The sequence below is a fragment of the Podarcis liolepis genome, assembly GCF_965112155.1.
Source record: "Podarcis liolepis genome assembly, chromosome: 4".
NCBI lineage: Eukaryota > Metazoa > Chordata > Lepidosauria > Squamata > Lacertidae > Podarcis > Podarcis liolepis.
The window spans coordinates 100032319-100160947 of NC_139558.1; the positions used below are offsets into that span (position 1 = coordinate 100032319).

Here is a 128629-nt window from a genome sequence, read left to right on the forward strand (position 1 = left end):
CTATAAAATGGTGGTTTTCTTGAGTCAAAATCAGAGTACAGTACCACGAAACATTTTTTTAGATATATAGAAAAAGAAAGCACTGGACTTACCTCCAGGTAAGCGTGAATAAGAGTTTTTGCTTTTGTTTTTCATGTGCCGCAGACTCTATGGGATCCTGAAAACACATGCAAGCGGCAGATCTCTCTTGCGCTGTGAGATTACGATATTGTATTTATTTGCATTACCTACAGCCTGTTCTACTGATGAAGCCTAGGATGGCGAAACAAGGCGAATATTCCGGAAATCCTTGTCTTAGACTCTGTGAAAGGATTCTGTGGAACTGTAACAACCTGTCGTGTGGATTGTTGGACTCTATGAACAGACAGGTGGAACAGATACCTGGATACATGTATGGACCTTATGCATGAACTCACTAGAGAACGAACTGATCCCCTGGGTCTTCTGCTTTTTTCCTTGAACTTTATGAGACTTCCGTTGAAATCTACAATCTGATACAATGAATGGTATACCTTATTTATTCAAAAGTACAGCCGGTTACGTCTTGTGTGTTTATTATGTTTCACGTAACCATAGGTTTGTTGTTGCTGTTTTGCAGCGCACGGCAGGCAAAAGTTCAACAGGTGAAACCCCACCTGTTGGACTTCTTATTCCAATTTTTTTAATTGATTTTCACAAAATTATAAACAAACATAAATCATAACCTTATTAAAAATTACACTTATTAACATTGTTAAGTGACTTCCTCACTTCCCCTTGGTTGAATTTCCATGCATATCTTTTTTAGGTTTTCCAAATCACAGTTCTTACAAAATTTTAACTTGAACATTAACATCCTTAAGCCTTTTCATTTTGAAATTAAACCTATTAATTCATCACTTAACTTATCTAAAATCCTAAGCCAATTCAGTATCTGCAAGCTGTTTCCAATTAATTTAACTTCCCACCTGTTGGATTTCTGCCCAGGAAAGGGCTGTCTCCAGGATCAGGTGGCGGCCTCGGCTTGGGCTGCCTGCCAGGGAGGTAGGGAGGGACGGCCCCTGCCCAAGGGGAGGGCCGGCTTCGTCTCGCCCAAGGCGGCTGCTGCCGGGAGACGCTCCGCCGCAGAATCCCGCAGGCGAGTGAGCCGGCGCCTCTGGAGCAGCAGCAGCAGCAGGTGGAGGTGAGTCCGGCGCAGCGCGCAGGGGAAACTGAGGCCGGGCGCGGGGAGGATCACTATCAGCCCCGGATTCAGCGCCCGAACCGTTTGCCTCTCCCCACCTGTGGCGAAGCGCTGGCTGGGACACGCGATCCGCTGCCTCGTGTGAAAGCGCTTCTCTGGGGACACGCGGATCGCGGGTTTGGGTCCCGATCCGGCCGAGGCAGCTCCTTACGACGGAGAGGGTGCACCCTCCCAGAACATGCAGACACGTGTTGACTCCTCTCGCGCGTCGGAGCCCAACCTCATCTTCTTAGAAAGCCCCAACAGCTCTAAATTGATGGAGCTGCCCCCTAGACACGTGTCAAGGGATTCTTGAGCTGCGATTCCCGCATTGCAGGGGGGTTGCGCTAGATGACCCTCGGGGTTCCCTTCTGTATCTACAATTCTAGGATGCTATGAATTGATGCCACCCTCCTTTGGGGCCGCCTGATTTAATAAGTTTAATAAGTTAACTCTTTATATTTGGACAACTTTTCCGCTGTACTTTATCGGAAGGAGAAAAGCAATCGTTTCCTAAGTAACTAAACAATTTATTTAACTGAAACTGATAGCATATGCATCCATGTTTGTTAACTGATGTGGTTAAACAATTAAAAAAAAACAACTTAGACTGAGTTTTAGCACACATGACAAACGTAAAACAAATCCTTATTTCCTTATATTACAGCCTTTGGACTATAATGTAACTCAAGTAGAAAACTATCTTGAGAAAGTTTTTTCCTCCAAAAGAATTTTATTTTAAAAGTCCAATTTAAATTTTTAAAAATCTGATTTAAATTTTAAAAAATCCAATTTTATATATACGGTATATATATTTTAAAAACCACTGATTTTTTTTTATCTACCCTGCTTTCTTGCAAACTTCTCTGGGGACAGGGGAGGCTGGGTTTGGGTCCCAATCCGGCCAAGGCAGCTCCTTACGAAGGAGAGGGTGCCCCCCGAACATGCTAGATGACCTTTGGGGTTCCCTTGCGTATCTACAATTCTACGATTCTATGAATTGATGCCACCCTCTTTTTGGGCAGTCTTGATCAAGCTCAGACAGTACTTCAAATTCTCCATCTGATTTTCTGACCCTTTGGTTAGCTACACGATTTAAATTGCTAGTCAGTAAGCCTTGATTTAGATCATTTATTTTTTTTACACACTCGTTCTTGCTAGTATCATCTTAATATTTACAACCAGATGAAGGTTTCCTTTTTCCCCGAGTACTAAATTTTCTGAGTAGTTTTTACAGTGACTGGTTCGGTGATACAATTAGAAAAACGTAGACCGATCATTATTAAATTATGGTGATGTTTAATAAGTTAACTGTTTATATTTGGACAACTTTTCCGCTGTACTTTATCAGAAGGAGACAAAACAATCATTTCCTGAATAACTAAACAATTTATTTAACTGAAACAGTAACATGATAGCATATGCATCCATGCTTGTTAACTGATGTGGTTAAACAGTAATAAATTAAAAAACTTAGACTGGGTTTTAGCACACATGAAAAACTTAAAACAAATCCTTATTTCCTGATGAATAGCTTTTGGATCAGGGACAGATAGGTAGCCGTGTTGGTCTGCCATAGTAAAAAAAAAAAAAAAAAAACCTACTGGAAAAAACTACTGGTGCCTACTGGAAGGAATTTTTTTATTTTGGATCAGGGGTCAGCAAACTTTTTCAGCAGGGGGCTGGTCCACTGTCCCTCAGACCTTGTGGGGGGCCGGACTATATTTTTTTTGGGGGGGTGAACGAATTCCTGTGGCCCACAAATAACCCAGAGATGCATTTTAAATAAAAGGACACATTCTACTCATGTAAAAACACGCTGATTCCCAGACTGTCCACGGGCCAGATTGAGAAGACGACTGGGCCGGATCCAGCCCCCTGGCCTTAGTTTGCCTACCCATGCTCTGACCCTTTCATTGGCTGTGGATCCTTTTCTGTTCTGCAAACCCTCCAATTAAGGCTGAGTGTGTCTATCCAGTGCCGGATTTACATATAAGCCAAACAAGGTATAGCTTAGGGCTGCCCACTCTCTTGGGGGCCCCCCAAAAAATTAAAGAAAAAATATCTGGATGTACATTTCCAAAATATAAGATAAAAAAACAAATAAAATAAAACCTACCTACAGCAACAGTGTTCCGTGTTGTGTAGGCTCCTATTTGTTATGTGCAAATGGCATTAGATACTTATTAGGTCCATAAATTACCATATGGCATATATTCAACACAAAAAACAGGGACAATTTGTTGTTGACAAAGGACAGCTGGACATATAAAGGGACCCATTACCTTCAGTAGCTTAGGGGATGGGTAGGCAAACTAAGGCCTGGGGGCCGGATCCGGCCCAATTGCCTTCTCAATCCGGCCGGGAATCAGCATGTTTTTACATGAGTAGAATGTGTGCTTTTATTTAAAATGCATCTCTGGGTTATTTGTGGGGCAGAGGAATTTGTTCATTCCCCCCGCCATATAGGTCAGCCCCCCGCAAGGTCTGAGGGACAGTGGACCGGCCCCCTGCTGAAAAAGTTTGCTGACCCCTGGCTTAGGGCCTCATCAAACCTAAACCCGGCCCTGTGTGTATCTGTTTGTGGATTAGAGTTCCAGCTGCTGTTTTCCTTCCGCACTGGATTTGGTGACTTTTGTGATCAAATGGCACCCCTGGAACAATACAGAATTGCGAATTATCATTGTATGAAAGGCCCTTGATGAAACGTCTAATACAAAAAGGCAGGCTGGTTGGTAGCAGAAGAAACTTCTGCTGGGAATTCCCATCTCAGATCCAGGTATTTGCAGGCCGATCGTGATTCCTGTGGTAAAAGTGTTATGTACTGAAGTTTTCACCCTGGGCCAGCAGGTCCACTTATGCAAATAAGGGACTGAAAGTGACGTTCAGTGATTGGCTAGTTACAGAAAGAAGTTACTTTTGTGTTGTACTGGAGCTCAATATAAGCAGGCTGGCTGAACCCTTCAGTTCAGTTCTGTTCTGGCCTGTGAATAAACAAGAGCTGTTTGAAGAATCGCTGTGTCGTCTGATATGTTCACCCACAACTTATCAAAAAGCACTCTGCACATGCTCAGAAAGCAAATGATTATTACATTCTGTGTTCCACACTGGCATTGGGAATAAAGGGTTCCTGTACACCCAGGGAAAGGAATCTTTTTCTTTCCAGACTGAAGGCCACAATCCCCCATGGGCAAGTTTCTGGGGGCCGCAAGCAGTGGGCGTGGCCAAACACAAAAGGGGGCGGAGCAATGGATTTGACTCTTCACCTTGCATTCCAGCTACACGAAAAGCAGAGGTTTCTACCGACGCAAATCTCTGTATCTTCCATTCCGGCAAGCAAAAGGCACCTTCACGGTTCAAGAACGCTTTCCAGGTAACTGAAATCGTGTGAGGAGGTCGTGAGACGGGACTAGTGAGAGATTTGGCCTGAGGGAAGAGTCCACAGGGCCAGGAAGGAAGCCTTCGAAGGCTACCTTTGAAACCTGGTCGGCAGGGTCCCCGCCTCTATTGCAGGGCTCCAATTGCCTCTCGGCTCAAATTAAGCCGTTTTTGCAATGCCACAACACACCTTCGGTATCTCGGGGGCTTTGCGCCTTTGTCAAAAGCACAGTGGCCCCCATCCACCAATCACTGGACCTTGCTGCCACACTTTCCCTAGGCAGCCGAAGGATTGTGGATCATGTGCAAGTTTTTGTGTTAACACAGAACGGTTCAGCAGGCAAACAGTTCCTTATACAGTGGTATCTTGGGTTACAGATGCTTCAGGTTACAGACGCTTCAGGTTACAGACTCCGCTAACCCAGAAACAGTACCTCGGGTTAAGAACTTTGCTTCAGGGTGAGAACAGAAATTGCACGGCGGCGGCGCAAGGCCCCATTAGCTAAAGTGGTACCTCAGGTTAAGAACAGTTTCAGGTTAAGAACGGACCTCCGGAACGAATTAAGTTCTTAACCCGAGGTACCACTGTATATTTACTAGGATTCTGGTTCCGGCTGCTAGCCATGTCAACCCCGCTGTGGACTGCATATGAGAAGTTACTTTATTTAGAAGACCGGAGAAAGTTTCCAGTCCTCCTCAAAAGATTCTAAACTTGGGTCTCTCATCTGCACCATCAGTTTTGCCATCTCTGCGAATTCCGTGGTTCTCTTCCGCCATTCTTCCTCGGAGGGCATTCTTTGAGAGGAGATCACTCTTGTGTTCAGGTTGTAGAATCATAGAATTGTAGAGGCGGGAGTGACACCCAGGGTTATCTAGTCCAACCCCCTGCAATGCAGGAATCTCAAATAATCATCCAAGACAGGTGGCCTTCCTCCTGTTACTTAACTAAACTCCCATTGTCCCTGACCATCCTTGCTGGTGCTGATGGGAGTTGTAGTTCAGCCACATCTGGAAGGCCAAATGTTCCACATGCCCAACGTAGACAGACTTGCAGGCTCGCTAATGGCTACGCCGACCATACTCTGCCTCCACAGTTAGAGTCACCAATGCAGAACACGGTAAGAAATTTGTTAAAAAGGACGAAGCTGGAGTTGATGGAATTTTAAAAATGCAATTGCGTGTACAGTGGTACCTCGGGTTAAGAACTTAATTCGTGTGCCTGCTCCTCGAGAGGTCTGGAGGGTGGCAACACAATAACGGGGCCTTCTCTGCAGTGGCTCCCCGTCTGTGGAATGCTCTCCCCAGGGACGTTTGCCTGGCGCCTTCATTGTACACCTTCCTTTTCAACCAGGCCTTTGGCTGATTTGATTTACATCCTATGCCCTTTTAAAATGTGTTTTTCCTAGGGGGGGCTATTGGTTTGTTGTTTTATTTTTACAGTGGTACTTCAGGTTAAGAACTTAATTCGTTCTGGAGGTCCGTTCTTAACCTGAAATTGTTCTTAACCTGAGGTACCACTTTCGCTAATGGGGCCTCCTGATGCCACCACACGATTTCTGTTCTCATCCTGAAGCAAAGTTCTTAACCTGAGGTACTATTTCTGGGTTAGCGGAGTCTGTAATCTGAAGCGTCTGTAACCTGAAGCGTCTGTAACCTGAGATACCACTGTAATCGTAATTTTGGTTGAGTGGGAAATTGCCGGTGTTGTGAAATGGGATTATAGCTGTTGAGTGATAGAGTGTAACTCTGAATCTTGAAATAAAATGAGATATTACTGTAAAAGTGAAAAGAGAAATCTCTTCTGTGGCCCTCCAAAGGCGGTTGGAGTTCAGTCCCAGCAAGAGTGGCCAAGATGCTGGAAGTGTAAAAATGTAGAGGGAACATTCTTCCACAGGTGGTGGACATGTAAAAAGGTAAAAGAGTATTGGGAAATAATTTATAATGAACTGGGGTAAATGTTTAAAATTACTTCCCCGCCCCCTGAAAACTAGAGTCCTTTCTGCTGGGGATAACCCAGACTGAAATTCCTAGGTGTCAGAAAAGATTATTTATGTACGCAACAACTGCGGCCCCTGTTTTGTTAGCCTCAAAATGGAAAGTAAGTGAGGTCCCAACTCAAGAGGATGGGCAACTGTAGTTGACAGAATATGCACAATTTGCAAATTTAACATATAGAATAAGAGAGCAGGAAGAACATACGTTTAAAGAAGATTGGAAAACATTTATTGAGTATATGGAAAACAGCTATGTACAGCTGGCAGCGTTAAGAGTAAATAATTCTTGATGGATGTAATAGTGGAAAATTGATTTGAATGGTTATAGTAGAGTATGCAGGGATGTAAGATATGTAAAACGAACCACGGAAAGAGAAGAAGGGGGAAGTCATTGGATATTTTAAAGTTTGTACAGTGGTACCTCTGGATGCGAACGGGATCTGTTCCGAAGCCCCGTTCGCATCCTGAGTAGAACGTAACACGCGTCTGCGTATGCGCGGGTTGCGTCTTGCCGCTTCCGTGCATGCGCATGGTGTCATTTTGAGCATCTGTGCATGCATGAGCGGTGTAACCTGGTGTAACTTCCAGGTCACCATGGAGCGTAACCTGAAAACGCTCAACCTGAAGCATATTTAACCCAAGGTATGACTGTACCTTGAAGGGACGCGGGTGGCGCTGTGGGTAAAACCTCAGCGCCTAGGACTTGCCGATCACATGGTCAGCGGTTCGAATCCCCGCGGCGGGGTGCACTCCCGTCATTCGGTCCCAGCGCCTGCCAACCTAGCAGTTCGAAAGCACCCCCGGGTGCAAGTAGATAAATAGGGACCGCTTACCAGCGGGAAGGTAAATGGCGTTCCGTGTGCTGCGCTGGCTCGCCAGATGCAGATTGTCACGCTGGCCACGTGACCTGGAAGTGTCTGCGGACAGCGCTGGCTCCCGGCCTATAGAGTGAGATGAGCACACAACCCTAGAGTCTGGCAAGACTGGCACGTACAGGCACGGGTACCTTTACCTTTATGACTGTACAAGGTTTATCTGAACTTGTAAAACAGAACATTTAATAAAAGTTATTATGGTGTAAGACAATGGGAGCTATAGTTCAGCGATATCTGGAGGGTTTAAGGTTTCCCACACTTAGTCTGGATGTGACCCCCATTCAAGGATCTGGCTGCCTTTCTGCCTTTTGGGGACGGGACGGGGTGGCGCTGTTTTGCCCTGCCAAAACATACAGTGTCTGATGATGCTTTCAGGTGCAGCGCTGGGCTTCTGAGTATAACACACGCCCGCTGCAGGTGTCATGAAACTGGAGAACTTTGTTTGCGCAAATCTGTAAAAGCACACAGCCCAAGCAGTCCTTGGAAATATGCAGCTAATTCCTCAGTGTAAATACTGAAGGGTGTGGAATGAGGGAGGCCTCGCCGAACCCTCTTGCTCCTCAAACCTGAATGGGCCTCGCCAGAGACGTCTCAACATTGCCACAGGTGTGCGACCGAGGAGGGATGCTTTGCAGGCAGCGCCGGATTTACATATAAGCTAAACAATCTATAGCTTAGGGCCCCACTCTCTTGGGGGCCCCAAAAAAATTTAAAGGGAAAAAACCCTGGATGTGCATTTCCAAAACATAAGATAAAAAACAAATAAAATAAAACCTACATACAGCAACAGTGTTAGGGTTCAGAGCGCAGGTTAGGCTGAGAGCGAGTGCCTGGCCCGAGCTCACCCAGTGGGCTGAGTGGGGAATTCGAACCCTGGTCTCCCAGGTCTTAGTCCGGTGCTCTAACCACTACACCACACTGACTCTCTGTACTTGGTACTGCTGTCTGATTGTGCCTGGAAGGCAGCATCTTGGATCATGTTTCTGTCCTGCGCCCGCAGCCAGCAAGGAAGTGCTTTCTTATTTGCATTCCTCATTTTTTGCAGAAAGGGGGTTTGGCAAGCTCACCTGGGCAGGCACAATGGAATTGTGGACGGCCCGGTTTTTTGGTTGACCACCGAGCTCTCGGCCAGGGGCTTATCAGTCTTTCCTCTTCTCCGAACAATAGCGGCTTTCACAAAACAAAAAAGGGGTGGAGGTGGGAAGGGTGCTTGGGACTGCAGCACCCAAGCAAGACCAGGAAGTCAAATATGTCAGCTGGAATCTGTGGAGGTTCGAGTCAAAGAATTGTAGAGCTGGAACGAGTCATCTAGTCTAACCGCCTTCAATGCAGGAATCTCGGCTAATCATAGAATCATATTATAGAATCATAGAATCATGTAGAGTCATAGTACCGCCAAAACCATCATGTCATTGTACAAATCTGTAGTGCAACCACATTTGGAATACCGTGTATCGTTCTGGTCGCCTCATCTCAGGAAGGATAATAATAATAATAATAATAATAATAATAATAATAATAATAATAATAAATTTATTATTTATACCCCGCCCATCTGGCTGGGCTTCCCCAGCCACTCCGGGCGGCTTCCAAAAGAATATTAAAATACTATAATACATCAAACATTAAAAGCTTCCCGAAACAGGGCTGCCTTCAGATGTCTTCTAAAAGCCTGGTAGTTATTGTTCTCTTTGACATCTGGTGGGAGGGCGTTCCACAGGGCGGGCGCCACTACCGAGAAGGCCCTCTGCCTGGTTCCCTGTAACTTGGCTTCTTGCAGTGAGGGAACTGCCAGAAGGCCCTCGGTGCTGGGTAGAACAATGGGGGTGGAGACGCTCCTTCAGGTATACTGGACCGAGGCCGTTTAGGGCTTTAAAGGTCAGCACCAACACTTTGAATTGTGCTCGGAAACGTACTGGGAGCCAATGCAGGTCTTTCAAGACCGGTGTTATGTGGTCTCTGCGGCCTCTCCCAGTCACCAGTCTAGCTGCCGCGTTCTGGATTAGTTGTAGTTTCCGGGTCACCTTCAAAGGTAGCCCCACGTAGAGCGCATTGCAGTAATCCAAGCGGGAGATAACCAGAGCATGCACCACTCTGGCGAGGCAGTCCGCAGTCAGATAGGGTCTCAGCCTGCGTACCAGATGGAGCTGGTAAACAGCTGCCCTGGATACAGATTTGACCTGTGCCTTCATGGACAGCTGTGAGTCCAAAATGACTCCCAGGCTGGGCACTTGGTCCTTCAGGGGCACAGTTACCCCATTCAGGACCAGGGAATCCTCCACATATTGTAGAGTTGGAGAAGGTTTCTCCCTAACCTGGGGAGAAAACAGTAAAGACCTGATGAAGAGAGCACAGCAGAGGTTATAATTTCTGAGAATCCTCTGGAAAAATAATCTCTCAAAGGACCTGTTGATGGCGTTTTACCATTGGACTGTGGAGAGTGTATTAACTTATGGTCTCTGTGTGTGGTTTGGGAGCTGCACGGTCAGGGAAAAAACAATGCTGTCCAGGGTTGTGAAGACTGTGGAGAGAAAAATTGGGTGCACTCTTCCCACCTTGGATCAAATCTACGCTTCCAGGTACCATAAGGAAGCTGCAGAGATAGCGCAGGATAGTGCGCACCCCGGAAATGATCTTTTTCAGCTTCTGCCTGAGTTTCTACCCAAATGTGATTTTGGTTTTAAACGCAGTGTAAGGTAGTCTCTGGGACGCGGGTGGCGCTGAGGGTTAAACCACAGAGCCTAGGACTTGCCGAACAGAAGGTCGGCGGTTCGAATCCCCATGACGGGGTGAGCTCCCATTGCTCAGTCCCGGCTCCTGCCAACCTAGCAGTTTGAAAGCACGCCAGTGCAAGTAAATAAATAGGTACCACTCTGGCAGGAAGGTAAACGGCGCTTCTGTGCGCTGCTGTGGTTCTCCAGAAGCAGCTTAGTCAAGCTGTCCACATGACCCAGAAGCTGTACGCCGGCTCCCTCGGCCAATAAAGCAAGGTGAGCGCCGCAGCCCCAGAGTCGGTCACGACTGGACCTAATGGTCAGGGGTCCCTTTAACTTTACTAATCCTGGAAATCTCCGGGATAATCTGGGTGTGTGGCAGCCCTGCAAACATTGCAAACTTTCTTCATTGGGGAGTTGCACCTCACCCCTTGATCATTTGGGTTTCCCCATCTGAATGTTTTCCAACTTCGCAAAGTCCTTAAAAAAAAAAAGGAAAACTCTCAGGGCAGGAAAATAATAATGCTAGAGCGATAGCACAGGAACACAGCCTCACAGCAAATCGCTTTTTTCCGATTGAGTTTACCATTCCCACACATGTAGGTAATGTTTGTTTGCTTTTCCAGAAGGGCAATGAGGCATAATTCATTCATGTTTGCAAAGCCCTCGAAAATCTTTGAGCAAGCAGAGCTGAGATGGAATTAGTTCCACTGCAGAGCTGCTTTATACTTACTTAGCAGGATCGTTGCTATTCTGCAGATGTGTGCCCCTGTTCCATTATAAATAATAATACAGTGGTACCTTGGTTCTCAAACTTAATCCGTTCCAGAAGTCCGTTCCAAAACCAAAGCGTTCCAAAACCAAGGCACGTTTCCCCATAGAAAGTAATGCAAAAGGGATTAATCCGTTCCAGACTTTTAAAAACAACCCATAAAACAGAAATTTAACATGAATTTTACTATGTAACAAGATCATTGATCCATAAAATGAAAGCAATAATCAATGTACTGTACTATGAAATAAATAAGACAGTATTGTAGATGATAAAAAAAAATTAAAAAAATTATTGCCTGCACTGAAAGTCATTGTCTGGATGGGGGGCTTTTATCCATTTCCGCAGTCACACAGTCAGTCAGTCAATCAATCAATCAATCAGTCAGTAGCTGAACTGGGTTCCACACAGTCACAAAAACAAATTAACCCCAAAAGCCTCAAAAACGCAAAATAAATAGCAAAAGCAAAAGCGCAAACTTAATCCATTCTGGAAGTCTGTTTGACTTCTGAAATGTTCGAAAACCAAGACGCAGCTTCTGATTGGTGTAGGCGCCCCAGAAACAACAGCCGACAAATGTTTGGCTTCTGAAAAACGTTCAAAAACCGGAACACTCACTTCCGTGTTTTCAGCATTTGAGAACCAAGTCGTTTGAGAATCAAAATACCACTGTAATAATAATACAAAGTTCCGAGCCCTCATTGTGCAGTGGATGAAATCTTTAAACCTAATAACTGTTCATTAAAAATTTATCTCTGCAAATCAGCTTTGGTACTATCCTAAATCCTACAGTGCTGAAAAAATAGGTCCCTGCTCCCAAGGGCATTACAATCAAAAATTTGATAGTGGTGGAGAGAAAGGGAAGGAGGAGAAAGTCAGCAAAGGACGAGTGAGTGTGTGCAAAAATAGTTACGTGTTCTTAGGCTTTGTTTTAGATGGGGAGTCAGAGAAGAGAGGAGGATAGGGAGCTATTTGAAGGCCATTTAGCTATGGCAGATGGAAATTATAGTTCAGATTGTCTAGAGTAGACGGTGCTGGGTTGGCGAAAGGCTGTGCTAGGAATTAAGTGCTGGCTGGGGGCTTCTGGGAGTTGTAGTCAAAAACATTCAGGTTGAGGAAGGATGCATGACAATGAGAAAAGAAGTTGCAGTACACATTTCCCTGGGAGTAAATCTCATTGAGCTCTGCAGGGCAAATGACGATTCCACTGTTAGCGAGAGTATGGAAACCGTGCCAAGTCGCATGAATCAGGTCCTGTTGCCTGGCTAGCAAAGGATTTGCGCCTTCCTGCCAGCACGTAACTGGCAACATCCTGCCAATTACCTTTCTTTGCAACGGCCATGGGAGATCAGCTGAAGGTCAGCTGGCGGCATAAAAGCTGAAGGGTTTGTAGACACCACCCGTCACTTATTATGTGGGCACAACAGGGCTTCTGTCACAGCAAAGCAGAATTGGGTCTGTACAGATGTTGCATCAGATCAGGGAAGATTGAGGCATTTTCAGTCAAGATACCCAGGACATCTGTATATGGGGACTTCAAGGGAGGGGGTAAAAGGAGAGTGAGGGGCTGAGGAGTTAGGAGTCCTTCCCAGAGCCTTTTCAGGTTCAAGGTGCTACTATTAGTATACAAAGCCCTTAGGTAAAGCCCTTAGGGACGCGGGTCGCGCTGTGGTCTAAACCACAAAGCCTCTTGGGCTTGCCAATCGGAAGGTCAGCGGTTTGAATCCCCGTGACAGGGTGAGCTCCTGTTGCTCTGTCCCTGCTCCTGCCAACCTAGCAGTTCGAAAGCACACCAGTGTGAGTAGATAAATAGGTACCACTGTGGCGGGAAGGTAAACGGCATTTCCTTGTGCTGTTCTGGTTTCGCCAGAAGTGGCTTAGTCCTGCTGGCCACATGACCTGGCAGAACTGTCTGTGGACAAACGCCGGCTCCCTTGGCCTGTAAAGCGAGATGAGCGCCACAACCCCAGTCGTCTGCGACTGGACTTAACTGTCAGGTGTCCTTTACCTTTACCTTTAAAGCACTTAGGGATGCACTTGGGGCTTTGGTCTAAACCACTAAGCCTCTTGGGCTTGCCGATCAGAAGGTTGGCTGTTCGAATCCCCACGACAGGGTGAGCTCCCGTTGCTTGGTCCCAGCTTCTGCCAACCTAGCAGTTCGAAAGCACGTCAAAGTGCAAGTAGATAAATAGGTACTGCTGTGGCGGGAAGGTAAACGGTGTTCCCTTGCGCTCTGGTTTCCATCACGGTGTCCCGCTGCGCCAGAAGCGCTTTAGTCCTGCTGGCCACATGACCCGGAAAGCTGTCTGTGGACAAATGCCGGCTGCCTCGGCCAGAAAGCGAGATGAGCACTGCAACCCCAGAGTGGTTTGCGACTGGACTTAACCATCCAGGGGTCCTTTACCTTACACAGCCCTTAACAACTTGGCACCAGTTTGCTTGCGAGATTGCCTTACCCAGTACAGTGGTACCTCAGGTTACATACTGTCAGGGCTGCTTCCAGATCCTAGCTCACAGAGGATCACGCTAGCCAGCGTTCACTTTATAAAAGTCTTTATTGAGTTACAGTTTCCATTTCCAAGCTGCAGCGTGCAGCCCTACGTCTTATGGGTTAGACCGGCGAAGCTCCGTCTGAGTCCCCGCCTCCTGTACACCAACTTAATATCCTAGCCTTACTCCACCTTTTCCGCCTGACCGTTCTTCTCTGGGTCCCTCTGCCCCCCGTGGTCTCTTCCTTCCTGGACTCTTCTGACGCTGACCCCCCGGACCCTTCTGTCTCCTTGCGGCGGGCTTTAGGACCTGGCTCCCTTTCCGGGCTGCTTACTGCGCCGCCTTCCTGTGCATTTGAACTTGGCGCGCGCGCCCAACCTTCCACTTTCCGCTTGACCGTTTCTTCGCTCCCCGATGGAGGTGTGGCCACTCCTGACTCATGCCCTCCCTCCTGCTGCGAGCTGCCAGAGCTCGGTACCTGGCGCCCTTCCTCTCCACTGCGCTCTGTTGGGGACGCTGGCCCCGATTTCCAACTGCTGCTCTCTGAACCCCCTCTGGACCCTTCTTCCTGCGGTGTCCCCCTAGGCTCCCCCCTTGCTCTGGCCACTGGCGCTCCTTTCTGTGAATCTTCCGATTCACTGGAAAGACTCGGAGATCTCGGGTCGTCGTCATCACTCATCCTTTCTTCGGACTCCTCCCCCTCGCTCTCTGTTTCCTCCCTTGCCCTCGCCTCTGCTCCTGAACCCCTGACACATACGCTTCAGGTTACAGACTCCGCTAACCCAGAAATACTACCTTGGGTTAAGAACTTTGCTTCAGGATGAGAACAGAAATTGCACGGCAGTGGCACAGCAGCAGCAGGAGGCCCCATTAGCTAAAGTGGTGCTTCAGGTTAAGAACAGTTTCAGGTTAACCCGGGACCAGGAGGAAGAGACGCTGGATGAAGATTGGAAGGGGGGGAAAATTTTTTTTATTAGGATTGCCCTATAAAATTGATGAATGTTAGAAAAATGTTGGAATGAAATTATTTGGCTTCAGCAAAAAATGTTAAAAGAATTATGTAAGAACATCTTATGGCTATGAGAAATTGGTATAAATAAGATCTAAGTTTTAAGTTTTGGGTCTTTTATAGTAAGGTAAGGTTAAAATAGATTAAGGTAATGTAATGACAGAATATTATGAAAAATGGAAAGGATTTGCTGTGACTATTAACAATTAGGATACAAAAAAAGGGAGGAGTGAGGAGGTCAAAGAAAGAAGGTAATGACAGATAAGGATTTGAGAATATTGGATTTGTTTTTAATTTTTTGTGGCTTATTTTTGCCTTTTGATTGTGTTGTGTTACGTGCTTTGTTTTTATTTTTTGATTTTGATTTTTATCAGTCTGTATTGTTTGATTGTGGATTGTTTCTCTTTTGTTTTTTTCTTTCTTTTTCTTCTCTGTTTTTTCTGTAATTCTAAAACTCTTAATAAATATCATTTAAAAAAGAAAGAAAGAACAGTTTCAGGTTAAGAACAGACCTCCAGAACGAATTAAGTTCTTAACCCGAGGTACCACTGTATATGCTTTCTCGATTGCTTCGATCAAAGGAACTGGCCCTGTTATGGGTGCTGGTTCCACCTCAAAAAGGAATCAATCTTGTAGTTCAAAACAAGCTCAGCTGGTAGAATGTGAGAGTCGTAATCTCAGGGCCATGGGTTTGATCCCTGCATTGCAGGGGGTTGGACTAGAATGATGATCCATGTATGAATGAATGAATGAATGAATTTATTAATACGGTCACAGACCAGCATGTAGTCCCTTCCAACTCTACACTTCTGTGATTCTATGTCTTTTTTTTAAATGATATTTATTAAAGTTTCAAAGAAAAGAATTACATGAATTAAAAAAAGAAGAAAAAGAAAGACAAAAATAAAAATAAAAGAAAAAATACAAAATACAAAAAAGATAAAAAACACTTAAAAAAATACATCAGTCTTTCCATGCCTTACATTCATTTCCTTGTTTCCCTGACCTCCTCACGCCTCCCTTTTTTGTATTCCAATTCAGTTAGTTAATTCAGCAATTTCTTTCCCTCTTTGTTTTTATCTTAGTCCTTTAACATAATATATTATAACTTTGGATTCTCACCTGTTAACAATCCATTTTTACATACACCTTTATAACATTGCTGCTTAAACCACTTAACTTCATTCTGACATCATTCTAACATTCATTACTTTTGCAATATTTCTGTAAATAGTCTTTAAATTTCTTCCAATCTTCTTCCACCGACTCTTCTCCCTGGTCTTGGATTCTGCCAGTCATTTCCGCCAATTCCATGTAGTCCATCACCTTCATCTGCCATTCTCTGTGATTCTATGTCTAGGGTTACCAGACGTCCCGGTTTCCCGGGGACGGTCCCCGGATTTGCGAATAAGTCCCCGGACAAATTTCATAACTCGGAATGTCCCCGGATTTCATTTCATTCTGGGCTGCCTCCACCTCCCCTGACCCCAGGAACTCAGCTGGGAAGGGAGGCTTCATGCTGCCTATCAGAACAGCCTCCCAACTCCTACTTGCGTGCAAGCGGGGCGGGGATCTCTCAGATGTGAAGGGAGGCTTCACGCTGCCTATCAGAGCTTGTGTGCAAGCAGGAGGGGGCAGGGATCTCTCAGTTAGGCAAGGGGAAGCCTCCCTTCCCAGCTGGCGGATCCCCACCCCCCTCCTGCTTGCACGCAGGTAGGAATGGGGTTGGGGCTGCTCCGATGGGAAGAGAGATCCCTTCCTCCTCCTGCCGTATCTTGGGCCATGATAATCTCTCCAGCGAACCTCTTAAGGGTCAAGATAAGGAGATGGTTACGGTTTGTTTACTAACATGCTGGCTTCTGAAGCTGGGATTGTGAAGTGAATGAGTAACTGTGTAATAATGTGGCTGCATTCACCTGCAAAATTCCACCAGTTCCCCATCCCTGGTCTACTTTTTAAACCAGGAAATGGTGTAGCTTTGCAGCAGAGCGCTTGCTATGCACACAGAAGGTTTCAGGGTAGGAGAGATTCCGGCTTGAAATCCTGGGGAGCTGCTGCCAGCCAGTGCAGGCACTATTGAGGTAATTGGAGCAATGGAGAGGGTGGGACAGCAGCTCAGTGATAGGGCAGCTGCTTTGCATGCCTCAGGTTCAATCCCTGGAAACTCCAGGTAAGGCTGCCAGAAACCTCGGAGAGCCACTGCCAGTCCGTGTAGGCAATACTGAGCTAAATGGACCACTGGCAAGCAAGAGGTCCCAAATTCAATCCCCAAAGGCATCGCCACATAGGGTTGGGAGAGACTCCTTGAAATCTTGGAGAGCTGCTGCCAGCCTGTGTAGTCAGTACTGAAGTAGATGAACCAGCTGTCTGCTTTTTATTATGTTTTTATCATTGGTGTTCTGTACAGTGTTTTTAATGTTGGACGCCGCCTTGGGATAACCTGATAAAGGGCAGTATACAAACTGAAATGATAATTGATTATTACAGTGGTACCTCGGGACGCGGGTGGCGCTGTGGGTAAAACCTCAGTGCCTAGGGCTTGCCGATCGCATGGTCGGTGGTTCGAATCCCCGTGACGGGGTGAGCTCCCATCTTTCCGTCCTAGCTCCTGCCCACCTAGCAGTTCGAAAGCACCCTTAAGTGCGAGTAGATAAATAGGTACTGCTCCGGCGGGAAGGTAAACGGCGTTTCCGTGTGCGGTGCTGGTGCTGGCTCGCCAGAGCAGCTTCGTCATGCTGGCCACGTGACCCAGAAGTGTCTTCGGACAGCACTGGCCCCCGGCCTCTTAAGTGAGATGGGCGCACAACCCTAGAGTTGGACACGGCTAGCCCGTACCTTTACCCTACCTCGGGTTAAGAACTTAATTCTTTCTGGAAACCTGAAACTGTTCTTAACCTGGGGTACCACTTTAGCTAATGGGGCCTCCTACTGCCGCCGCTGCGTGATTTCTGTTCTCATCCTGAAGCAAAGTTCTTAACCTGAGGTAATATTTCTGGGTTAGTTAGCGGAGTCTGTAACCTGAAGCGTCTGTAACCCGAGGTACTGCTGTATTATTATTACAGTGGAACCTTGGTTCTCGAACGGCTTAGTTGACAAACAAATTGGCTCCCGAAAGCCGAAAACTCAAAAGTAAGTGTTCCAGTGTTTGAACGTTTTTCGGAAGCTGAACGTCTGATGCGGCTGTCAGCTATTGTTTCCAGGGTGCCTATTCTAATCAGAAGCCGCACCTCAGTTTTCGAATGTTCCAGGAGTCGAATGGACTTCCGGAATGGATTAAGTTCGAGAACCAAGGTTCCATTGTATTATTATTATTAATAATAATAATAACAATGACAACATCTGTGTGCCTGAGGGTGCCTACGCTCTATTTCCTGTACTTCCTGTGGCAGCTGAATATCTTGGGCTGGCTCTGAGTGCGAATGAGGCCACCCCATGTGCTTTCATTTTTTTTTAATAATCATATTTATTAAAATTTCCAATAATAACAGAATAGAAAAGATAGAAAAGATAAAGAAAAGAAAGAAAAAGAAAGACCAATTTTAAACCCTTATTTTCATAACCTTCTTTCTGGGACTCCCTCCTTCCCCTCCCGACTGTATTCCCCTTTCCCTATGTTGGTTCCACAAGTTCTCATTCCCACTTTAAACCAAATATGTTGTACCTATTAGCCAATTTAAATTACAATCTTAACATCACTCATCTTTAACAAAATAAAACAATTTTTTCCCCCCAAGATCTACCCCATTTCCTTCCACGAATTCCCCCTTTTTTTCCAAAACATGTTAAATCAAAATACCAAAGTTATATAGAAAGATAAAAGATAGAAGATAGAAAAAGATTCCAAAAATTGGTTACATAGCCTTTGGATTCTAGAGTTCCCCCTCCCTTCCCCGGTTTGGATTCCCCATGTCCATCAATCTGTATGTTGTCGGCCTGGAGGTCTCAAGTCCACAGCCAAATTTTTCTCAATCCATCTTGCCGGTTTTCTTTAAATTTGCTTGTTTTGATAATGTTTAATTTCAAAAGTCCAGTCTGATAGAGGCCTTTAATTTCCCTTGGTCGTTGTTGCTCCTCCCATTGTTCTTTCCGTGGCATAGTTGGTCCTTTACTCTTTTGTTTCTTACTTTCTCAGGTTTCTGTCTTGTTCAGCTGCAAAACCGTTCTTATTCTAAAATCTAGTATCTCTACAGAGGTTTGTTATTCAGGAACAAAAACTTACGTCCAGTTCCTACCTTACTTCAATAGAAAGATTCTATTGTGTTGTCACCTCTGTAGACAAAACAAAATTTCAGTTTTGCTACTTTCCCAGGAGCTAAGACCAGTACACATCCCAGAGTAGTTTTCCACATACGCCACTTGTAATGTCCCAAAGCCCCTCTAGGGGGGTTGCAGTAACTTTGTGTCCTCTAATCCAAAAGTCAAGTTGTTGTTTCTTTCCCCCCCCGACATTTTGTATCCATATTTATATCCAATTGTATCAAAATTAACCAGCAAAATACTTGTAACAAAGTCCTCTTTGTATTCTCAAGATTTGACAGCTACTTTGACAGCTGTCAAACTCTCCATCTCTCTCCGCCAGGTTCTCCGAATCGCCCCGGTTCCCAGGGGGGGGTTGCCTTTTCCCTCTCACCCATGTGCTTTCAGAGGTCTGCTTGTTCTGAAACGGTTCCTGTTTCTGTTTTTGGCAGCAGCGACGGCACCCCCTGGGATCGGACGATGGCCTCCGCGTTGGGGAACCGGACGGAGACCTGGCTTCAGAAGCTGGACTCGATGGTGCGGGCCCTGAACCAGACGCTCTCCCACGCTTGCCCCCACGATGCGAAGCCCATCAAGGAAGAAGAGGAGAAGGACAACTACGCTTGCATCTACATCCTCTTTGTGATGATCCTCTTTGCCGCGACGGTCGGGAGCCTGATCCTCGGCTACACCAGATCCCGCAAGGAGGTGGACAAGCAGAGCGACCCCTATCATGTTTACATCAAGAATCGGGTGTCCATGATATGAGGAGGAGAACCAAAGCCGGAAGGACTTGAGATGCTGCAGGGCAGAAATCCTTGGTGCATCCTTTGCAAAAAGAAGACACGCCTTTTATTCGTCAACCTGGCACCCTCCAGATGTGTTGGACTACAACTCCCATCAGCCAGGGCCACACTGGGCTGCAAACGACCCCTACTGGTTAAAAAAGGTCCTGCCACATGAGCTGCCTTTTAAATTTCACAGAGATCCAAAGCCTTCAGCTCACTTACCTATTCTCACTTACCTGGGAGTAAGCCTCCCCAAAGTCAGCGCTGCAGATACAATACAGGTGATATCTCAATGGGACAGTACCTTTTCTAACCAGTAGGGGTCATCCTACCAGCATGGCTGTGGCTGATGGAAGTTGTAGTTCAGGCGCCAGGTTGATGAATCTTGCTTTTCCTGATTCCAGTTATATCCCCCCTTCTGGAACTGAGGCACACCTGTGTGCTGATGGGTGGAAATCTAAGATGCGGGGAGAGGAAACACTGTTTTCAAAGAAATTTGGACTGGTGGGGGTGCCTTCAAATCACAGATTATCAAGAGGTTTTTTTATATATATATTAAAAGTATACGTTTGATTGATTCCTCTTTCCCTGCCCCCAGTACACAATAAACAGATCAGTTTCCTCCCCTGAGAATTAAATTACTAGCGTTCAGGAGCTATGGAAGATGTTCTGGTGCCTAAGGTTGATAATCCAGTGGAGGTCACAGAAGAGGGTTGGACAGGGTCTAGGATACCTGATTCATCTAATATCGTGTGTTCTTTGGTCCTACAGGTTTAACAAATTCACATCCAGTATTTTTATAATAACAATAACAATAACAATTTATTATTTACACCCCGCTCATCTGGTTGGGTTTCCCCAGCCACACTGGGCGGCTTCCAACAAAACACTAAAATACAATAACCTATTAAACATTAAAAGCTTCCCTAAACAGGGCTGAAGATGTCTTCTAAAAGTTCGGTAGTTATTTTTCTCTTTGACATCTGGTGGGAGGGTGTTCCACAGGGCGGGTGCCACTACCGAGAAGGCCCTCTGCCTGGTTCCCTGTAACTTGGCTTCTCACAGCAAGGGAACCGCCAGAAGGCCCTCGGCGCTGGACCTCAGTGTCTGGGCAGAACGATGGGGGTGGAGACGCTCCTTCAGGTATACTGGACCGAGGCCGTTTAGGGCTTTAAAGGTCAGCACCAACACTTTGAATTGTGCTCGGAAACGTACTGGGAGCCAGTGTAGGTCTTTCAAGACTGGTGTTATATGGTCTCCGCGGCCGTTCCCAGTCACCAGTCTAGCTGCCGTATTCTGGATTAGTTGTAGTTTCCAGGTCACCTTCAAAGGTAGCCCCACATAGAGCGCATTGCAGTACTCCAAGCGAGAGATAAGCAGAGCATGCACCGCTCTGGCGAGACAGTCCGCGGGCAGGTAGGGTCTTAGCCTGCGTACCAGGTGGAGCTGGTGGACAGCTGCCCTGGACACATAATTGATCTGTGCCTCCATGGACAGCTGCGAGTCCAGAATGACTCCCAGGCTGCGCACCTGGTCCTTCAGGGGCACAGTTACCCCATTCAGGACCAGGGAGTCCTCCACACCTGCCCACCTCCTGTCTCCCAAAAACAGTACTTCTGTCTTGTCAGGATTCAACCTCAATCTGTTAGCCGCCATCCATCCTCCAACCGCCTCCAGACACTCACACAGGACTTTCTCCGCCTTCACTGGTTCCGATTTGAAAGAGAGGTAGAGCTGGGTATCATCTGCATGTAGATGAACACCCAGCCCAAAGCCCCTGATGATCTCTCCCAGCGGGTGCATGTAGATGTTGAAAAGCATGGGGAAAGGATGGAACCCTGAGGCACCCCACAAGTGAGTGCCCAGGGGTCTGAACACTCATCCCCCAACACCACTTTCTGAACAGGAGGAAGGAGTGGAACCACTGTATAACAGTGCCCCCAGCTCCCAGCCCCTCAAGACGGTCCAGAAGGATGTTATGGTCGATGGTATCAAATGCCGCTGAGAGCAGAACTAGGAAACAGCTCTCACCTTTGTCCCTAGCCCGCCGGAGATCATCAACCAGTGCGACCAAGGCAGTTTCAGTCCCAAGGTGAGGCCTGAATCCCGATTGGAAGGGATCCAAAACATCTAGTGAATTCGCTTAGGGTAGCTGATTTATCTGTTCTGGGAACCAGCCAAGGCAAATTCAGTGGCTGTCAAGGCAAGCCCCATGAATTCTTCTTTTGTTTCCTTTGAAAGCGGACTTGATAAGAAAAAACTTCTATGCCAACAGGATATTGGGCATCGGCCCTGAAGCAGGTAAATCTGTCTTTCTTCTTGGACTGCCCGCCCCCAAATTCTCCCCTTCCTTGGTGGTTTCATAACATCTTCAAACACTTCCTGCAGCGCTAGAAAGAGATCATTTTTATGGGGCAATATAATCCCACAATAGGATAAAGGATTCGTTCTTCCCAGCCTGAGAACATCAGTCGTCCTTTCTCTTCCCCACCCTCCGCCACACGGTGAAATGTGTTTACTGAATGAGCTTGCGAAATCCGCTCTTAAACCGCACGCATGCTTAGCGGATTTGCTTTTCTTTTCTATATCGTGCTGAGATTTAAACATGGGCGGCAGCCTCTGGTTCGTCCCGTTTTCTAAAAAAACCAACAACTCTGGAAGGTGGGCTAAGCTTGCTAGAAAGTTAGGATAGAGACTTAAAACTAAATATTGGGTGTATACATTAACAAGGATCGTTTCCTGCCTTGCGTTGGCTGTGGTGCCAGGTCTGGATTTGGTGCAAGTCCCTGTTCAGAACGGGAGATTTCTGTGAAGCTGGCACTGCTGGGAGTTTTAGTCCCAAATGCCTAGAACAGGGGTCAGCAAACTTTTTCAGCCGTGGGCCGGTCCACCGTCCCACAGTGTTAAGTTGTGGGTGAACATATCAGACGACACAGCGATTCTCCAAACAGCTCTTGTTTATTCACAGGCCAGGACAGAACTGAACTGAAGGGTTCAGCCAGCCTGCTTATATAGAGTTCCAGTACAACGTAAGTGTAACAACTTTCTGTAACTATCCAAAGACTGAACGTCACTTTCAATCCCTTATTTGCATATGTGGACCTGAGTGAAAACTATCTACAGTACCCCCCTGCTGGCCCAGGGTGAGAACTTCAGTACATAACACTCAGACCATGTGGTAGGCTGGACTATATTTGGGGGGGGGGGGATGAACGAATCCCTATGCCCCACAAATAACCCAGTGATGCATTTTAAATAAAAGGACACATTCTACTCATGTAAAAACACACTGATTCCCGCTAATTCCCGGACCGTCCTCAGGCCGGATTTAGAAGGCGATTGGGCCAGATCCAGGCCCCGGGCCTTAGTTTGCCTACCCATGGCCTAGAAGCTACCAGTTTGGATAAAGGCTGACCAGATTGGTTTGTCCCTGCTTCCTGTAGGCTCAGGGATGTCTCCAATGTGATAACAGGCACCCCACACCCATATATTTAGGGCTGCCATATTCAACTTGATCCTATGGATTTTTAAAAAGAAAACCTACGCAACTTTGGAATTTGAACATGGCCCTTCCAAGGACAAGGCCAGCAAGAACTCCTAAGCCCACGAGGACACCAAAACTTTTAGAGAAATCACACGCAGCACATGTGATTGCGAGGGGCTCTGATTAGATGACCCAAATGGATGATAATCCATCCTACAATTCACCCCAATTTGTTCGTATACGTTTCCCCATTAATATCACACTTTTACCTAATGTACTTCCTCAACTGGATAAAATCTATTCATTTTTTAAATTAAAAAAAGGAGTTCTTGCACTAGGACAATAGAGCACTTTAATCCACTTTCATTGCACAAGCCTACATCTCTGGCATGCACTTGAAATTATTATTATTATTATTATTATTATTATTATTATTATTATTATTACCCTGCAAGTTAGTGGCAAATCTGGAGGCGCACACGACTTCAACAAACAGGTCCAGAGAGTCAGTTAGGTACACACACAGAGAGAAATCTATTCCACTTTTGTGAAACACAAACCGACTTTAAAAAATAAATCGGAAAACACAAATTTACTGGCTTAAAGTCCTCAAGGCATACGTGCATAAAAATATATATATACATGAGAACATTGCTATATATTGCTTGCAAATTCTATCTTGATGCAGGAAGTTGCATTTTGCAAGCAGCGTGAAGGCCCTTACGGTAAGGGTTCCTCAGCAAGCAAGAACCGCCGGGTTGCATCCATCACATTTTGGGTTTCTCATCTGCATCCTTCGACTGAGGCTTCTCCTGCAGCCACCGCTGGCTCTGTCCTCCTGCAGCCAGAAAGCTCCTGGTGAAAGAGGGAGAGAGAAAGGACAGAACGCCCTCTTGTGGTTGTTGATCTGTGCGGGGGGGGGGGGGGAGGAAGCAGAAGGTCTTGGGAGCCTGAATACAGTGGTACCTCGGGTTACAGACGCTTCAGGTTACAGACGTTTCAGGTTACAGACTCCGCTCTCCCAGAAATAGTACCTCGGGTTAAGAACTTTGCTTCAGGATGAGAACAGAAATCGTGCTCTGGCGGTTTGGCAGCAGAGGGAGGCCCCATTAGCTAAAGTGGTACCTCAGGTGAAGAACAGCTTCAGGTTAAGAACGGACCTCTGGAACAAATTAAGTTCTTAACCCGAGGTACCACTGTACAGGGAAGGTGGACAACTGGCTTGACTGTGAGATGTAGCAACAAACAAAGCTAACCTAAGCTGCATCAACAGAAGTCAAGTGCCCAGATCAAGGGAAGTCATAAAGGTAAAGGGACCCCTGACCATTAGGTCCAGTCGCAGATGACTCTGGGGTTGCAGCGCTCATCTCGCTTTACAGGCCGAGGGAGCCAGCATTTGTCCGCAGAGAGTTTTACCAGGTAATGTGGCCAGCAGGACTAAGCCGCTTCTGGCGAAACCAGAGCAGCGCATGGAAACACTGTTTACCTTCCTGCCGGAGCGGTACCTATTTATCTACTTGCACTTTGACGTGCTTTCGAACTGCTAGGTTGGCAGGACCAGGGACCGAGCAACGGGAGCTCACTCCGTCGTGGGGATTCGAACCAGCGACCTTCTGATCGGCAAGTCCTAGGCTCTGTAGTTTAGACCACAGCGCCACCCACTCTATTCTGCCATCTTAAGCATATCTGGCGCTGTGGTGCAAAGCCCCCTCCCCCCATTTCCCAGAGTTGACGACCTTTTTTAAGGGAGGATGGCGCTGCCCGCAGGGCTGGAGGAGGCGGGCAGCACCTCCCAGCTCAGCTGGCCACTTTGTGCCGCGGTGGCCATGGCAGGTGGAGGCTCTGGGTGTGGCGTGGGCAGCATGGCAGAGGCGGGCGAGGGCAGCGAACTGGTGCCGGGAGGGGCTGCGTCCAGCCTCTGCCTTTTCCCTGGCACCCTCCAGAACTATGGGTAAGATGCCCCTGCCTGGAATACTGTGTCAGTTCTGGGCACCACAATTTAAGAATCATAGAATCATAGAGTTGGAAGAGACCACAAGGGCCATCGAGTCCAACTCCCTGCCAAGCAGGAAACACCATCAGAGCACTCCTGACATATGGTTGTCAAGCCTCTGCTTAAAGACCTCCAAAGTAGGAGACTCCACCACACTCCTTGGCAGCAAATTCCACTGTCGAACAGCTCTTACTGTCAGGAAGTTCTTCCTAATGTTTAGGTGGAATCTTCTTTCTTGTAGTTTGGATCCATTGCTCCGTGTCCGCTTCTCTGGAGCAGCAGAAAACAACCTTTCTCCCTCCTCTATGTGACATCCTTTTATATATTTGAACATGGCTATCATATCACCCCTTAACCTCCTCTTCTCCAGGCTAAACATGCCCAGCTCCCTTAGCCGTTCCTCATAAGGCATCGTTTCCAGGCCTTTGACCATTTTGGTTGCCCTCCTCTGGACACGTTCCAGTTTGTCAGTGTCCTTCTTGAACTGTGGTGCCCAGAACTGGACACAGTACTCCAGGTGAGGTCTGACCAGAGCAAAGGAGGATGCAGAGCAGAGAAGGATGTTGACAAGAGCAGAGCAGAGAAGGCTGTTGACAAGCTGGAAGGTGGGCAGAGGAAGGCGATCAAGGTGATCAAGGGTCTGGAAACCAAGCCTGATGAGGAATGGTTGAAGGAGCTGGGTGTGTTTAGCCTGCGAAAGAGGAGACTGAGAGAAGATAGGAGAGCCACCTTCAAAAATCTGAAGGGGGGATGGAGAAATTTGAAACCTTCCAGGTGGCACTGAACTGCCGTTCCCAACAACCCATGGGCAGTGTTCAGGGATGATGGGAGTTGTAGTTCAGCAAGATCTGGAGGGGCAAAGGTTCCCCTGCTTCACGTGCAGAAGGTGTCAGATTCAATCCCTGGCACCTCCCAGGTAGGGCTGATTTCCACATTTGCCACAAGAGGGCAGCTCTGCATTTTTTTTAAAAAAAGCAAGTGAATATTCTAGTGGAGAACAGGCTTCCTTAACTCTCCAACTTCCAGGTGTTTTGGACTACAACTCCCATCAGTCCTGGCCATTACGGCCGAGGGCACTGTGTTCTTGTAAGCGTGGAGCATGGAAACAGGCTTCTCGGGTTTGGGGCCTAAGCTCCTAAGCTCCTAGTCCTCAAGGAGGAATGACACAATGTAAAAAGAGCCCAGGTGGGCTGGACCAAGTGTCTATCTCAGCGGTGGCCAATATGGCGCCCTCATTGGCCAGTGTTGCGAGGATGATGGGAGTTGTATTCCAGGTTTATGATTTGATCCCGGAATGCCCCACTTTCCCTTAGGATGTCCCTATTCTCACTGGAGGAATGTTGGAGGGTTTGGAGTTATGTGACTTCTGAGACCAGGAGATAAGTAACTAGACAACCTTTAGAAGACATCTGAAGGCAGCCCTGCCGAGGGAATTTTATTTTTTTAAAAAAAGTTTAATGTTTCATCATGTTTTTATATAGGTGGGAAGCCACCCAGATGAGTGGGGAATAATAATAATAAGACAGTAGATGCTTGGGTTGTGAACATGATCTGTGCGGGAGGCACGTTCACAACCCACAGCGCCATGTCTGCGCACGTGTGGGTCGCTTTTTGGCACTTCCGTGCATGAGCATGTGCAAAGCACGGTTTAGCATTTCTGTGCATGCACAAGCGTTGAAACCCGGAAGTAACCCGTTCCGGTACTTCCGGGTTCGGCACGGTGTGGAACCTGAAAACGTGCAACCTGAAGCATCTGTAACCCGAGGTATGACAATAATAATAATAATAATTACAATAGGGGTGGCCCACTCCCAAGACTGCGATCTACTCACAGAGTTAAAAACTGGCAGAGATCTACCTCCTTTATGGGGCTTTTTTTAAGGAAGAAAAGCCCTGTTTTGGGGGGTGCAGGGCAAAAATGTTGAGTTTTATTAGGGGAGCCAAAGTTGTTGAGCTTCTTTGGGGGTGATCTACCACAGGCGTCCAGCGATCTACCTGTTGGACGTGCCTGGAATAGGATGTCCCTATTTTCAACTGAGAAATGTTAGAAGGTATTATTCCCAGTTTGAAGAAGGTTGGTTTAGGGCAATGGTTCTCAAAGTGGGTGGTACTCTCATTATCATAACCTTTTATCTGTTTATTAAATTTGTATATCACCCTATACCTGTAGATCTCAGGGCGGCTAATAATAAAAATAATAATAATAATAATAATAATAATTTATTATTTATACCCCGCCCATCTGGCTGGGTTTCTCCAGCCACTCTGGGCTGCTTCCAACAAAACATTAAAATACTATAACCTATTAAACATTAAAAGCTTCCATAAACAGTGCTGCCTTCAGATGTCTTCTAAAAGTCAGGTACAGTGGTGCCTCGCAAGACGAAAATAATCCGTTCCGCGATTCTCTTCGTCTAGCGGTTTTTTCGTCTTGCGAAGCAACCCTATTAGCGGCTTAGCGGATTAGCGCTATTAGCGGTTTAGAGGTTATTAAAAGCTTAGCGGCTTAGAGGCTTAGAAAAGGGGGGGAAGCGAAAAAAATCGCAAGACTCGCAAGACGTTTTCGTCTTGTGAAGCAAGCCCATAGGGAAATTCGTCTTGTGAAGCGCATTGAAAAACAGAAAACCCTTTCGTCTAGCGGGTTTTTCGTCTTGCGGGGCACCACTGTAGTTGTTTATTTCCTTGACATCTGGTGGGAGGGCGTTCCACAGGGCGGGTGCCACTACCGAGAAGGCCCTCTGCCTGGTTCCCTGTAACCTCACTTCTTGCAGGGAGGGAACCGCCAGAAGGCCCTCAGCGCTGGACCTCAGTGTCCGGGCTGAACGATGGGGGTGGAGACGCTCCTTCAGATATACTGGACCAAGGCCATTTAGGGCTTTAAAGGTCAGCACCAACACTTTGAATTGTGCTTGGAAACGTACTGGGAGCCAGTGTCGTTTATGAAAATGAATGGGCTCAATACATGGCTCCATTTCACTCTTTCCTTCCCTTAATGGGCACTCACCATGCAAGGCCATCCTGGTTCTTTGGAGGAATGCAAGAGGAAGTCTTGATGGTTCTCCCCACAGAACGTTCCCTGTTCCTGTCCTGCTGCGGACGCTGGCCGAATCCAGGCACACTGAGCATCCTCCCGCCGCCTCCTTTCTCCCGCTCCTTCCTTTCTGGTCCTCTCCCATCATCTGTGGCTCCAGTGCCTTTTCGACTGGGAATTGTGTGCAGATCTCCTGAGCTTACGTCGAGCGCCTCCCAAGGGAGCGCAGGGGCGTCTTGGTGGGTGGGTTCAGGCCTGCCGGGTCGGCCCAAATCCTCTCTTCCTGGCAGCACTGGGCACCAACCGGTGGGAGGTGGGGGAAGCTGGGTTCCACCGGTGCGTCAGGGCAGGATCCGGCATGTCCCAGTGGCCCCGGTCAGAGGAGAGGCTGTCTTCCCCCTCCGACCCAGAAAATCGGGGCGAGACGGCAGCCGAGACGCCACAGGCTTCCTGCACCATCCGGGTGGCTTGCAAGGCCGTCAGGCGGACGGAGGGGTCAGGATCCTGCCGCAGTTTGGAGAGCGCTGGAGCAAGGGAGAGAAAGGCAGGCCCGTAAGAGAGAAGGACACACTTTGGACAAAAGCAGAAAGGGAATGAACCCAGGGAGATAAAGCCCATGGCTGCCTGACTTAAAATGCCATTGGTTTTGCTTTCTCTTTTGTCTCTCCTCTGGTTTTGCTTCATTTTTATAAGATTTGAGAATGCGAACCCAAAACCCAGGCCTTTACCCGAACCCTGACACAAACCGAAACTTAAACCTAACCCCAACCCTAACTCTAACCTAACCCTAAACCTAACCATAACTCTAACCATAACCCTCTGCCCTAACCCCAACTCTAACCCCAACTCTAACTCTAACCCCAACTCTAACCCCAACTCTAACTCTAACCCTAACTCTAACCCCAACCCCAACTCCAACTCCAACCCCAACCATAACTCTAACTCTAACTCTAACTCTAAACTCTAACCCAACCCTAACCCTGACACAAACTAACCCTAACCCAATCTCAACCATAACTCTAACCCCAACCCTCTAACCCTAACCCCTAACCTTAACCCCTACCGTTAACCCTAACCCTAACCCAACCCTAACCCTGACATAAACCTAAGCCTAACCCCAACCATAACTCTAACCCTCTAATCCAACCTTAACCCCTACTGTTAACCCCAACCCTAACCCAACCCTAATCCTAACCTTGACACAAACCTAACCCTAAGCCTAACTCTGACAATAACCCTAACCCTCTAACCCTAACCCCTAACCTTAACCCCTACTGTTAACCCTAAATCTAACACTGGTTTAAATCTGCTTTAGAATTTATGTTAATCTTAACTCCCTTCTCATCATGTGTACACCATATGAACAGTGTGAGATTGGGAAACAATGAAAGCATACAGAAAAGACGTGCCTCAAACTCAGCCTTGAGAGCTAGACATGTATACAAGATAACACAGTCGCGTACGCCAGAAAGGGCGAGCCAAAGGGTGATGCCCCCACTGAGAAGGGAGTAAAAATGAATAGAGTAGATTGAACAATGTATTAGGAATGTGCTGAATTCTGGTAGATAGATTGTAAGCCAAGCCTCCAAAAGAGGGGCGGCAGCTAGGGATAAAACTGCTGTGCTTATGCCCGATCGGGGCTCTTCGTATCCACGGGTACGGAGGGTCCGCCTTTGCAAACGCGCTAATAAAAGGGTTACCCTTATATTGAAGTCCTTTGTCAGTTTCTATCCACGGACAACTTCCCACAACAGAGATATGGTGAGAATAAAATGTGATACAATAAGATAAATTAAAAGAGAATGCTTGTGTGGCATCTTATGAATTGTATTTTTGCACTTCAGTGTAAGCTGGAGGGACCATGTGCCTCCTTATTCGTAAATGATATCAAATCAAACGTACAGCATAGAACCTTCTCTTTTTTTACTAGACACGCTAGAGATGGTCTTTTTAATTTGTAAGTCTCCCTGGAGCTAGGAGTTCATGTCGTCATCATGCAAAGGGGCTTGAGTCCCGCGGTGTTGTTACTTACAGAGGAATATCAAGTCCTTTTTTTCCTGAGTGATCGCAACTGGCTCTGCACACTGGGCAACGCAACCTGAAAGACAGGAAGTCCGTGAGCCTCTCAGGAAGTCACACCTTTCCCGTGAGCATCGACATCCCGCCCCCTTTGCATCAGGACGAGAAAGACCCCAGGGACAGAGAGGAGAGGCAGCCCAAGGCCTGCCTAGACTCATTGTGTGACCTCAAACAATTCACTCTTGTTTTCCCTTTTACTGTAATTTTAAATGGTTTATTTTGTTCCGGCAGGTATATAGCATCAGGTAAGAGGAAAAAGGAGAACAAAATATAATTAATATAATATAATATAATATAATATAATATAATATAATATAATACAATACAATACAATACAGTGGTGCCTCGCAAGACGAAAAGAATCCGTTCCGCGAGTCTCTTCGTCTTGCGGCTTTTTTGTCTTGCAAAGCAAGGCCATTAGCGGCTTAGCAGATTAGCGCTATTAGCGGCTTAGCGGGCTTAGTGGATCAGCTGATAAGCGATTTAGCAGCTTAGCGGATCAGCTGATAAGCGGCTTAGAGGATCAGCTGATAAGCGGCTTAGAGGATCAGCTGTTAAGCGGCTTAGCGGCTTAGGATCAGCTGGTAAACGGCTTAGCGGCTTGGGAAAAAGGGGGGGGGGAAAACCCCCGCAGGAACTCGCAAGACATTTCCGTCTTGCGAAGCAAGCCCATAGGAAATTCGTTTTGCGAAGCACCTCCAAAACGGAAAACCCTTTCGTCTAGCGGGTTTTCCATCTTGCGAGGCATTCGTCTTGCGGGGCACCACTGTAATATAATATAATATTTATAGCCCACCCATCTGGCTGGGTATCCCCAGCCACTCTGGGCGGCTTCCAACAAAATATTAAAATACAGTAATGCATCAAACATTAAAAGCTTCCCTAAACAGGGCTGCCTTCAGATGTCTTCTAAAAGTCAGGTAGTTGTTTTTCTCTTTGACATCTGGTGGGAGGGCGTTCCACAGGGCGGGTGCCATTACCGAGAAGGCCCTCTGTCTGGTTCCCTGTAACTTGGCTTCTCGCAGTGAGGGAACTGCCAGAAGGCCCTCGGAGATGGACCTCAGTGTCCGGGCTGAACGATGGGGGTGGAGATGCTCCTTCAGGTATACTGGACCGAGGTCGTTTAGGCTTTCAAAGTCAACAGCAACACTTTGAATTGTGCTCAGAAACGTACTGGGAGCCAATGCAGGTCTTTCAGGACCAGTGTTACGTGGTCTCAGCGGCTGCCCCCAGTCACCGGTCTACCTGCCGCATTCAGGATTAGTTGTAGTTTCCGGGTCACCTTCAAAGGTAGCTCCACATAGAGCACATTGCAGTAGCCTAAGTGGGAAATAACTAGAGCATGCACCACTCTGGCGGGACATTCTGCGGGCAGGAAGGGCCTCATCCTGCGTACCAGATGGAGCTGGTAGACAGCTGCCCTGGACATAGAATTAACCTGCGCCTCCATGGACAGCGGTGAGTCCAAAATGACTCCCAGGCTGCGCACCTGTTCCTTCAGGGGCACAGTTACCCCATTCAGGACCAGGGAATCCCCCACACCCGCCCACCCCCTGTCCCCCGAAAACAGTACTTCTGTCTTGTCAGGATTCAACCTCAATCCGTTAGCGCCATCCATCCTCCAACTGCCTCCAACTAGTGCGATGAATCACAGGGTGATAAAGGAATAGGGGCACTATTTTGCTCACCAAGAAAGATGGCAGCTGCTCTCCGGATCGAGACCTGCGGGCACTGAAGGTGGTCCAGACATTGGAGCAAGATGACAGGGATGGTCTTGACCTTCCAGGACTAGCAAAGCAAAGAGGAACATTAAGAACAGAAGCAGAGCCTGCTGGATGAGACCAATGGTCCATCTAGACCAGCCGTCTGTCCTCACAGTAGCTGACACGATGCCTCTGTTGTGGAATTCTACTCCTATTGATCCAGAGCCGAACTCCATGGTATAGGTTTTTTTTATTATTATTAAAAAAAATATTTTTTACCAACAACCAAACACAAACAGTGAAACCCTCCAGGCAGCTGATACACTGGGTATACATAATCAATAATAACATATTCAAATCAACCATATGTACAGTTTTATATATGTTGACACTCTTCCATCCACAAGGTTTATTTACTGTATTTTTTGCTCTATAAGACTCACTTTTTCCCTCCTAAAAAGTAAGGGGAAATGTGTGTGCATCTTATGGAGCGAATGCAGGCTGCGCAGCTATCCCAGAAGCCAGAAGAGCAAGAGGGATTGCTGCTTTCACTGCGCAGCGATCCCTCTTGCTGTTCTGGCTTCTGAGATTCAGAATATTTTTTCCTTGTTTTCCTCCTCCAAAAACTAGGTGCGTCTTGTGGTCTTATAGAGTGAAAAATACGGTAACTTTTAACATTTTAATTGCTGCAAATTGTTCAAACCTACCCAAATAATTCAATATCTTCTCAAACCAATCCTCCTCTTTCTCTCTGACCTTAAACCCTTTCAGTCTGTGTATCTTCAGTTAGTTATTCTAATATTATAATATTATTCAGTTTCTTCCTCCACTGGTTCACCCCTAAGCTCTTCTGCATTTTTCCAGTTACTCGCTATAACCTGTCTGGCTGCAGTTACCATCAATTTTACCCATTTACATTCCTCTTTTGTTTTTAACTCGGTGCTACTCAGACTAATAAGTACCATTAATTTAGATATTCTCACCTTCCTACCCACAGTTCACAATATTTCTATACCAATCTGTTTCCAAAATTCATTAACTAACAGACAATCCCACCACATAGGACTCCAACGTATAGTTAGCATGGTAAAACCTTAAACACGTTGCAGGATTCTCCAAAAAACAGACCAGAGGCAACTGTATTTCATCCGGCAGAGATTTACTGCTACTGAAGGCAGATGAGCATAATGGTCACAAATCCAAAACGTTCAGGATTAGCACTGTCCATAAGAAATCCAGTTGCAGCAGACTTAACTTAAACTTACAATAACTTTTTATAAGTCTAAACCTTAACACTATATACAGAACATCACACCAGAAGGAAAAGAGATCAGAGAAAGTGAAACCTAGCCTCCTTCTGGCCTTACTATTATAGTCAGCATGACCTTGGCAGAAAGAGATAACAGAACCAGTTTAAGCCAGTTGTACTCAGCTTCTCGGAAGGTATTACCCAAATATCATGAATCTTGAAATAATAATAGTAAAATGTCCAGTAGCACCTTAGAGACCAACTAAGTTTGTTCTGGGTACAGTGTAAGCGTTCGTGTGCATGCACATTTCTTCAGATACCACAAAATCAGAGTGCATGCACATGAAACCTTATATATACCCACAACAAACTTAGTTGGTCTCTAAGGTGCAACTGGACATTTTTCTTTTTATTTCGACTGTGTCAGACCAACACGGCTACCTACCTGAATCTAGAATCATGAACCTCCTGCCTGTTTCTTTCACCCAAAGAAGCTTCCAGAACATAGCTATCAACTTTTCCCTTTTCTTGCGTGGAATCCTATTCAGAATAAAGGAATTTCCCTTAAAAAAAGGAAAACTTTGACAGCTATGTTCCAGAACCCTCTTGAATTAAGTAGAATAGGAAAGGTCTCTACACATCAGTTCAATACTTTCTGCACTAGGAAATGCAAACTGACAGCCTCAAGGGGAAACCTGCAAGCAGGATTTGAACACAAGACCCCTTTGCCTCCATGAGATTCCCAGCAACTGGTATTTAGAGGCATAAACTGGACTCAGTGAACTCAAAAGAGTCTTTACAAAATCTGGAGCGTGCAGTCGAAATATTTGAAAAGGCGGCTCCAAAGATATTTGATTCCAAACCCGGAATCCTAGAAACTGAAAACCAAAAATTGTGGGATCCAGAAAGACTCAAGGGGATTTGCAGAGATGGAATCCCAAACTGAAATGGGGGCACTTGCCATTTTTTAACTTGTCTCCCACCTGGCCCTACAGGGGGAAATTTGGAGCATACCCTGCCAAGCCGTTGCTAGACAAAGGCTGGTGACTTACGATTTGCCGGCAGAGGGTCTCTGCGATCTGAGGGTGGTCGTGCCAAGCCTTCTTGCTGTTAATCTTCTTCGGGAGGGACCAGCCCAGGAAGCGGAAGCACCTGGCGAGGGCATCCTGGCAACCCTGCCGTGGGGAGTCAAAAGGGGCGTCAAGGGTCAGTCAGGGAGAGGGCAGGTCAATGGCAACAGCGACCGCCAAGCTGGCAACCTCTGCCTCTGCTCACAACCATCCTGATCTCCACTTCCATCCCCTAAGTTGTCTTCCGCATTTTAATTTTCAGTTTGTATTAAAATTTGTAAATTGTGACCGGGGGGAAATTGAACACACATTTTTTAAAACTCGTTTGGGGGAGGGAGAGCATAGAAATCATATGTAACATTAAGATTCAGGAGGAGAAGTCGAAAAGCACTTCCTGCATCCTTCCATATGTATTATTATTAATAATAATAACATGAAATATGAAATATGAAATATGAAATAATATGAAATAAAATTTAAAAAATTAAAAAATTAAATTGAGAAATAAAAAATAAAAATAAAATAAAATAAAATAAATAAAATAAAATAAAATAAAATAAAATAAAAATTTATTATTATTATTTATACCCCGCCCATCCGGCTGGGTTTCCCTAGCCACTCTGGGCGGCTTCCAACAAAATATTAAAAATACAATACATTGGTCCATCAAGCACAGGGAAACCGGATTCTGCAAACTCAGAGCAAGGAAAGGTTGGGTTCAGTGGTAGGGCGTCTCCTTGTCATGCAGAAGGTCCCAGGTTTGACGGCATCTCCGGGTCAGACTAGGAATGTCCCCTGTTTGAGATCTTAAGACAGCTGCTGCCAGTCAGTGCAGACATTACTAAGCTAGATGGACCCAAGGCATAGCTGTCAACTTACAGATTTGAAAATAAGGGACCTGCAGCCAAAATAAGGGATTTTAGTCAACCAGCTGAAGTACAAAGTTAAAAGGGACCAGATCATTTGGGAGAGCAGCGCCGGTTTTTAGCCCTTCGTTTCCAGAGGTTGCTGCTCAAGACACCAGCCGATGAAACACTGCAATTAAATAACCACAAGCAGCAACCACTTTTCATGCAAAACGAAGTCCAAGCTACGAAGACGCTGCTGCAGTTCTGTATCTTTTCTCTCGTGCTCCATCTGCAGCTCTCAGTTCCATCAGGCAGGGCGGAAGGAAGGGGGGGGGGAATAGCACCCAAAGTAAACCTGCAGATCAGACCATCTATGCTAGTCTACCACTACAAATCTATGGGAGAAGCGCTTGCGGTCCTTCCTCCGCTTTCCCCCAATATGGTTAGCCCTTGGAACACCTGCCCGCGCCTCCACCTCCGCCTCCTCTCTCTGAACTGCTTTCTCTATGGTTGCCCTCGCTCTCCTCTCAAGGCTCCTCAGTCCCGGCAGGAAGGGGCTCCCGGGGGCCGAGGCTGGTGAGAGGAGGCCGGAGGGGGGCGGACCGGGCAGCCAAGCAACACAGTTGGAGCCTCCCTCCTCCCTGGCCGGCTGGCAGGGAGGGAGGGAGAGGAGCTGCTTCCTTTGAAACCCGGGAAATTTAAGGGACATCATCAATAAGGGACAGCAGCGGGACACGGCGCTGGGATAAGGGACTTTCCCGCCAAATAAGGGACGGTTGACAGCTATGACCCAAGGTCCTGACTCAGGGTAAGGCAACTGCATCCTCGGTTCCTGACTCACCTTCACCACCTCGGGCTCCTCGTCTTGCAGGTGGAGGAGCAGCGGGAGCAGACTCTGGGTCACCTGCTCTTGGATGAGGTACTTCTCCTTCTTCTTGACCACGTTGGGCAGCTCAGCGAACAGGGCAATGGCGGAATTGCGGGTCCTGGCCTCTGCCTGTGGGCAACAGAGGCTGTTTCATGTGGGTGGGGCTTAAAAGTTCAGAGCTTGGCTGAAAGCACAGGTAGATCAAACGGGGAAGTCCCCCCAGCCTCGAGAAGGGAGAAACCTGCCACTCTGGCTGCCCCTAGCCCTCGCTGACTGAAATATACTCAGAGTCGAGTGTGAATGTCATGCTCTTTATTCAGCTCTTAGTGGCAATGAATGAAACTTTCCCCAAAACGTCTAGCTATATATACACATTATTTACACAATGGGCCCCGCATGATTGGCTAATTCCGGGCTGTTCCTGCAGGCCAAACAGGTTGCGGATTCACTTCCTCCAGAAGCCTGATTGGCTGCATCTGCAGGCCAATCCGGTTGCTGATTCACTTCATCCAGGAGCCTGATTGGCTGCATCTGCAGGCCAATCCAGTTGCTGATTCACTTCATCCAGGAGCCTAATTGGCTACTTCTGCAGACCAACCAGACTGCTGCATTCTGGATCCTATTGTTCTAGGATTCAGCTCAGTACATAACACTGACCATGTCTCCAGTCCTTAATTCCTACATTTCACCCTCACTGACCAACCATCTGAACCTCATTATTTGACCCCACTGCCCAGATCTTTGAGCAGGGGAGGAGTTTAGCTCTGCCCTCTTCCCACCCTTGCCCTCAACCCATTCCCCAGCCTGGCTTTACGTGGGATGTAATCCACTGGAGCAGTCAAGTACAACATTCCTTGTTTGCTAGAGTGGATATGCAGGAGATGTTGGTCCAGAAAGTTGAGCTTCCTGTTACACCTGGCTGGAGCATCCTTCCTTTGCATGTGACCAGTAGGTGGGTGTGACCTTTCCAGACCTGGTAAAAGGCCAAGTCATGTAGCCATCTTCCCTTCTTTTTCGTCCTGCCTGCTTCCTGCTTCACCTGAACCACACTGCTGGCTCTCTCAGCTAGCAGTCCCTGGGTTATCTCTCATATGGGGTAAACCCATTTGTACAGTGGTGCCTCGCAAGAAGAAAAGAATCCGTTCTGTGATTCTCTTCGTCTAGCGGTTTTTTTGTCTTGTGAAGCAAGCCCATTGACGGATTAGAGGATTAGCGCTATTAGCGGCTTTTAGCGGCTTATCAGCTTATCGGATCAGCTGATCAGCGGCTTAGCGGCTTAGAAAAGGGGGGGGAGGAAAAAAACCCGCAGGAACTTGCAAGACATTTTCGTCTTGCAAAGCAAGCCCATAGGAGATTCGTTTTGCGAAGCACCTCCAAAACGGAAAACTCTTTCGTCTAGCGAGTTTTCCGTCTTGCGAGGCATTCGTCTTGCGGGGCACCACTGTACATATTTGTAACTTTAAGCCTAAAGCCTGCCTTCAGGGATCACACTGTGCTTTGCCTGATCGTGAGTAAACTTCTTTTTGTTACTTATGAATAAGACTGTTGTTTCTTTATTCTTTTAGGAGGGATATTACCAGGAACATATCCCAATCTGGGCAAGCCAGATTGAACTGCTTATTGTTTTAAGAGACTCACACGAGTCTGCAACCAGCTTTTGGCTGTGTAATAGGTGAATGCGCTCTGCTACTTGCTAGTGCGAGTTAGGAAGGATAATATTAATCAACATATCCTCTCCTGTTACCCACAACATTCCCGCACCTTACGGGTCTCACACTGACCCAGCCTCTCCATTTTCAGGAGAGGGGACATAGCCAAACCACCAGGGATTGGAGGGAGAAGGGGCGCAGGGAGCCCTGAAAACAGAAGTAGGGGGCACGATGGGACCATGGAGAGTTCTGGGGTCACAGGGCGGTCGGAGGCGCACCCCAGACTGTAAGGAAACCTCCCCCAATTTCTTACATTGCTGAACAAAGGAAGCAGCTTCTCAGCCAAGCTGACAATGTCGCTCCTCTGCATGAACTTCAAAAGGTTCTGGATGGCCGTGATGCCCTCAGCGACAACCACGCCGTCTGCCTCTTCCAAGCTGCCCAAGAGCGTTGGCATGAGGGTCTTGACCTCCTCCACCTGCAAACAGGAAGAAGCTGAACATCGCTCCCTTCCCCAAGCTTCTTCTGGACAAAAAAGCTGACTCTGGGTCTCTAGATAATGTGGGGTGTGTCATCACTGTAGCAGACAAGTACAACACTTCTTGTTTGCCCAGAGTGGACACACAGGGGAATGTTGCTCCAGCCAGGAGGACTTCCTGTCACACCTGGTCTGGAGCATCCTCCCCCCCCCCACATGTGACCAGGTAGGTGGCCATGACCCTGGGAGACCCCATAAAAGGGCTGTTCCTGCAGCCATCTTCCCTTCTTCCTCGCTTTATTCCATCTTGATTGTTTTTGCTGTCTGCTGGCTCTCAGCCAGCAGTACATAGGCTCATTCCCGTATGGCAGGGATGTCCAACAGGTCAATCGTGATCTACTGGTAGATCCCCATGAGGTTTTGGTAGATCGTGGTCAATCTCTGGCTCCCTTTCCTTAGTGTCGCTAAAACTAACTCCTGCCCCACCCCCTCATCCCGCCCTCCATTGTTGTATGATTTCTGGAAGCGAAGATGGAGATTTCTCTGTGCTGCTGTTTTGATCCACAACAATCTTTTTGTGAGTGACTTTACCCCTTTGTCCCTTGCCTTTAACACCCTCCAAAAAATGGAACTCTGCCCCCCCAAAAAACCTTTTTTTTAACCCCCACCAAACTGGGCTTTCCTCAACAACTTTCAGCTGAACCCAGCAAACCGGGGTTGGATCACTGCCAGTTTTTAATTCTGAAAGTTGATCGCAGTCACTTGAGAGTTGGCCACCCCTGCCATATGGGATGGACTCAAACTCTCTTCTGTAACTACAAGCTAAAGCCTGCCTTCAGGATCATAATGTGAGCTGAATGTAAGTAAACTTCTTATTACTTTTAAGAGAAGACTGTTGTGTCTTTATTCTTTTAAAGAGGGATTAAATGGGAATTTTTTAAATTTATTATTATTATTATTTACCAGGGACAAATCCCATCTGGACAAGCCAGACTGGGTTGCTTAACTCAAGAGATTCAAACGAATCTACCAAATTGCTTCCTGCAATATATAGGAGAATGTGCTCTGCTACCAGCTCACTACTGTGAGGAAGGATAATATTTAATCAATATAGCCTACTATCCACAATATTCCCACAGATAAAGGTAAAGGTACCCCTGACAGTTAAGTCCAGTCGCAGACAACTCTGGGGTTGCGTGCTCATCTCGCTCTATAGGCTGAGGGAGCCGACGTTTGTCCACAGACAGCTTCCGGGTCATGTGGTCAGCATGACTAAACCGATCGGAAGGTCAGCGGTTCAAATCCCCACGACAGGGTGAGCTCCTGTTCCTCGGTCTCTGCTCCTGCCAACCTAGCAGTTCGAAAGTATGAACTGCAAGTAGATAAATAGGTACCATTCCAGTGGGAAGGTAAACGGCGTTTCCATGCACTGCTCTGGTTTCACCAGAAGAAGCTTAGTCATGCTGGCCACATGACCCAGAAAAAAACTGTCTGTGGAGTAGACAAACGCTGGTTCCCTCGGCCAGTAAAGCGAGATGAGCGCCACAACCCCAGAGTCGTTCTTGACTGGACTTAACTGTCAGGGGTCATTTACCTTTTTAAAATTATACCCTGCTTCCCCTCTCCGTGATGGAGCTGCTGAAAGCGGATTGCGAGACAAGGAGAGCGAGCAGGAAAGGGGCCACGATCCATTTGCCAAGATCACAAATTGTCGAGCGGAAAAACAACAGGGAAAGACCAAAGCGCAAAGAAGATAATCGGGGATCAACGCCCTAAGCAGAAAACTTGTTTAGACAGCAATATTCTCAACTGCTGACGGAAAGCAGATAAAGAGGCGGTGGCAGGGAGTTCCGCAGGTGGGGCACCATTGCAGAAAAGGCACTTTCAACCTGTCGCCACCAGCCTTCCTGCAGAAGGCGGCATCTCATGCACTTGAAGGCTCTCTGGCCTGTGGTTACATTCTCCGCAGCAGCCTTTGACGGCCCTTCCAACTCCACAATTCCCATGATTCATATGAGAGGGGTTGTCCCCGCCCCCTCCTTCCTCACCTTATCAGGGTGGATGGCTAAGATGCCCAGAGCTCTCAGGCCAAGGGAACGGACGTCCGGGCTGGGGTTCCTGGTCCACTCCTCAAGACTCTCAAAGATCTGGTCCGCCGGCAGCTGCTCAATCTCCTGGTAGTGGAGAAGCTGAGGAACAAGAAAGGACCATTGGCCATGTGAGAGAGGAACGGGCAGGATGCGACCACCTCTTTCTCTGAGATGGAGCTTGCCTAGACGAGCCGGGCTAACAGCTGTAAAAACGTCCTCATTAAGTCTCCAAAATGCTGTGTGTGTATGTGTTGTTTATTATTATTATTATTATTATTATTATTATTATTATTATTATTATTATTATTATTATATCCAGCTATACTGGGCGGCTCCCAGCACACAAAAATAATGAGAAAACATCAAATATTAACAGTAACAATCAGATCCTACACAAAATAGGTCACAATAACTTTAAAGTAAACAACGTATACCAAATAAAGCAATATGCAATAATCCAACAGTAAACACTAAAATGAAACATCAGCTAGTAATAATTAGACAGTTATCAATTACAATAAAGAATTACTCATCCATAATCAATAAAAACAGCAGCAAATCACAATGCATAAAATGTGACAAATCATGCAAGACGATGTAAAAGGATTAAATTGAGAAACAAGGGCACACAACTTATAAAATTATTATTATTATTTTAAAAAACTATCCCTGAACTCTCCTCCCAGCTGCTTCTCATTGTCTGCAAAACAACAAGGTGGTTTAGGGCAGGAGTTTTCTACCTTTTCAGACCCAGGACCTTATTACATGAGTTCAGTCACCCTTTACCATACAATATCTTTATTACATGTTTACTTAGGTTGACTGAGCTGCATGTAATCAGCCCTGGGTGCAAGATTGGAAGGATAAAGAGGCAAGCAAATTAAAAAATAAATAAATCCTCAACCAGTTCATTAGGCCTGCCTGCTGTTTAAACAGTCCTTAATCAACTAAGGACTCACCTCGAAATTAGCCATTTAGATAACTCATTAGTCCGTTACACTTAATTCCATTCGATTTAAATGTCTTTAAAACTGATGAGCTGAGCTCACCCTTAGGATACAGTCTTTCTCTCCCTCCCCCCACCAGCATTTCTCACAGGAGGAATCAAAATAGCTTCCCCAAATTAAAATGTCTTTAACCCCTTAAACACAGAGATTCTAAAAGGGGTTGCCTGTGAAGAGGGAAGGAAGACCAGGGTTCAGTCTCTCTTCAAACCTGCGAGGTGACGTTCTCCTCACTGCACATTTTAAGCACACGGCGCGTTTCTTATTTCCTTATTGCATTTTTATTCCACCTCTCTCCCCAGGGAAATCAAGGTTGTGTGCGCGAGGTTCTCCCATTCCTCATTCAATCCCCACAACAACCCTGTGGGTTAGGATAGGCTCAGAAAAGGTGTCTGAGGGTTTCGGACCAGAATCTTTCCAGCCCTTCCTGGGGATTGCCATGGATTGCATGCCAAGAAGATACTCCAGCCCTGAACGACGGCCTTTGGGGTGCAGCTTCCATCCTAAGCTTCTGCAGGGATCGCTCTCCTCCTGGTCCTGAATGGGGTAACTGTGCCCCCGAAGGACCAGGTGCGCAGCCTGGGAGTCATTTTGGACTCACAGCTGTCCATGGAGGCTCAGGTCAGTTCTGTATCCAGGGCAGCTGTTTACCAGCTCCATCTGGTACGCAGGCTGAGACCCTCCCTGCCTGCAGAGTGTCTCCCCAGAGTGGTGCATGCTCTAGTTATCTCCCGCTTGGACTACTGCCATGTGCTCTGTGTGGGACTACCTTTGAAGGTGACCTAGAAACTACAATTAATCCAGAATGCGGCAGCCAGACTGGTGACTGGGAGCGGCCGCCGAGACCATATAACACCGGTCTTGAAAGACCTACATTGGCTCCCAGTACGTTTCCGAGCACAATTCAAAGTGTTGGTGTTGACTTTAAAGCCCTAAACGGCCTCGGCCCAGTAGACCCAGAAGCGTCTCCACCTCCATCGTTCTGCCCGGACACTGAGGTCCAGCTCTGAGGGCCTTCTGGTGGTTCCCTCATTACGAGAAGAAAAGCTACAGGGAACCAGGCAGAGGGCCTTCTCGGTAGTGGCGTCCGCCCTGTGGAACACCCTCCCGTCAGATGTCAAAGAGAAGAACAACTACCTGACATTTAGAAGACATCTGAAGGCAGCCCTGATCAGGGAAGTTTTTAATGTGTGACATTTTGATGTATTTTTAATCTTTGTTGGAAGCTGCCCAGAGTGGCTGGGGAAACCCAGCCAGATGGGCGGGGTACAAATAAAAAAATATTATTATTATTACTCCTGTGGAGGCTTGGGAGGCAAGCTGCACGGCCGCCAGCCACATGGTTGATGGGGCACAGCTGGCGGGCATGCAGGGAAAGGGCAAAGCCACACAGCTCCCCCACTCGCTGGGGCTCCCCTCAGAGGCCAGCGCCCTGGCGCAACGCACCAGTAAGCCCAACAGGAAAGACGGCTGTTTCCCCACCTGGCCCTGTATGGGAGAAGGCGTTCTCTCAGGTCACCTGGTTCCAGGTGGTCGCTCTACCTGTCCTGCGCATCTCTTACCTCTACGAAGAAAGCAATGGTGGTCGGCTTGAGTTTCTTGCTGCCTTTGCTGAGCAGAGAGAACATCATGTCCAGGATCCTCATGGTCTCGGGGCAAGCAAAGTGCAGCATGGCTCTGGAAGACACCAGGGGGAAGGCGCCGTGTTGTTACAAGGAAGGAGGGTAACGCCACCCTTGCGAGGCGGCCGCAGCTGAATAATGCAGCACGCCTCTTGTTGTGATATTGGGAAATCTCAGCAGGTTAAAAACTTTGGTTCATGTAGAAGAGGAGCATGCTGGGAGAACCAAAGATTGTAGAATGTTGGGAATGCGTATCTGGGTCTCAATTACAGACTTTAAAAGTGTGAATGGGGTTATCTCTTTCCATTCACAGGATTCTAGCTGATTTGTGGTTTTGACACCTGGGTGTCTGGGACGTAGATTCAGTGTGAGAGGGTTATCTGGCTAATTTACAACTCAAAGAATTTGGTCTGTCTCTGCGAATGCTTTAATCTTCAAGGCCCTTTTGATAAACAGAATTCAGCTAACAAGCCTGAGTTATTGTTCCTCCACGTAACCATTGGCAAATTGCTAATTAATCCAAAGAACTGATTGGTTTCTAAGTTTGAATCCATGTGGGTTCAAGAAGGATCAAACCTGAAGAAACTAAGATGCAAATTGCAGCAGACCATCTTGCCAATGGTCTGAAGCTCAACATCAAAAAAGTGAAGATCATGGCCACTGGGCCCATCCCCTCCTGACAAATAGAAGGGGAAGAAATGGAGGCAGTGAGAGATTTTACTTTCTTGGGCTCCATGATCACTGCAGATGATGACAGCAGTCACGAAATTAAAAGACGCCTGCTTCTTGGGAGAAAAGCAATGACAAACCTAGATAGCATCTTAAAAAGCAGAGACATCACCTTGCCAACAAAGGTCCATATACCGTATTTTTCGCTCTATAACACGCACCTGACCATAACATGCACATCGTTTTTAGAGGAGGAAAACAAGGGAAAAAACATTCTGAATGAAACAGTGGATGTATCATTTTTGTGCTTCATGCTGTGGCCACAGACATGTGATCTGATGGTGAATTTGGGGTGACCCAATGCAAAGATCCTGAGGATCCATGTGGATCCATGCTTTGTAACCACATTTTAAGTGGAGAGGGAAGGAAAAACACAGAAGGGACAAGGAGCACGAGAGGGGTGTGCAGAGAAGCAGCTGGCTAAGAATGCAGGAGACGGGTATAACGGGAGGGAGGAAAGGAAGGCAAAAGTTTCCACCCACCCACCCACCCACACAAGCAAGCCAGCTCTCTCTCTCTCTCTCTCTCTCTCTCTCTCTCTCTCTCTCTCCCCCACCTGCATGTTTTCTGGCTGGAGCACGGAGGGGAATTAGAAGGAAGGACGCTCTGCTTTCCCTTCTTCTTGCCTGGAGGGGAGGGGCTTTCCCTGCTCTTTGTTCCGTTTGAGCAAACACAGCAACGAAACAGAGGAGGGTGGGCAGTAAGACCCTGAGGCAGAATGCAGGAAAGCAGCCGCTTCTTCTTTTCAGGTTTCCCTTCTCCGAGACGCGCGATTTGATTTTTCCCTCCACTCGCGCCATTCGGCTCCAGGGACCACACATTCGCTCAATAACACGCACAGACATTTCCCCTTCCTTTTTAGTAGAAAAAATCTGCGCGTTATAGAGAGAGAAATACGGTAGTTAAAGCTATAGTTTTCCCAGTAGTGATGTATGGAAGTGAGAGCTGGACCAAAAAGAAGGCTGATTGCCAAAGAATTGATGCTTTTGAATTCTGGTGCTGGAGGAGACTCTTGAGAGTCCCATGGACTGCAAGAAGATCAAACCTATCCAATCTTAAGGAAATCAGCCCTGAGTGCTCACTGGAAGGACAGATCCTGAAGCTGAGGCTCCAAGACTTTGGCCACCTCATGAGAAGAGAAGACTCCCTGTTCTCTCGCTGTGATTATTAAAGTTTCTAACTGGTAAGAAGACTCCTTTTCTTTTGTTTGCTTATCTACTGCCCCCGGGGGGGTGGGGGTGGAGCTGATTCCCTGAAACCTGACACCAGCCTTCTGGGCCCAGGGCATAGGCTCCCTTGGAGAAGAGCTGTGATGGTTTTCAAAATGGCAGAGCCAGCGTGGCGGTCTGGGTGCTGGCGGGTGCCTCTCCTTGGCCAGGGGCAAAGTCGACGGAACAGCAGGGCCCTCACCTTGCCAGCAGCGTGGCCCCCTGGAGCACTTCCCTGGCACTCTGCAGCATGCTCCAGCCCCGCGTCCTCTCCATGAACGTGACCTCGTAGCGGCAGCCGGTGCGAATCAGGAGCAACTTGAGGGCCTCCGCTGAAAAGCTAAGCCAAGAGGACGGCCTGGTTACATAAGGACATAAGTGAAGCTCTGCAGGATCAGGCCATGAGGATTTGGCCTGACGCAGCGGGCTCTTCTTAACGGTCTTAACTGTTTTTATACCTGCAATTGTTTTGTGCATGTCTTTATTGCATTGTGAAATCGCCTTGACATAATTCATAGCAAGCAACACATAAATATTGTTGTTGTTGTTGTTGATAATAATAATAATAATAATAATAATAATAATAATAATAGTCTGAGTAGAAATGGAGAATAATGTAAGAACATAAGGGTTTGCTGGATCCAGCCAATGGCCCATCTAATCTAGTACAGTGGTACCCCGGGATGCGAACGGGATCTGTTCCGGAGCTCCCTTCGCATCCTGAACATAACGTAAGACGCGACAGCGCGTCTGCACGTGCGCGGGTCGCGTTTCGCCGCTTCCACGCATGTGCGTGATGTCATTTTGACCGTCTGCGCATGCGCGAGGTGTGAAACCCAGGGGTAACGTGCTCTATTACTTCCGGGTTGCAGCGGAGCGCAACCTGAACATGCTCAACCCGAGGTATGACTGTGTCCTTTTCCCACAGCGGCTGACCAGATCCCTGTGGGAAACCCGCAAGCAGGATTCGAACACAAGAGCAACAAGAGGGCAGAGCAGAGCCATCCTGGCTAATCGCCCCCCAAAGCCCTCCATGAATTTGTCTAATCCTCTTTGAAAGTCATCCAGGTTGTTGGTCATCACTGCCTCCTGTGGGAGTTAACTATGTGCTGCATGAACAAGTGCTTTTAACTGTCCTGAATTTTCCAACATACAGATGTTTACAAGTTCTAGCGTTCTCTCCTTGTCACCCACTAGCAGAGGACCCGGGTCAGGCCTCAGACTATGGGTGCCCAGCGACATAGGTGCCTGGCTTATATTTTAACACACGTGTGTGTTGAGAGATCAAGGCAATGCCTGGGTAAACAGGCCTGTCTTCGAAAGCCGGCAGTATGCCAATGCAGATGGATGCCTCTCTTATTTCACCAGGGAGCATGTTCCATAACCATGGAGCTACCAGTGAAAAAGCCCAGCTCTGTGTTATACAAAATGGATAGCTATCAGACTGCGGAGAGACTAACCAGGTTACATTTCTTAATCTTTTTAAAAAATATATAACTTTTATTAAGTTATTCTATTATGCATTTTTGAATATTCATTTAAGCAACCTTAAAATATCAATGACTTCCTTCCTTCTCTTTCCATGGTTCGTTTTACATAACACAAATCCCTGCATATTTTACATAAACTAAACCATTCAGTATTCCATTATTACATCCATGAAAACTTGTTTACACTGTTGAATTTATCTCAACGCTGCCCACATTTTCAAACATACACAATTTCCACCCATATAGTCAATAAATGCTTTCCAGTCTTCTCTGAACGTATGTTCTTCCTGTTCTCTTATTCTATAGGTTAAGTCTGCAAGCTGCACATATTCTGTCAGCTTAAGTTGCCGTTCTTCTTTGGTTGGAACCTCGCTCGTTTTCAATTTTGGGGCTAACGAAACTTGGGCTGTGGTAGTGGCATAAATAAATAGTCTTTTTTTGACAATTGGGAATTTCAGTCTGAATTATCCCCAACAAAAAAGACTGGGGGTTTTTTTTGGAAAAGTACTTTTAAACATTATTTTTTTCAGTTTGTTATAGATTATTTCCCAATACTCTTTGAACCCTTTCAGGTTAAAAGGTGACATTTGCTAATCTGAATGTTAGAATTCCTGCTCCGTGATTGCAGTCATGGGATTTTTGTCTTTCACATGGCATGGCATGTTTTGACTCCACAGAGTGGGAAGTGATGGAGACAGGATGTTTGTGTTACTGTGTTCCATGAAGTGGGACTATTGTCCTTTGTTCTTTCTCTCTTTGCTGTTTGATGCTAGAGAGAGAGGGAGCCATGTTGCAGTGCTCCGTGTGTGTTTATACGTAAATAAAGTAGATTAGCCAAAATGCTGAGTTGCTGAGGTCTGTTACGCAAAGCTGTGCAAACTCTGCGGATCCCTATGTGTGCCGATGTCGGTTGGCATCGGTCACTGTGATTTTCGGCTGAAGAAAGCTTTGGAAGCTCCTGAACGATCAACCAGGAGGAAGCGAACATGCCAGTTGGGCATGTGTCTCTGCCAGGGTCCTACTCGAGTGTAGGCTGAACTCCTGACACCGAATGCCCTCACCGGGCAACCAAGGTACCCACCTCGCGAGGTTTTCCCCACGACCACATTGCTTCCGGAGGAAATTCATATCTGGCAGAGCTTCGGCCTGATTGCTGAAGTAGAGTTCGATGAGCAGAGCAGTCAGAAGGTCTGGATAAAGTCTCTGGATGGTGTCTTTAGATTCAGGCACCGAGATCACTTCGTAGAGAGCCTGAGTGATCTGATTGGGGAGGAGAGAAAACAGTGGGTGGGGAGGCTTTGAGGACAATTCTCTCATGTCTTTTTAAAATACAGTCATACCTCAGGTTATAGACACTTCAGGTTGCATTTTTTCAGGTTATGGACCCGCCAAAACTCAGAAGTACTGGAACGGGTTACTTCCGGGTTTTGGCGGTCGCGCATGTGCAGAAGTGCTAAATTGTGCTTTGTGCATGCGCAGAAGCACCGAATTGCTACCCGCACATGCGCAGATGCAGCGCTGCGGGTTGCGAAAGCTGCAGGTTGCAAACGTGCCTCCCGCACGGATCATGTTCGCAACCCAAACATCCACTGCAGTTTTTTATTTATATTTTTCAAATTTATACATTTCATTAATTTTACAGTCAATTTAACATTTCCAAACTTTGACTTCCTTCCCCCTCTTTCTGCAGTTGCTTAATTTAATTTTTTAATATCTTCTGCATACCCAACTTGCTCATTTATCCATCTGCTTTAAATATATGCTCTTATGAAACTGCAAGTTATTACATTAATCCTGCCCATGTTTTTACAGTGGTGCCTCGCAAGATGAAAAGAATCCGTTCCGCGAGTCTCTTTGTCTTGCGGTTTTTTCGTCTTGCAAAGCAAGCCCATTAGCGGCTTAGCGGATTAGCGCTATTAGCGGCTTAGCGGCTTAGGATCAGCTGATAAGTGGCTTAGCGGCTTGGGAAAAAGGGGGGGAAAGGGGGGGGAAACCCGCAGGAACTCGCAAGACATTTTCGTCTTGCGAAGCAAGCCCATAGGAAATTCGTTTTGCGAAGCACCTCCAAAACGGAAAACCCTTTCGTCTAGCGGGTTTTCCGTCTTGCGAGGCATTCGTCTTGCGGGGCACCACTGTATCTGTTCACAATTTATCTGTAAGTATTCAATAAACCATTTCCATTCTTTTATAAGAAGTTTGTTATCTTGGTTTCTTATCCTTCTGGTAAGTTTCGCCATCTCTGCGTATTCCATGTGTTTTTGTATCCACTCTTCCTTTATTGGGACTTCTGCTTATTCCATTTTGGGGCAAGTAGAAATTCTTGCTGCTGTGATAGCATACATGAATAAGTTTCTATACAATTTAGGTAGTCCTGTCCCTATAATTCCCAAAAGGAAATCTTCTGGTTTTTTAATCAAAGTTATTTTGAACATCCTTTTCAATTCATTATATATCATTTCCCAATAAGCTTTAAACTTACTACAAGACCACAACATATGATAAAAAGAACCTTCTTTCTCTTTACATTTCCAGCATTTGTTTGATTTAAATTTATACATTTTTGCCAGTTTACTTGGATTCAGGCACCGAGATGAGCTCGTAGAGAGCCTGCGTGATCTGAAAGCGGAGGCAAGAGAAAACACTGGGGGGGGGGGAGGCCGTGAGGACAATTCTCTCTTGTGTCAGGGACCCTGGTGCGAAAGACGCGACACATTCAATTAAAGAAGTCCAGGAATCTGTTTCTTGACTAAATGGGACATCCAGTCCTTCCACACAATATGTGCCTGCTGGTTACCACCGCCTCCCTTTCTTCAATTCAGTAGTATTGATTTATTTTGATTTATAAACTGCTTGATCAAAAAGCTCTCCAATTGGATTGCAAATAAAACGGGAGACGAAACACCGACTAAAACCCACAGTCCAATGAAAAACAGTGTATAAGATCATCATTGAACAAACACACACAAACATATAAACAAATGCTTTGACAGGCAGCTTCCTGAGTTAGAATCATAGAACTGTAAGAGTTGCAAGAGACCCCCCAGGGGTCATCTAGTCCAACCCCCTGAAATTCACAACTTGTCACTAAATATAAAATAAGCTTCAGAAATGAACACTCGCAGCTAAACAAAATATATACAGAACCACTGTCATTAAAAGCAAATACAAAACTAATAAATACAGTGGTGCCTCGCAAGACGAAAAGAATCTGTTCTGTGATTCTCTTCGTCTAGCGGTTTTTTTGTCTTGCAAAGCAAGCCCATTGACGGATTAGCGGATTAGCGCTATTAGCGGCTTTTAGCAGCTTATCTGCTGATCGGATCAGCTGATAAGCGGCTTAGCGGCTTAGAAAAAGGGGGGGAGGGAAAAAACCCAGCAGGAACTCGCAAGACATTGTCGTCTTGCGAAGCAAGCCCATACGAAATTCGTTTTGCGAAGCACCTCCAAAACGGAAAACTCTTTCGTCTAGCGAGTTTTCTGTCTTGCGAGGCATTCGTCTTGCGGGGCACCACTGTATTTAAAAACAGATGTAAGTAATGAAATTATATGCCTCGACTGGCTTGCTGGAAAAAATAAATCCTTTTCAGCAGGCGATCTAAAGCAATCTAGCGAGGGTGGCTGCCTAATATTCTTAGTGTAACTGAGGGCAGTCCTTTAGTTAAAAAATGGGGAACTGGGAACTTTTACCAATCACCCAGAGATCTGCCAAGCAGATCCCAATCTTCATTCTGCCCAGGCCAGCTCAGGCGGTGGCAAGATGAGAACGGGGCCTTTTTGGTATTGGCTCCCTGCTTATGGAACGCTCTCCCCAGAGAGGCTCGCCTGGCACCGTCATTATATAGCATTATGTGCCAGGGAAAAACCTTTCTTGTTAACCAAGCCTTTGGCTTTTGACTATCAATGGCCTTTTAGAGCGAGTGATGTTCAGAGAGACCCGTAGCTCTGTTATCTCCAAAGATATGGCAAGACTCACGGCAATAGAGGCTGCGGAGGTCTGCAGCTCAGTGCTGTGGTGGTCCTGAAGCCTGGCCAGCAAATTCTCCATCAGCTGCTCCTCCACGACTTCCTCAGTAGAGAGGGACTGCCACAACTCGGACGAATTGCTGCAAAGGGCCAAAAGAGGATGGAGCAACATCAACGGCTGAGGGCCTCTGAAACGTGTCTCGTCGTCCCACTCTGCTCTGTCTTGGTCGGCCCCCCAACCTGGAGTCCTGTGTCCAGTTCTGGGCACCACAATTTAAGAAGGATGCTGAGAAGCTGGAACGTGGGTGACCAAGGTGATCAGGGGTCTGGAAATGAAGCCTGATGAGGAACGGTTGAAGGAGTTGGGTATGTTTAGCCTGGGAAAGAGGAGGCTGAGAGGAGATAGGAGAGCCATATTCAACTTCCTACAGGGGTGTCACACAGAAGAGGGAGTGTTAAAGTTTGTGGGTCGTAAATCCTTTGACCCACGGAGTCTGCTGCAACGGAACTGCAATAAATCTGATTTATTGGCACTCCAACAAACTTCAAGGGCGCCCACACGCCTCCACTCGCGCGCTGCCTCTCTTCTCAGTTGTCAGATAGTAGCAGAGTTCACACGCAGCGTATAATGGCTTTGTCTGTGTCTGCGTGGTGTCTTCAATAACTCAGCTCGACACCAGTGCTTCTAATCTATCACTCTTTATTTAGGTAAAGGTAAAGGGACCCCTGACCGTTAGGTCCTGTCGTGGCTGACTCTGGGGTTGTGGCACTCATCTCGCTTTATTGGCTGAGGGAACTGGCGTACAGCTTCCGGGTCATGTGGCCAGCAGGACTAAGCCGCTTCTGGCGAACCAGAGCAGCACACAGAAACGCCATTTACCTTCCTGCTGGAGTGGTACCTATTTATCTACTGTATTTTTTGCTCTATAAGACTCACTTTTTCCCTCCTAAAAATTAAGGGGAAGTGTGTGTGAGTCTTATGGAGCGAATGCAGGCTGCGCAGCTATCACAGAAGCCAGAACAGCAAGAGGGATTGCTGCTTTCGCTGCGCAGTGATCCCTCTTGCTGTTCTGGCTTCTGAGATTCAGAATATATTTTTTTCTTGTTTTCCTCCTCCAAAAACTAGGTGCGTCATGTGGTCTTATAGAGCGAAAAATACGGTACTTGCACCTTGACATGCTTTTGAACTGCTAGGTTGGCAGGAGCAGAGACTGAGCAACAGGAGCTCACCCCGTCGCGGGGATTCGAACCGCCAACCTTCTGATCGGCAAGTCCTAGGCTCTGTGGTTTAACCCACAGCGCCACCCGCGTCTCTTATCACTCTTTATTTAGAAGCATACAAAAACAGAAAAGAAAAACCTACAGAATCTAGCTGCACGCTTGCAGCTTTCTGTCTCTAACAAAAACGAAACTACCTTGCTCACATTCTCAGACGGACTGCTGTCAGCAGCCCTCACAGAGCACAGATCAAAGGAAAATGCCCGGGTCATGTGGGCAATGCACCCAGTGAATAAGAACGCTTCCTGGAGTGTTAACTCTTAACTGTCCAGCACCACAACAGGGAGCAAGCTTGTTTTTCTGCTGCTCCAGAGGAGAGGACCTCAAGCAATGGCTTCAAGTTACAAGGAAGGAGATTTCGATTACCAGGAAGAACTTTCTGACAGTCAGAGCTGTTAGACAGTGGAACAGTCTCCCTCATGAGGTTATATAATAATAATAATAATTTATTATTTATACCCTGCCCATCTGGCTGGGTTTCCCCAGCCACTCTGGGCGGCTTCCAACTGAATATTAAAAACAGTACAGCTTCAAACATTAAAAACTTCCCTAAAGAGGGCTGCCTTCAGATGACTTTTAAAAGTAAAATAGTTGTTTATTGCTTTGACATCTGTTGGGAGGGCGTTCCACAGGGCAGGCGCCACTACCGAGAAGGCCCTCTGCCTGGTTCCCTGTAACCTTACTTCTCGCAATGAGGGAACCGCCAAAAGGCCCTCGGTGCTGGACCTCAGTGTCCGGGCTGAACGATGGGGATGGAGACGCTCCTTCAGGTATACTGGACCAAGGCCATTTAGGGCTTTAAAGGTCAGCACCAACACTTTGAATTGTGCTCGGAAACGTACTGGGAGCCAATGCAGATCTCTCAGAACCGGTGTAATGTGGTCCCGGCGGCCACTCCCAGTCACCGGTCTAGCTGCCGCATTCTGGATTAATTGCAGTTTCCGGGTCACCTTCAAAGGTAGCCCCACGTAGAGCGCGTTGCAGTAGTCCAAGCGGGAGATAACCAGAGCATGCACTACTCTGGCAAGACAGTCCGCGGGCAGGGAGGGTCTTATCCTGCGTACCAGGTGGAGCTGGTAGACAGCTGCCCTGGACACAGAATTAACCTGCGCCTCCATGGACAGCTGTGAGTCCAGAATGACTCCCAGGCTGCGCACCTGGTCCTTCAGGGGCACAGTTACCCCATTCAGGACCAGGGAGTCCCCCCACACCTGCCCACCTCCTGTCCCCCAAAAACAGTACTTCTGTCTTGTCAGGATTCAACCTCAATCTGGTTCTGGACTCTCCTTCACTGGAAGTGTTTAGACAAAGCTTGGATGGCTGCGTGTCAGGGGTTCTGTAGCTGTGATTCCTGCACTGCAAAGGAGCCGGACTGGATTTATGGAAAATGCACCCAGAAGACAAAATGTATCAAGGAGTTTAGTGGTCTGATACGGACTCCTTCCTGCCTCTGGTCCTTCCCCCTCCCTCGCTCTCAGGGCCAGATTTATGTATAAGTGAAACAAGCTATAGCTTAGGGGCCCACTCTCTTGGCCCCCCCCCCCAAGATTTTAAAGGAAAAAAACCCTGGATGTACATTTCCAAAAAGGGACGCAGGTGGCTCTGCGGGTTAAACCACAGAGTCTAGAACTTGCCGATCGGAAGGTCGGCATGGGGAGAGCTCCTGTTGCTCGGTCCCTGCTCCTGCCAACCTAGAAGTTCGAAAGCACGTCAAAGTGCAAATAGATAAATAGGTACCGCTCTGGCGGGAAGGTAAACGGCGTTTCCGTGCGCTGCTCTGGTTCGCCAGAAGCGGCTTCGTCCTGCTGGCCACATGAACCGGAAGCTGTACGCCGGCTCCCTCGGCCAATAAAGCAAGATGAGCGCCGCAACCCCAGAGTCGGCCACGACTGGACCTAATGATCAGGGGTCCCTTTACCTTAACCTTTACATTTCCACAATATAATATAAAAAACAAATAAAATAAAACCTACACACAGCAGCAGTGTTTTGTGTTGTGTAGGCTTTTGAATTATGGTGCTGGAGGAGACTCTTGAGAGTCCCATGGACTGCAAGAAGATCGAACCTCTCCATTCTGAAGGAAATCAGCCCTGAGTGCTCACTGGAAGGACAGATCCTGAAGCTGAGGCTCCAGTACTTTGGCCACCTCATGAGAAGAGAAGACTCCCTGGAAAAGACCCTGATGTTGGGAAAGATGGAGGGAACAAGGAGAAGGGGACGACAGAGGACGAGATGGTGGGACAGTGTTCTCGAAGCTACCAGCATGAGTCTGACCAAACTGCGGGAGGCAGTGGAAGACAGGAGTGCCTGGCGTGCTCTGGTCCAGGGGGTCACGAAGAGTCGGACATGAATAAACGACTAAACAACAAGCTCCTATGATGTAAGTCAGGCATAGGCAAACTCGGCTCTCCAGATGTTTTGGGACTACAACTCCCATCATCCCTAGCTAACAGGACCAGTGGTCAGGGATGATGGAAGTTGTAGTCCCAAAAACATCTGGAGGGCTGAGTTTGCCTATGCCTGATGTAAGCAGTGGGTCCCGCCTGCTCGCCTGCCCCCTAAAATATCCCCTTAAATATCCCACCCTCCCGCTTTATAAGGTTCTCATTTTTTGACCTTGCTATGGACCTCGGTTGGTGGCCGTTGAGGGGCCTGGTAGGAATTTTTCCACTTGGCAAATTGGCATCAGCCACTTGGTTTTTGCCTACCTTGTAGCAAATCGTCACAACTTTCTGGGTACTGGCAGTTCGGCATTGGTATAGTTTTGTAGATGGAAGAGGGGAGGTAGCGCCATCACCTGCCCCGCATATTGAAGGGTAGTCCGATAAAGGATTCGGAGGGGTGTGGCCCTGTCCGAAGCCTGGGGAGGTGAAGGCCTAAGGCACGCCCCCTATTGGTGACCCCGGGGGAGTTCCTAGTTGATGTGCATCAGCAGGACTCCCCCTACTGGTGCTTAACCCTTCCTGGACTTCAAGCGAATGGGCTGAAGTCGGATATAGTCAGTTAGGACCAATGCCTAAGCCAATACCGCTTATCACCTGTAACCAATAAAGTTGTGGCCTTTTTTAGCCCATTAACCGTAATAAGTGTGTCATGTGTCATTATTTCCACCTTGGGGGAGGGGCAGGAACTCGCAATACATCCAATCTGAAACCAAACCGTACCTGGAAATGCCCCTGAGGATTTAACCCGATACCTTCGTTAAAGTAGGTGTCTGGACTGAGCTATGGGTGCGCCTGATGAACATAGATAATTGTCTTGTTCTCAGTCTGACCACCGATCCATCTAGCTGAATACCATCCATGCTAAAAACCAGGGGCACCAGGATTTCTCATGTAGACAGAGACTTGCTGCATAGAGTTCGGTTCTCAAGGGAGAAACACAAGAGGAACTTGTTACCTGTCTGGTGGGAAGGAATGCTCCAGGAGGCTGGAGATGACCGTGTCCAAGTGCTCGGTCCTGCCTGCCAGCAAGCCCACCAGCTTCATCACCAGCCTCCTTGCGCTGGGCTGGTGGATCAGGTCCAGGCGGCTGCAGATCCCGTCCACAATGTCCGAGACCTGGAAGGGGAAAGGGGTTGGGAGGCAGGAGGGCAGGAAGGAAGAGGAAGGAGGAGGAGGAGAAGGAGATGGGGAAGGAGGAAGAAGGAGGAGGAGATGGAGGAGGAGAAGGAGAGGGGGAAGGAGAAGGAGATGGAGGAGAAGGAGAGGGGGAAGGAAGAGGAGGAGATGGAGGAGGAGGAGATAGGGAAGGAGGAAAAATAAGGAGATGGAGATGGGGAAGGGGGAAGGAGGAAGAAGGAGGAGGAGATGGAGGAGAAGGAGGAGATGGAGGAGAAGAAGAGGGGGAAGCAGGAGGAAGAAGGAGGAGGAGATGGAGGAGGAGGAGGGGGTAATGAAGAAGAGGAGGAGGAGGACAAGGAGAGGGGGAAGGAGGAGGAAGGAGGAGAAGGAGATAGGGAAGGAGGAAGAAGAAGGAGATGGAGATGGGGAAGGGGGAAGGAGGAAGAAGGAGGAGGAGATGGAGGAGAAGGAGGAGGAGGAGGAGATGCAGAAGGAGGAGGAGGAGATGGAGGAATGGGGAAGGAGGAGGAAGGAGGGGAAGGAGATGGGGAAGGAGGAAGAAGGAGATGGAGATTGGGAAGGCGGAGGAAGGAGGAGCAGGAGAGGGGGAAGGATGAAGGAGGAGGAGATGGAGGAGAAGAAGAGGGGGAAGCAGGAGGAAGAAGGAGGAGGAGATGGAGGAGGAGGGGGGTAATGAAGAAGATGAAGAGGAGGACAAGGAGAGGGGGAAGGAGGAGGAAGGAGGAGAAGGAGATGGGGAAGGAGGGAGGAGATGAAGGAGAGGGGGAAGGAGGAAGAAGAAGGAGAGGGGGAAGGAGGAAGAAGAAGGAGATGGGGAAGGAGGGAGGAGATGAGGGAGATGGGGGAGGAGGGAGGAGATGAAGGAGAGGGGGAAGGAGGAAGAAGGAGGAGAAGGAGATGGGGAAGGAGGAAGAAGAAGGAGATGGGGAAGGAGGGAGGAGATGAAGGAGAGGGGGAAGGAGGAAGAAGGAGGAGATGGAGATGGGGAAAGAGGAAGGAGGAGATGGAGGAGAAAGAGAGGGGGAAGGAGGAGGAAGGAGGAGAAGGAGATGGAGATAGGGAAGGAGGAGGAAGAAGGAGGAGGAGATGGAGTAGAAGGAGAGAGGGGAGGAGGAGGAGGGGGAAATGAAGAAGAGGAGGAGGAGAAAACCTTCAGCCAGAGTCTTGAGTGATGGGCAGGTCTCTGTAGGTTGTAGTCACCTGGTGGAGAGGCTATTGTGAAGTTCAGAAAAGCTCAGCCCCACTGCAAGAAGTACTCAGGGGGGAGACACATTTTTTAGGGGGCAATGTGCATTTGGCAAAGCGACGTAGGGCTGGCGTTGTTCCTGCGGTGGCGGCGGCAGTGAGGATTGGGCTGGTGCGGTGAGCTCCGTTCACCCTCTGTGCCCTGGGCACCGGCAAGCAATGCTACGCCACTGCAAGGACTCCCCACCTGCCAAATCAGCATCCTCAGGATGCCCACCTGCTGCCTCAGACCTGCCCCACCTTCTCTATCTCGGCGCCACAGTGCCTCGCCATGCTGGCAAGAAGCCCCTCTGTGGTGGCGCAGCAATGGGTGGTGCACTGCACCGTCAAGCCATCCAAAGCGGTCAGGATGAAGTCGGTCTTCTCTCTCGGGCTGAAGTAGACGCCAAAGACCTGGAACACAAGGGGAGGGAGGGAGGAATGCTGTTGGCGTGTGGTTGGCTGGGGCGGGTTGTGCAGAGATGCCCCCGCTTTTTTCATTTTCTTAAAATAAATTCTATTAAGGTTTGTAGAGAAAAAAATTTGAAGCTTAATATCTTTACCCTTATTTTAAACCAAACCAAGACTTTTATCTAGATACCGTAAGGGCACAAAAAGGGCGGGGTGGGGGAGAGAACTAGAGAAAGAAAAAGACAGAAATTTTAAAAGAATAGGAAAGAGTTTAAAAGAGGAAAATAGAAAAATAAGACCCAGAAAATAAAGAATTTCTGATTCTTCATCTGTCCGCTATGTAAAAACAATATTCACTTCCAACAAAGCTAGCTGTTTTCTATAAACAAATACTAAAAATATCCTCAAATCCAGATATTGCTATTTCTTTTTCACGCAAAAAGTCTGTGAGAGGTTTCTATTCTTTAAGAAACGTTAGCAAGGACCTCTCCGATTAAACATGTCAATTTTGTCATCTCAGCTAAGAGGTGAGCCTTTTTCCCCCATCCAGGATGGCCAGAACAGTGGGAAACTTATGTAGAAAGGTGAAAAGCTTCTGGGAGATGATATATAATGAGATGAAAAAAATGTTGAAATATACATTTCTAAAGAAACCAGAAGCATTCTTATTGGGCATTGTAGGGAGTGATATAAATAGAAAAGAATGTAAACTCTTTTTATATGCAACAACGGCAGCAAGAACATTATTGGCCCAAAAATGGAAGCAAGAAGAATTCCCAACGAAAGAAGAATGGAGGATGAAATTAATGGACTATGCAGAACTGGATAAACTAACAGGAATGATTCGAAATCGGCGGGACCAGAAATTCACAGAAGACTGGAGTAAATTTACGGATTATTTGAAAAGTATTTGTGAAGATCAGACGACGTTTGTAGGTTTGCAAGATGTTTTGTGAGGAGTATCACTGGAATTATTGCAAAAATGGATAAGGGGGAGAATGATTCGCTAAGATATTTAAAGGTAATATAAATTTAAGAAATGCATAAGAAGTGGTTAAAATGGTGGATCATCAGAGGTGCTGATGGAAGTCCAAAAAATTGTATAAGTGACAAAGTTTTGTGGTACGATTTATAATTTATATCTTAAAATTAATAAAAATTATTATATATAAAAAAAGAAAGGTGGGAAACTTACTATCCCAACCTGAAAGTAGCCAAGGGGATTCATGGAGCCACAGATATTGTAGTGAGCAATATCCAAGCATAAATTTGTCCACCCCCCAGTTGTGTCCTTCTATTTACCTCTGCAACTCTGGAGGGGTTTTTGAGGAACACGGACGGATTCCAAGATTCCAAGAACTCCTTGTGCTTGCGCTTAATGGCTTCCGTGTGGACGTTCTTCTCATCCAGCCTCGCAACTGGCACACCCCGGAAATTTTAAAAAACAAGAACACACCCGTCAGTTTCAGGGCAGCGCTGTGTAGTGGCTAGAGCACCGGGCAAGGGTGAAAATCCCTGCTCAGCCATGAAGCTTGCTGGGTGAGAGTTGCTGCCTTCGCAACCTAACCCACCTCCCAAGGTTGTTGTGAGGAGCAAATGGGGAGGAATAAAATCACGAGGAAAGGTGCGGCATAAATGTAATAAATATGATATAAGGAGATGAACATTTCTATACACAATGGGGACCTAGCTATTGGGCATGTTAATTAGCTGCACAAAGTTAGGTAAAGGTAAAGGGACCCCTGACCAACAGGTCCAGTCGTGACCGACTCTGGGGTTGCGCGCTCATCTCGCTCAAGAGGCAGGGAGCCGGCGCTTGTTCGAAGACAGCTTCTGGGTCACGTGGCCAGCGTGACTAAGATGCAGCTGGCGAGCCAGCACCAGCGCAGCACACGAAAATGCCATTTACCTTCCCACTGGAGAGCGGTCCCTATTTATCTACTCGCTCTTTGGGGTGCTTTCAAACTGCTAGGTGAGCAGGAGCAGGGACCGAGCAACGAGAGCTCACCCCGTCGCGGGGATTCGAACCGCCGACCTTTCAATCAGCAAGTCCTAGGCTCTGTGGTTTAACCCACAGCGCCACCCGCGTTACAAGTTACTGGGAAGCTATACTAATCTCACATTTATTTATTTTGAGGATTTATAAGCCATTTGATCAGAAAAGCTGTCCAGGTAAAGTCCGCACTCCAGTTAAAAACAAGTATACGTGAGACCAACGTGATTAAAAACAAATGTACAAATGAATAATTGTGCTAGAAACATTCTTGTTTAGGCAAACCTACCCAGATGCTTCAAAAGCCGGGGTGAATTTTAAGCTGCCTTTAGTATTTTTAACTTTTTGTGTGTTTTAAGGTATTGCGATTTTTCTTGCTATTAAAAAAAATATTTTTGTAATCTTATTGGATGGAATCAGTAAGTAAATATAGCAATGAAATAAACAACTACACAGCTTTCCGAAGACATCTTGTGTCAGGAAGTTTTTAATGCCTGATGCTTTGTTGTGTTTTTGTGTAATCTGTTGGAAGCCACCCAGAGTGGCTGCTTGCAGATGGGTGGGGAATAATAATAATAATAATAATAATAATAATAATAATAATAATAATAAGATGATGATGATAGATGGTGATGTGATGATAATAACAATATTATTTTTATTATTACTATTATTATTATTATTATCACCATCTTCTTCTTATCATCACCATCTATTATATTATTATTATTATTATTATTATTATTATTATTATAACCATCTTCTTCTTATCATCACCATCTATTATTATTATTATTATTATTATTATTATTATTATTATTTTCTGCCCTTCATCTGTAGATCTCAGGTTGGTTCGCAACATAAAAACACAATATAAAAAACACAATAAAAATAAGAACAAAAACAAACCAATAATCCCTCCCTCTCGCTGGTGTCTGACATCCTTCCCAGAGGTTCTGAGCGGGCCACCCTATGGCCATTGGTTCACCCTGCCTCATGGGTGAGCCGGCCCTGGGATGAAAGGGAAAAGGAAGGCGGATGTGTTGCCTGCAATGATTGGCAGCCATTCTCCAAGATTTCAGACAGGAGTTGGCAGGGACTGAACCTGGGACCTTCTGCTCACGAGGCAGAGGCTCTGCCGCTGAGCTACGCCCCCCTCGCACTCTGCACATGCTCAAGGATGGCTTCGCCGCCCGTTTCTTACTTTTCTGGCCAAGCACGATCGCCAGGAGGAGGTGGACGCTCTTGGCTGCCTTGGAGCTGATGGACTTGACGGCGTCTCCGCAGCAGATCCCCAGCACCGCGACGAGGTGGCCCAGCCGGGAGAATTTGGACAGCGTCTGGCGGAGGAAAGGGGGAAAAGGGGGCACAGCAGTGTGGTTTTTAAAAAAAAATTATTGGAAGTTTTATTTACAACATAACATAAACCCACACACCCCGATACAGAAATCCACCCTCATTAAACATGAACATAACATACAATAAGCATAACATACAACAATACAAACCACCAAATAAAAGACTTCCTTTATCCTGTATCTGGCCTCTTTATTTACTTCTTATAAGCTGTTTCCTTTATGAATAATTATTAAGATTTTTCTAATTATAACTTAAATATCCACAAAGTCTCCTGCAGACATTAATCGAAACAAGTCCGGGTATGTATTTTAGGGCACTGTTTTTGTGAAGTATTCTCTGCATTTCCCCCAAAGCGTTTTTGAAACTCTTGTCGAGTGTGATCTCTCATTGCCTCTCTTAATCTAGCCAGTTCAATTTACTCTAACATTTTGCGGTGCCATTCCTTTTTTGTTGGCACAGTTTCTTTTTTCCAGTTTTTAGCAATTAGGATCCTTGCTGCTCCTGTGGCATAGAGGAATATTTTCTGATCTTCTCTTGCTACACCTGTGTCTGTTATCCCTAGTAGAAAAGCTTCTGTATTTTTCGTACAGTTATACTTCAACATTTTTTTAAGCTCGTCATATACTGTGTTCCAGAACCTTTTGATTTCTTCCACAGGTCCACCAAACATGTATAAGTGTCCCCTCTGTTTTACCACACCTCCAGCACAGATTTGTTTTTGTCTTATACATATTAGCTATTTTGGTAGGTGTTAAGTACCATCGGGTGGCGCTGTGGGTTAAACCACAGAGCCTAGGGCTTGCAGATCAGAAGGTCGGTGGTTAAATCCCTGCGACAGGGTGAGCTCCCGTTGCTCGGTCCCTGCTCCTGCCAACCTAGCCGTTGGAAAGCACGTCAAAGTGCAAGTAGATAAATAGGTACCTCTCCAGCGGGAAGGTAAACGGTGTTTCCATGCGCTGCTCTGGTTCACCAGAAGCGGCTTAGTCATGCTGGCCACATGACCCGGAAATTGTACGCCGGATCCCTCAGCCAATAAAGCGAGATGAGCGCCGCAACCCCAGAGTTGTTCACGACTGGACCTAATGGTCAGGGGTCCCTTTACCTTTAAGTACCATCTATAAAACATCTTGATTAGGTTTTCCCTCAGTAAATTTCCAGTTCTTTCCCCCTAGTTCTTCCCACGCTATTAAAGGGGGCACAGCAGTGCTGATAACAAGGAACAAGTCTCAGGAAGCACCATGAGTTCAAAAAAGCGTTTGGGACTTTAGAGCAGGCACCCCCAAACTCAGCCCTCCAGATGTTTTGGGACCACAACTCCCATCATCCCTGACCACTGGTCCTGTCAGCTAGGGATGATGGGAGTTGTAGTCCCAAAACATCTGGAGGGCCGAGTTTGGGGGTGCCTGCTTAAGAGGAAAGTTTGCTGGATAGCTCAGTTGGTTATTTCACAGTCTACTCACATCCAGCTGTAATTTGCTGGCCACAAAGTTGAGCAGCGACGCACTGGTCCAGATAGCCCTCTCTCGCAGGTCGGCCTCCGAGGACTGTAGCCAAGGAGCCATCAGCTGTTGGGGAGGGGAAACGCAACAGAGAGAGAAAAAATCTGCAGCCATCCGGTCTATTCACTTGTCTTCCCAAAGTACCAGAAAGTGCAGAGCACTCTAGCGCCAGTGTCCATGAGAAACATGTAACATACATTTTGAATGTGGGCCCATAAAAATTATCTAGGTGGAGCAGACACTGCATATACCGTGGACACGTGGGTTGTGATTTGGTGCTTCTGTGCATGTGCAAAGCGCGATTTAGCACTTCTGCGCATGTGTGACCGCCAAAACCCGGAAGTAGCGGTGCTTCCGGGTTTCAGCGGTCCATAACCTGAAGCAACCTGAAGCATCTGTAACCCAAGGTATGACTGTATAAAATATATAGAGGTTGAGCAGGAACTCCCACTTAGCCAGCAACCAAGATGGAATCCTGACAGTCTGAAGATACTGTCCATGGAGGCGCAGGTCAATTCTGTGTCCAGGGCAGCTGTTTATCAGCTCCATCTGGTACTCAGGATGAGACCCTCCCTGCCCGCAGACAGTCTCACCAGAGTGGTGCATGCTCTAGTTATCTCCCGCTTGGACTACTGCAATGTGCTGTACGTGGGGCTGCCTTTGAAGGTGACCCGGAAACTGCAACTAATCCAGAATGTGGCAGCTAGACTGGTGACTAGGAGCGGCCGCCAAGACCATATAACACTGGTCCTGAAAGACCTACATTGGCTCCCAGTATGTTTCCGAGCACAATTCAAAGTGTTGGTGCTGACCTTGAAAACACTAAACAGCCTTGGCCCAGTATACCCGAAAGAGCATCTCCACCCCCATCATTCTGCCCAGATACTGAGGTCCAGCTCCAAGGGCCTTCTGGCGGTTTCCTCCCTGTGAGAAGTGAGGTTACAGGGAACCAGGCAGAGGGCCTTCTCGGTGGTGGCGCCCGCTCTGTGGAACGCCCTCCTGCCAGATGTCAAAGAAATAAACAACTATCTGACTTTTAGAAGAAATCTGAAGGCAGCCCTGTTCAGGGAAGTTTTTAATGTTTGATGTTTTATTCTGTTTTTAGCCTGTGGGGGCCGTCCAGAGTGGCTGGGGAAACCCAGCCAGATGGGCGTGGTATAAATAATAAATTATTATTATTACTCCTTTCCTCTTACCTGCAAGATCCTCTCCAGCTCCGAAGGAATTGGGTTTTCCACCATCAGCTGCTGGAGCATCTCACTGAAGGTCTGGTATGTTCTGATGAAGAGGTTCTGGAGGAGGGGGTAGGAATGTTGGAGGAGACCAGTTCACTAAGGGCCCAGGAAAGGATGACCTTGGAAACTAGGAGAGCTAAGTGCCCTGCCTAGATTACTGCTCAGGACCACAAGGGTCATCTAGTCCAAGGCCGTCCCTGCAGTGCAGGAATCTTTTGCCCAATGTTGAGGCTTGAACCCATGACCGATGAGATGAAGAGTTTCGTGCCCTACTGGCTGAGCTGGAAGTGTGGATTAGTTCCTTGTCAGGATCCAAGCCACAAACTTCCCACTGGAGCAGTGTGGGAACAGAGATGACAGATAGATAGATAGATAGATAGATAGATAGATAGATAGATCTGTAACATTACAATTCGTGAACATTCAATGAAGCCGAACATTGGAAGATTCAGGAAAGACAAAAGCACTTCTTCATGCAGCGCACATAATGCCTGAATAGCTCATTTGGTTACCAACACGGTGCTGAGAACGCCAAGGTTGCAGGTTCGATCTCTGTATGGGACAGCTGCATATTCCTGCATTGCAGGGGGTTGGACTAGATGACCCTTGGGTCCCTTCCAATTCTACAATTCTATGATTCTATGATGGAATATTGGGCTGGCTGGGCTGGTGAGCTCCAGGATCTGGGGGGATTCCCATACATGAAACCCGTTCTTTATATCACGGCTGGATAAAATGTCCACCAAACCGGGGTGGCTAAGCAATGTTGTTGGACTGCAGCTCCCATCATCCCTAGCCAGCACGTCCAATGGTCAAGGATGATGGGAACTGGAGTCCAGCAATATTTGAAGTGCCGCAGGTTAGCTATGCCTGCCGCAAAACCATCAAATTGCATTTCTTGGTACAGATATGATGTGCAGATATATTTCCTATTCTACTTAATTCAAGCGGGTTCTGGAAGCTTCTCTGTGTGAAAGTAACAAGCGGAAGGTTCATCATGATGTTTGGGTTATACCTTCCGAGAAGCTGAGTACAGCGGGATTAAACTGGTTCTGTTATCTCTTTCTGACAAGGTCGTGCTGGCTATAAAAGTAAGGCCAGAAGGAGCCTGGGTTTCACTTTCACTTTCTATCTCTTTTCCTTCCGGTGTGCTATTCTGTACACAGTATGCTTAGTGTTACGGTTTAGTCTTGTTGTAAGTTACTCTGTGGGACGCAAGTGGCGCTGTGGGTTAAACCACAGAGCCTAGGACTTGCCGATCAGAAGGTCGGCGGTTCGAATCCCCGTGATGGCTCAGGCCGTGCTCCTGCCAACCTAGCAGTTCGAAAGCACGTCAAAGTGCAAGTAGATAAATAGGTACCGCTCCGGCGGGAAGGTAAACGGCGTTTCCGTGCGCTGCTCTGGTTCGCCAGAAGTGGCTTAGTCATGCTGGCCACATGACCTGGAAGCTGTACGCCGGCTCCCTCGGCCAATAAAGCGGGATGAGCGTCACAACCCCAGAGTCGGCCCTGACTGGACCTAATGGTCAGGGGTCCCTTTACCTTAAGTTACTCTGCAGTTCTATGATTTTATGATAGCTGAACTATGTGACTCGCTGCCATAGGCTACAGGAGGGAAGAGGGCTCTGGTGCTTGCAGGATCCCCATTGAAGCATCTGGTTGGCCACTGAGACGACAGGATGGTGGACTAGATGGGCCATTGGCCTGATCCAGCAGCCTCTCCTTATGTTCTAAGCCAGAGAGGAAGACAAAACTACCTTTGCGTACTGGGCATTGGCAGAATTGGCCGCTCCTTCCTCTTGTCCCGCCTTCAGGGGTGACAGGGCAAAGACGCTCTTGAAAAAGGTGCGGAGCAATATCCCCTTCTTGTAGGACCCCATCGTTTTTGTGACGTTCGCCTTGCTGGTGGAAGAAACGGGAGTCAGAAAATGGCATTTTGGCAGCTGGGGATGATGCGAGATGGAGTCTGAAAATTCTGGTGGGCGTCTGGCTGGGGAATGACTCACTCGTGTTACTTTTAAGATTTCAACCCAGTCTTTTGACCTTTGATCTCACGGATTGACCCTTTCGTTTTTCTTCAAATCTGTCATTTTAGGACAATAATACAGAAAGACCTACATTGGCTCCCAGTATATTTCCGAGCGCAATTCAAAGTGTTGGTGCTGACCTTTAAAGCCCTAAATGGCCTCGGTCCAGTATACCTGAAGGGGCGTCTCCACCCCCATCATTCTGCCCGGACACTGAGGTCCAGCTCCGAGGGCCTTCTTGCAGTTTCCTCCCTGCAAGAAGTGAGTTTGCAGGGAACCAGGCAGAGGGCCTTCTCAGTGGTGGCTCCTGCCCTGTGGAACGCCCTCCCATCAGATGTCAAGGAAATAAACAACTATCTGACTTTTAGAAGACATCAGAAGACAGCCCTGTTTAGGGAAGTTTTTAATGTGTGATGTTTTATTGTGTTTTTAGTGTTCTGTTGGGAGCCGCCCAGTGTGGCTGGGGAAACCCAGCCAGATGGGTGGGGTATAAATAATAAATTATTTATTATTAGTATTATTATTATTATTATTATTATTATTATTATTATTATTATTATTGAAACAATAAAGGATTGCAGACATAGTTAGGATTGCAGACATAGTTGCTGGACTTTTTTTCCAGCCAGAAGTCAGCAGAAGTCAATTCTGGCACCTCTCAGGTGGGCGCCATTGCCATTATAAGACAACAAGGGAAGTGTTTGTGATGAGTTCTGGCATCCCTTTTTTCCTAGAAAAAGGAACTGCAGAGTCCTGAGCAACAGGGCAACACAGAAGGACATTAAAAGATCTCATCTACCATTAAAAGCCCAAGAGAGCAGGACGGGCAGTGCCTGGTTGCCCAAAGGATGGTAGAGATATATAGCTGTCAACGTTTCCCTTTTTTTAAGGGAAATTCCCTTATTCCGAATAGGATTCCTCGCAAGAAAAGGGAAAAGTTGACAGCTATGCAGAGATGTGACCAAGCAAACCTCAGCGGAGAGTATTCCATCTTTTGGGTGCCACCAAGGAGAAGGCCCTCTTCTCCAGCAGCTTCCTGCTAGACCTCAGAAGGCAGGGAAATTAGAAGACAGCTCTCTGAAGAACATATTTACTGAGGGATAGGTTCGAGTGGAAGAAAATGACCCTTTAGATAGTGCTGGGCCTAGCCTTCACCAATGTGGCAGCCTACAAATGTTTTGGACTACAATTCCCATGATCCCTGGCCATTGGCTATGATTGCTGGGGCTGATAGGAGTTGGAGGCCCAATGATATCTGGAGGGCGCCATGTTATATCTCCTCCTAATCTATGAGGCGCCACTTCGTTTGAAACCCTTGGCCACAAGTGTAAAACAGATTCCTTTTGCACAGCGGAAAGCTTCAACGCAGTTGCCGCGGCGGGTCAGGAGTTAGAGGTCAACCCAGGAAGTGAGCTAAGGAATTGAATCTACCTCAAGTCAATAACGGTGGCCATAGCATGAAAACAGACGACGCTGGATTCTGGAAAATCTCTCTTAATCATCTCCTGTAAACGAGAAGTGGGATATCCTCAGTGAATGTGGTAGAAATCCTGCAAAACTCATCAACAGTGAGGTCAGTGTCCGCCTGACCACAAGATTGGAAACAGGAGGAACCTTAACTCCAGCTAAGGTACAAGGAGGACTCTGCATGTACAGGAAAAAAGCAAGGGTTGAGTAAATATTTTCAAGAGTGGGGTCAGATTGAAAACAGGCAAACAAGCAAATAGAGAAACTCACTGTTAAGACTCCCACAACATCGGAGGTAAAGTTATCCATAAAGAAATCAGTCATGTTGCTCCAGTTGATTGTCTTGCTGAGGATGGATAAGAACCTGAAAAAACTTTTCTTCATGACATCTTCCTAAAGGAAATTGGGTGTGTGTGAGAGAGAAGTATTTTTTATTATTATGGATTTATTGCAGATCTATCCCGCCTTTTTTTCTCAAGGGAGCTTGAGGGGGAGCACAGGGTTCTTCCTCTGCTCATTTAAGCCCCACAACAACCATGTGAGGGAGGCCAGTCTGAAAGAGACAGTGACAGGCCCCAAGGTCATATACCCAGTGAGCTTCATGGCCCAGTGGGGATTCGAACCCTGGTCTCCCACGTCCTAGTCCAACACTAACCACTACACTACACTGGCTCTCTCTGTCTGTGCCCATGGAGGAGAAAGTAGACAGTGTATAAAGATGGGGGATCTTTTGGATCCAGAATGGGGGTCAGATGGGGAGCCCCCTGGAGGCCGGATTGGGTGCTTAGGCTGGCAGTTGATAACCCTACATTGTGGTTTCCAGAGAGAGAGAGAAGGAGCATCTCCACCCCCATCATTCAGCCTGAGGTCCAGCTCCAAGGGCCTTCTGGCAGTTCCCTCCCTGCGAGAAGCGAGGTTACAGGGAAGCAGGCAGAGGGCCTTCTCGGTGGTGGCGCCCACCCTGTGGAACCCCCTCATCATCAGATGTCAAGGAAATAAACAACTACCTGACTTTTAGAAGACATCTGAAGGCAGCCCTGCTTAGGGAAGTTTGTAATGTTTGATGATTTGTCGCTTTTTAAATTATTGTTATGGGTGTTCTGTTGGGAACCGCCCAGAGTGGCTGGGGAAACCCAGCTAGGTGGGCGGGGTATAAATAATCGAATTTTGTTATTATATTATTGTTATTGATACGTCACCTTTTCCCCAGTCCAGGACTCAAAGCAGCTTACACAAATTAAAAGGACAGAGGTAAAATACACACAGCTAAGAACATATAAAAGATAATGGTTAAAAAGTAAAAAGGGAACCCGAGGGTCATCCAGCCCAGCCCCCTGCAATGCTGGAATCTCAGCTAAAGCATCCATGACAGACGGCCATCCAAACTTTGCTTGAAAACAATCCAAGGAAGGAGAGCCCATCATGTCCTGAGAGAGTCCGTTCTACTCCCTCCAGCCTTCTGCCTCCCCTGAACACCTTGGAGCCTGGGCGGGCTAGTATGGGACAGTACGGTCCCTCAGATAGCCTGTTCCTAAGTCGTGCCCCCATACCTCTTTTTTACTGTTGAAGTAATCTATGGTGCTCCTCCAGGAGTTCAGCAGGAGCTCAGGCTCCTGAGCAGAACCAGGGTTCTCGCTTTCTTCCCAGATGGTTGCCATAGCAGAGAGATCAGGGACTAAAAGCGCCGGGGAAGAAGAGAGAAAGGAGAAATCAATTACAGTGGTACCTCGGGTTACAGATACTCCAGGTTGCATTTTTTCGGGTTGCGGACCGCCGAAAGCCAGAAGTACAGTGGTACCTCGGGTTACATGCGCTTCAGGTTACAGACTCCGCTGACCCAGAAATAGTACCTCGGGTTAAGAACTTTGCTTCAGGATGAGAACAGAAATCGTGCTCAGGCAGTGCGGCAGCAGCAGGAAGCCCCATTAGGTAAAGTGGTGAGGCATCTGATCAAGGCCTGTATTTTATGATCAAGGCCTGTATTTTAAAATGAGCTTTAAAAATATATTTGCAAATGTTTGTATGTTTCATGCCAGGCATAAAGCAGCTGGCTAAGTACTTTGGCAGCTGTTTATCCTGCTGAACAGGGCCCCCCTGATTTATAGCAGGAGACGAGTTTCTCAAAGTTGTAAAAGGGAAATACAGGCTGGGAGCAAAGGTTACATTGACCCTACAAATTACAGAATACAATCAAGCTGCAAAAACACTAATTAAGAGTTGGTAAATAGTAAGATTTATTGTTTATTAGAAAATAATACCATGTGCCTCCCATTAGACTCGAATCATATTTTCCTAAGGTTAAAGGGCAAGAGCTAATGGGGAAAGCAGCTGGGGAAAGGGGGTGTAAACTAAAGAGGCTGCTTTTGAAGCTGTTTACTGAGTTCCTTTTCTTCTAAAAAGCTATCTATGTTAATGTATGAGATTTGTTGGCTTAAATGTAATTATGCAAAGGATTTAGAAAGTAAGAAATGTTAGATTCTTATGTTAGATCCTTATTTCATTGATGGTGTGTGAGAATGTGAACCCAAGATCTCTGTTACCATGAGCCATCTGTTTTAGCCGTCTGTTTTGGAGTGAAGGGGCAATAGGGCAACAGGGGCAAAAGGTGATCTGGTAATTAAGGTGCCTGGTCGAGGCAAATGTAAGATATATGGCTACTTGTCTGCCATTTATGGATAGAAGGAAATATAGCTCTTTGTCTCCCATAAAAGGTAATAGGAAATGGGTGTATCTTTTATGATTGGTTCTAGCAAACAGCCAATAGGAATTTCAACCAGGCTGATTGGACAGAGGCAGCCAAAGGAGGAGCAAGGGGGCTGGGTTGAGGGAATATAAGTGCTGGCCATCAGGGCTGGAGGGCAGGCAGAGCTTTGGTAACCATATACCACTGTGTCTCTCATTTATTTGTCTGACAAATAAATTATTATTTTAATTTCTCCATTGCTGCGTTGAATATTTCATTCCAGCTAAGCGTTAACCACAAGCAGGGTGCTACAGTGGTGCTTCAGGTTAAGAACAGTTTCAGGTTAAGAACGGGCCTCCGGAACGAATTAAGTTCTTAACCCGAGGTACCACTGTACCGGAACAGGTTACTTCTGGGTTTCGGCGATCGCGCATGCGCAGTAGCGCTAAATTGCGCTTTGCACAGAATTGTAACCCGCGCATGCGCAGATGCGCCACTGAGGGTTGCGGACGCTGAGGGTTGCGAACGTGCATCCCGCACTGATCACGTTCGCAACCCGAGCATCTACTGTACTCTCCTAATGGGGATTCAGGGTCCCTTGAGGAATAAGGATCTAACAGCTTTCTCCAGAGGTAGTTTGCCTGTAGCAGGGGTGGGCCAAATGCGGGGGCCAAATTCAGCCTGCTTGGCCCCTCTCCCTGGCCTGCAGGACTTTCTCCAGGCCACCCACCCCTTCTCTCTAGGTCACCTGCCCTGGATGGAGAATAGAGGGGAGTGAAATCAGCCTATGCTGCAAAGCTAAGCATCTTGTTCACTGCCCCGCCCACTTTTGCCTCTGGCCCCGCCCACCAATGGCAAGTGGCCCCTAGAAGGGAGGGCACCCCTCGGTCCGCAAAAGATCTCCCAGCCTTGGCCTGCAGGATCCATGAAGGCTTTCCTCAACTTCTGTGCGTCCATGTGATATAGAATTAAGAATTTGGGGTGCTGGTTGATGCCCGTCTACCAGAGAAGCGTGTGAGGAGGTCTGAGCAGTGCCGGGTTTACATATAAGCTAAACAAGTTATAGCTTAGGGGCCCACTCTCTTGGGGGCCTCCCAAAAAATTAAAAGGGAAAAAAACTGGATGTACATTTCCAAAATATAAGATAAAAAACAAATTACTTTGATAAAATACATATTTATCTTACAAGCCACACTTGAATTCCTATACCAGTAATTTGGGAACTCTCACTGAGGCAAGGAAGAAGGGCTACCCCTACGCTATCCATATAATCAGTTATCAGTAATCAATATATTCATTTATATGCTCACACATAATCAGGGCTTACAGTATTTTATAATCCATTTTGAATCAAAGGGAAGCTGTGCCTTAGCTATCTGCATACCGCTTGAAACAGCAAAATTAGGAGCCGACCTTTCCCCTACAAACATCCGTGTACCCTGGACAAGGGGAAGACGTGAATCAGAGATACTGGTACAAAATCCCCTCAGATACAGGCTAAATTAATCCACAGAACAGGAAGAGCAAAACCACAAAATCTCCAAAACTCCCTGTCCTGTCATAACTAGGGGAGAGGTTAGACTGAGCGTCACTGCAAGCAGCGGAAAGCAGAACTAGAACTCTGTACTTGACCAGTGCTTGACCAGGAGCTGGTAGCGTGGCAAGAAGCTCGCTAATTGGCTAATTTTCACTGGCGATATCGTGACTGCCTCATGGTTGTCTCCTGATCTATGATTTGCTGTGATCTGCTCAGGTATAAAGACCTCTGGATTTCTGTCAATCGGGGTCCCAGTTCCTTTTGGAAGAGATTCCAAACTGGGTCCTTATTGCCTGGCAATAAACTTCACCTTCTTATTCTCCATTGCTGCGTCTGCCTGATCCTTATGAACGACAAGCGAGTACCTGCTTACGTTCACGTGCTTCATCACCACTGTAACTAAGCCAGGTTTTACTGTCTGTGCAACTTTTCTGAATGGATGTGTGGAAAAGCACATGAACCTGACCTTTGAAGAGTTTGTAAGTAAACCCATTTTTAACTGACCAAACCTGTGGTCTTTTCCTATACTTGGGGCAGCAGGGACTGTTCAGTTACTCACAAAGGCATATTTTAAAGGCCTAACAGCCGATATTGCTACCTATTTCACTTTGCTGCATATTATAAATCTCTACTGGGATTCCCTCACCAAAGAGCACTAACTAGCCCCAAACCTGGAACTTGGCATCTAGGATTTATCCTTTAATATGTATTTATTTTTCCTCGCATCCACAATTCCAACGCAATCTGAGCCGCTGAGACCTTGCTTTACCTGAAGTCATGGTTTTTCGTCGCCTCGTCTTTTCTTTCTTTCCCTTCCGGTAGATTTTCTTGAGGCATCGAAGCAGCGGCCCGCTTTCATCCGTGATAGACTCGGTTGTGTCATCTTGCAAGTCTCCTTGGCTCAGATCTGTCCCGCTCTGGCTACCCAGAAAAATTTCAGAATCTTCCCACCCCAGGGGGGAAGACCCTCGGAAGATGTCATCTTCATAGTCTCCCAGGTAGCTGCCCAAATCCATTCTGTAACAGACAGGAAGAAGGGACACCTCAGGTTTTGTTTATAGAAACAAAAGGTAAGGTAAAGGTAAAGGAATAGAATAGAACAGAATAGAATTTATTATTTATACCCCGCCCATCTGGTTGGGTTTCCCCAGCCACTCTGGGCAGCTTCCAACAAAGTATTAAAATACAGTCGTCTGTTAAACATTAAAAGCTTCCCTAAAGAGGGCTGCCTTCAGATGCCTTCTAAAAGTCTGGTAGTTGTTCTTCTCTTTGACATCTAGTGGGAGGGCGTTCCACAGGGCGGGTGCCACTACCAAAAAGGCCCTCTGCCTGGTTCCCTGTAACCTCACTTCTCGCAGCGAGGGAACCACCAGAAGGCCCTCGGAGCTGGACCTCAGTGTCTGGGCAGAACGATGGAGGTGGAGACGCTCCTTCAGGTATACTGGACGGAGGCTGTTTAGGGCTTTAAAGGTCAGCACCAACACTTTGAATTGTGCTTGGGAACGTACTGGGAGCCAATGTAGGTCTTTCGGTGGCTGCTCCCAGTCACCAGTCTAGCTGCCACATTCTGGATTAGTTGTAGTTTCCTGGTCACCTTCAAAGGTAGCGCCAAATAGAGCGCATTGCAAACGAGAGATAACTAGAGAATGCACCACTTTGGCAAGACAGTCTGCGGGCAGGTAGGGTCTCAGCCTGCGTATGAGAGGGAGCTGGTAAACAGCTGCCCTGGACACAGAATTGACCTGCGCCTCCATGGACAGCTGTGAGTCCAAAATGACTCCCAGGCTGCGCACCTGGTCCTTCAGGGACACAGTTGCCCAATTCAGGACCAGAGAGTCCTCCACACCGGCCCGCCTCCTGTCCCCCAAAAACAGTACTTCTGTCTTGTCAGGATTCAACCTCAATCTGTTAGCTGCCATCCATCCTCCAACCGCCTCCAGGCACTCACACAGGACCTTCACCGCCATCACTGGTTCTGATTTGAAAGAGAGGCAGAGCTGGGACAGAGCAACGGGAGCTCACTCCGTCGCGGGGATTCGAACCACCGACCTTCCGATCAGCAAGCCCAAGAGGCTCAGTGGTTTAGACCGCAGCGCCACCAAGGCAGCTAGGCTGTCCTGTTAGAGCTTTTCATTTGGCGGCCCTCCTTATTAGGGTTGACAAAGTGCATAAATCAACCATGGAACTCACCCCCACTGGAAGCAGTGATGGCTTTAAAAGAGGACTGGAGAAATTCATGAAGGATGAGGCTACCAATGGCTGCTAGCCGCAATAGCTATGCTCTGCCTCTACAGCTGGAAGCAGCAATGATTCTGAATCCCTGCTGCTGGAAACCACAGGAAGGGAGATAATTGCTTTTGTGCTCAGATCCTGCTAGCAGGTTCCCCGACAGAGACCAATGAGAGGACAGGTTGATGGACTAAATGGGCCACTGGCCTGATCCAGACAGACTCTTCTGATGTTGTTATGCCATTCAGGGACCCCATTATTATAGCTTAAGCAAACATATATGGGCAGGAGCTTCTCAAATATATAAAAAATCACAGTCCTAGTTATGGATGCAAAGGTAAAGGAGAAAACTGGTTCCGTTTGCATTTTAATATGACCCTGCCCAATTTGCTCTTCCTGAAACTATACACCAACCGAAACCTGTGGAAATTCTCCGTTTTCCCAATCTATTCTTGTGATGCAGCTCTTCAAACAAAATTTGGGCACGGCGATGTATATATTAGGCGAGAGCGTGCCTAAAAACACATAAACTCATGAAAACGACATACAAAATGCATTGTATTTCTTACAAAAAGGTGCCCTTTTTTGGCAAAAAGCACATACAAAAATGTGTATATTGTGAGAAGTTTTTATGAAATTGAAAGGTTCCTGCATCTGTAATGTGGATGCTGCTGACAAGATGGTGGTGGTGCAAATCGAGAGGGTAAAATAATGATTCCATCATTATTTAGAATCATAGAATCATAGAGTTGGAATCATAGAATCATAGAGTTGCAATGGAACCCCATTCCAACCTCCTTGTAATGCAGGAATCTCAGCTAAAGCATCCATGACAGATGGCCCTCCAATCTCTGCCTGGAAACCTCCAGGGAAGGAGAGGGTCTTAATTTATCTGTGTTGTAGATGCACTGTGTGACTTCACCTTTCCTAACAAACTGAGATCATGCAAGCAGCTTATTCCTCCAGAAAAAAAGGACCACAGATCTGTAGCACTTACTGTCTGGCTGAGAGTAGATTTGATCTTCAGTTCACTCCAGGCAAGCAGCTCAAGAGGCAAAACTCAGCCTTACATCGCAACAAGGGCAACTAGTGCTGGGGAGGGGGGGGGAGATTCACTGGGTGGAGGGTTTACACTGCAGCTGGATGGGGTCACCCGGGAAACCACAGGGCAGAGTTGCTATGAAAACACACAGGTAATAAAGGGTGGACCAAGGTGACCCGGCGATGTGGTCCCTGGGCTCACGAAGCTTTTCTCAATGTTGAGTTCAGGTGAGTTTATAAAATTAGGGATGGATTGGAGAAAGGGGATAGAGAAAAGGTTTTCCTTCCTCTCTCATCATGCTACAACTCATGGTGGGAAGATTTCAGGGCAGATAAAAGAAAGTGCTACTGTACTTGTTAAACCACGGGTAGGCAAACTAAGGCCCGGGGGCCGGATGCGGCCCAATCGCCTTCTAAATCTGGCCCGCAGACCGTCTGGGAATCAGCGTGTTTTTACATGAGTAGAATGTGCCCTTTTATTTAAAATGCTTCTCTGGGTTATTTGTAAGGCCTGCCTGGTGTTTTTACATGAGCAGAATGTGTGCTTTTAGGGACCGAGCAACAGGAGCTCACCCTGTTGTGGGGATTCGAACCGCCGACCTTCTGGTTGACAAGTCCTAGGCTCTGTGGTTTAACCCAGAGCGCCACCCGCGTCCCACTGATGACAGAGCATGATGCAAATATGCAGCAAAAGAAAAAGTAAATCTGTTCTATTCAGGTTGAAAGTATGGACCCGGTAAGGTATACCGTGGCTGGAAGCAGCTTTTGGGGCCCAAACATGGGACCTAGGGAAGGAAACATGTCGTCAGGAGAAGGGTGATGCCTCTGTTGCATTGATGATGATAAAGTGGTGGGACAGAGAGCCAGCAAAACCTTTGCAAATTCTGCTAGGGCCGCATCTGACTTTGCATTCAATGAAACCGGGGCGAGATTTTTACCATTGTGATCAAGGAACAGCAGAGTCAACCTGAATGGGGGATGACATCACCGGCAGCCAATCAGAGGGACGCTGCAGAATTCCAAAGCATCGCCCCACCATCTCCATAGCAAGGCTTTTGCTACAGAACGGGCTTCCCCAACCCGGTGCCCGCTGGAGGTTAGGGACTATGACTCCCCGGCAGAGCTGCCAGCCTGGCGTTGATCTCGTGGGCATCCAACAAAGCGGAAGGCTGGAAGATTCAGAGCAGATAAAAAAGGACTCCTTCACATTGTTATACTGTGGAACTCAGGAGGCAAATCCAGTTCAAATTTTTTTTTTCAAACTTTTATTGGCATATATACAAGATTCCAGAAGGGATCAGCTCAATAAAAACACTCATCAGAAACCTGCATCTAACACTTAAGTTGTATATTAACATTCACGAATCCTCGTCGCATGTTGCTAAAACCTGGCTGCTATCTCCATCTTATCCCGGTATGCAGGTGAGACCCTCCCTGCCCTGCAGACTGTCTCGCCAGAGTGGTGCATGCTCTAGTTATCTCTCGCTTGGACTATTGCAATGCACTCTACGTGGGGCTACCTTTGAAGGTGACCCAGAAACTACAACTAATCCAGAATGCGGCAGCTAGACGGGTGACCGGGAGTGGCCGCCGAGACCATATAACACTGGTCTTGAAAGACCTATACTGGCTCCCAGTACATTTCTGAGCACAATTCAAAGTGTTGGTGCTGACCTTGAAAGCCCTAAACAGCCTTGGTCCAGTATACCTGAAGGAGTGTCTCCATCCCCATCATCCAGCCAGTACACTGAGGTCCAGCACCGAGGGCCTTCTGGCAGTTCCCTCATTGCGAGAAGTGAGGTTACAGGGAACCAGGAAGAGGGCCTTCTCGGTAGTGGCTCCCGCCCTGTGGAACGCCCTCCCACTAGATGTCAAAGAGAACAATAACTACCAGACTTTTAGACGACATCTGAAGGCAGCCCTGTTTAGGGAAGTTTTTAATGTTTAATAGGTTATTGTATTTTAGTGTTCTGTTGGAAGCCGCCCAGAGTGGCTGGGGAACCCCAGCCAGATGGGCGGGGTATAAATAATAAATTATTATTGTTATTGTTATGTTGGACTAGATGGGCCATTGGCTGGATCCAGCGGGCCTCTTCTTACATTCTTAACCTTTGGGTTGAATGGGACAAAAACGCTCAGCTGCTTTGACCCCAGGTCAGACGAGAAACTCAGCTCAGGACCAAGCCACTTCACTTTTGTTTTTTTAAAGCTTTTTATTGGTGTTTCATTTAATACAAACAAACAAAATACAGTAAAATTCAACCGTCATTTACCCACATTCTTTCCCCACACTCTGCTGAGAATTTACTTCCTTCCCTCCCTTCAACAGGTTTTCTTATGTCAGCTATTTTTCCACAGTTTCTTATTGTATGCAATCCTATCTACGTCATAAGATTTATTTCAGTCCTGCCAGAGTCTTCAAATTTCTACAATTATTATTTATGGACTTCATAAATTTACTCCAATCTTTTTGGAATTTTGTTTCCTCCTGATTTCTGGTTCTACAGGTCAGTTTTGCTAGTTCTGTATAATCAACCATCTTCGTCTGCCACTCCTCTATTGTTGGTAATTCTAGTACTTTCCATTTTTGGGCTAACAAAGTTCTGGCAGCAGTCGTAGCATACATAAATAACCTTTGATCTGCTTTTTCTATTTCCTCTCCCATCAAGCCTAGCGAGAAAGCTTCCGGCTTTTTCGGGAAAGTGTATTTAAATATCTTTTTTAATTCGTTATAAATCAGTTCCCAAAACTGTTTCATTTTCTCACACGTCCACCACATGTGGTAAAAATCTCCATCTTTATCTTTGCATTTCCAACATGTCTTACTACTCATCCTGTACATTCTCGCCGCTTCACTTCTTCGCATAGCTGTCAACTTACAGATTTGAAAATAAGGGACCAGCAGCCTCGGAAATAAGGGACCAGCAGCCAAAATAAGGGATTTTCAGAGCACAGGTATGTTCAACTTCTGAGCCCCTCCAAACCAAAGGCAGAAAGCCCAGCCAGCAGCCAAACAAAGCCTCAAGCGGTGGTTCCCACAGCGCAGCAACCCGGCAAAGGGGTTGCAGCAAGGAAAACCACCGTCACCTCTCCGCTGGGAAGCGCTGAGCAAAGGCGAGTCCCCAGGGAACGCGTCTGATTTGATCGGCACAAGGCATGCAAGCTCCACCCCCCAGTCATTCTTAGACTCTTTATTGGGTGAGCAACGCAGCCAAGCAACACATTGGAGCCTCCCTCCTCCCTGGCCGGCAGGGAGGGAGGGAGAGAAGCTGCTTCCTTTGAAACCCGGGAAATTAAGGGACATCATCAATAAGGGACAGCAGCGGGACATGGTGCTGGGATAAGGGGGTTTCCCGCCAAATAAGGGACGGTTGACAGCTATGCTTCTTTGTTGCTCCTCCTGCAGTGAGCCAGCATTGAAGATGCTTTCATTTTAAAAAAAACCCAAGTTTAAGGTTTGCCAGAGGTTGGGAGTGAACACCCACACACACACCAGCTTAACAGGGACAAAGCGAAACATCCAGCCCCCAGGGTATCAGTGCCTCGTAATCTGAGACGTCCAGATAAAGGAGGACAGTATTGGTGTTAAATAAGTAATGATCAGACGAAAGGTGTCCTGGAAAAAGGAGATTGATCTGTGTGCGCAGCTGGTCTTCTGGAGAGCCACCCAGGTCACCTTGCATGACCCTGAAAGGCTGATGCAATGTAAGAACCTAAGAATGCAAGAGTCTTGCTGGATCCATATGAGGTCCATATAGATCAGCATCCTGGTCTTATCTCAGGGACCAACCACATGCTCCAATGGGATGCCCATTTGAGATTCCCAGCAATTGGTATTCGGAAGCATATTGCCTCATACAGCGGAGGTCCAACACTGTAGTCCTACAACAGCCATGCAAGGTGGGCCAGGGCCCATGGTCTGGATAGAGACAGAGGCTTAAAGCCCCCAGCCCTTCGCACTAGGTTCTGTGATAAGAATTTTAAGGTCTTAAAGGTAAAGGGAACCCTGACCATTAGGTCCAGTCGCGGGTAACTCTGGTATTGAGGCGCTCATCTCACTTTACTGGCCGAGAGAGCTGGCGTACAGCTTCCGGGTCATGTGGCCAGCATGACTAAGCTGCTTCTGGCGAACCAGAGCAGCGCATGGAAACGCCGTTTACCTTCCCGCTGGAGCGATACCTATTTATCTACGTGCACTTTGACATGCTTTCAAACTGCTAGGTTGGCAGAGCTGGGACCGAGCAACGGGAGCTCACCCCGTCACGGGGATTCGAACCGCCGACCTGCTGATCGGCAAGTCCTAGGCTCTGTGGTTTAACCCACAGCGCCACCTGCGTCCCTTAGATATGTAATAAATGTTCATAAATGTACCAAGCAAACACATACATAAATATATAAACCACATGTCTGAAAACCCCACGGAAAAAAGTCCTGAACAAATTGACCTCAATTATTTCTCTGCAAAGTCAAAGTGGGAAACCTCCCCATTGTCTTTTTCCTTCACAAATCGTGTCTTAAGGGCACATTTAAGATATGAATACGGTGTGAGCCTGTGACCTGGCTCAGGAACTAAGTATTTATCATTACAAAAGACTGGCCAGGCTCCCCAGGCAATCCAATCAAGTGACCATTAAACAGGTAACCTGGCAGACAGGAGGTAAACAAACCACTCAGATTTCTGCTGTAGACCGCCCCTTCTGTGATGTATGTATGATGTATGGAGGGGTGGTCTTGAGCTCCAGGGCAGGGACTTTAAAATGTCTATATAAGGCCTTGTGCGCCATTGTTCTGGGTTCCTCCTCCCTCCTGTGTGTGGTGAGGACCCTGTTGCAACAGATCAATAAAGATCAGGCTTACTAGCTGCTTTGCTTCTCAATCTTCTCTGGTTTGCCTCCGTTATCTTCTCCTACCAATAGGGAACCTACGTAAGGACTCTATAAATGTATCATCCAATTTAGTCCCCAGTAAGCACACAGGTTTGCATTGTGCAATTAAGGGTTTACACAAAAGGAAGTCCTGCTAGTCCATTGGGGCTGCTTCTCAGGAAAGCAGGTTTAGGAGTTCAGTCACCATCTGCTCGTGAGACACACTTTTCTTTAGGGTTTCACTCGTTCCAGAACTAAAAACATTTAAGCAATTTTACGATAACGTGGCTCGTATTGATAAACAGCAAAACGATGGCATCTGATTAAATGTAATTTAATTTACAGATGAGAGCTGCACCCATCTGAAAATCAGTGAAACCTCTTTACAGATATGAAAAGAGCGAAAGGGATGAAGAGCAATTACGCCAAGTCCTGTGCAGGATAAAATTCCGTCATCTGTCACCCCTGATTTGTGACCATCATTTTTGTGTTTATACAAAAGGGGGGTTTATGAGGGTCCGGACCCACTGCTTGTGTTTCTGGGGGAGATGGGCATGCATTGCTTTGGGGGGGGGGTGCCCCTCCAGCACCCAGAGACACGCAAACAGCTCCATCGCCACAGCCTTCCTGCCCAGATGATCCAGATTTCTCTGCAGTGCCTGTGGTCACCATGGCAACAGAAGACTTGATAATGCATTCAGGGATGCCTTTGCTTCCTTCTCTAGCAGCAGGCTTTAAGGGGAAAGCCAGCCTCCAGACATACTGTGAAAATTCCTTTATTTGAGCTTTTGAGTCAGACTCCAGCCTCAGAACATATTTCAGATATCTAAGTTCCAAGCACATCTTCTGTATATTGGGGCAGCCGCTCCCCACCCTGCACATCAGCCTCCCCGTTTTTGTCTTTGAAGGACGTCTTATTAAAATGTTGATATTTGTTTTACACATGTAATTGGGGTTATTATTTTTTAATTGTGTTCTTTAAATTTCCCCTGAGACCCCGTCCTCCAAAATACATTATGAAAACCTATCTTCCATTACATACACCACAACTTTATACATCTGTAAAACACGTTCTTAATAAGGGATCCACAAATTGGTCTAAATTTTTGGAACTCGTCTTTGAGTTTTCTGTGGAGGGGCAGATGCGTTTACACGAAACCTGGATTTCTGAAGGTTACAGTTTGCTTGTGGGCAGTTCTCACCTGGTTGAACTAGACAGGGCATTGGCTAGCAATCCAGCAGCCTCTTATATTTTTAAATGCCTTCTCCTGGGTGAAACTATTGGTCTCTCAAAGCTGCTGTTGTTTACCCTAATTGAAGCCTACAGTTCAAGATGTCTGGCAAAGAACCAGGACTGATCCCTTTGCGGGCTTTGCCCTAGAAGAACTAGACAGCAGGATAAGTCTATCTATGGCTACTAATATTGCCAGGATGGCTAGATGCTTCTTCCATGGAATGAGGCAATAACGCTTCTGAATAACACTTGCTGGAAGCTGATGGAGAAGAGAGTGGTCTTGTGCTCTGCTTGCGGGTTTCCTTTTGAGGTATCTGGCCTGATCTAGCAGGGCTTTGCATTCATAAGATTCTCCCAATACCAGAGAGAAAAATCTCACAAGGGGGGACTTTGGGCCAGTCATTGCCTTTCAGCCTAACTGGTGGCGCTGTGGTTTAAACCACTGAGCCTCTTGGGCTTGCTGATCGGAAGGTCAGTGGTTCGAATCCCCACGATGGGATAAGCTCCCATTGTTCTGTCCCAGCTCCTGCCAACCTAGCAGTTCAAAAGCACGCCAGTGCAAGTAGATAAATAGGTACCACTCTGGCAGGAAGGTAAACGGCATTTCCGTGCACTCTGGTTTCTGTCACGGTGTCCCGTTGCACCAGAAGCAGTTTAGTCCTGCTGGCCACATGACCCGGAAAGCTATCTGCGGACAAACGCCGGCTCCCTCAGCCTGAAAGCAAGATACCCCAGAGGACAGGATCACACTTCAAAACGACCTTGACAGATTAGAGAACTGGGCCAAAACAAACAAGATGAACTTTAACAGGGAGAAATGTAAAGTATTGCACTTGGGCAAAAAAAATGAGAGGCACAAATGCAAGATGGGTGACGCCTGGCTTGAGAGCAGTACATATGAAAAGGATCTAGGAGTCTTGGTTGACCACAAACTTGACATGAGCCAACAGTGTGACGCGGCAGCTAAAAAAGCCAATGCAATTCTGGGCTGCATCAATAGGAGTATAGCATCTAGATCAAGGGAAGTAATAGTGCCACTGTATTCTGCTCTGGTCAGACCTCACCTGGAGTACTGTGTCCAGTTCTGGGCACCACAGTTCAAGAACGACACTGACAAACTGGAACGTGTCCAGAGGAGGGCAACCAAAATGGTCAAAGGCCTGGAATCGATGCCTTATGAGGAACGGCTAAGGGAGCTGGGCATATTTAGCCTGGAGAAGAGGAGGTTAAGGGGTGATATGATAGCCATGTTCAAATATATAAAAGGATGTCATATAGAGGAGGGAGAAAGGTTCTTTTCTGCTGCTCCAGAGAAGCGGACACGGAGCAATGGATCAAAACTACAAGAAAGAAGATTCCACCTAAACATTAGGAAGAACTTCCTGACAGTAAGAGCTGTTTGACAGTGGAATTTGCTGCCAAGGAGTGTGGTGGAGTCTCCTCTTTTGGAGGTCTTTAAGCAGAGGCTTGACAACCATATGTCAGGAGTGCTCTGATGGTGTTTCCTGCTTGGCAGGGGGTTGGACTCGATGGCCCTTGTGGTCTCTTCCAACTCTATGATTCTATGATTCTATGTGCGCCACAACACCATAGTTGCCTTTGACTGGACTTAACTGTCCAGGAGTCCTTTACATTTACCTTACCTCACAGCATTGTTGTGGGCATTAAATAAGGGAGAGAACCAGGTACACCACCTCCAGCTCCTTGCTGGAAACGGTGAGATATAAAAATAAATAAATGCAATTTACATCCAGGTGCAATTTAATTTTAGACTCCTTACTATCGAATGAATAGGTTCCGTTTGCTAAACTCATTTTGTTCCAGAAGCTAGTTCGGAAGTGGGAGATAGCAAGGAAAATGAAGGCAACGCAGGGCAGAGGCGGAAGAATCACCAGTGCCGGTATCTAACCAGGGCTGTGTGACGACAGAAAAGAGTTATTATGAGAAATCGATTATTAAGCCGCACGGCAGCGAGATGCTTTCACTGGAACAACAAGCCACTTAACGGACTTGCAGTTTCCCTTTCCCCCTTCTGGCAATGGTTGCTGCTCGTTTTGAATGCAAAACAGGTAGTTAAAAAGGGGGGGCGTGATAAGAGATGCCTGGTGGCAGTGGCAGGCGGTGGGAATCCCTGCGACAGTTTCCAGATGCAGCCTGCACTGCATGCGAAGAATCCTTAGAAGCATGCAAGCTCCTTCTTCAGGATACGCAGTCAGCCCAGACAGCTCAGTGGGTTGCAGCATGGTGCTGATGACGCCAAGGTTACAGGTTTGATTCTCTGTGACTGCATATTGAACCTCAGGGTCCCTTCCAGCCAGTGCCGGAGTTACGTATAAGCTAAACAAGCTAGACAAACCTAGACAGCATCTTAAAAAGCAGAGACATCACCTTGCCAACAAAGGTCCGTATAGTTAAAGCTCTGGTTTCCCCAGTAGTGATGTATGGAAGTGAGAGCTGGACCATAAAGAAGGCTGATTGCCGAAGAATGGATGCTTTTGAATTCTGGTGCTGGAGGAGACTCTTGAGAGTCCCATGGACTGCAAGAAGATCAAACCTCTCCATTCTGAAGGAAATCAGCCCTGAGTGCTCACTGGAAGGACAGATCGTGAAGCTGAGGCTCCATTACTTTGGCCATGTCATGAGAAGAGAAGACTCCCTGGAAAAGACCCTGATGTTGGGAAAGATGGAGGGCACAAGGAGAAGGGGATGGCAGAGGACGAGATGGCTGGACAGTGTTCTTGAAGCTACCAGCATGAGTTTGACCAAACTGCGGGAGGCAGTGGAAGACAGGAGTGCCTGGCGTGCTCTGGTCCAGGGGGTCACGAAGAGTCGGACACGACTAAATGACTAAACAACAACAAAACAAGCTATAGCTTAGGGCCCCTCTCTTGAGGGGTCAAAAAAATGTAAAGGGAAAAAGCAACTGGATGTACATTTCCAAAATATAAGGTAACAAACAAATAAAATAAAACCTACATACAGCAACAGTGTTTTGTGTTGTGTAGGCTCCTGTGATGTAAGTCATGGGCCCCGCCTGCTAGCCTGCTCCCTAAAATATCCCTGGTTTGCTCCTTTCTATATATAGGGTGCCTACATTCTGCATGGGCTGGTTGCAAGGCAACATGTGCAAATGGCTTTAGATACCTATGAGGTCCATAAATTACCATATAGCCTATATTCAGCACAAAAAGCAGCAACAATTTGTTGTTGACAAAGGACAGCTGGACATAGAAAGGGCCCCATTACCTTCAGGAGCTTAGGGCCTCATCAAACCTAAATCCAGTCCTGCTTCCAGCTCTACAATTCCACGTTTCTCAAGGGAACCTGTCGGGGGCGACAACGCCCCCAATTGGGAGACAGCAAAAAGAGCGACAAAACTACACGCCCCATCAGCCCTCGGGACAATCCCTTAGGGAAAGCTGCGCGCGCAACCCAAGCCTGCCGCAGCGCGTTACTCAGCCTGAGGGGCGGGGCTTGGGGGGTTCCCGCCCCCTCCTCCTTATTATTATTAAGGCCCGGCCGTTGGGCGTGTGCGGGCGGCGGTTGAGCGCGGGGGCGGGGCCTGCCGGCTCCTTGGGCGGGGCCTAGCGGGGGCGGGGCTTAGCGCGTCTTTTCTCTTATTTACGGCGGGCGCCCGGTGGTCGAGGCCGGCTCGGTGCGCGCGCCTTGGAAGTTCGCGAGCGCGCTCGGTTGCGCGCGCAGCTCCTCTGAGGGGAAACTTGAAGGGGGCGGGGAGCACCTTCTCCGTGAGGGAAAAGTGAGGGGAAGGTCTCCCGCCCTGTGAGGGAAGGGGCTTCTTTTTGCCTGAAAAGGGGGGGGGGCGTGAGGGGGAGGGGTGCCTTTTTTCGACAAGAAAAAAACCCCCACCCCAAATATTTGCCGCCTCCTCGCTCCCGGCGAATTCTCTCTGTGCGTGAGAGGAGGGGCTTCCCCCACCCCCAAACCGACTGAGGGCTTATGGGGGGAGATTGACAGGCCCCTCCTCCCTTCCACGCCCCCCCCGACCAATTTTGGACCAGCCCTTCCCCCCCGCCGGGTGGGGGCAGTGAGCGCCTCCATGCCCTTGGCTGGGCTGCTGGGCGGTCTCCGTGCCAGCGGCAGCCCCGCCCACCCGGCCGGCCAGCAGGTGGGGTGGGGGCGTGGGAGGGGGCGGGGGTGAGCCTTTGCACACGCATACACACACACACACACGCGTGTGCCTGCGAGATCGGCGCCGTTTGCACGCTCGCCCCTTGCTGCATCGCCCGAAGTGTTGCTCCTGCTGGCGCCCACCGGGACCCCTGGGGAGGCGATGGGGGACCACCGAGAGGCCGGCGACGTCAACTCGAACCTGCTCATCACCTTCAGCACGGGGGACCTGCAGCTGGACAAGGCCATCTGGCAGTGGCTGACCTGGGACAAGGTGGGTCGGACTCTTCTTCCCAATAGCCCCCCACGAAGCCTCCAGGATTTGTTAAGTAGCTGCCAGAGAGAGAGAGAGAGATAGGGCGATACTATACATTTCGCTCCTCGTGCAGTTAAAGGGCTTTGCCAACGCCAGAAATAGGAGTTTGCTGCGCTGGGCACTGCTGGAAAATCGTGCGCACGTTAACGCGCTTGAGAGGCTTGCTGGGGGGTGGGAAGTCTTCGGGGAAACTCACATCTCCCTCCTTTGCAGCGTAGGTGAATTTTCGGCGCTGGCAAGAAATACACCGTTATCGATTGCCTTTAATTGTGAATGTGCGATCGAGATCGGTGTGCGTGTTTTCCCTTGCCACTGCCATTTCTCCCCTCAAGAACGAAGCCCTGCTGCATAACGTTTCGTGCATCTAAAGACTGTAGTCTACAAAAGCTTGCGCCATAATAGATTTGTTAAGTCTTTTAAGTTGCCAAAGACTCTCTGCAAACATCTAACATGGCTACTCATATTTATATTGCGAGGGATTCCTTAGTGTCCAGCAAACCTTTGCATTCATGTTCCCTTAAAATAGGGCTCCTGGTCCATGTAATTAGGCATAAGACCATAGTTTAAAATTGGGGTGAAGCCCCTCTCTGAGTAGGAGGCTCATGTGGCTCTGGAGGAAAGAAATTAATGCATCCCCTCACTTCAAAAGAGATGCTTCTCCCTTATTTCAGCACCATGTACTGCTATCCTTAAGCAGTAGTGCTTAATAAACAGTGATGCAATGTAGAGCAGTGACTCATCTATGTTGTAGACAAAGGAAAGTGTTTCTGAGAGCTGGATGTTTTGCACTTTCCTGCTTTGAAATTTCTGTTTTCAGTAGAGGGCAGCTCTGCTATTTTGATTTCATTTTGTTTTTGCAAAGCTGTGCAATTCTAAGACCAAGCTTAAACAACTTTCTTGGCTGGGCTGTTCTGCCGTAAGTGCCCCATAAGTTCCTTTGACACTATCATTCTTGGAAATGTATGACATTGCAGAATACAAATTAATTTGCAAGTCACAATTTGTGTGTTACTGTCTTAAGACACTTCCCTTTTCTCTTTCTCTCTCTCTTCTTCTTTTTTTTTAATAAAAAAACTAGGCAGTGCTGCAAACTGTGGCTTTGTTTTGTTGCTTGTTTTGTTTTGCACTGTTCTGCTTCCTCCGGGAAGCTATTTCAGTCTGCCATCAAATTTGCTTTTGTACTTGGTTATCAGTAGCGTGTAGGTCTTTTGGCCAGTTATAGCTGATCTGGTTCCCTGATGTCTTACTCTTCCTCCTCCTGCTTGCTTGATGATGTCATACAGAGTCTGATTAGCATTGTGCAGAGGGAACCTTGTGAAGTGGTCTAGGGGGTGAGAGCTGTCTGAAAGGCAACAATCAGTAATTTGGAAATAGACAGGTTGTTGTTTTTTGAATTCTCAGTCATTAGGAAGGTTCTCTGTAAAATAGCTTTTACATTTAGCACAAAAATAAAACTGAAATATTGGAAAAGAACATGACATCTTGCAGGTGGACTCCGGATGTATTTTTTCAAGGGGAAGGAGGACATTTTGGTGTCTGCATTTTTCAAATAAACTCGGGAGACCAACAGTTTCTACATTAATGCAAAAGGGTGATCTTGCCTTACTGCAGATGGGACTGATGTGCATTATCACACTCTAAAATTTAGTGTATAATATGTAAAAGAAGCTTAACGTGTTTTACTGCTTCCAGGTGCTCCATAGTTAGATCCTTAGATGACTATGGTTGTCTATGGGAATTCTAGGCATTTAAAAATGTGCTTCTCCAAACCTTGCATCTCTTTGATGTTTCAACATTTTATTCCATGCTCTTCAACAGCTTTACATAATTCCACATATTTCAGTTTTTCCACTCTTGTCACTTCCAGCAGTTAACCTGGGCTTGTGATGTAGATGGCAGCCTATATGGGTCATTGCTTCATTTTGAGCTTAATTGTTCCTTTGTTAAGACAAAATCTTACAAAGAGGCAGGTGGCACCTGAGCCCCTGTATGTGACGTCAAAATTGTACCCAAGTACCGCAGCTCTTTTTTTTCCTTTTTGGTAACAATGGCCATACATCAATATTTCATTATCTGTGCAGCTTGCTGATGCTGCAGATTGGCTTGGGGCCTATTTTTAGGAACTGTTGCCTCTGAGGTTGGATGGAGCAAGCAATTAATAATGCATGCCACCAATTGTATAAGTGAGGAAAGTTAGTAAAAAAATAAGCATCCTGCATTTGAAATGTGAAGGATACAGCGGGGGAGGGGGGGAGGCTGTAGTTCAGTGATGGAGGAGATGTTTTGCTTACCGAAAATTCCAGGTTGAATCCCTAAAATTTCCAGATTAAAAAAGGGTCAGGTAGCAGGTGATGTGAAATAGCCCTGCCTGCGATGCTGGAAGTCAGAGTAGCTGTTCTGGGCTAGGTGAGTGAATCAACCCAGGATAAGGCAGCTTCCTGTGCTCCTAAATGTACTTACCTGTGCCTTGAAATTACCTTGAGTTACAGGAGATCAGCACATGGCTAGATTCACATCCAATTTAAATTGAAGTACTTTTGCTTAATTGGATCAAGCGGAATAAAGGTGTAACTTTAAAGGTGTAATCATGGTGACCCACATAAGCTCTGTGACATTTCTTATTCAGGCATGAGGTGTAGACTTGGAGCATTACATGATAATTGATATCACATTTGGAGAAATGTCAAAATACTTTTTTGCAACCTATGTCGTCTTATTCTAGAAACAGATGAGCTTGTAGAAATAAAACAAGTTGTGTGTGCACCTGTTTCTCTCTCTGTGAATGTATGTGAAAGCTAGGCCATGAAATTGGGACTTCTTAGGTAAGATTTAAGTTTTGTTTTAGCAGAAGTGCATGCATAATTCTGGCAATTCACTGCTGCTTTGTTATCTTTGGTTTACTGAAAAACTGTTAAATAAAACCAATAATTCAGAAGATGATAATGGTTTTATGACGCTGACAGTAGAATATAAATTTTAACAACGACAACAATAATATATGGAGCATTCTTGTCTCCTTTTTCTTTGGGATTTGACTTCTAGAAATTAGAATCAAGCTCTGTCCAGTATTTGGAAACCTAGAACTATGGTGGGCAGAGTTTATTTACAGGAGTTGTACCACAGATAGCTGACTTGAGTTGCCCAGATGCTTGGAGCCAGCCTAGAATCTCTGGTTTCCAGGGCCGAACTAAAAGTCACATTATTTATGTTTTTAGCCCTTGAGTGTTTGGGGTTTTAAATATATAAATACAAGTGTCCCCATCCAGACCACCACAGGGAAGGGAAACTTCAACTTTTTTTTGCTCCTGCCATGGTTTCAATAGGAATCAAGCTGTCTGGACCTGCCATCTACAGTGGAAAGAGAGACTGTTCATGCCCCACATGCGCTTACTAAACCATCACCAAATTAGCCTCTAAAGGATTAAAAGATGCTGATAAAATAGGGTCTATTTGGGGCCTTGGTACAGTACTTGATGTGTAGCTGGATGCTTGTCTGCAAGACATCCACTCCCAATATTGGAAGAAGGGAATACTGTAACTGTTTCCCCCGTAACATAGTTCCTATTGAGCACAGTGGGACTCAGTTGTGGGTGAACATGCACAGACTTACACAAAACTAATATTTTTTACTTTCACCTTAAAGCGGCTATAACAGATTGATTTAGCTGAATAAGAGCTTATAGTGTTTTGGTATCTGGGCCTGTCTTCCAGTGAAATAAATATTGCTTTCTTTTAAGAGTGGGGAATAAGAAAAACATGGTTTGAAGACTTGACGATGTTAGAACTTTAAAATGAATTGACAACTAAAAGAGAGGAAATAATATATTAACTAGTAAGACTAAAACTGCAATTATATGCACACTTTTCAGGGAATAAACTCCATTGATTACAGTGGGATGTATCATTTATCTAGCAGATTGATTGTATATGATATTTTATGGTGTCATAAGCAAAAAGCATGCATAATAAATGTGCATAGTTGATAAGGCTGTAGCGTCTTGGAATTAGACCTGCCATGGATAAATTATTTTACAGGATTACATATCTGACAGTCACCCTCAGAGTCATTCCACTGAAATTGATTTATGTGGGTCTCCTGTGAGAATGACCCAATTGGATACCACATACAATGTATTCATATTATTATTTGGATAACTTGAAGCGACTTTTTACCTCCCATACAAGGCCTGGTTCTTAATGGAAACTTGTAAGGAATGAAGTTCATGCGTGTATTTATTTTGGCACATCAGATAACAGGCTGTAGATTGCTTCTATGCAAGCTCTCTGAAGCCTCGCTCAAGTGATCCTGGATTTCATCTTTGGCATGTTGATTTCTGCGCCAGGGTCTGATCCAGGTGAGCAAGCCACTAAAATGTAGACGTAATGCAACTGAATTCACTTCACCTCAGGCAGCTGCATTTTGAAGAGCTTAATCGCTGCCACAATTCACTGGGAATGTCAGGGGAATTATGAAGTAGGAATGTATGGCAGGGAACCTTTTATTGCCAGAATTTTGGTAAATTATTGTGTATTGTGAACCACTGTGGGCACAGTTTCTTGTGGAAAGCGGCATATAATTAAACTGAAGCTTAATGTACTGCGTCCATGAAGACAGTAAAACTGCTGCTTCCTTGTAACTTCATGCTGGCCTAGTATTTTGTCATATTTAATGAGCCATAGTTAGGAGGAGGTGAATATAATTTACAGTACATCAAATTCTTAGGCCTATAGGTTTATGGATAGTTGGGCAAGGATGTCTGCGCTGATAAGTCACGAACACTCTGTAAAGGGGATTAGTCCTATAGGGGACTGGCTATGAATTTAGATAAGGCAAATATAAATCTATATACAGTGGTACCTCGGGTTAAGAACTTAATTCGTTCTGGAGGTCCGTTCTTAACCTGAAACTGTTCTTAACCTGAGGTACCACTTTAGCTAATGGGGCCTCCCGCTGCCGCCGCTCGATTTCTGTTCTCATCCTGAAGCAAAGTTCTTAACCCGAGGTACTATTTCTGGGTTAACGGAGTCTGTAACCTGAAGCATCTGTAACCTGAGGTACCACTGTCAAGGTTTTAGGAAACAACAATATGAATCACATCAGGATTGTCTACAGTGTAAGAGCTTAATCCCTTGTTTTTAGCCCTGTTTTACAGCAGGGCTCTCTTTGCTTGGCTCCTATCTCAGGCTTTTGATTCTGCACCCACTATGGAAACTTTTCAAATTGTGGAAAAACACAGATCTGCCTCATCTTTATCAGCTCGTTCTTCTCAGTGGAACATAGGAACATAGGAAGCAGCCCTATACAATATTCAGTCAGACGGGCCGTCCGTCTAGTTCCACGTTGTCTACTCTGATTGACAGTGGCTTTTTGGGGTTTCTGGCAGGCAGGCATCTCTCCCAACCTTACCTGAAGATACCAGGGATTGAACCTGGGACCTTCTGCAGGCAAAACAGAAATGCTCTACTACTGAGCTACTGCCCTTTCTCATGCTTGGAATTTTGCACAAATGAGATCACTTCTCAGTTTTAAAAATATACAAAAAATGTACTCTTGTGAAGCTGACCATTTGAGATATGTGCGTAACTGCAGCTTGTTCTCTGGTGTTATAAAGAAGATACTTAAATGTGTCTCAGATTACACTAAACGACTTTCTTCATTTGGTTTGTATTGTGAATGTCCGATTTCTGTTGAAGATGGCGGTGTGTAGAGCAAAGAGTTATGCTGGAGCTTGGTGAATCAGTATTGTGCATGCTCAGGTGCTGTGTTGCTGTGAAAATAACAGCCTAGGGATGTAAGATCTAATCTGGCTTGCTCAGTAAAACTTCCAGCATAGCGTGCAGGGTGCAGAAGGACTGGTTAGAGAATAGGGATGCAATTTTACAGTGTGAAAAACTCTACACCATTTTAACTGGCGGTGTGGGTTTTCCAGAAAAAAATATGTTATGGTAATTTTGCATAGGAACCCTTTCACTGGAAAAAAATTCTAATACTCTTGTTTATTTTACTTGTATTTAGTGAACAGTGCTAAAAACCTTGAACCTGCCAAGCTTTCCTAATAGTGTCTTTGCATTTGGCATCCATTCATGGTTAAAGCTGAACTTATTAATGGAAAATTTTCTGCAGAAAAAATAAGCACTGGAAAACTCCACATCTTGGAAAATCTTCCGCCCACATCACTACATCTTTCAAAGATATACCCATTCAATTGAATTAGGCTTACTTTCATATCTTTCAGGTCTTTTTAAGATTAACGTGTGCTAATTTTATTTTGGGTATGCATGCTGATTTAGAAAGTATGGCTATACCTAAATAAAATGTTATGGACAAGATGATAATGGGAGTGGGATGGGGCTTATTGTTTTTTGAAAATTTTATTATGATGTATTTTGTGTTCTCATTTTGTATTATAATGTTGTGAACCATCCTGTGATTTTTGGATAAAGGGTGGTATACATATTTAATTCATCATCATCATCACCATCACATATACCGTATTTTTCGCTCTATAACACGCACCCGACCATAACACGCACATAGTTTTGAGAGGAGGAAAACAAGAAAAAAAAAATATTCTAAACGAAACGGTGGATGTATGATTTTTGTGGTTCATGCTGCGGCCACAGACATGTGATCTGACGGTGAGTTTGGGGTAGCCCAGTGCAAAAATCCTGAAGATCCATGTGGATCCATGCTTTGTAACCATGTTTTTGCACCATTGTGGCCCCAGGCAACAGTGGGTGCGTGATTTCTTTGGTGCAGGCTGTAACCATGGATCCTCTGCTCACGACTGCAGCAGATCCCCCTGTCATCTGTAGGCATTCGCTCCATAACACGCACAGACATTTCCCCTTACTTTCTAGGAGGAAAAAAGTGAGTGTTATGGTGCAAAAAATACGGTATTTTGTTTGGCTGTTTCAGGTCAAAACCTGAATTGCCTTGATCTTAAGTAATCCAACCTGTTGCTGGATGGTGGAAGAGGCCAGAGAGCATATCTGCACCATTTGTCTTGCTCTGAAAAGCAGCATCATGACTCCCTAGAAGGGAGGATCAGTCCCAGCCCGTTTATTGGTTCTTCAGCCTTCTGTCCTTTTGTCCTTGCATTGGTTCCAGGGCTTACTGACTATAGTAGGTCCTCCAGGTGGGGCAGCCCTTTGAAACATTCTGCATATTTCAGCTGGTGCAGAATGCTTCAGCCTGCCTCCTGGGTGTGGGGAGATGGGATCATATTCAGCCACACACAGTGGCAGGCAGCTGTTCTGCTTGTAGTTGTTCGCCAGGTTCAGTTGCCACCCTGGGCTCCTTTGGGACGAAGGGCAGGATATAAACTTAGAATGCTATTCAGCTAGGTTTTACTCAGATCCATTGAAATTAATGGGCCTAACTTAGTCGTGTCCATTTAACTGAGTCTACTCTGGTTAACTTCTGCCAACCTAGCAGTTCGAAAGCACGTCAAAGTGCAAGTAGATAAATAGGTACCGCTCCGGCGGGAAGGTAAACAGCGTTTCCGTGCACTGCTCTGGTTCGCCAGAAACAGCTTAGTCATGCTGGCCACATGACCCGGAAGCTGTATGCCGGTTCCCTCGGCCAATAAAGCGAGATGAGCGCCGCAACCCCAGAGTTGGTCACGACTGGACCTAATGATCAGGGGTCCCTATACCTTTACCTTTACTCTGATTAAAGCTTTGCTGAATACCTTGCTTAATAAATTTAAAAATAGTAGGAGAGGTGGTGTTGGTCTTTAATTTTCTTTTCATTCTGGTGCTCGCCTCCTCCTCTTTTCTTTCCAGAGGAGAGATGACAGTAAATCATCAAGTTGGTTCTTGGAAAAGCAGAAGAAACCTGTTCCTTTGGCTTTCGAAAGCTTGCGCTGGTGCTGTTCCTTTGCACGCCTAGAGGATATTGCATTGTGTGTGTGCCTCTTTTACCGTTTTATATTTGTCAGAGTTTAATTGTTGTAGTCTTGTGTCTGACAAATCAGGTGAGCTATGAAGGGTTGTATCAAACAACCTTGTTCAGTTGACAGGTTTCTGTCATCGGAATGGGGAAGGAAATAATTTTCAGCCATTCCCCTCCTCCCCTTCCTAAAATTGTCTGGAGGGTTCCAGAATGCGGGGGGGGGGGGGGAAGAGAGCAGCAGCGAGAGGGAGAATTGCTGAAAATTTCTCCCCTCCCTGGAAGGCAAAATCGTTGGATGCAACCCAAATAGATAAAATAAAAAGCATGCTTATAATTTGTACCTGGGGAAAAAAGCAAGTAGTTTCTAGCTGCTAGTGAGCACTATGGGAAAGTGTGTGTAGTATGTTGTCTTTTTCTTCTCCTAAGCTGGTGGGGTGGGGTGTTTGAAGAGTTTGCTAGAGTTCCACTGTCTGATATGGTAGCCGTAGGAAGAAAGTGACCACTCTACACATTTTCAAGAGCCTTTCATTACCCAGCCTTCCCTCTCCTTGCCATGACCTGTCATTACAGAGTCGCAAGTTGAGATGCAAAGAGTGGGTGGGGCAGGGGAGAATAGTTAAAATGCAGCAATAAGACAGCTCTGAATTTAATGGAATATTGTGCTTGAAGAGCAAGCTTTTTATATTGCAATAAATAAATAAAATAATATATTTATGAAAAGCAATAAATAAATATTTTTTTAAAATGCACTCTTTTTGCAGAAAGACAACTTTGTGACATCAGTTGCAAATGGGTTTTGCGCCCACTTAAAATTTTCTGTTTCTTCAACAAAAAAGTAGTGGACAAATTTTGACTAAGCAAGCTTCAAATCGTCCTTGGCTAAACTCTTTACTAACCCTGCCAGCAGATCCAGTCAGGGTCTGAAAAACAGTGCTAGTACAAGGAGTTATACTGAGTGACTGTTACAGCTCACCTCTCAATGCGCAGCCATGCATGAGTCTGGCCCTTCATCTCCCTGCAAATGAAAATGCAAAATGGCATTTATCAATAAATGCTTACCTTCCATTGAGTGTTATTTAGAGATATAAATCTACAGGGTGGGATTCACCTATCAAATCCCATCAGCAAAAACCCTGTGCAAGGACATAAGCTTGTGCAATGGTGCTGTCCCTGCCCCCCTCCCCCCATGTGCCCCCAAAACAGCAGGAGGGGGTTGGGAGAACCCCCAGAACAGTGCGTGGGGGCTGGTGGAGAGGGGGGTCATTCTGTCTGGCAAGCTGCAATGCCTGCACAAACAACATTCGTCATAACATGAATTCCGCTCACAGTTTCTACCTCCGTTTCATTTTATTTCTCATTCTATGATATTTAATTTATTTTTCCTATCCTCCTGTTTTACAAATAGAGTTCAGAGCAAAAATTAGACCTGGTGTTGTTTGAAGAAGAGATAGTTGGGGACGCAAGATTCTGCTTTTCCAGGCCACAGTGGTGAAAGGAGCATTAATTCCTAGAAAATAGTAGAGTTCAACCAAGGTTAATTTCCCACAGTCCATGAATCATCCCTCTGCTTTGTTCATTATTTGCAGTCGCTCACACCTTACCCTTTCGGCACGATTCAATTCCCCACCCCATTCGTGCAGAAAGAAGTATAATAATAGTGGCACTACGTCTCTGCCTAACCAATTCCGAGGCCCTCTAATTGGTGGGGAGAGCAGCTGGCGCTGGGCCTAAGCAACATCCTGGTCCATTTTCAGCAGCTCCTGCCCCTTTTGTCTTGCTGATGGAGTGGAGTGGGATGAAGCTACAGCACTGGAGAACAGCCACCCTGCAGCAGATGCGCGAAGCAGGAGCTGCTCAGGAGTGGGCAGTCGGGGAGTGTGGTAGCAGGAATGGCTTTGCTGCTGCCCGATATTCATTGCCATGGAGCCAGCTGCATTTGTTATTGATTGATTGATTCTAAAAATAATAAAATTCCAGTCCCTGCATGATGCAGCTGTAGAATGGCAGAATGCCTGCAACCCTGATCAGAGCCAAGTCATTGGCTTGAAGCCCTGCAAAAGCTGGCCGCCAGGTGCCAGTGGCATAGAGCATCTGTCGATAAATGAATGGAAACTGATAGAAATAGTTTTGAATCGGGAACTTTGGTTATAATGCTGGCAGTAGTGGGTGAGGACTAAAGCAGTGGGTGCTCCACCACCCACCAAACGCTCAAGTGTTCCAGAATATGGGTGTGTAATCTGGATGTTGGTAATAATAATAATAATAATAATAATTTATTTATACCCCGCCCATCTGGCTGGGTTTCCCCAGCCACTCTGGGCGACTTCCAACAAAACACTAAAATATAATAACCTATTAAACATTAAAAGCTTCCCTAAACAGGGCTGCCTTTAGATGTCTTCTAAAGGTTTGGTAGTTATTTTTCTCTTTGACATCTGGTGGGAGGGTGTTCCACAGGGCGGGCGCCACTACCGAGAAGGCCCTCTGCCTGGTTCCCTGTAACTTGGCTTCTTGCAGCGAGGGAACCGCCAGAAGGCCCTCAGCGCTGGACCTCAGTGTCCGGGCAGAACGAGACGCTCCTTCACGTATACTGGACTGAGGCCGTTTAGGGCTTTAAAGGTCAGCACCAACACTTTGAACACTTTGATTCTTCGTATAGATTTTTTATTTTTTTGCATTCTATTAAACTCTTTAACTAGTGGCAGGTTGTTATTACAGTGTGTATTTTTGTCTTTATATTGTAAACCGCCTTGATATCTTCAGATGAAGAATAATTAAAAAACAGACACGAAGAACCGTTTGTTGATATTCATTTCCACGGTGCTGCATACTTGCTTTGGTTTCAACAGGAAATGAAACTTTTTTTAAAGTTTCCCTCTGTGACTCTCAGGACTTTCTTCTGTTGAACTGCTTGCAATGCTAGATCTGGAGACTGAATAACATTAAAACTGCACCATGGGTGTTTTCCTCATTCTGGAATAAATATTATTCTGGCTTCACAAGCTGATTGGTGCCTTGCAGTTGCTGGACCTAGAAGCTGGCTGACCTCTTTGTGGTAAATGTCACCGTTGCTCACTCACCCTTGAGACTTCAGATTCCATTGCCTTTTTTAAACCCCTGCTGAGGAGTCCTGTTTACCCTGCTCACCGTGGAGAATGGCTTCAGAGACATGCATATTGTTGAGCAACTCTATGTTATCAAAAGTAGTTTGGTTTTATTATGTAGTACAAATTGCACTTAAGATCATTCCGTGCTGTCAGCCAGCCAGCTCCAAGTTCTGGCTGAAGCATGAAAGCAATAACTAGCAAAGGTTGCTGTGATTACATATCCACTTCAGAGAGTCTGGCAGAACAAATCTTTGCATATGTGCAAGGCTCCCACAAATCACCTTGGAATTTTCCCCTAATCTCAGAACAGGTTTTGTCTTGTTCTTAGCATTTAGTGAATATGACTGGAATGAGTTGCTGGTGCTTCATACGTGTGCCCTGGGGACACCTGAATGGGAAATAGACATTAAGAAGGTGGGGGAACGGGAATCAGTTAAATGAAGAATTATTATTATTATTATTATTATTATTATTATTATTATTATTATATCACACATTTTCTCCAAAGAGCTCAAGTTGGCATACACACTTTCGCTCCTCTTCTTTTTATTTCACAACAACCCTGTAAGGTGGGTTAGGCTGTAGGGCAGTAACTGGCTGAAAGTCACCCAATGGGCTTCATTCTCAAGTGGAGATTGAATCCTGGTCTCCCAGGTCTGAGTCTACTCCAGCACTCTAATCACTACTCTACACTGGCTCTTCCTCTAGTTTTTCTTCTTCTTCTCAGGTAAACTTGAATATATTTTTATGGTGCATAACACACCTACACACTATAGCTGACATACTAACCTGTCGCAACACACAGCTTGGAAAGCTCTGAACTAGATCGTCATCCTGCACATAACACAGGCTAGGATGGCAATCTTCTCAGTGGCGTCTGGAGATGCCAGGCAGTTGGACCATGTAGTAAGTGTTGGGGGCGGGTTGCTACAGATACTATCGCTGCTGCTTATTGTATTTTATTTGATTCTCTGTTTTTAATGATATTTTATTGACAAGTGGCTGTTTTGTTGCCTTGTGTTCCATACTGACTAACTGGGCAGCGTACCTACTTATGCTACATGTTCTCTGGCTTGAAAATGTTTCTTGGCACAATTTACATAAGTCTATCTGCTTTGTTTTGTTTTGAAGGGATTAGATCCTGCATGATCTGTTAATGCCCTTGACCCCTTATATCCTAGTGTTCGGACTTTGCAGTCAGCCATGAGGTTTATTAAGATGCTATCTACTGACATCAGCTTGGTTTGGGGTACTTGGGCCACATTTACTCACTTCCCTAGAGGGGTAAAGACATAATCAGATGAAGAACAGCCAGGGTTGATTCACCAAACCTCCCTGTCCACAGCAGCAGAGATTATGCACATACACACACACCCCGGGCTCATGTTGCTGTATAACCATGTCAGGCTGTGTCAAGGCAGCAGGGCACGTGCTCTGTACTTGGCCTGGCTTTGGTGTGCTACTGCAGATTTTGACGTAACAATTGTGGCTTTTGTGTGCTGAAAGGGCTGTGAGACTTAGTCCTCGGATACAACCCAAACACACATGATTTCATGCAGCATAAATGCTGTCCAGTTCTGAGTTTTGTGTTTGTAAAACATAACCCTATTGTGCGTTTCATTTGCAGAATCCGAAAACGAAAGAGCAAATTGAAAACTTGCTACGAAATGGGAAGAATAAGGAGCTGCGGGACCGTCTATGCCATCGGCTTACCTTTGGAACTGCCGGGCTCCGCTCTGCCATGGGGGCCGGCTTTTGCTACATCAATGATCTTACTGTGATCCAGTCAACACAGGTGAGTTCCAGGCAACAGTGTGCAGGCAGGAAATCTATGTGCTACTGCCTGTCCCTCTTCTACTCCGAGTAACTTGCAACATTATTTTACAAATACAAACATTTCACTTTCCAGTCCTGAGCCTTTCTGGTGTGTAGTAGTTGCCCCATAGAGTGTGGACGCCGTGGAGTCAATTAGTAGAGGAAATGAAAAAATATTGTTATTTATAAAGTGTCACCTGTGTGCACAAGAGGACAGATCCCTGCCCCGAGGAGCTTGCAATCAAATACAGCACAATGGAAACAACGGTGCGGGGAGTGGAGGCATGTGGAGCCCCATGTACAGCTGTTTCAGTGGCACTGGCACATGCTAAGGTATAGTTGCAGAATGAGTTAAAGTAGGGCAAGGAAATAGCAGGTTATAATGAAACCTTCATGGTAGAGGTGGGCCATGAGGGATAGCAAGGAAGAGAGATGGCATCATATTGGTGTTCTGGGAAGGAGTTTGAGCAAACAGGGTAGCAAGGGAGAAAGGGCAGAGTCTTTGGAGGGAGCAGACCTCTGGACAGTGGATGGTGAACAAAAGCTTTTTCTAATTGAGTCTGCACAGGGAATTCAGGGGAACAAATTTGCCTGTCTGTTTAGAGCAGTTAGCTAAGGCCAGTCTCTAGCTCTCAACTTAATCTACCTCACAGGGTTATTGTGCAGTTAAAAAGACCAGGTGGAGCAGTCAGCGCCTCCCTGAACTGCCGCCTTATGGTTTTAAAACATTTTTATTCATTACATTTTTAAAAATCTTCAGTGTCTGTGGTCTGCCAGAATAGCAAGGGTTTTTAAAAAGTGTTTTGAAGATGTGGAAGCACCAAGGCAGTATATTCAGAGGAAACAAAGAGTGGCCTCATGGCTGCCTCACTAAGCAGGAACCCAGTTGTGCAAAGCTGTGCCCAAGGAGCTGAACGACACATCAATGTGGCTCCTCTTTTGGGGGTTTATGTTGGCTTTGCTGAAAGTTCAGAAGCTCCAAAAGAGAGCTGTTTCACACAAAAGTCAACTACCTTGCTATATAAATTTGAGCTTCCCGTGTGCATATGGTCGATGTAATTCCCTTTGTTGAACATGAGCGGCTAACAAGCTGAAAGCCTTCAACTATAAATGATTACCGAATTAATATGTGCATATGAGGAGTACCAAAGCACTTTTACAGCAGGGCAGGCTTTAAGGAACTCAACGTGCTCATGGGCCTTGCTGGGCTGCTGAGGAAGCAAACACAGCTTTGTACTTTCTGACCTCTCTGTTTTGTTCACTTTGAAAGTGTTCATGCTGTGACAGCCTGAAGAGCACGTGCCAGCTTTGTGTTTTGGTCTACTGGAAGCACGAGGAACTTTGGATTGGCTGCTAAGTAATAATAAGCATTCTTGGCAGAAGACTTCAGTTCAGATACCAGGAAGTCTCTGCGAACACTGTTGTGCTAGCTTTGCTGGTTATCTCCCTGACTGGTGGTTATTTTCTTCGGTAATGATTTCTTGTTGCATAAGACAGCATTCTTTGACAAGTGGGTTAAGGCAGGTTTTCCCCTGAACTTCAGGAGTTCTTGAAAATCCTTGTTTGTCTTCTTCAAGCCCTTTGTTTCAGGTTTATATTTGCATTTTGGTGAAGGCTAAGACTGGGAAATCGTTTTGGGAGGCTGCCAGCTACACTGCAGCTTTTGACTAAACTTTTGCATTTTGCATTGACTAGAAAATAAATATTATTATTTTTTTATTTGTTTTTTTTATTGGTTTTAATTCATTTTGTAACATCATACATTAAACCAAACAAAAAAGACATACACAACACATTCACACCAAAAAGAATACATAAAAAAATTAAAAAGGAAAATAATAATAAAGAGGACAAATAAGGAGAAGGAAAGAAAAGAAAAAAAAAAAGAAAAACTCTTAACATAGGTCAACAACAGATTAACTACATTAACTACAAAACACATAACACTGACTGACTTCCCTTCATCTCGGTTTCGGAATGTGTTATAAAGTTTTTCTATCTGACTAGAAAATAAATAAGTACAGGGCTGGTCCAGCTTTGCCATGCCAAATACAGTGGTAACCTCTGGTTACATACGCTTCAGGTTACATATGCTTCAGGTTACAGACTCCGCTAAACCAGAAATAGTACCTCGGGTTAAGAACTTTGCTTCAGGATGAGAACAGAAATCGTGCTCTGATGGCGCGGCAGCAGCAGGAGGCCCCATTAGCTAAAGTGGTGCTTCAGGTTAAGAACAGTTTCAGGTTAAGAACGGACCTCTGGAACGAATGACCGTATTTTTCGCTCTATGGGATGCACTTTTCCCCCCTCCAAAAATTAAGGGGAAATGTGTGTGCGTCCTATGGAACAAATGCAGGCTCCTTGGCTTCAGCAATAGCAACGCGAAGCCTCCGAAGCGCAGAGGGAGCGCTCCCTCCACCTCCGGGGCTACGCGTTGCTTTCGCTGAAGCCTGAAGAGCAAGAGGGGTCGGTGCACACCCTTCCCTCTTGCTCTCCGGGCTTCAGGGATAACTGCCTGAAGACTTCGGAGCACAGCGCGAGTTCCCGCTGTGTTCCGGAGGCTTCAGGTTCCTTTTGCTGAAGCCAGGAGAGTCTTGCTCTCCTGGCTTCAGCAGAGAGGGAGAGCTGCGCAGCGCCCCTTCAGCCAAGCGGGAGGAGAAATGGAAGGGGCTCCGTTTCTCCTGCCACTTCGCTGAAGGGGCGCTGAGCAGAGAGGGGGAGAATTATTATTTTCTTGTTCTCCCCCTCTAAAACAAGGTGCGTCCTATGGTCCGGTGCGTCCTATAGAGCAAAAAATATGGTAAGTACTTAACCTGGTGTACTACTGTACAGGTATACCTTAGATTATTGAATAGAACTATTTGATATAAGTTGTTTATTTAAAAGTTATGTTTTTATTATGACTTTTTTGTATTGGATTAGAGTGTTATAAAACCATCTTTGTTGTCTACCGCATGGTATTTTGTTGTTTCTTCAGCTTGTAAACTGACTTGCATATAGTAATGTAGAAAGGCGGTATACAAATGAAAAGTGAAATGAAATGAAATATTTAGATTGGGAAGATTATTCCCCTTAGGACAGACTGGTTAACGGCCTTGGGTTGCATATGCCCTCCTGTATCGTATCCTGGCTGGCTTGCTAATACTGTTTGGAACTATTTGCTAATCAAGCACTTATTGTAGTGCAGCTGCTCTCCTCTTTTGGCACACAACCGCCTGGGTTGCATCTGGCAGGCTGGCATGGGAATGGGGAGTTGGCCACCTTTGGCACCTTACACCTCAGATTCTGGAGCTCCCCGTTCTTACGCTTTTGTGGGGAAAAGAGGCAGTATGAAACTCTGTCCACCATTCTCCTTGCATGAACTTGCAGACCCCCAAGCCCTTCATGGTGTCCCAGCTAAATCTCTATCAAAGTCAGCATGATGGGGGAAAGGCTTTGCAGTGCAGTCCTACTGAGCCTCAGATAAGCATGCTAACTAGCTGATCAGCAATCTCATGACTGAGATTTCTGCTGGCCGTGGCTGAAGTGCCAGGAGCTTAATCAGCATTCAGGTTTTGAGCCTCTCTCTATGTTGGCTTTGTGCTGAGTCAAGAGAAGAGGTGTCCTATGGTACACATCCATGCTGGATTTGTGGGAAGCTGAAGAAAAAGGGCTTTTCAATATGAGCAGCACCATTATTTCAGCCATTCTGAAAGTGAAATTGGTACTAAAAGTTCTCCCAGACCAAGTAAAATTACAAATTGTGGTACTGCATTTGGAAAGTGTGAGGTGTTGCTTGCTTCCCTATGGAACCATCTGCTTAATCAGAGACCTCAAGTGCAGACTGCTACGAAACATGCTAGGGCTGACATCAGTTGCATTTTGCACGAAGCATAATTTCTGATGCCAAGTCCTAGAGACTCCTTGGAGAGTCCATGGCAGAGGTCTAGTTTGGATGTTCATACCACAGCTGAATAAACCGAGATGAGCATGATCCATTTGCCCATGCAAATGGATTTCTGTATGGTAGTGTTTTTAATGTCAGTTTGCACACTGCTTAGAAGTACTTTTAAATAAATAAATGACCGCACCAATTCTCACTGTGCTATAATAAACCAGGAAGTCTTCAGTTAACCATAATTTCCTGTTAATGTCTAAACAGGGCCACCATGGTTACCAACTTTGGGAAAAGGCTGGTTCTTAAAACACAGTTGAAGATGGCTCACTATCCTGGCCTATTCCAAGCCTGGTAACCATATTTTAAATAATTTCCCTGAGTTGGAAGGGTCTATGAGTAGAGGCACAATATTTGTTCATATTAGCTAATTAAATCGAGCTATGGTGGTTTGAATTGGGCCACAGTGTTCTACAACTGCAGATGCCATGTTTGCTGGAGACTGTATGAATAAGTAATAGCCATTCTTATGTGAAGAATAATTTGTTTTACTGTTGGGTAAATACAGTGGTACCTCGGGTTAAGAACTTAATTTGTTCTGGAGGTCCGTTCTTAACCTGAAACTGTTCTTAACCTGAGGTACCACTTTAGCTAATGGGGCCTCCCACTGCCGCCATGCCGCCGCCGTGCGGTTTCTGTTCTTATCCTGAAGCAAAATTCTTAACCCGAGGTACTATTTCTCGGTTAGTGGAGTCTGTAATCTGAAACTTCTGTAACCTGAAGTATCTGTAACCCAAGGTACCACTGTACCATTCATTGTGAAGGTTTTCTGGCAGGGGTGGCGAACCTCCAGGCTTTGGGCCAGTCTTGACCTGCTGCCAAGATTGTCCCATAAGGTTATTTTCCCAAAACCACACCCTCCTGACCATCAGTTTACATCACTGGGTGATGTCAGCTGATGTGTGGAGTTCAGTACTGCTTGGGTGCTGCTTTGCTAGTGAAGCAGACCCTTCCCCTGTGGGTCGCCTTTAGAGAACCCCCATGGTACCACCCATCTTTCAGTCGCCTGGCATAATTGCGACATCAGATGTTTGATAGGTGGGTGGCCTTACCCACCTGTCAGAGTTGGCTCATGGATTGGGGGAAGCTAAAGATTTGGCTCTCTGGGCCAAAAAGATTCCTCATACCTGGCTTACTATGTAGGGAAACTTTTCATTGAATAGCACTGGAGACAGTTGGTAAGGGTGAATTAAAGTCAAATTTATGGATTTTCTTTTGTTTCTCTTGCCTTGCTGATGGCAGTCATCAGTGCCAGATTTGAGACTATGGTTGACCAAGGTTCAGATGTTCCACCTGCTCCCTAACGAGGAGGCTTTGGGTAATTAACTTGGTGTAGCCAATGTTGCAGGACTGATGTGAAGTTACAAATGAGAAAACATTGTACTATAGCTTCTCCTGAGATTGCTCAATAAAGAAGGAAACAACTCTAATTGATAATATAATTTGTCCACCATGACAAATTCGGATTACATAATTGGGACAGAGAATTCTTTATTACAGCTTCCCTGTGCTAGTGGAATAGGGAAGGTCTGAAAACCTAATCAAATAGGAGGCTTTATGCATGGGACTTCTCTTTTTACTTTGCTGCAGGGGATGTACAAATACCTTGAGAAATCGTTTCCAGACTTCAAGCAACGTGGTTTTGTTGTTGGATATGACACGCGAGGCCAGATAACCAGCAGTTGCAGCAGCTTAAGGTATGGGCTTGGTTGGGAGTAGAAACAAGATTGCCATGGAATGACTAAGTCCCCTTTGCACTAAGCAGAAATCAAACTTTTAAAATTTGAAGACGAGAAGAAACCTGGAAGATATATCAGTTCTTTTTGAATGTGAACGTCTGTATCTGAAAGCGACACGAAGGCGTAGCCTCCGTTCTGCCACATTACAGATCTCATTTCAGTCATAAGGGGCAGTTTGGTGGATGAAGTCAGGCACAGAATAACTCAAGCCATGGATTTGATACTTAGGCGTTACACCTGTTGCACAGGCCTGGCTCTTTTCATTAAATGCATAATTTGTGTCAGGTCCTACAGATAAGGCCTAGGATCAGGCAGATTTGCAGAACCTCTGCCCAAGCCTTCCTGGTGCTTTAAAAACTTCTCCCAAAAGCCACAGAGCTATTTAATATGAGGCCAGTTCAAGAGAGACCTTGGGGCAGGGTGTGTGTATTGTTGTATTTTCTTTGAGTTTAAGTAGTTTAGAATTAGAGAGCAGATATGTCCCACGTTTGGCACATTACAGGCATCAAATTGTGCCCCCTGGAGGGAGAGGGAGAGAACCATAGTAGATTTGGAGTGCAGACAAACATAGTATGAGGAACATAGTCAGCCTAGCTTCCTTCTCGCCTTGCAACTCAAATGACAGGTGTTTGTACCAGTGAACTGAATGCTGACTCAGCACTCCGTCTCAAGCATAACACAAGAGGAGCCCTGCTTAGTTGATTCAGCATCCTGTTTCCCACATTGCCCAGCAATAAGCCCTCAAGCAGCACATGCACACCATAGCCCTCCTGCTGTTCTTTCCCCATATGCTGCCTGCCTCAGATCCTGGAGGTGGCATATTGCTGCCATGACCAGCAGCTGTTGATAGCCTTTTTTGCCATGAATTCGACTAATCCCCTCTTAAAGCTGTCCAAGTTGATTGTCATCAAGTGGGACTTCCCTGTATTCTGTCCTGAACTGACCCCCACTATTCAGCTACATTAGATGATCCCAAATTATAGTCTTATTAGATGAAGGGGAGAAAAATTAGATGGGGGGAGAGAGCCAGTGTGGTGTAGTGGTTAAGAGTGGTAGTCTCGTAATCTGGGGAACCGGGTTCGCGTCTCCGCTCCTCCACATGCAGCTGCTGGGTGACCTTGGGCCAGTCACACTTCTCTGAAGTCTCTCAGCCCCACTCACCTCACAAAGTGTTTGTTGTGTGGGAGGAAGGGAAAGGAGAATGTGAGCCGCTTTGAGACTCCTTCGGGTAGTGATAAAGCGGGATATCAAATCCAAACTCTTCTTCTTCTTCTATCCACTTTCTCTGCACCAGGCACAATTTTATATTTCTCTGTCATATTTCCCCTTACGCACCTTAAGAAGCCCCCAACAGTGCGCTCTTTCCTTGTGTGAGAGTAGCTACAGACTCCAAATTATTTTGATTGCCTGTCTCTGCATGTTTTCTAGCTCTACAATATCCTTTTTTTGAGATGTGGCAACTAGAACTGTGCATAGTATTCCAGGTGTGGCAATACTATAAAGGACCCCTGACCATTAGGTCCAGTCGTGGCTGACTCTGGGTTTGTGGTGTTCATCTCACTTTACTGGCTGAGGGAGCCGGCGTACAGCTTCCGGGTCATGTGGCCAGCATGACTAAGCCACTTTTGGCAAACCAGAGCAGCACACAGAAACGCCGTTTACCTTCCCGCCAGAGCGGTACCTATTTATCTACTTGCACTTTGACGTGCTTTCGAACTGCTAGGTTGGCAGGAGCAGGGACCGAGCAACGGGAGCTCACTCCATCGTGGGGATTCGAACCGCCGACCTTCTGATTGGCACGTCCTAGGCTCTGTGGTTTAACCCACAGCGCCACCCGCGTCCCTTAGATACTATAGATACTTAGATACTATAGATCAATACTATAGGTGCCTATAAAAGCATAGTGATATTTGCAGTTTATTGTTGATCCCTTTCGTAGATTCTTAACAGGGAAGCTACCCTTTGCGCAGCTGCCCTACATTGGGTCAGGTGACATTACCCATTTATTTATCCATTTGCCACTTTCTTCTTTTTCTTTTTAAAAAGGAAATGGGAATTTGTCTTGTCTTAGGATTTTGGGGAGAGTGCAATGGACAGGAGAGTGGCTTTATCATTTTTTTGTTTTCCACAGACTTGCAAAGCTCACAGCAGCAGTCCTGCTTGCTAAGGGTGTACCTGTCTACCTGTTCTCAAGATATGTTCCCACTCCTTTTGTGGTAAGTCCATCCTTATATTATTATTATTATTATTGGGAACATGGCCAGCAGGTTCTAAACTGGATCCACATCTCTAGTGCGAAACCTTATTGAATGTTGTGGCAGGGGTAAGAAATGAATGTTTGGATTGATCACAGTTAGTTTGTTTGCTGTAAGGGCTAGCATTTACATACGGCAATGGAGCAGTGGTGTGCTTGATACTTAAAGTAGAAATTAGAATTCTGAATAATGTCAGGCCTTGGCTTGATGAAATTACCAGTATATATCCTCTGGTGATCCTTTGCTAGAGTCGGAATAGGTGACTTGAACCCCTGTTTCAAAACCATTTGAAATCTGTTGCAACATCAACATGTATATGTCAGATGCCTTGGGAGTTATTTTTTGTTTTGTTTTTGTTTTCACTATTTATTTTTGAGATCTTTGGATGAAGGGTGGTATATAAATTTGATCAATCATATAATTAAATAGGGGGGGGGGTGAATATGTGTTACCTGAAGTCTCTTGGAGCGGCAATTCTTTCTCATACCAGAAATTGCACAAATAACATTACAGAAGGTCTGCCCACTGAACATATCTCGACTTACGGCAGATGTGCTCCTCAAATGTATGGATTACCATTATTACCGTTTGTAGCACTTGCTTTCCAGAGTCGTGAAAGGTCAAAATCCTGGGCTCCAACCCATCTCTGCATGCGCAGTAGATGTTTGAACTCTTCCCTTGGGTATGGAGTGGCTTGTGCTTAGAAACAAGACCCGAAGCCTTTGCTTTCATGTGCCTGGGGCTTTCTGGACTGCAGTCTTGGGTGCAATACAGAGAGAGCTGAACATGTTTTCAGGCCTTTTGATATCATTGGAATGTGCGTGTCTTCACAACACCATCTTGGGCTCAGTTAGGCATATTGATTTTCCTGTATCTTTGGCACTAAGCTGATGAACAGCTCTGAGCCACTTATAATAACTTGCTTGTTTAGAGGATGTGACTTGGGAAATATCTAGGGATTCCTCTTTTGTTTAATAGCATTGTCAAGCCAAAAACACTGCGTAACTCAAAGGTCAAACTGAATGGCAGTTGTCATTCAAGGGTCCACATATTCTTCTTGCATCAGTTGTGCAGACGCTTGGAATATCCTGAGTTCCTATCTGGGCTGTTTCGGAAATCCTGGCATGCTGGAGAGTGAATGTGGTTTTTGTCTTGCAGCCCTACGCAGTTCAGCAGCTCAGAGCTGTAGCTGGGGTGATGATTACTGCTTCCCATAACCGTAAGGAAGACAATGGCTACAAGGTACGTCGAAGAACTCTCTAGATGCCTGCTAGCTTTTAACAATCCTTTAAATCAAGAGTCTAAGAAAAGATCTGTGTTAGATACTGGAGTTGTTTGGGGAAAGGTCCTAACTCAGCGGTAGAGCAGACGGTCCTAGGTTCAGTCCCCAATGGCATATTTCGATAGGGCTGGAAAAAACTCCTGCATGAAACCCTCAAGAGTCACTGCCAGTCAGTGTAGACAGTACTGAGCTAGATGGATTCAATGGTCATATATATATATATATATATATATATATATATATATGGAATATAAACAAAACATATCATCCTTAATTCCCCCCCCCATAAAACAACCCCCTGTTGGGATTCGCAGGATACTGGATAAGTCTGCAGGCTTCAACAGGATGATGCAATACGCTGCTGGGCCAGAGTGACTCAGCAGGAGTGTGATTAGTGTAATTGGCTATCACCTGTTTTAAAAAGGAAAGCCTGTTTAACAGGGGTGTGGTGGTTGTGCTGTAGTGTGATGGTGCTGTGGTGGAGAGTATTCGTTTGTAAGTACTCTGTGTGGACTGTTTCTTTTGTAAATGCCTGCATATAACTCACATTAAAAAGGACTGCACTGAAAAACCTGGAACTCTTAGTGCTTTGCTGAAAACGCCGCGTGGAATACGCGACAGGGTTATGGGCCCAGCACGCTTCCGCTGCGCAAGAGTACAGGTGGCAGTTATCTAGCCGTGGGTGCTGGAGGTGAGCTGCAGGGATGGAGCAGTCCAGAACTGGCGTGTTGCTGGAGAAGCTGACGGCCACGAACTACAGCATCTGGTCAGTCCGCATGCAACACTTCCTCAAGCGTGAGGGCCTGTGGAAAGTGGTGGAAACTCCACCACAGCCCCCTGAGGAGGATGAGGACGATGATGAAAAGCTGGCACTAGCAGAGGCCCAGCTTGAAAAGGATGAGAAAGCTTTGGCTACGATCATCCTTGGAGTGGACGACAGCCAGCTAGTCTACGTAGCTGATAAGGTGACGGCAAGTGAGGCGTGGAATGCACTCAAGGCTGTCCATGTGCGAGAGACGGCTGGCTCACTGATAACACTGACCAGGAGACTGTACCGGTGTCGGAAGAAACCGGGGGACTCCCTGGTAAACCACCTAAAATTCCTAACAGGCTGTTTCCAGGAGCTAGCCTTAAGAGGGAGGCCTGTGGGGGAAGAGGACAAAGTCTTTATAGTCCTGAGTTCCCTTGATGACAGCTATGATATGCTGGTCAACTCCCTCGAGTCTGTAGAGACTGATAAGCTGACTCTGGAATACGTGACCGGACGGTTGTATGCAGAGGAGGACAGACGTGCAGAGCGAAAGATGACCTCAGCCCAGCTGTTGGAGCATCCCAGAGGGAACAACAGCCGGGAAGAGCAGAGGTGTCGGGAGCCGGAGAAACAGCCAGGAGGAGCTGCTGCAGACCAGCCGGTGGTCAACAAAGTAAAAAGGTGTTTTTGCTGCAAGTCCAGTGGACATCTGCTGCGGGACTGCCCGAGAAAACAACAAAAACAGCGGAAGCACAAGTGGCAGCAGAGGGAGTCTACCGCTTGGGTGTCTGCAGATGGTCAAGAAAATGAGGAGCTGTGGGTTCTGGACAGTGGAGCTTCTCAAACCTTTTGTAAAAGAAAAGGACTGCTAACTGATGCTAGGGCTTCAAACAAAAAACATGTAAGTCTTGCTACAGGCCAGAAAGCTAATGTGGTTTGTGAGGGGGAGGTTGTGTTCCCACAGCTGGGACACACATTCAGGAATGTGTTGTGTGTGCCTAGTTTGCAAAACAATCTCCTGAGCATTCCTGATTTAGCAAAAGCAGGCTTTGAAGTAAGTTTTGTGGGAGATCAGTGCCAGATAAAGCAAAATGGGGCAGTGTTGGCAAATGCTAGCCTTAGAACTAATATGTATGTACTGCAGTGTGAATCTAAGGTTGCAAATGTGCAAAATGTCCCGACCCATGATATGTGTATTCATCTCCTGCACAGGCGTTTGGCTCATGCTAGCTATAAGGTGCTAAACAAAACATTGGAGTTGTGTGGGGGGATGAAAAACATAAAAAGTTGTGATAATTACTTAGACTGCAATATCTGCAAGGAGGTTAAAAGCAGGGCTTGCCCAGTAGCAAGAGCAAGCCAGAGAGAAACCAAAAAACCACTGGAGTTGATTCATGCTGATGTAACTGGTCCTTTTCCACCTAGTGTCTCCCACAACAAGTATTGTTTAATCCTAGTGGATGATTTTTCTAGATTTGGCTGGGTCTATCCATTAAAGCAAAAGTCTGATGTTGCCCAAACCTTGAAGTTCTGGGTAAGAAGGGTAGAAAGGCAACTTGGTGAAAAGGTGTGCTCTATTCAATCAGACAGGGGAGGGGAGTTTATGGCAAGCTCCCTAAGAAACTGGTTGCGTGCCCAAGGGATTAAACATAGGCTTACCAATGTGGCCACGCCTCAGGAGAACGGAGTAGCAGAGCGTAGGGGAGGTGTCTTGCAAACACAAATGAAAGCATTGTTAGCAGATGCAAATCTTCCAATTAAGTACTGGGCTGAGAGTATTAAGACTGCGAATTATCTTGGGAATCGCTTGTGGTCAAGGGTACTAGATGACATACCCTATAAAATTCTCTATAACAAAAGTCCCAGTTTGCAACATTTAAGAATCTTTGGGACAAAGGCATGGGTTGACATACCTGTGAAAAACCGAAGAAAAGGTGGGAAAAGGGCACAGCAGTTGCTATTTCTTGGGTATGAAAGTGGTACGAAAGCCTACAGGTTTGAAGATGATAAAAACCTTTTGAGTTATAGTCGATCAGCCAGCTTTAATGAGCAAAGAAATTGGCCCAAGATACATGCAAACCTGCTGCCAGAAAAAGTTTTACTGCCGAGCATACCTGATAAGGCAGCTGAAACAAAGCTAAGAATTGGCAGCTCTCCCAAAGAAACTGAAAGGGAGGAGGTAAAGGTTGAGCATTTTTCTCCAGCTGCTAGCATGGAGCAGGGGAGAGAAGAAAGTGCAACAGGGATAGGAGGAGGTAGATCTACAGAGTCTATCCACCCCAAAAGCAGTCCTGAAGGTAGCCCAGGGGGTGAGATTAATGAACCAAGGAGGTCTACAAGAAGTAATAAAGGTCAACCTCCAGACCGTTATGGGTTCCCAGCCACCATAAACCAGGTTTGTGTAACTGAACCAGAAAACTTTGAAGAAGTGCAAGAGTTACCTACTCTAGAGAAAGAGGCGTGGTTAAAGGCAATGCAGACAGAGTATAACTCTCTGCTAAACAACAATGTGTTTGTACCTACAGAATTGCCTGAAGGTAAAAAGCCCATAAGCTGCAAGTGGGTTTTTAAAGTGAAAAAGCTGGCTGGTGGTAGTTGTCAGAGGAAAGCCAGGTTGGTTGCACGGGGCTTTACACAGAGGAAAATGATACATTATGATGAAGTGTTTGCCCCAACAGCAAAGGCTGAAACAGTAAAATCAGTTTTAGCAATGGCAAGTCTGAGAGGGTTAAAAGTTAATCATTTTGATGTTGCCTCAGCATATTTAAATGCTCCTATTGACGCCGAGGTATATTTACAGCAAATACCAGGTTATGAGCTAGAAAAAGACAGTATGGTGTTAAAACTGCAAAGGGCACTATACGGATTACACCAAAGTGCACGTCTATGGCATGAATGCATAGACACAACTTTGAAAAAGATGGGATTCAAACAAAGCCTGGCTGATTCCTGTTTATATTCAGCAATGGTGCAAGGAAGTGTTTGTTATTTACTTTTGTATGTTGATGATATCTGTCTAGTAACAACTGCACAAAAGCAAGTGTCTTGGTTTATAAACAGCCTAGGTAACAAATACAAACTGAAGTATTTGGGAGAGATTCAAAATTACTTAGGAGTAGAGGTTCAGAGAAATGAAGAGGGCGTTTACTCTCTGAGTCAGAAGGAAAAAATCAAAAAGTTACTGAAGACATATGGAATGGAGAGGGCAAATGAGGTTGACACTCCCATAACTACCCAGTACAAAAATGAACCAGAAGGGCAAAAATGTGAGAATGCAACAGCATTTCATTCTCTGTTGGGTTCTCTGTTATATTTAAGTTGTTGGACAAGACCCGACATAACATTGGCAGTGCACACGTTAAGCCAAAGAAGTGCAGACCCGGCTCAGAGAGATTGGGTAGCACTTAAAAGAATCCTAAGGTATCTGAAAGGCACAAAAGATTACAAACTGGTGCTGGATACAGGACATGATCAGCAAGTGTATGCATACGCTGATGCCAGCTGGGGAGACAGAGAAAATGGAAAGTCTACCACTGGCTATGCCATATATATTGGAAATGCCCTGGTTCAGTGGAAATCCCAGAAACAAACATTTGTTGCCACAAGTACTTGTGAAGCAGAGTACTCAGCCATAAGCGAATGTGTATCACAAATAGAGTGGTTTGCTGGCCTAACAAAAGAGCTTGGAATACCTTCTGAAATGCCAATCACTGTGCTAAGTGACAACATGGCTGCACAACAACTTGCTAACCAACAGAACTTTAAAAGCAAGAGTAAACATATAGCGATAAGATACGGAAATGTGAAAAATGCTTTGGAAAGAAATGTGTTAAAGGTACAGCACTGTAACACAAAATGTAATGTGGCAGATCTGTATACAAAATGTTTGGATGCTCCTAAATTTCGAGACTTAAGAGAATTATTGGGTCTCAAGCCTTTGACTTAAGGAGGAGTGTTGGGATTCGCAGGATACTGGATAAGTCTGCAGGCTTCAACAGGATGATGCAATACGCTGCTGGGCCAGAGTGACTCAGCAGGAGTGTGATTAGTGTAATTGGCTATCACCTGTTTTAAAAAGGAAAGCCTGTTTAACAGGGGTGTGGTGGTTGTGCTGTAGTGTGATGGTGCTGTGGTGGAGAGTATTCGTTTGTAAGTACTCTGTGTGGACTGTTTCTTTTGTAAATGCCTGCATATAACTCACATTAAAAAGGACTGCACTGAAAAACCTGGAACTCTTAGTGCTTTGCTGAAAACGCCGCGTGGAATACGCGACACCCCCTCCCCCCCACAACTTCCCTCAGTTCCAATCTCTGGTTTCTCTATAGATGCTATTCTCTGCATGTTACAAAATTGTATAAATCCTTAATTTATCTGACTGATTATTATCAATAACAAGTTTGTGAGTGTTTATTCAAAGCCTGCCAAGGAGTCCAGTTCACTTTGTTGCCTCTTTAAATACTTTGTAAAAGGTTCCCATTCATCTTTAAAGTCACAGTTATCCTTGTCCCGTAGTTTATGTGTTAATTTTGCCAGTTCTGCATAGTCCATCAGTTTCTCTTGCCATAGTTCTTTAGTCGGGGTTTCCTCATTCTTCCATCCTTGTGGATGGATCCAACGGTCTGACCTGATGTCAGGAAGCTTCCAGACTCTAATATTCTGGAAAATGCTCAAGAATGGAACACCACATACTGTATGTTCTGTTAGTAGAATAATTGCCTTTTAATGAAAATAAATGCATGCTTTCTGCTTTGGTTCTTTGGCCCCTACTGGTTTGCACAGACAATAAATGAGGGGTAGGCAACCTAAGGCCCATGGGCCACAAGAGGCCCACGGGGGTTGTTTAACTGGCCCACTAGCCGCCCCCGAACCGAACAGATTGCTTGGTGAGTCCCTGGGCGCTGCGCTAAACTGGTGCAGCGCGGTGCAGGGACTCTCTTCCGTGGCGCCAGAAATCGTGCCTGTGCATGCACAGACGGCGGAAATCATGTCTGCGCAGATTCCGGAAATTGCGGGTGTGCACAATCCAGCCCACAGAGGGATCTCCGCTGGAGTGAACCAGCCCAGGCGTGGTAAACCTTGCCGACCCCTGCAATAAATTGTTCTTTTTTCTGTGTTTATACGTCAAATGTCTGCTAAAACTTGGTTGCTGAGACTTGCAGGTGGGGAGAGCTCAGTGCTACTTGCAGACTTCCCAAAGACAAACAGATGTAATAGTAATTTATTATTTGTACCCCAGCCACTCTGGGCGGCTTCCAACAAAAATTAAAAATACATTAAAACGTCACACATTAAAAACTTCCCTGTCCACTGTAAGAACAAGGATGCTGGGCTAAATGAACCTTTGGGCTGGTCCATCTGCCGAGCTCTGCTGATAGGATGATGTTGGGTGAAAATACCCTCCAAGGGAGAGTGAATGGCGTTTTTCACACTTTGGTGAAAAGACTTTTTATTTTGACACCCCCAGAGTATTGAAAGCTGGCATTGTAGGTGCATCTCAATGCCATCAGGTATCATTTTACCACAACTTTAAAGGGAGCCTGCTTGAATGAGCAGCACAGAGCAACAAGAAACCCCCTCTTTCCAAATAGCCCCTGGCCTTTACAAATACTAGGGTTGTATTCAACTAACTTTTACTTGGAGCAGACTCACTGAACTTAATGGCTAGAAATAACTTAGGTTTGTTGATTTCAGTGGATCTATGCAGAGTAAAAGTTGGTTGAATACAATCCATGGATTGTTGTATCCTCCCAGTTTTTGATATAATTAATTACTGTCTTTACTATGAATTTCTAAAAGTAGATAATAAAACACCAACCACAGCCTTTTATTATTCTGATACATCAGACTATCAAATATTGACCTATTTGCCCTTCAGAGCTAAATGAGCATGTATGTTTATTGATCATTTCAATTTTGTTTTCAAAAATACAAACCAAGTGGAGAATACTTACATAGAAAAGTGATATACCAGCACCGTTTTTGAAAAAGTGTGCTGCTGTTGCATTTTATAGATCGAGGCTTTTTCAGCCCAAATGAAGTCAAAGCAGGCAGAACAACAGATATGACGCTTAGCTTCGTACAGTAGGCTGCCATCTAGCCCTGCAAGCCCACCCACCCACATTTCTCTCCAGGCAAGCAGGAGGTATTAGCTGGTCAGAAGCACTTGAGGAGGGCTTCTAAGGAGCCGTGGTGCAGTGAGACTTCTGAGAGCCAAGTATAGATGGCTGAGGGGCCACATTGGCCCCTAGGCCTCAGGTTCCTCACTTTTCTCGTAGAGCTTGCATCACTACATGCATTCTTTTTCTTCTTTTTTAAAGAATTTTTAAATTAATTTTCTTTTCTATTATTTAAAAACATCTCATATCAATAACATACATATTACACATGGTCACCCCCTCCCTCCCGGACTTCCGTCAGCTTCCATTTCTGATTTATTGCCTCCTTATTATACTGCTGTTTCATACAATCCACTATATCATTCCTTCATCCCGTTAATTGTTCTTTATCAATAAAGATGTGAATGTTTATTTAAACATATAGCATTCTCGTGCTATAGTTGCTGAACGTTTGGCATTTAAATTTTGGAGTGCTCAGACCCCGCCCAGAGGTCTTGCAGTGATTGAACTCTTACACTTTCCCAACTCTCACTTTAGGTATACTGGGAAAATGGCGCTCAGATCACATCTCCTCATGACAAAGAAATCCTGAAGTGTATAGAAGAATGTGTTGAGCCGTGGAACGACTCCTGGAATGAGAATCTGGTAGAAAGCAGCCCTCTTATGCGAGATCCCTTGAAGGAAATCTGTGCAAGCTACATGGAGGACCTGAAAAAGATCTGTTACCATAGGTAAGAAATCAAAGCACAACTCCTGTAAGCATCAAGTCCATATGTTAGAAGCCCTCAAAGGTGGAGGCTCAGAATTGGAAGCAGGTTAGATGCAAATGTTTGGCTTGGGCGTAGATATTTGAACAGGGAAGAGCAGAAGAAGAGTGTGTATTTTTTAATTTTTGTTTATAAGACCACCTTTCTGGACAAAGACCACTGAAAGATGGCCACCACTGTAGAGGAAAACTTAGTTACCAAAGGTTTGACTGAATAAAAATGACGTAGCCTGGTGCCTGAAAATTGAGAACAATGGAACCAGGCCACATTTCCCCGGGGAGAACATTCCACGAATGAAGGGGCCACCACTGAAAAGGCTCATTCTCATGCAGCCACCTTCTGCACCTCCCTCAGATTTTATGTTTAGTTTTGTATTTACTTTGGCTTTCCCTCCCTTATTTGCTGTGAGCCACCCAGAGAACTTTACCAGACAGCGCACTTGAAGTCTAGGAGAAGGGCAAAGGTAACGGCTGAGCCCACATTAGATTTGCTGGTTATCCATGTCTATCATTTTTAGTTGCAGTGTCCCATGAAAGCCTGGCTCATTCTGCAGATGCTGGACATGTGCTGTGAGCTGTTTTTATATGAAGTCTGCTTTGGCGTCTGGGCATGCCACCATCTCATGTGATGCCACACCACCTTTTGGGAACAGCAGGTCTCCTATTAATCCATTCTGTTGCTTTCTTTATAGGGAGCTGAACACAAAGAGCAGCTTGAAATTTGTTCACACGTCCTTTCATGGGGTTGGGCACGACTACGTGCAGTTGGCTTTTCAGGCGTTTGGCTTTCAGCCTCCCATTCCAGTTCCTGAACAAAAAGACCCAGATCCAGATTTCTCCACTGTAAAATGTCCGAATCCTGAAGAAGGAGAATCTGTGCTAGTAAGTTTGGCAGGCAATTTCGTCCACAGTTCTGTCTGTAAATAAGGGTGGGCGAAACTGACTGGCTGTTTTGTGTTGAGTAAAAATAATAACTTTCCTCTTCCAGGAATTGTCTTTGAGGCTTGCGGAGAAGGAAGGTGCCAGGGTGGTGGTGGCAACTGACCCTGATGCAGACAGATTAGCTGTGGCAGAACTGCAGAAGAAGTAAGCGTGTGTTTGTGTGTGAGAGAGAGTTTACTCTGTGAAGGGGAAAAGACAGGCAAGTCTTGTGGGTGTTCCTTGAGATGCAGACCTCCATACTGAATAATGTTTGAATATCTAAACTTCTGTTTTAAAAATGACACCAGTAATTGTAAGTGGGGTGGTGGTAAGGTAAAGGGACCTCTGACCATTAGGTCCAGTCGTGACCGACTCTAGGGTTGCGGCGCTCATCTCGCTTTACTGGCCAAGGGAGCCGGCGTACAGCTTCCGGGTCATGTGGTCAGCATGACTAAGCCGCTTCTGGCAAACCAGAGCAGCGCACGGAAATGCTGTTTACCTTCCCGCCGGAGTGGTACCTATTGATCTACTTGCACTTTGACATGCTTTCAAACTGCTAGGTGGCCAGGAGCTCATCCCGTTGCAGGGATTTGAACCGCCGACCTTCTGATAGGCAAGTCCTAGGCTTTGTGGTTTAACCCACAGCGCCACTAAAAGCACATATAGCTGAAGCTCCCTGTGCTTCAGATATTCCAAGAAATTGAATTAAAGGCTTGGAAGGGACATGAAAATCCTCAGATCCCTCTATAGTCCAGGAATATATCTGCACCTGCCTCTCTCAGGCCACATCAGAAGAGAAACAGATACACATCACCAACGCATAAAAGCAGCCCGGTTTCTGTTTTCCCTTCTGCCACCATCTCCAACCCCACCCCACCCCACCGTTATTCCATGGCTCCGTTCCAGTTAGCAAGCTCTTAGATTGTTTCCATACTGTACACAGCAAGGATCAGTGCCTTTTCTTTTCAGGGGGTAGGTACTCAATGGTACTTGGTACCAGCACCTCTTTTTGTAGTTGTTAAAAAGTGTGGCACTTACTGTAACAACTTTATGGTGAGTACAGGCACCTATTTTTCTAGAAAAAAATCACTGGCAAGGATGCTCCCAGTTTGGGAGCAGGGAGTGCTTAGGGAAATGCCCAAAGGTTCCAGTGTGCCTATAAGAAGCAAAAATTGCATTAAAATGTGAAGCTGTTCTTGTTCTCTCTGTCCTGGCCCATCTCATTTCCCCTTTGCTACCAGCTTGTTCTCCCCGATATCGCCCTCTCTTCCTTCCTTTACTCCTCTTGTTTCGTTCTCCATAAACCTTCCAACTGGAAGACTTTTCTGCCACAACTTATTCTTCTGAGTTCTCCTACTACTCCCCCTGCCTCTCCTTCCACCGCTAATTCTCAGGCCACTTCCAAACAAGTCTGTGTTGGGGAATGGGGGATTCTTCATACCTGCAGGGTTTTTGCATCATCTGCACAGCATTGATGTCGTCATCAGGATTCCTATCCATATTCCCATATCCATCTATTTGTTTTTATTTTGATAATATATTACGATTATATCATGATAATATTTTGATTATATATTTTATGGTTTTATATTTTGATTTTATTCTGTGAACTGTCCCGAGACCTGCGGGTATAGGGTGGTATATTTAATTCAATTAAAAATAAATAAATCTCAATTTACCCATCCTTTGAAAAATCCAATAACTTTTTTTAAAAATCACCTGTTACCAAAGTCTGAATTGTTCAAAAAATTAAGCCTCAACCTGAAAGTCCCTTGAGTGCCTTTCAAATGAATGAGTCCACAAGCCAGCCACAGTGCAATGAGTGCAGGGGAGGAGCTTCAGTCACCTGGGAAACTCTGCTTCCTGGACCATTCTGAAAATGATGGGGTTTGTATTGGCACCCACATTTAAGAAGCCCTGCTGGTGGACAAGTCTCTTCTTCTGCACAGAAGAAACTTTTAAAGCAACTGTGTTTGTGGCTGCATTCCTCTGTGTTTTGGATTCTCGTGTGTATTCCTTTTGACCTCTGGTCCTCTCCTCTCCTCCTTCTCCTCCTCCTCCTCCTGCAGTGGCCGCTGGAAAGTCTTCACTGGCAATGAGCTGGCAGCGTTGTTTGGGTGGTGGATGTTTACTTGTTGGAAGGAGAATTGTTCCAAAGATGCCGACGTCAAGAATGTTTACATGCTGGCCACCACGGTCTCCTCTAAGATCCTGAAGGCCATCGCACAAAAAGAAGGATTTCACTTTGAAGTAAGAGCTGAATGGTGTTTAGGGTTGTGGTTTGGCTGAGTAAATCCCAGCCGTCTTTGTGCAGTAGTACCTCGGGTTACGAACTTAATTCGTTCCGGAGGTCCGTTCTTAACCCGAAACTGTTCTTAACTTGAGGTGCGTTTTCGCTAATGGGGCCTCCTGCTGCTGCCACGCTGCCAGGGCATGATTTCTGTTTTCACCCTGAAGCAAAGTTCGCAACCGGGAGCAACTACTTCCGGATTAGCGGCGTTTGTAACCCGAAGTGTTTGTAACCCGAGATACTACTGTACAAGGTCCATCTGACCATGGTGAGATATGGAATATTACTACATTCATTATGAGCTAAAGGAGAGAACTGAAGCTGCTCTGGGAAGGAGCTCCAGGGAGAAGGGGAAACTTTTGAGCGTTCAGGGTGCAATTCAGGGGTCTTTTTAAAGGACACGCGAGATGTTAGAAGGAATGAAGCAGTGAGCACCCCCTCACTTATGCCTCTGACATGTAATAAGTTATACTCAGAGGGGACCCATTGAAATTCATGGAGAAGACTTGTTAGATCCATTAATTTCAATGGGTTTACTCTGAATAAATTTTTTGTGGGGGGAGTATTGAGTTGATCCAGATGGTGTGCAGATGTACAAATTTGGGTTTGGGCAGGATCTGTCTCTTGCTTCTTGCAGGCAATTTACCTAGCTCTGGTCAGCTTCAATGTGATATATAATGAATTTATAGAGTGCAATGTGACCAGATTGCAAGGGCTGAGATGATTAAAGCTGTAGAGAGAGCACTGACTTCTTTTCATTATTGCAACTCTTACTGCCCTCTAGTGCCCCTTCTGGAGCACAGCTGTTGTGGCGTCTTTCTGAGAAAATCTGTTTTGTTTGTTAGGCCTTTCAAGCCTTCAGTTTCTGATTTGCAGCACTGTCCTTGTGTGCAGTTTAAACGGCAGACTATTATTCTAATGGTCAAAATTGTTTAGTTATGGTAGACTTTTGAGAAAAGGAAACTTGAGTCACGTCTTCCAGGATGCGGATCTTGGGCCAGAGGACTGTTTTTAATTTGGGTACCATTCTACAATGTGCTGGCATATAAGAAGGAGCCCTTTTTGCCCATTTAGAGAGCAGAGGCAGTACACCTGGTTGGCTAGGGAGTTCAGGGATGCTCCCTTGGGAGCCATGCTTAGAACTCTCTGCTGAGTAACCTTTTCCCAATCTTGGGTGACCCAGCTGCAATTCTAAGCCCACTCAGGGCTGCATACTTAAAAGAGAGTTGCTCTCACAAGGCCTCCTGGAATGAGCAGCTTGGTGAATTTGCGTGCACTTGGCATGTTCCATGAGAACGATCTGTATTAAGTGAAGGCACCTTCCTGTCTTTCAGGATACACTCCCTGGCTTCAAATCGATTGGCAGCAGAGTTAAAAACCTCCTGGACAGCGGCAAAGAAGTCCTTTTTGCCTTTGAAGAGTCCATTGGTAAGCACAGCAAGTGTTGGGTTCTATGCCAGGCAGAAGGTGGGGCCAGAGCCAGAGCCCAGTTCTAGAATCTGGCCTCTCCCTTCAGGCTGTTGTTTCCCATCACTCCATTGCATGGTCTAACTCTCAAACTCTTTGTGTTTGGTTCTAGCGTCATATAACCTTCTGAATAGTTCCCTTGAATGCAGGGTGGAGGGGTGGGTATACAATGATCACTTACCGCTTTGCTTCCACTTTGAAGTAAAAAGGGACCTATTCTGTAATGACAGACTTGAACCCCCCCAGGCCTACCAACTTGGAGCTGAGATTTCCGCGTATTAGATGCTCGGATGAGCTGGATAAGGAAATTTCTAGGAAGCTACTCTTTGTGTTTGGTTCTGTTGTACAGAAATGTTAAGATGATAGATTTAAGGCGACATGTGGATAAAATAAAACAAAATGCTGTTTTGCAAATCTTTGTTTTCCAGGCTTTATGTGTGGCACTTCCGTGCTGGACAAAGATGGCGTCAGCGCAGCTGTGGTGATTGCAGAAATGGCTGCTTATCTAGATACCAAGAGCCAAATGCTGGCATCCCAACTAACAGAAATATATAAAATGTAAGTTCTGTGTGTCATCATCACTATTCTGATTTATTACCCGCCCTTCGCCTGAGGTCCCAGGGCAGGTTACAACATTGAAACACAATGCTGAAGACAGTTAAAGTGACTTTCCATCACGGAAATTACTCATGGAGCTGGTTGCATCAATTCTAGCTGGTGAAAAATAAATTTAGTCATTACTAGAACTGTAACTTAAAGCCTGATCTTGCTTTTGTCCTCCCCCACATTGTTTCCTTGTGTGTTGTGCCTTTTTAGATTATAAGTGTGAGGTAGGGAGTGTCTTCTGGTGCTGATTTTTGTAAGCCATTCTGAGAGCCTTTCTGGCCAAAGGGTGACGTTAAAATGCTTTCAATAAATAAATCTGAATGGAAAAGAGTAGGAATTGTCTTTCCTGTGTTTTTGCCTGTGAGATAACTCAGAAATGTTGGAAGTAGCTGAAGGGGTAGCATGCGAAAAAGAACTTCTGGCGGGGCCTTACTTTATCCCTTTTCTGTGCCACCATTTGTAGAGACATCATAGATACGTTTAGTGATATGAAGGACTCTGGTTTGTGCTTAGCTTTCCTTTCTTTTCCTAGTGACTGAATTTAGAGATCTAGATTGCCGTGGCTGACTATATATTGTTTTTGTGTAGGTATGGCTACCACATTTCAAAAACCTCGTATTTCCTGTGTTATGATCCTCCTACTATCAAAAGGATATTTGAAAGACTCCGAAACTTTACATCGCCTAATTCTTACCCAGCAGTTTGTGGCACTTTCAGTATATTGGACATCCGGGATGTGACCACTGGGTATGACAGCAGCCAGCCAAATAAGAAGTCGGTGAGTTGTGCGACTCTTGTTAGGAAGCTGTTGCAGATCATTCTCATAATAGCTTTAATGTGAACCCTTTTGCCTTGCAACCCTTTGCAGAGTTTTCAAGTAACAGAGGTGTTGCTTGGAGGAAATCAGTAATTAGATTGTAGGCTTGGGTGTTGAGAAGGAGAAGCGAGTATGTCATTTCAGTCTAGGCCAGTGTTTCCTAACCTTGGGGCTCCATCTCTTTGTGGACTACGACTCCCATCATCCCTAGCTAGCAAGACCAGTGTTAAGGGATGATGGGAATTGTAGTCCGAAAACAGTTGGAGATCCAAGTTGGGGACACACTGGCCTAGGTCCTGTCAGGCTGACCACCTCTCAGCAGGTGGGTTGCCACCTTAAAGGAGGAAACCCATAAAAGATCATATTGACATGCAGATACTTATGATGGTTCACATAAACTTCAGCTGCCTTATGTGTTGGGTTGTAGTTGAGCACAGTGCAGAGTTTTGTGTGCTTCGATCGCAAGCCTGCGTATTAAAATTACATCCACATCCCATGTTCCCTCAACAAAAAGTAAACTCCGGTCAGGACTGAGTCTGGTTCAAAGATACCTGACACCAAATTCTCAGAGCAGAATATGAAATTGTTAGCCTATATACAGAACAGCCTTCCCCAACCTGGTGCCCGCTAAATGTCTTTGGCTACAACTTCATGAGCCTCAGCCAATAGGAGATGCACTTTGAAGCATCTGGAGGGCACAAGGTTGGGGATGTAAAACAGGCTAACTGGATTCAAAATCCTTTAGGAGGACTCTTCTTGCAGTGTTCAAATAATTTTTTCCTCCTGCCAGAACCGGCTAAGGAATTTACCATTCCTAACTTGAGAGTCAAAGGAACCTCTCTATAAATAAACAGTAGTTGACAAATGCTGTTGTATATACTTTGAACAAGGTCTAACTAGTTCATCGATGGGTTCATTTGCACAATTCTGTAACTTAAAATCGCAGAACAGCAACGAACATGTGACAGATTTATTTGTACTGTGCCATCAGTGCTTTAGAGAGTAAATTCAGGTCTACAGATGCTATCACCATCATAATGCAGTGTTTTTAGTCTTCAGGTTGAAACTTGTCCACAAAACACTTAACTGGGAGCACTTGATATTTAATTAGTGGGTGGGGGGAGGCTGCAGGAACCCCTACATCAATTCCACAATGATTTTTCTCCTGATATTCTGCTGCTCTTGTTGTTGTCGCTGCAGGTACTGCCTGTGAGTAAAAACAGTCAGATGATCACCTTCACCTTTCAGAATGGCTGTGTCGCCACCCTTCGGACAAGTGGAACTGAACCAAAGATAAAATATTATGCAGAGATGTGCGCACCACCGGAACAGAGGTGGGGAATTCTGTTTGTGCCATCACTCCCATGGGTTAGGTTTTATGCCTGCCAGTGGTTCTGTGAACAGTCTTGTCTGAACCAAGCACTTACAAAGCAGGAGGTGTCTCATTATGGCTTGATGTGGACACACCGTTGCTGCCGAATGGCCAAGCTGCAGGGCAGCTAGTAGGGATTTTGATTTCCTTTTTCTTTTTTTATCCCACGCTTCCTCAAAGGAACTCAGGGCAAAGTGTGTGGTCTCTTCTCTTCTCTCCCCCCAGTACACAACAACCCAGTGAGGCGGATTTAATTGAGGGAGAGAATGACTGGCCCAAGGTCATAGAATCATAGAATCATAGAGTTGGAAGAAACCACAAGGGCCATCGAGTCCAACCCCCTGCCAAGCAGGAAACACCATCAGAGCACTCCTGACATATGGTTGTCAAGCCTCTGCTTAAAGACCTCCAAAGTAGGAGACTCCACCACACTCCTTGGCAGCAAATTCCACTGTCAAACAGCTCTTACTGTCAGGAAGTTCTTCCTAATGTTTAGGTGGAATCTTCTTTCTTGTAGTTTGGATCCATTGCTCCGTGTCCACTAGGTCACCTAGTGAAATTCATGACCATCATCACAGTGGTCCCTTTCTCACTGACTACTCTCTCACATCTTGTAGCTGACGCAATAGTTGTTTGAAAGCTGAGACTGTGTCTCTCCTATTCAGCCCACCACTCATGGCCTATAAGACATGTGCCTGAACTGACACTTTTTTTGCTGAAGCTAGTGGAAATGTACAAGCAGAAGAGACCCTTTGCCATTGGAGGCAGGCTGTGCAGTTGCCTTCCTGACTTCTCACTTGATCTCTGCAAAGTCCAGCCAGGCGGAGCATGCATGGTCTTCTGAAAGCTAGAGCATGAAACTCTTAATCTCAGAGTTGTGGATTCAAGCCCCATATCGGGCAAAAGATTTCTGCATTGCAGGGGTTTGGACTAGATGACCCTAGTCCCTTCCAACTCTATAGTTCTGTGATTCTGTGACAGCAGAGTAGCTTTGGCATGAAGAAAATGAATGGAAGTCTGATAGAACTTTTCTTTTCGGAATGTGAGTTGGCATTTTGGATTGTGGAAAGGTATCTTAATAACCTCTGACTCCTCTTCCCTTTTAGCGACACGGTCTTCCTGGAAGAGGATCTACAGAACCTCATTGATGCCCTGATTGAGAATTTTCTGGAGCCTAGTAAGAATGGACTAATCTGGCGTTCGGTGTAGCCTTCCTCCTGCTGCTGCTGCTGCTGCTGCCATTGGCTGTGATAGCAGTCACTCCATGCACTGCGTAATGTGGAACAAAGGAACCAAGATGATAACTCCTGTTTGCATTTATATATATACAATATATATATATGAATGCCTCTGTGTGTGTATATGTGTGTTTTATATATATAGATATATATGTTCCTTAGCCAGCATATTTATATGGAAGCAGTATCATTTTGTCAGCTTTCTTTCCAAAATGAGAAGCAGATTATCAGACAGCTTTGGGCTCCCACAGAGATCCATCAAGCCAAAAGGAAAAGGCTGAGCAGTTTCTGGCAAATTTGCCAGGAGTGATTGGTGAAAGGGACTTCCTCTACTGCCGCACCTCAAAAATGAAATCAACGCATCCCTGGAGGCTTTCCTGGCTGCCGCCTTGTATTAAACCAGTGTTGGGTATCTGAAGTCTTCAACTTGCTCAGTCCCTTGGCAGCTGGCCTGGATGATCATATCGGGCTGGCAGAATGGTCCTGCTTCCTTGTAGCTGTTTTGAGTGTAGGTATCTTTACTGTACTGTTGAGTCTTACCTTTTTTAAAAAATCAGTCTGTTCAGTAGAATTCAGTACTTAGAGTTTTCTAGTGCAGAAGTTGTTTAGAAGTCATAAAGGTTCCAGCTCTTTAAATCTCTTCTTTTGAAAGGTGCTCTTTGTGCATTGTATTCTTATCTGTCTGTGTATTTGCTGACGTTTACTCGACAGTTAAGCAGTAGTGGCAAGCTATATCATATGAGGTGTAGCTGGCTAGCCCTGGGGCCAAAGCAGGTATGATGGACCACCTCATTCCTCTTTTGGCCCTCGGACTGCCTGCTGGGCTTCTTGGAAGTTAGGAAGCAAGACAGAATGCAGACCTCTTGGCTCAAGGGGATACAAAATTGATCATTGCTGTGCCTGCTTTGCCTTCACCTGCCACCATTAGAAATCCTTCTAGTCTAGACATACCAGCTTTGCCCCTGCCACTATTTTAAAGTCACAGTATCTTTAAAATAAGCAACCTACATCAAATAAAGCAATATTCAATAATCCATCCAAATCTAAGAGTAAACAGTAAAGCATCAGCGAATAATAACTAAGCAGTTTGCATCTATCAGTTACAACAAAGAATTACTAATCTATAATCAATAAAGATAACACCAAATCGCAATGCATAAAATACCACAAAACCATGTAAAAGGGTCAAATGGAGAAACAGTCACACACAACTAATAATTATTATTTTTTTAAATATCCCTGAACGCCTCTCTTCCCAGCTGGTTCTGCTGTTCTCAAAGTCATGGAAAGGCTCCCAGAGAGGGCTGGAGGGTGGGGCAAGACTTTTCCAAATGTTCCTTCCAAAACTGACGAGGGCAAGGCCGAGCTTCTGGCTAGAGTAAAAGCCCTTCTTGTGTTTCTTGATGCGAGAAAGTAGAGGTATTCTGCTGAGGCCACAACATATCTCTCATTGTCTGCAATTATATAATTGGGGGACCTCAAGCAGTCCTGTTGTCTCTCTGTACCCATGATTCTTTGCCTGACCACAGATCTTGCTTGACCCAGGCCCAAATGGAGCTATTGGTCATGGGAGCCTCCAAGCTGCAATGCGAAATGGTACAGCCCAGACAAAGCTTTGCCACCTCAGAACTAGACATAATGCCGTTTGGTTAAATTGATCAAGTATATATTTGAAATAGGGAGAAGTCCCATCCATTTCCCCATCTGGCACTACCAAAGTTTCCAAGCAGATTTTTCTTCTTCCAAACCCAGTAGCTTCTTTCTTCTGAGCTGACGGAAAAGCTGAGTTTTGGTAGCCCAGTTGATATAGCTTTGCCACTGTTGCTTGACTTTGTCCTCCTCTTTCTCCTTACGCCCTTTGTGAGTTGGATCTGATAAGGTGGTGCAGGTGATTTCTGTCCTGATGACCCAGCTTTAGGCCACAAGGACAAGAAACTCCATTTCTTGTACATCCGGGTTGGGGGTTTGGGGGGAAAGAGGGGGATTGATGCCAACTGAAGCTTTTGCTCTGTGGCATAACAAAGTACCTTTGTGGTATCTGAATGTATGTGGACAGCAGGAACTTGCTTGTATTGCACGAGGCTTTCGGGGCAAGATCCACCAGGAACTCGTATTCCTGCTGTGTTTTGCCATTGATTTACATGCAATATTTATTTATTATTTTTATTATTTAATGCTTAAATGCCTTCCAGGTTGTTCGTATATATCTGAGTGAAATGTATTGAATGCCAAAAAACCTCCCTTTTTATTTTATTTTTTACTCTTTGTTTTCTTTTTCATTTACTGTATATTTGAAAGTGCTGCAGCGTAGCGAGGAGGAATTACGAGGGGGCAATTAAAGCGACAGAGCTGCCCCAACCTACGTGCCAGAAGGCATCCAAAGACAGTGGGGGCAAATGTTTGCCTCGTGGGAGTTTTGTCATCCTTTAAGAATCCAATTCCCATCTCGTTAAAGTGTTGCTGTTTGGAACAGAGAGAGCAGAATCGAAGGCCTTAAGAAGCTCTTTCTGAATCCTTTGCTGATTTGGGGGGAAAGAACCCTCTTTCTCTGGTTTAGTTTGAACAAACATAAGTCATGGAAGAACAAAGCAACATGTTCATTGACAAGTTTTCTACCCAATTCACATGATGGGGTGAGTAGCTTAGGGATCACTATCGGATTGATCCTGTCCTGGGACAAGAGTTTAAGAGAGAGGGGGCATATATTCCGTACCCCCAAAATGTATGGGAAAGAGGGCTATGGCTCCAGTTTTGTTTAGTGTCCTGAGAAAGCTGACTTGTTAAGGATTTGATTATTTCTGCTGGAACCACTGCTATCGGTGGTTTTTTTTTAATTTTTTCAATTGTTCACAATGCTTGAAAATCCATCCTATTCCATTGGGGGAAGTTTCTTTTTCTTCTCTTCCCTGCTTTTCTTAACTGTGAAAGATCACCTCCTCCTCTTACCTCACCAATGAGCAACATGGAGGTCCTTTGGGCTTCTGCTCCCACCCTCCTTCCCTGCGGGGTTTCTCTTGACTGATGCCAGGAACATTTATAATGTGGCATGACGGGCAAAAGTATTTGAAACCACTTCAGAAGCACACTGTGGTTTGTTTAAGATGCCTCTTCCCTTCTAAGATGTTGGTGTGGAGCGATATCACCAGGTTGTTGTATGATGATTTGATAAGGTGGGGGGTGGTTTGTTGTTTTGCTCTTTCAAATCTTGAAATGATTTGCTGAAAGCACTTTCGTCTCCTGAAATTCTGTAGCATGGTCTCTGCATGTCTCCTCAGAGGTAAATCCCAGTGAATACAGTGGGACTTACTCCAAGCTAAAAGAGTATAGGTTTGCAGCTTAAAATGCAGGCTTTGAAAAGCAACACACACACACATGAAGTTTGCTAGTTGAGAACATTTATAATTCACTTTGGCTGCTTGGTTTACTGGAGCATGCTTTTGAGAAAACCTCCCCTTTCCTACCCAATAAGAAAACGTCTTAATGGTCTTCATCGTCTTAATCGTCTGTTATGACAATAAATGGCAACCACTGTTTTGGGAATAGGTGAGGGAGAGAACAGACTTTCCCTTGTAATATCAACCTCAAGGGAAGAGCCTAAAATCTGGTCTCATTTTTATTATGGAGAAGACTCCCTTTCTGGTGCAGCCTTGCACTTGATGAATCACATCCCATAAAGAAGAAGCCCCGCACATGCAAGCAAGATTTTTTCCATTATCAGCAGAGTCCAGTGCTATAGTGGGCTCTGTATACTTGGAGCTCCGAATCGCACTCAGTAAGTTTTTAAGTCCTCATGCCAACAGAGTGTGTCGAAATAACCTTTCGAAGCTGGCAGGGCACATCCAGTCCCCTGCCTCAGTTTCTTCCAGCTCCTGCCACTCCCTGTGCCAGGTTTACAAGTCCCAGGCGGGGCCCTCTCCTGCATGTCTTTCAGCCTTGACTGCTGCCTGAGCAGCTGTGCTTTGCGCTGAGAGGGAGCCCAGCAACATCTCGGGGAGCTGACCTCTCCTAGGCCAAATAGAGAGAATCACAGCAATAACTGGTCAAGCGGAGATGAGTCTCTTTGACTGACACGTTGTTGGTTCTGGTGAATGGAGCTTCGTAGCTCACCTGTGCCTCACTGCATCCAATTTCATCTCACTTAAGGATGCTTTCAGGGCATGGGGAGTCATGCTCTGCAATGTGCGCTTGCGCAAGCACTGGAGTTTGTGTAGAACTTAAGGCCATAAAGCCATCTGTTGATCAGTGTGAAGATAATTCAGTTTTTTGCAGGTGGGGCATGACCATTCATAGTCCATAGATGTTTGACTCAAAGCAAGACCTTCCTTCATAATTTTTGTTCAGTGTGTACTGAGACTTTCAGAAATGTGTACCGCTTCTTCTGGGCTTTTTATTGCAGACAGCCCAAGTGCAGTAGGAATGCCAACTGAGATGAGACTCGGTTGGAATACTTGTTTGGCTGCCCCAACCCAGCAACATCCCAAGCTATAATGTGGCGCCACCCTCTTCCTCTTTTCTCAAAGCTCCAAACTGTTGAGAGGCTTCAAGAATATATATATAGAGAGAGAAAGAGAGAGAGAGTGAGAGAGCGTGTTTTGCCCTTTATTGGAAATACACATCTTATGTGCCATAGTGAGAGACCTTGTGTGTTCCCTCTGGGACCTTGCAGCGTTATCTGCCACTCAAAAGCTGGAATGGTAGGAGTTGAGGGTGTGATTCTTACAACTGTTAAGATTCCATGTCTCTTCTTTTTGTTTTGTTCTGAAAGATGCGCATGTCCTAAGTTTACATAGGTGTACCCTTCCCACAAGACAGGGTGTGTGTAGTACAAAACACTGAGTACAAAAAGCAAAGCAAGGCTTCGCCCCTTACTGTGTCTGCCTTCGTTTGGTAGCCCCCTTAGCTTGGAAGGAGGTGATGCACTTAGCACCTGCCCAGCCCAACCTTCAGCTTCCTTTTTATGTATCCTACTTGACTTCATTTTCAGGACTGTTGCTTTAACCAGGGTGGTCACCATCTTGGACTGCCCTTCAACTGAATCTAAAGAGTGGTACCAAGCAAGCTTTTCATTATCCTTCTTTCATTTCGGATGTGCTTTTCTGCCTAAGAGACAATGGGTGTATTATCAATATGGACTGAAAATTTGCACTTTGATTCTGTTGGAAGTATTTTTTTGTGTCTGGATTATGAAGTGGGTTTAGTTGAATAAAGTGTTAAGTTAATAAAACGTTCTCCTTGTAGAAGTGTTCTTCTGTGACTTTGTTTCTCCAGCTTTTGAAAAGGGCTGCAGGGGGGGGGTTCTTGGTGACCAGATAATTTCCTGGGCTCTCTGGACAGAGACTCAAATGCTTGTTTGTTTCTAAATAAAACCAAATTGTGAGGCAGATGAATTTTGCCTTCTGTGCTCTGTGTGTGGGGTTGCAGTCTAGATGCAGCCTTGCTTGTGGCTCTCTGATGGACCCAGGGGGGCAACAGGGCAGCCAGGGTTATATAAAAAGGTAATGAAGGAATGGGTTTCCCAAATCTAAAACCTGACTGTGCAGTCAGTCTGAAACGGGCCCCCAAATCCCCATTTTTCCTCCTCCAAGGATGAATTAGCTAAAAACCATTAATGTAACCACTTGAGCAAATGTGTAACAGGAACCCAGCTGTATAAACAACAGCTCTCTCCTTTATCAGTCCATGACGCTTAATGGATGACCTTGTCAGTGGAGACAGGATGGCAGAGCTGGGGCTTCTCTTGTAAGCACACTGACTCACAGACTCTGCAAGACAGGAGGCTTTGCGCAGCTAACCCCAAGCTAGAACAGCGAGATGGAGCGCTGCACATCGCTCCGTCTCCCTGTTCTGGCTTTGGGCTTAGCCGCGCAGCCTGCATTCGCTCTATAGGACGCACACACATTTCCCCTTAATTTTTGGAGGGGGAAATGTGTGTCCTATAGAGCGAAAAATACGGTATGTCCCCTCTTAGTCTCTAACAGGAGTGCTGTTGTTCAGCATTCCAGGCAAGCCAAAAACTTTGCAGCAGTTGGGCTGCGGGGAGAGAGAAACCAATTTTATTTGTGTGCACGCGTTGCAATTGACATAAGAAGAGGCCTGCCTAGTTTAACTGTGTGACATGCTTTTTTGTCTGGC

General features: G+C 46.0%; 3 protein-coding genes and 1 long non-coding RNA gene across 9 annotated transcripts; 3 read left to right on the plus strand and 1 right to left on the minus strand.

Moving 5' to 3' along the window:
* The first annotated feature begins 1036 nt into the window (after nucleotides 1-1036).
* Nucleotides 1037-20080, plus strand: KCNE3 (potassium voltage-gated channel subfamily E regulatory subunit 3). 4 transcript variants are annotated; one of them, XM_083500089.1, is made up of 3 exons: nucleotides 1037-1162; nucleotides 4480-4574; nucleotides 19122-20080. In XM_083500089.1, exon 3 carries the CDS (start codon nucleotides 19150-19152, stop codon nucleotides 19435-19437), a length of 288 nt encoding a protein of 95 aa, XP_083356215.1. In that variant the 5' UTR covers nucleotides 1037-1162; nucleotides 4480-4574; nucleotides 19122-19149; the 3' UTR covers nucleotides 19438-20080. The 4 variants fall into 4 exon arrangements, with proteins under 4 accessions (XP_083356215.1, XP_083356216.1, XP_083356217.1 ...); XM_083500090.1 differs by having other exon boundaries at nucleotides 1051-1162; nucleotides 19125-20080; XM_083500091.1 differs by lacking the exon at nucleotides 4480-4574 and having other exon boundaries at nucleotides 1051-1162.
* A 3441-nt stretch (nucleotides 20081-23521) lies between these two features.
* Nucleotides 23522-73666, minus strand: LOC310705038 (maestro heat-like repeat-containing protein family member 7). 3 transcript variants are annotated; one of them, XM_083499324.1, is made up of 24 exons: nucleotides 73538-73666; nucleotides 71081-71328; nucleotides 67642-67766; nucleotides 66362-66484; nucleotides 66056-66129; nucleotides 64355-64499; nucleotides 62560-62655; nucleotides 61325-61429; nucleotides 59710-59845; nucleotides 57815-57930; nucleotides 56363-56515; nucleotides 54693-54853; nucleotides 50026-50155; nucleotides 47134-47312; nucleotides 44765-44902; nucleotides 42566-42680; nucleotides 39958-40098; nucleotides 37745-37909; nucleotides 35756-35911; nucleotides 34049-34171; nucleotides 31733-31832; nucleotides 29998-30063; nucleotides 27939-28489; nucleotides 23522-23796 (listed from the first exon to the last, which is right to left on the minus strand). In XM_083499324.1, exons 2-23 carry the CDS (start codon nucleotides 71325-71327, stop codon nucleotides 28215-28217), a joined length of 3069 nt encoding a protein of 1022 aa, XP_083355450.1. In that variant the 5' UTR covers nucleotide 71328; nucleotides 73538-73666; the 3' UTR covers nucleotides 23522-23796; nucleotides 27939-28214. The 3 variants fall into 3 exon arrangements, with proteins under 3 accessions (XP_083355450.1, XP_083355451.1, XP_083355452.1); XM_083499325.1 differs by lacking the exon at nucleotides 57815-57930 and having other exon boundaries at nucleotides 56340-56515; XM_083499326.1 differs by lacking the exons at nucleotides 71081-71328; nucleotides 73538-73666 and having other exon boundaries at nucleotides 66362-66480; nucleotides 67642-67736.
* Nucleotides 73667-73713: 47 nt separating this feature from the next.
* Nucleotides 73714-79386, plus strand: LOC310705438. Its single transcript, XR_014525282.1, has 2 exons — nucleotides 73714-73809; nucleotides 78792-79386. It is a non-coding gene; the product is annotated as an uncharacterized lncRNA (long non-coding RNA).
* A 3874-nt stretch (nucleotides 79387-83260) lies between these two features.
* Nucleotides 83261-127721, plus strand: PGM2L1 (phosphoglucomutase 2 like 1). Its single transcript, XM_083499647.1, has 14 exons — nucleotides 83261-84082; nucleotides 96756-96923; nucleotides 102468-102574; nucleotides 104748-104832; nucleotides 106030-106113; nucleotides 113558-113751; nucleotides 114479-114668; nucleotides 114775-114872; nucleotides 116777-116957; nucleotides 118332-118425; nucleotides 118893-119022; nucleotides 119659-119848; nucleotides 121088-121221; nucleotides 122366-127721. The coding sequence occupies exons 1-14, from the start codon at nucleotides 83972-83974 to the stop codon at nucleotides 122466-122468; spliced, it is 1869 nt and encodes a 622-aa protein (XP_083355773.1). The 5' UTR covers nucleotides 83261-83971; the 3' UTR covers nucleotides 122469-127721.
* Nucleotides 127722-128629: the final 908 nt, after the last annotated feature.

Excerpts from the sequence above, each read along its gene's own strand:
- KCNE3 (XM_083500089.1), top strand. The coding sequence starts at position 19,150 with ATGGCCTCCGCGTTGGGGAACCGGACGGAGACCTGGCTTCAGAAGCTG.
- LOC310705038 (XM_083499324.1), bottom strand. The coding sequence starts at position 71,327 with ATGGATTTGGGCAGCTACCTGGGAGACTATGAAGATGACATCTTCCGA. Across the intron at positions 44,903-47,133 it reads CGTGGGGAAAACCTCGCGAG|CTTTTCAGCGGAGGCCCTCA; the intron begins GTGGGTACCTTG and ends CTCTTGGCTTAG. Across the intron at positions 35,912-37,744 it reads TGCTTCCTTTGTTCAGCAAT|GCAGAGGCCAGGACCCGCAA; the intron begins GTAAGAAATTGG and ends TGTTGCCCACAG.
- PGM2L1 (XM_083499647.1), top strand. The coding sequence starts at position 83,972 with ATGGGGGACCACCGAGAGGCCGGCGACGTCAACTCGAACCTGCTCATC. Across the intron at positions 113,752-114,478 it reads AAAAAGATCTGTTACCATAG|GGAGCTGAACACAAAGAGCA; the intron begins GTAAGAAATCAA and ends CTTTCTTTATAG. Across the intron at positions 114,873-116,776 it reads GTGGCAGAACTGCAGAAGAA|TGGCCGCTGGAAAGTCTTCA; the intron begins GTAAGCGTGTGT and ends CTCCTCCTGCAG.